This window comes from Micropterus dolomieu, linkage group LG08 (assembly GCF_021292245.1).
Source record: "Micropterus dolomieu isolate WLL.071019.BEF.003 ecotype Adirondacks linkage group LG08, ASM2129224v1, whole genome shotgun sequence".
Taxonomy (NCBI): Eukaryota; Metazoa; Chordata; class Actinopteri; order Centrarchiformes; family Centrarchidae; genus Micropterus; species Micropterus dolomieu.
In genome coordinates this window covers 18,346,198-18,489,510 of record NC_060157.1, presented here as the reverse complement: position 1 = coordinate 18,489,510, position 143,313 = coordinate 18,346,198, and the positions used below count along the sequence as shown (strand labels likewise).

Sequence of the window (143,313 nt, the reverse complement as noted above, 5' to 3'; positions counted from 1 at the left end):
TGTTGGGAAAGGAAACAAGATGTCTCTGATCTGCTACTAACAAGCTAACGTTAGCTCGTCGCCTCAGAATGGGCAAGTGTCTGAAATTCAGAAGGCCAGAGATACAAACAAGTTAGCGGGCGAGGCTGACGGCAGTGGCGCTGAGGTTAGCACAACAAGCGGATCGGTGTGCCAGCCAGTCACACTATGGTGAGCGCTAATAAAGCAGCAGAGCTGGCAGATCCACCTGCAGGTTACTGGTCAGTGAATGTTCAATAGCAACAGAGAGACAGTTGTGTATGAGACAAGGACCGTGTCTGTGGGTCGGCGCTGCGAGGGGAAAAAACAAACCGAAGCCTAACTCCTTATCCCCGCTGCTTTCAAGCCAATACTATATAATGCTATATTTCAAGCAGCTTTAAATGCAAAAACAGAACAGGATGAATCACTGAAGCATGCATAATGAATGCATAATATGGCATTTGCATTGTCATATTACATTATCTAGCCTAGGTGTAACTAATTGTAACTACTCATAATGCACAATTTATTTTGTAATTTTGGTTTCACACCATAGGAGTTGTTAGTGCGACATATTGTATTAATTTTATGTTCATCAGAGAACAAACGCACCCCAAAAAGAGATTGTATATTACATATGAATGTGAGTATTATAATAAAATGTTTATTAAAATTCATACATTTTCATCCTAGGTGGTATTAAAAAGGCCTTAATTTGAAGAATCCTGGGGGGGGGGGTACCTTGTCAAGTATTTAGAATAAGTATTCACTGTTCATTTCACCCAGCTCTAGACACTACTATACTCCATTTGTTGATATGAAATACTGTAATGTCCTGATGAAGGTTGCGCGACTAAAAATATGGCTATGTAATAAAGTGGGAGACATCACGGAGTTTAGCATGCAGACATTTCTCTGTATACCTGATAGTAAAACATGAAAATAATTCAGTCTGTATCATTCCAAGGACTAAAAAGCTGATCCCCAGAGTCCAGAAAGTGTCTTAGAAAACCCAAAGCATGAGAACTCTTGCGCTTCATAGTAGTTTTAGTTGTTGCATTTTTGCTCTTCGTTGGTCTACTTTATTGCTAACCACGGTGACAGAGGGAGCGGGGCACAAGAACCTTCATATTTTGTGACAACGCAAACAAACTATGGATTCAGAAAGAGAAAATCACTTTGAGTGAAATGTGTTTTAATCCCACATAGTGTGATTCCTTCACAATTATAACCAATAAAAATTGTTTTTCCTGATTTAAATCAATACGACAGACCTATAGTTTTAAGCTAAAGTGGCATTAATTGGACTTGGACCTCATCTTAAATCATAGCCACAACCAAGGATGAATTGTGACATCTGTGTCTGCTTTCAGTGGTGAAGGTGCCTATACTGCAGCATCTGGAGAGTCTGCGAGATGAGGAACTGGAAGAGCGTAGAGAGAAGAGAAGGAGGCAGCTGGCTGAGGAGGAGGAGACAAAGCAGAATGAGAGGAGGGCCTCAGGAGCAGAACAGTCCAGGGAACAGAGCCTGCAGGTTGACAAATATGGGAGGAGGAATTTTCAAACATAGAAGTGCATGCATCTTTTGACATGTTTGTTCACCGTTTGCTAATGTTTTGTCCACAGGGTTCTGGATTGGGGACAGTTAATGGTGCAGACAACAATGCAGGTACTGACATTTGTATAGATTTTTTTTGTTTCTGTCTTATTGTTAAAATTCTCGGGAATGGACACATCTCAGTGATGGGCACCCAGTGGCAAGCAGCCAGCAGAGCGTGCTGTGGGATGAGGTAGTAGTTTGTATAGTTTTAGGATCACACCAGATCTGGGAGATAACTATACAGTCTACTGTCTTTCTTATGGCAACGCCATACCAGCTCAACGTCATCATCTGCTGTAACGGAGATCCACCCTTAACTGGCAAATGGCTCAGATAATTATCAAAATAAAATTATCTGATCTATAATGTCTTCATCACCTAATCCACATGTTTGCATTATATCTCTGGAAGGTCATCATTCCTCACATGTATCCTGTACTTGTTGCATTATTTTTCTGCAGTGGGCTGTGCTGTGGTGAGGTAGTAAGTTGTGTTGTTGTTGGGGATAAGGATTGTGCACCCCGTTCAGGAGATAACTATACAACTTACTGCCTTCCTCAGCAGAGGCCCTTGGCATCAGTGTAGAAAATGATCAACAAGTAATCAGCATATTGCTATTTAAGTTCTGTTTGTGTACTTGCTTTGAGCTCTCTTCTTTTGAACAGTAGTCATTAACATATTTTAAGGACTTGGAAACAATTCCACCAGTTTTGTGTTTATGGAAAGTGTTAATTGTAAAACACTGTAAGGGCCTATTTAATAAGCAAGCATTTGTAGCAGTTGTTAAGCATAGAGATAAGGTATCAGAATGTGAGTTGTACTGTTTTTAAACCTTATAATTGATGTTGAGTCACTGGAAGGATTAGTAAAGTTTTTTTTCCAAACAAGAATGTGTAAAATGATGTCCCTGTCTTCACACAAGTTTTATCTCTGAATGTTTCAGAGGGTGAGCAAGCTCAGGGTGGTGCTGTGTCATGTCTGGACCCACCCAGGGTCTCAGAGGGCTTCCTCACTGCTCCCCCATCTGGAGAGGTCACTCCCACCACACCTGCGCCTCATGAACAGGCCCTAGTCTCCCTGGAGACTGCGATCAGCCAGCAGGTCCACCAGCCAATCGCTGACCTTCTACTGGCTGAGTCGCATGCCAGCTCACTGGCCGCTCTGGCGGGGGCAGGCCTTCCACCCTTGTCGGCAGCTGACAGGCCAAACAGTGAAGCGGAGGCATCTCAGATGGAAATGTCCCCGGCACCCACAATCGGTGAGAGAGTCGGAGGAGGAGGTGGTGGAGGAGGAGCGTTGGATGAAGGCAGGGAAGGTAGAGACTAACTTTGAAAACTTTCTTTATACAGACTGGCCAACAGTAAGGACATGTCTGTAATGTACATTATTGTGACGACTGCGCTTGTAGCTAGTATCTGTCTTAACATTTTCTCAACACTGTGAAATACAAATCAATTACCCAAGGAAGGTTGCTGCTCTGTATTGGTTGACATCATTTCCTAACTCTCGACCTCACTTTTCTTTTCTCAGCCTCCCTAAGTCCAGACATTGTGGAGACTGCAGAACCTGCCGTAGTGGGTGTGTCACAACTGGAAGGGTCGCCCATGGATACCAGCAGTCCTGCCTCTGCCACTCAGGAAGAAGCTGCTCCCAACCCTGCCCAGACTGCCCAGCTGTCTCAGGAGCTGTCTGGCAGTGGGGACAGTGGGCTGACCGACAGGCAGAACGATGCAGAGACTGGGTGAGTAGCTTTCAGTATAATTTCTGACCAAATTAACTGGAAAATCAAAAACTGTCATGTCTCTGTATGTCTTGGCCAGATAACAAAAAATTTAAAAAATAAAAGTTGGTGAAATGCCTACCCCCTTTTCAGTGCCAGTGCATGTAACTTTCAGTCCAAAACAAAACAGATTTAAAAATGGAGTTGGAAACCTATATATTTGGCTATATGTTTTTTCACTTGTTTTAAGAAGATTGGTCTTTCTGACTCGATGTTTGCCAAAACAATTCTCATGGTTAAGGGAAATCCCCTCCTAGGATTATAAACACACTCCCCTTCCAGTCCATTTGACCCTATATAAATCAGCTAAATATATCAAACCACACATTGCTGCTGGCTGACGATAGCCATTTCTTTCTTTTATGTTTACAGCTCCACTACTGTCTCATCCCCTGGAGAAACAATGCCAAGGAGTGACAGCGCTGACAGCCAATCTCAGGCCATCCAGGAAGAGCCCCTCCCATCCACCAGCAATGAGGATGAGGACCCTCTTGCAGGTAAAATGCTGTTTCTGCAGTTAATATTTATAATAAAATATTGCATCGCATAATGTTTGTGATGTTTTGCCAGGCATCAGTCTGCCAGAGGGTGTGGATCCCTCCTTCCTGGCAGCTCTCCCTGAGGACATCCGTCGAGAGGTGCTGCAAAATCAGCTTGGCATCAGACCACCCATCCGACCTCCTGCTGCCACCAGCCTGCCTGCCTCTGCTGCACCTGTACTCGGAGGACCAGGTGTTACAGAGGTCAGCCCAGAGTTTCTGGCGGCCTTGCCACCTGCTATCCAGGAGGAGGTGAGAGATGTCTTGCTGAAATTAAACAAGGATTTCTGTAGACAAAATGCTTGCCTATTTAGACCTTCTATCTGGGGTAAAAGGTGAAATATGATTTCCAAGCAAAGCAGTAAAAGAGTCACAGATAATCAGCTTTTTAACTAAGCATGCGATTGGTCATCTTAGGTTCTTGCCCAGCAACGGGCAGAGCAGCAGCGCAGGGAGCTATCTCAACAGCCCCCACAGGGAGACACACCTCTGGATCCAGTCACCTTCATCCAGACGCTGCCCTCAGAGCTCCGGCGTAGTGTCCTGGAGGACATGGAGGACAGCGTGTTGGCTGTCATGCCCCCCGACATTGCTGCCGAGGCAGCTGCGTTGCGTAGAGAGCAAGAGGCACGCCAGAGGCAATTGATGCATGAGAGGTTGTTTGGTCATAGTTCATCTTCAGCCCTTTCAGCCATCTTGCGCTCACCAGCTTTCACCAGTCGGTTAGGGAGCAATCGTGGCGTCCAGTACACCCGACTGGCGGTGCAGAGAGGAGGCACATTTCAGATGGGGGGAGGAACAAACCACAGGTAAGAGGCCAGTTTTAAGAATCCATTTTTTTTATGAAATGACAGGAAAAGTGAATACGATAAATCTTGGAGACTTAAGATATGTTGAATTTTTATGTTATTGAAAATGTCCTTGGTGGTCTTGAACAGATCATACTGCACTTCTAACAGGTGACAAATATGTGTTATCCTTTTGTTTACTCAGACCATCCAGTTCCAGCGTGGACTCCTTGTTGCGTCTGCGCGGTCGATTGCTGCTGGACCACGAGGCCTTGTCCTGCCTGCTGGTTTTGCTCTTTGTGGATGAGCCGAAGCTTAACACCAGCCGCCTGCACCGTGTGCTCAGGAACCTGTGCTACCACTCTCAGACACGTGGGTGGGTCATTCGTAGCCTCTTATCCATCCTCCAACGCAGCAGCGAGAGTGAGGTGTGTGTGGAGACCTCGCGTATAGAAGACTCTCGCGGCAAGAGGAGCATCCAGGGAGGGTGTGGAGGAAAAGGCTCGGCCACCTCTTCCCTCTCCTCTTCGTCCTCCTCTTCTTCATCCTCATCTTCCTCCTTAGAGCTACTGAACAGGGTGGAGTCCCGCAGCTCCAACCAGCTTTCCTGGCTCTCTGTTTCTATGGACGCAGCCTTGGGCTGCCGGACAAACATTTTCCAGATTCAGCGAGCATCAGGTAGGAAACACGCTGACCGGCACTCAGCTGGGAGCTCTACAGGATCTGGAACACTGGGAGGAGGAGTTTCAAGTGCTGCTGTAGGTGTCACATGTGCAGGAGGTGGAGGTTCCACTGTCCACATCCACCCACAAGCTGCTCCAGTGGTCTGCCGACATGTGTTGGACACACTCATCCAGCTAGCTAAAGTGAGGGTCCACTTGTCTTTGTCCGCATCTGATGCATCATCTATTGTATATTCCATGCTCAGTTATGTTGTAATAACTGATTTAAATTTTTGTCTCTGGTCTATCCCTGCAGGTGTTCCCCAGCCACTTCACCCAGCAGCGCTGTAAGGATCTGTCAGCATCTACTTCTGACCTGGACTCTCGTCTTTGTTCACTAGCGTCTGCAGGAGGGGGAGGAGGAGGGGGCTCCAGGTCAGGGTCGCAGGCTCAAAGCAACCCTAACTCCAATGCCTCCAACACCCAGAACTCCTTGGGCTGCTCTGCCATTACTCCCCAGTCTCTGGGAATCTCCACTGATTTTTGGGACCTGCTGGTCAAGCTGGACAACATGAATGTCAGCCGCAAGGGCAAGGCCTCTATGAAGACAGTGCCTCTGGGGGGCAGTGCAGAGACTGAAGGGGCTCAGTTCAGCCTGGAGACATCCCCTCTAGGCCAGTTGATGAACATGCTGTCCCACCCTGTAATCAGACGTAGCTCCTTGCTCACTGAAAAGCTGCTGCGCCTGCTCTCCCTTATATCCATTGCCCTACCTGACAACAAGGCCACTGAGGTGCCTGCGGGGCACCCCACCCCACAGGCTGCCAACCCCAACATGGCAACCAGCTCAGCAGCTACAGCCCCAATCATAACACAGGGCACGGCATCAGCGGGCTCTAGCCAGCCCACTGTCACAGGCCCTGGGGCCTCTATGGGAGCTGTAGCCCAGGGTACATCTTCAGGGACAAGTCTAGCAGTCACCCAGACATCCTCTACAACAATCTGCATACCCACGTCCACTGGAACAACCTCTACAGGTAGCGTTCATTTGTTCCAAAAGAAAATGTCATCAGTTAATTTAGGCTTTACAATGTAACTGCGATTTGAGTCGAAAAATAATGATGTATATTTTTTGGGGCGTTTTGCCAAAACAGGGAAACAGAGGGTCACTACTAGCAGTACAGAGAGTGACAACAAGATGGCCTCCACTGGACTCACAGAGAAACAGCTTCAACTCTCTGTGGAGGTATGGGGGGAAAACAAGTTGAAAAAGTGTTTTTCATGGTGTCATCATGAAATGTGTGTAAATTTCCATAAAGTATAACTTTGATAGAACTTCAAGATATTAGTCTGGATAAATTGGAAAGATGTGGATAGTTAGGTAAGCAAACTAAGGAGAGATGTTTAGATGGCGATAAAGAGCAGAGTTTAAATTTGATTCAAGAGGCATAATTGGTTTGTGGCACTGGGCTTGTACTTGACTTCTATCTTCGACAAAAATCGAGTGATTCTTCAGTATTTATAAATATTTAAAATATGTGAATCTTAAATAGACATGTGGGCGTAAACCAGACAATAAAAATGTCATGTGCAGCCTGAACAATAAATAATAGTTAACGGTTATATTAATTATGGGACTCCTGCTCATCAACAGCATAAGTAGTAAAAAGCAAAAGTACTTCTTAAATGACGCATCGATGAATCGTTGAAATGATGTATCGAGGCGAATACTAAAATCATCGTTAGCTGCAGCCCTAGATCCCACGTTATCCTCTAGTTTCGTTTGTTGTTGTAAAATGTACATGCCCTGTGCCCACTGTGATTGGTAAGTAGAACTGTAACATGAGGCGCATGGCGCTTGTGATTGGTGAGCAGGTCTGTCACACAAGGAAGACAACAAAATTAATTTGTAACTGCACAACTATATAAAACAAAGTCAGATGTGCTGTATAATTAACCTACATTTTAATCGCTGTTTTCACAATTAGCTAATTGCGTTCTTTCAAATCACAATTTCGATTTGAAAACAATTAATCGTTCAGCCCTAACCAAAACTATATATTTTGGACAAATTGTCTGAGCTGTCCTCACATCATCCACATGTCATGCTTCCATGCACCAGGGCTCACAGAATAGTTTAAATATATTAATTATGATGAATAAAATGCTACGGCCTTTATAGTCACCAGATCTCAACCCAGTTGAATTCTTATGGAAGATTTTCTCCAGCGTGTAAGATGACGCTCTCCACCGCCATCTTAATTAGACCAAATGATAGAAGATCTGTTTAGTGACTATCTCAATGTCTTTTTATGTCTGGCTATTTTTATTTTTTTTAATTTCTGTCTGCTGTACTCTCTTGCAAGAGAGATTGATCTCAATGAGATTAACTTATTAAATGATGGAGGTCTGTCTGTCAATGAGGGAAGATGTTGTGTAGACACTTTATGTTGGTTTTTCCTTTTTTAATTTGTCACCCATCTGTATATGTGACTTGATCTACTGTCCGATCCATCATACTATGACATTTGTGCATGGCTTCACATCAAAGATTAAGGTACCTGGATTGTGACAACATCAGTCAGAGACCATTTTCAGTCCGTCAGGCTTAGTAAGCAAACTTTATTTACATAGCACTTATATTAAGTGTACAATCAATCAAAAGATGAAAGCAAAGGACTTTAAAGTGGCACTGATATTACTTATGAGACTTTGTGGGAGGCTGTTCAGTGTTGAGGCAGCAGCAACAGCTTCTTTGTCGTTTCCTTAAAATAGCCGCAAGTCTGATCCAACACACAGTATATTGATCGTCTCCAGAGAATTCTGTTGACTGTGACATAAACAGGCAGTTCATAAAAAGATACTGACAAAATAATGTACTACTATTTATGTGCGCCAATTCTGTATTTCTTACACCTTTCTGCAATTTGAATAATCCTTGGTTGTTGTGTTTTTTTCTACAAGGTGTTGACATCTCACTCATGTTCAGAGGAGGGTCTGGAGGATGCAGCTAACATTCTGCTGCAGTTATCTAGAGGAGACGGTGCCACCAGAGACACGGTGCTCAGACTGCTGCTCAGTGGAGCAAGACACCTCGGATACACTCTTTGCAAACAGATCGGTCAGTGCTGGGCAGCTTCAGAGATGCCACTTCTCATGCTCCCATTGAAAGAAACCGTTCTGTCTTTACACACATTTTGAACATTTTCTCTCTCTCAGGCACATTACTGGCCGAACTTAGAGAATACAACTTGGAGCAGCAGAGACGGGCACATGCTGATTCCCATTCCCCGGATGCCCCTCCTGAGGATTCCTCCCTTTCAGGCAGACTGAAGGGCAAAATGACCAGCAGGTTAGCCAGTGATGACTCTGAGGCATCAGGTTGTCGACACAATTGCAAGAGAGACTGGCAGATTAATTCTGTTTAATCTAAACTATAGTTTAAGTAGGCGGGGTAACATTAGAGTTGGTAGTAATCGTACCTGTTTTTGCATGAAAGTTAATTTCCCATAACTACAATTTCCTTTACCTTTCATGTGCGTTTGTTGGTTGGGGCACAGGTTTGACGGTTCAGAGAGTGTCGTCATTGTGGCTGCACAAAAGCGCACCCTCGGGGGACGTGAACTTCAGCTTCCCTGTATGAGCTCCCTAACCTCCAAGACATCAACGCAAAAGTTTTTCTTGCGAGTGCTGCAGGTCATTATCCAGCTCCGTGAGGACACACGGCGCGCCAACAAGAAAGCCAAACAGACCGGCCGGTTAGGTAAGAAGATTTTACATAAACGCAGTGTTTACACTATCCTGATGATGTATCAAGTGATAAAATCCCTCTCCTTCAACTGTCAATGGCCAGGCTCCACCAGTTTGGGCTCAGCCAGCAGCATCCAGGCTGCGGTGCGTCAGCTAGAGGCTGAGGCTGACGCCATCATCCAGATGGTGAGAGAGGGTCAGCGGGCACGCCGGCTCCAACAGGCCCCCCCACCCACCGCCTCTGCCGCCGCCGTCGCTGCTGCTGCCGGATCCTCGGTGGCTGCCCCCCATGCCCCCACTGGTGCTGCTCCCCCTGCTGGCACGGCTGCTGCTGCCACGGTTAGCATGGGCTGCACTGACAGCAGGCATACTCCTACTCACACACTTACTGTAGGGGACAATTCGAAACCTGGGGGGAAAGGACATCAAATACACAATATGACCATCACAGCATAGTGATTTAAAAATTACTGTGGTGATCATCAAGAGAAATCCTATGAAATGGCTACTAGCTACTGCTTTGTTTATAATTTGGCTTTGGCTGTACTGGCTTTGTGCATTTTGGAAAATCATAACCTAACCCATTACTTATAATATATCTGTCTTACTTTGAAAAAATCACTTTAGTTAACCTTTTTAAATGGTATTATATGTGTAAACAACATAATGCCTAGTGCGGTCACCATACAGCCTTCTACCTGAAGCGTTGCTTGAGTTACAACTGATGCCATGATGAACATTGACAGCCCCAACTGAGAGATGGATGTGCCATTGATCCCCTGCTTTCTGTACCCGTGTCTTTGCATTGACATGTTCTGTGGTTGAAACTGTCTAAATATGAATGTGCTGCCTGCTCCAGTCTGTTCCACTGATGCTGTCTGTTTGCTGGCTGACATGGCTTCATGCTTTTGGTCCTCCCTCCTTCCCTTCTCAGTCCCTATGTCATTATGCATGGTATTATCAGTCAAGATGGGTCACTATGGGGGGGTCGATAGACGGTCATAATAATCATTAATTCTTCCATTTTTTTTTTTTCTTCCTCTCTCTGATCCTTCCTGGTTGGTTTTGTGTAGTCTGAAGTGCAGTCGATGTCAGAAGCCCAGGCAGCCCAAAGAGATGAGTCTCCAATGGATGTGGACCAGCCATCTCCTCTAGAGCAGGACCCTGCACCTCTGGGTATGACTCACTTTAAAACACCTGCTGATTTGCTGCTTGTTTTTCTTACTTTCTCTTCTGACACCCACAGACGGTGAGCCCGATGTCATTTTTTTTGAGTTGCTTTTATTTTATTTATTTAGTGCAGCAGTTGCAGAAGGAACTTTAAACGGACCAATTAAAAATGACATTTGTTGCATAGTACAGAGTTGGCGAGGGACCGGCATCATCAAGAACCTCATAACGCAATGCTGTATTAATTGCTGAAGTTCTGATTTGACATGTTTTAATATTGGAGTGGGCAAACACTATAAAAGAAAACGTGTAAGAGCAAATTATTCATAACAGAACTATCTGAATAAGATCCACCACAAGGTAGTAAAAGGTTTATGGTTTTGATGATTAATTGCATCTAAAACGAAGGGATCCGCAGCCGCATATGGGGTTGTTCATCAACACTTGATCAGTCCTTTTAACAGCCAAAAAATTGTTTCACTCTACTAGCCTGTGTAGTTGAATGCATAACTGATGTAAAGGTTCAGTCTTTTATTGGAATTTTCTTTTTTAGATGAAGAAGGAAACGGCCAGTCAGAGAGCGAGGAGAGACTCCCAGACCTCCCACTGCTCAGCGAGCAGCTGTTGTTGGATGAACTATGGAACATGCTTGGGGAGTGCCTGAAAGAGCTGGAGGAGTCCCATGACCAGCATGCCGTACTCGGTATGTGAAGTCCTTCTTAAGAAATTCATTTCTTTTTGCTATATGTGATTTATGTTTGTTCAAGCAGCATGGTTTTGTGAGTTGTTGCCCCAATGTTTTCCTTGTTTCCCCAGTTCTACAGCCTGCCGTGGAGGCCTTCTTCCTAGTCCATGCTACAGAGCGAGAGAGCAAACCTCCTGTGAGGGACACCCGAGAGAGCCAGCTTTCTCACATCAAAGATGAGCCTCCACCACTGTCGCCAGCACCCCTTACACCTGCCACACCTTCATCCCTAGACCCGTTCTTTTCCAGGGAACCATCTTCCATGCACATCTCTTCAAACCTGCCACCAGACACCCAGAAGTTCCTCCGCTTTGCCGGTGAGCCTGAAAGATTTAATTATGGGGAATGGTAAAGCTTTGTTCTGATACCTAGTGCAATGTCTAACACGACTCATTGTTCATCGTTTTAGAAACTCACCGCACAGTGCTTAACCAGATCCTGCGCCAGTCCACCACTCACTTGGCTGATGGGCCTTTTGCAGTACTGGTTGACTACATACGCATCCTGGACTTTGACGTTAAGAGGAAGTAAGGGGGATTTTCTTGTACTTCTATTTTACACTGTTAAATACACAGTTTGGCGTGGAATTGGCTTTTTCAATCACTGACGTGCTGGTCTTTTTGGCTGTCTCTGCAGGTACTTCCGCCAGGAGTTGGAGCGACTGGATGAAGGCCTGAGGAAGGAGGATATGGCTGTGCATGTGAGGAGAGATCATGTATTTGAGGACTCCTACAGGGAGCTGCATCGCAAGAGCCCAGAGGACATGAAGAATAGACTGTAAGGCTACATTGCACCTCTATTCACTTGTCTCTCCTCAGTTCAGAACCACTCAATGCGAGTCTTACTCTGCTTCCTTTCTATTACAGGTACATTGTGTTTGAAGGGGAGGAGGGCCAGGATGCTGGTGGCTTGCTGAGGGAATGGTACATGATCATCTCCCGGGAGATGTTCAACCCCATGTACGCCCTGTTTCGCACTTCGCCAGGCGACCGCGTCACCTATACAATCAACCCCTCATCCCACTGCAACCCCAACCATCTCAGCTACTTCAAGTTTGTGGGTCGTGTGGTGGCCAAGGCAGTCTATGATAACCGGTTATTGGAGTGCTACTTCACCCGCAGCTTCTACAAGCACATCCTGGGCAAGAGTGTCAGGTATTTGAGTAACTGGCAAAGACACCCCATAACTTGTTATGCCTTGCATTGTTCAAAACATGTTCCAAATACACTACTTGTCCCAACAAACCATGCCTGATCGATTTGCTACACTAAACGTTTGCCAACCAGAGAGCTGGTTAGCTATATTTTGCAGTATTTCACTTGCATACATTAATAATATGGATGTATTTTTGTGCTATTACCAGGTACACAGACATGGAGAGCGAGGACTACCCGTTTTTCCAGGGCTTGGTGTACTTGTTGGAGAACGACGTGTCCACGCTGGGTTACGAGCTGACATTCAGCACAGAGGTTGGTGTCTGTTCTCTAAATGTTTCAATTAGCTTCGAGTGGAAAATGGATTATCATGCTGTATCCTCTCCTTAAGTGTGGAATTTGGTATTGGGCTTCAAGGGTTTGAATCCCGAATGCCTCATGTTCTCATAAAATAAAGGCTGCAAAAAATGTAATTTGTAATTTCTGCCTCGCTGCTGTCATGGTAACATAACGTTACAGTGTGTGTCATCTAACATTCGGACGTTTTATATTTTGTGTTTATTTAATGCTGAATAACATTACAGACGATCTGTGACTGTCTGTACAGTCTGTGAGTCGTTTCAATTATTTTCTTTGCCCCACACAGAAATACATTTGATCATTGTACCGCATTACTCGATATTGAAATAAAAGTAGCCTAATTAATGTCGATAATTGTTATCACAACACATCAGAAAATTGGATTCATTTTAAGATATGCTACTATTGTCATTCTAATGTGCTTCATCAGGATGATTGAATAAAATATTTATTTACTGATTAGACATGTTTTTGATATTTATTTTTGGATAAATTGGTATGTTAATCGAGTAATAGGCAATAGAGTTGGGCGATGAATGAAACATCGGGATGGATGATGTCATCGTGTGCGTAGGCGGGGCAGCAGTCGTCTCGTGCATGTGTTCTCACACAGACTTGTAAAAAAAAATTGGAAGACTATATTAACTTACATTACAAGACGTGGTGGATATTTTACGCATGGACCAGGTAAAGCAACAGTGAACACACAGGGTGCAGATGTTGGTTTCAGTTGTTTGATAGGCTGCGTCATTATTAAGCTGACATGCGGCTCCCCTACTGCCGTGACAAAGGATCGCGGGTGGAAATAAACGGAAAAAAGACGAGTTCTCGGTCTTTTAGGCGACTTTATAAAACATACTGCTGATGGAGAAAATGGAGCAGACGAGGGAAGAGAGGCGGGGCAAGCTGGAGTGTTTACCTGAGGTGTAGGTGAGTGTGGGGAGAAGAGAATTCTGAGGCAGGTGCAAAGCATAATTAAAAACAATAAGAATGTTTGTGTGTTATTAAAACCTGCTTTCACAAGGTGGTTTAATGTGAACATTTGAGATTTTTTTTTGCTGGTGTGGGGGGCGAGGTTTTATAATCACGATGCCTGCTAAACGTCTGATGTCTGTCAGCCATCACCGATGGACGATGGCATCGTCTATCGGCCCAACCCTAATAGGCAACATTTTTTTCCTTTTAGAATACACAAAATTATTCGTCAGATTTAATAGATTTGAAAAATAATCGTTATGTACAGCCCTACGCTGAACATCTTTGTGCTCTGTCTGTGTAGGTCCAGGAGTTTGGGGTGTGTGAAGTGAGAGACCTCAAGCCAAATGGAGCCAATATCCTGGTCACAGAGGAAAACAAAAAAGAATATGTGCACCTGGTATGCCAGATGAAGATGACAGGTGAGATTGTGGTTATTTCACCAAATATTTAATTTCCCAGTAGGGCTGTTAACATAGGCAGTATTAATGGTTTAATCTTTATATTTTAATCAACAGCTGTCAATTTGAATGTTGAGGGCTATATGTATGAAAAAGATTCTCACTGATAAAAAAAAAAAAAGCACTAGATGGCAGCATTCTTAAATTTTGAACTGATCAATATGCAGCAGAGGGCTAAAGGTGTTTCTCTCTGGAAGATGACTGATTTATCCCTCCAGCTGCTGCTCGAATAGATTATTCATTAAAGCTTTGAATTTTCAGCTGCTTAATTGAAAATAAATAGCCACCAAGTTAATAAGAATAATGTTAGCAGCATGAAAAAGGAATATTGTCACTACAGAAATATCCCTGAATAAATACTTTCAATTTTTTTGCTAGGTGCGATCCGCAAGCAGCTGGCAGCCTTCCTTGAGGGATTCTACGAGATCATCCCCAAGAGGCTGATCTCCATCTTCACTGAGCAGGAGCTGGAGCTACTCATCTCTGGCCTGCCCACTATTGACATCGATGACCTAAAGGCCAACACTGAATATCACAAATACCAGTCCAGCTCCATCCAGGTATGCATAAGTAAACAAGTGTACCACATTATTATTTAGTCTACCCTCTTCTACTTAAGGTTCACTTAAATGTAGATACCGTTTGCTGTTTTCAGTTATTGCTTGTGGAGCTATTTCAAGTGAACTACCACATGGCTTCTTGTACAACACAAACCGTACCATATGCAGTACTGCATGTCACTTTGAAGAGGGATAAATGAACTGAAGTGTGTCCAAACCAAAACTGCATACTTGACATATTGTTTGAAATTGCTACTATTACTACTAAACTATTTTGGGATTATTGTCCATATCTTGCAGAATCTGTAAGCAATGGACAAGAATTTGGTATCGGAAGTATTCTGGTTTCCGTTTTGTAGTCTGAGTAGCATTGACGATCATGTTTGTGGGGGTTGAGTTCTAGTTGCATGCAGGTTAACAGTCCATGTGGCGAGCAAAAGAGACAGAATGCATTATCCGATTTGAATGCAGTTATCCATAATCTCTATCGGCTGGCTACACCGGAAGCCTTGAAATATTGGCTGTTGCCCCCAGAGGCTAAATTGCCGAAATTATAACTCAACTGCTTTTGTCATGCTTTTCTTTTTACTTTAGATCCAGTGGTTCTGGAGGGCCTTGCGGTCCTTTGACCAGGCGGACCGGGCCAAGTTCCTGCAGTTTGTCACCGGCACGTCCAAGGTTCCTCTCCAGGGCTTTGCTGCTCTGGAGGGGATGAACGGCATCCAGAAGTTCCAGATCCACCGTGACGATCGCTCCACTGACCGCCTGCCATCTGCTCATACCTGGTAAACACACAACAAGCTTACAAGGCATATGCAGTTATAACAATCCTGGAAGAAATACAATTGTTAAAATATAACTTTTGATTTAATGTTCTTTCTCCTTTTCCATCCTCAGCTTTAACCAGCTCGATCTCCCGGCTTATGAAAGCTATGAGAAGCTGAGACATATGCTGCTGTTGGCCATTCAGGAATGCTCAGAGGGATTCGGACTGGCTTAAACTATGAGACTCTTAACACACACAGACATGCATACAAACACTTGATTTAGATTTGCCTACTCCTGACACATTCACACTGATAACCTTTGCACGCACGCACGCACTCACTATCATAGACATTACTGGATTACTTGTTGAATGGCCTAGACTTACTGGTTTCTATTCCATATAAAACAGATAAAACCAGCAAGTGAAATGGTCTGATTGACATTGCGTACAACACAGAGCGCCTCATGTTGACACAATTCTGTCTCCCTTCCCAATTCAATGGCAAATGCAAGTGTGGATTCAGAGGATAAAACATGGACTAATATAAGAGACGTTTTCTTCATTTAGTTTGATTTCTCTGTACAAAAGGTTTGGGAGTTTATTATGTTTAATCTTTTTTGTTCTCTGGCTGTGTAAAAAGAAAAAAGAGAATGTTGTTTGAACAGGATGGTTATAAAACCTTTGGGGAAAAATGTTGGTGGTTTCTTGTTGCGAATTTGTGCCCTCACAAGCCTTGACTATGGGGAACATTTTTATCGGGGGTATATGAACAACTTGAGAAGTTTTGGAGATATTCACAAAAATGCACTTTTCAAAAGTTTTGTGGCATTTTTAAGGAAGGATGGTACAAAAAATGAAGAGAAAACCTGAAGGAGATAAAAAAAAAAAAAAAAATTAACCATAAATTCTAGAGTATTTTTGGCTATTAAATCGCTGACCCAGCCTTGAGCCTTTGAATCAGAGTGGAATAACTACATGAATAAATGCATAAAATTGCGTCTATTGTCTCTTTTAACAGTGTTTAAGCATTACTTCCAGTGAATTAATTTAATCCAAGTTGAATGTGTAAATTGTGTTGGTGTGTGAGATCACACCAAAATACTAATTATTGGATTGAATTCTCAATAGAAAATATTTTCTATTGGTTAGTATTTTGTTGGTCACTCCCCATCATCCTGTGACAAATGAAATCAATCCCACAGTTCACATGTGCGTTGATCCCAGTGATGAATCAGACAAACTGCCCCTCATGTCAAAGTAATTTAAGCACAGTAACGTGTAATGACTGATGCCATCCTAGAGGACATTTCTCATGCTCTGCCTGAAGCCTTTAGTTTAAAACAATCAGTTCAGAGCATAAGGGGGGCTCATTACAGTTGTGCTGTTCTGTCACATGCTGACATTGACCCCGTCTGCCCTGTGGCCTCAAACTACTGTCTGTACCCTTGATTATGTCAAACAGCCCACAGTGGCTTTTCTTTGCCCCACCGCCTTACTACTGACAAACTGAAGATGAACGAGCACCAACTTGAATTCCTAGTCCTGGTACCAGCCACAAAGAATGCACCGAGAGTGTCTGCTCATGTTCATGCAACACTTCATGGATGGAAATCTGTTTTATACAGTCTAAGATGGAATTAGATTTTTTTACAGCAGACATTTGCATGGCATGTCAGCTGGGAAAGCACAGGAGTAATTAACATTAAAAACGGCTGTGTCCCATTTAAGGTTTGTGCAGACTACACGACTTTGAGCGTCGGCCGATGGCCGTGCCTTTCAAACTACACAACTTGAGTCTTGACGCCGTTGTGGCGTTCGCACTACGTGCCCCATCTTTGACGGGGTCACACACTACACGAGCTGACAGCGGCTCTATCACCCGACGGGAAATGAGCGAACCTACACACAAAACAGCTGTTTGTTATTATAAAGATGGCAATTAATAAGACAAAGAATATGGGTGAAAGAATGGATTAGCACAGGCAGGTAGCAGGGATTGTCTGAGCTATAGAGAGAGCTGGAGGTGAGTGAAACGTGTTTTGCGGTGGAAAAAGTAGCTGCCTGCTCTACCTTGGGTTTGGTTCAACCAAATGAAGATTGAAACTTGGCTTGGCTCTGTTTCCAAACTGACCAAGAAGTCCTGGATTGGGTTTTAACAGCTAACCTATTTATAAACTCATCACAAAGTTTGTGAAGTCTTACATTCTTAATACTAATGTCGGTTAGTCAGTTAACCTAGATTTCTGAAATGAAAACTGGGGACATTTTTGGTTTTATACTCTGTCAAATATAACTCTTCTGAATGAAATCAAGTCATTTTGAGGTAGGAACTAGGCTACCTTTTAGCCTCAATAATTAGAGGCTGCAATCACTTCCTGGCAAGTAGCCTAGAATACTGCATTTTATGTGTTGTTTTGGCCATTTAAATGTCTTTTAAGAGGTAAAAAGTATAGTTGAGTTATAATCTGTCAAATATAACTTCTGAATGAAATCAATTAATTTTGAGGCAGAATCTACCTTTCAGTCAATAACTATATAGGCTTCAATCACTTTATGGCAAGTGAAATGCTGCATTTTATGGGTTGTATTGGCCATTTAAAGGTATTTCAACCGGTAAAAAGGACTGGATTGGTTGGTACACAGCAAGTTTAATAATGTAGAGTCATAAGGATAAGTGCAAAAGAGATTATGTCTTTATTTATATTCTGTATTCCAAACGTAAACATATGCCATCGGCAACAATAGGCTTCTCTATAATCACCTAAATGTCGGGTCTGATTATGCTATAATCTGCAAATACATATTTGGCCACAATTGGGATTATTCCGTTATACAAAGACATACCCTTCCTATTACCACGGACATAAAGTGATGTTTATTTGCACGTTATGTGTGTTTGATCCAGATAAATCAGCTGTAGACGTAAGAAACCGGGAAGCTTTAACATGCTACGCGCGCTCTCGCCGACAGTCTGATTAACACACAGATAACAGGGACATTTCCAGGGACAGCTGCAGACGGGGACATGCCACCAAAACTGGGGACTGTCCCCGGAAAACGGGGACGTCTGTCACCCTAACATAGCTAACCGTTACATCTGGTAGGTAACTTTAGTGGGTTAACTTGCTGTAAATATTTAGCTGGTAACAACTAATGTATGAACTAGTTAGTTTGTGTGGCGCAAATATAGAATGAAATATTTTTACTCCACTCACTTTCAATGGATTTGACAGTTTTAGTAAGTTTACAATTTTTTTTACATAGAGCTGATAAAATATGACATTTTGTTATAAATTTAACTACCTGACAGACAATATACAAGTACAGCTGAAACCATTAGTCGGTTAATGGTCAACTGACTGAAAATAGTTTCAACTATTAACTACAATCAACTATTTTGATAATAATTTTGTCACTTTTCATGCAGAAAACATTTCATGGATCCCAGTTTACAAATCTAAATATTTGTTGAATTTCCTTTTAATTATTTTGAATTATTTTTTAATAATTTTGAGGTTTGTACCATTGGTTGGGCAAAACAAACATTGAAGGTGTGAGAACTTGTGATGGCTTTTCTCACTATTTTCTGAATTTGTTCAAACCATCATCCGATTAATCCACAATGAAAATAATCAGTTGTTGCAGTCCCATACAAAAATAGTTAAATTAGCTCCACCTCAATCAGAATTTATTTATGCGCCAGATGTGCAATGTACACAGGAAATTGACTTGGTGGTACAGTGTGAAAAAAAAAGTTTAACCATAAAATTCAGTAAAAAGAGAAAATCAATAATTATATCTCTATGTACATTATTACCTGAATATATACATAAGTTAATACTATATACTTCACTGCAACATATTGCATGTTCTTGGAAAGTCCATAATAAGGAGTTGCACCATCCCATACACTATGTGTGTGCATGGAGGGGAGGCCACTGGGGACGATGTGTGAAGCGGTCGGAGGATAAAGTGTCTGGTGGTCTTGGTCCTGATGGAGCAGAACCTATGACTAGATGGAAGTTTTCTGATGAGGCATGCTCCTTCACTTTCACTACTACATTGTTGATGATTAATGGTGAATGCATTTTCCGGAAGTTGATGACCAACTCTACCGTCTTGTTCACATTGTGCTCCAGGTTGTTATCAGTACACCATGCTGCTAGCTGTGACACAGTGTTCCTGTAGACCAACTTATCATTGTCCTTGATGAGGCCCAGGACCGTGGTGTCATCAGCAAACTTATCCAGCTTGATGGGTGGCTGGAGGTGCAGTCATTGTACAGACAAACCGACCAACTACAATAGTTAAGTCCTGCTCTTACAATAATGCATGAGTAATAATAATCTAATGATGTGATGTAATATACTTCAACTACATTTTCCTAATTTTACTTACATATATTTTCAATGCATGACTTTTACAATGGCAATGGAGTATTTTTACAGTGGTGCTTTTACTCAAGTGAAAACATTTTAATGATATTTATATGCTTCTTGGAAATAGACTTGAATCCACAGTTTACTGGAAACCACGCCATGCCAGCAGTTGAATTGAAAACTGCCCCCACACTGTGTAACAATCTTTAACGTCACCAGGGATTCAAAGCTAATTACTTTCTGTGCTCTGCATAGCCACAATATACCCAGGTAAAAAATACTTCTGTTTATTCTGCCTTCCCCTTTTGGCCCTTCACTCCTGCACTAAGGCCCTTGCATGTCTGCAGTTTGCACCTGTCGTTCCCTCTTTTTCACTCAGTCCTCCCCTGCGTATCTGTCTTCTTTTACCTACTCTTGCGTGCTGAATTTGTTCCACTTGAGGACCCGCTACAACACTGGAAATCGAATCCCCGCCACCACTCCTGCCTGTGTTCCTTCACCGCTTCTTTGACCCTCCCCCCACTGAAAACCTACACACTGGTTGCAGCATAGGGAGCGTCCATGTCTGATTTGGTGTGTGCTGAGCCATGATAAATGAAATTACAGTGCTGTCATGCAGGGATTTTAGACCCCACAGTAAGCCCTGGTTTTACAGTACATTGGCTGGCCAGGTTTTTGCCCCCCATCCGTATGACGCACAGATGCAATTTTCTATTGGCTACGTCTGATTTACATATTCTGTAAGCAGCTGTTGCTGCGTGGAGGCTTTGATTTGCAATTAAAGCTGAAGAATAATTAATTCATGCAGGGAATTCTCCTCCCAAAACGTTTCACAATACATATCCTCACAAATGGGTTAACTTTTATGCTATTCAGGGGATTTTATACCTCCTGTTGAATAAATTATGTGGCATCTTTGGCCGGGTATCTTTCGTGTAGCTGTCATTCAGAGATGGAGATATCAGTGGTGCTGCCAAATGAGCTCTTGCAATGCACTGTGCCGGCTCCTCCACTGGGGGGGGATCATTAGACTACACAGACTGAACAGGATGTTACCTGTCAGTTGTTTTCATGTTAGTGCAATTTGGTTTCCAGTGAATGATTGATGCTCAAAGAATTTTGGGGTGACTTGCAAGAATTGAAAGTATCTGTGTGTTTGGAGACACTGATAGAGTGTCTCAACAACATTAAAAACACAAACTTGTTGGTAGTAAAACACAAAAACAATAATAGGGAGCCTTCCTCCTCATCAGTGATAGTGGAGCTGAGGAGGAAATGAAGGTCAGTGGAGTTCATTAATAATGACTGCTTTGTGTATGAGCCAGAAAGCTTTCAGACTAATACATTTTACTGCTGCTGTCTTCAGTGTCTCTGGAATAAATCACAACCATTACAGCGCTCACAGAGCAAAATGATAAAAGGCTTCTTTAGCACAGAGCCCAACCGGGCAGGGGGACAAAATCAGTTCATTAGAGTAATTGCTTTAATGTTTCCAATTAGCTAGAGAGATATTTATATAGAAGGAAATTGATGACCGTGTTTAACCTTTTCTTTGCAGAATTTGTCAACTGCTACTTCTCCCTACCAGTTTTTTGATCCTCCAAAGCACTAGAAGGGAAAAGGTGAGGCTTAATGAGTTTTCATAATTCGTTAACGCTGGCTACATTTGCAGCAGACACCAGAAAGCAGTATTGCTATTTACAGGGTGTGAGCGCCATGGCGACAGCTTGTCATTATTTCTCCTCATCTATTCAGTGTGGTTTATTCATTATAGATATTCCAAATATAAAGTATGCCAGTGGAAACTTGCTAATCATGCTGTTGTCATGATTTCATGCTTCGTCACCTTTCTCTCTCTCTCTATTCTTAGAATTCCTTGCACCAAATGTGAACCCTGTGCTCCAAATGCATAGATAAAAGAGAAACTTGACATATCAAGGTGGACAGGAGCAGCCCTCAGTTTTGACAGCAGCGTGACAGGTTAGGGAGGGTGTTATGTGCTGTTGTGAATGTGTCGGGTTTGTCATCACCTCCTGATTAGGCTGCCATCTCAGCACCGCCTGTGAGGACAAAGGCTGGGGAGGAGAGCAGCAGAAATGAGTGTCTGCTTATTCTCAACAGGGGAGCCGATCCCCATCGCAGTGACAAAACTTTTGTCTTCCCATTGTCTTTAGAGTACTGCTATATTTGTGCATCTGTGTGCGTTTTTGTCCTTTAGGGAGGAGTGGAGAGTCAGCTGTTGAAAAACATTGGGTTCAGGTGGGTGCACGTATGGCTGGCCTTTGGTCACAGACACATGTGGCAAGACCACAGAGTGCAGAGCCAAACCAGACGTGACAGTCCATCTACTGTAAAAGGTCATAGTCTTTGTTACCTCTGAGCTTCCAAGTATCTGTGGCCACTATCTATTTGCCACAATGCATCTGCAGCCCCCTCCCCTTTTAAGCTTCTTCCTCGCCTCCCCTCAGCGTCACAGCAGTGAGCACCTTGTGGCATTTTAGAGGAGACAAGCCACTGCATGAAATTCAGCCCTGTCATATCACAGATCATGTAATGCGGTCAACTACTGAAGGTTATGATTTGGAGAAGTAATACTGTTGAGCCACTAAGCAAGATGTAATATAGCAGGAGGTAATAAATGCAGTGGAATTTGATAACATCATCTGAAATAAACAGCATATTTATCTGTAGATATAGCATGGAAATGTTCACATTTATTTATGGATAACTCATCACACTGCATTAAAAAAATGCAAATCATGGGATGATGTAATTCCTACATGGTGCATTGTAATAGAAGATAAAGGATAGTAAAGGGTAACTTCTATTTTGTGGAGGGGAAAAAAGCCATGGAAGTGAAAGGCAGTAAATTAGTGAACGTCACAGTAATTCCTTTGCTTTAACAATATGGCACACTGTTTGCGCACAACAATGTCTATGCAAAACCTCGATTTAAATATCACAGATGAAAATTTGAGTATGCAACTTGTGATTTCCCTTCTGGCTGATTGCCCTTGTTTTGATCGTCTGGTAACGACAACAACTTATTGTTGATGGTGCACTAACCCATGGTGTACCACTGCACATTTGTCTGAGGCTGACTCATAGCTATTTACATGCAGTTAACACACCTAATGAGATGTGTTCTGGTGAGTGAAGTGCTGGTCATATCTGGCAGCCAGGCCGCTATAAGCATGGCAGGAAACTAAATCAGAGTAATTTCCCTTCAATTAGTGAGTGATTAACGCCAGGTCAGAGATGGCTTGCTGACCTTCTGGCCACCTAATGACTTTAACTGGATCAATGGATCTCCAAGCAGCAGCCGCATCAGCAGCTGCGCAGTCAGTGGACAGGCCCTGCAGGAGCAGAGAGTTGTCGAATCTACCTCTGGCTGCCCACTTCTCACTCTTGTTCTATCTTTGGCACTGTCACCTCATCTCTTTCTCTCTGTAAAATAGTCACATCAGCGCTCTGTTTTTTCTTCTCCTCCCCAAAACCCCCCTGGTGTTGCCTCACTGCTATCTTTTTACCTTTTTCTGCCACTCTCTCTGGCTCCAAGCAGCTCCTCAACATGTTCTCCCTTTCCTATACTTTCTTTTAACCCTTGTGTTATCCAGACTGCTGCTTGTTGCAGCAGCCCTAGTCTGACCCATGACCCATCGGGTCATTTTTTATTATATTAATTAAATTATTTTACAATTTCAAAAATAGTGGGAATGTCCATCACAGTTTCAGAGAGCCAATAGGAATCTTTTTGACTCTTCATAGTCAGAAAAGCACAGGTGTTACCAATAACATCAATGATGGTTCTGTGCTATTCAAATGTCCCAGTAAGCCGTGACGCTGAGCCAGCATGCGCAGTACCAAGACCCTGAAACCAAAGCAGCTAAATGCAATTCAGCCATCATTTGTTTAATATTTCACACCTGTGCTTCTCCTGCTCTGACATGGAAAAATGTCTTCTGTGAAGAATGCCTACATGATGTTTTTTTAAACCGCTTGCTCTCTCTAACAAACATATTTAATACATAACAGGCCTTTTTCACAGAGGACATTTTGACATGCCACACTAGGAAAAGCACAGGTGTAAATGATCAAATTAATGATGTCACATAAAACTGAGAAAAACAGGAAATCCCCATATTTGAGCAGCAGGAACCACGCAAATGTCCATCCATCCATCCATCGTCAACCGCTTATCCTGCGTACAGGTTAGCGGGGGGCTGGAGCCAATCCCAGCTGACATCGGGCGAAAGGCGGGGTACACCCTGGACAGGTTCTGCCAGTCCATCGCAGGGCCACACATTGACAAACAACCACTCACGCTCACACCTAAGGACAATTTAGGGTCACCAATCAACCTAGTGCGCATATCTTTGGACAGTGGGAGGAAGCCGGAACACCCGGAGAGAACCCACCAGACACGGAGAGAACATGCAAACTCCACACAGAAAGGCCGGCAACCAGGGTTTGAACCCACGACCTTCTTGTTGTGAGGCGACAGTGCTAACCCCACGGAAATGTTTCCTAAATGACACCTGTCCTATGTCTCTGTTGGACTTTTGATAAACAATTTAGATGGAATATGTAAGACACAGATGGACTGAAAGGTCAGCTTTCTTGATTTGATATGGTTGTGGTGTGAACAGACCATACGTGTTCATAACTAACGGATTTATTATTGTATCAGATGTGCCCTGTAATAAACTGGGTGCTTGGCCACATCTTTCTATTTTTGTTCTGTCCCTCTTTCTCATAAATTTCTTGTATCATATTCTGCAACATAGAGAAAGCTGTCATTCTGTTTCTGGATCACCACTGTTCACACTCGTGCCTCTGGTTCTCTGCTCTGTCACTTAGTAAGAAATGTTTTTCCTCAGAAAAGACCGAAAATAAAGAAAAAGCTGCTCGATGAGATGTCTCTTGGCTTCCTCTTTAAAAGCAGGACATTTCGCAGAATGACAGTCAATCAAGTGAAGCACCAGGGGTTGTGACCATGTGAATTGTCCTAACAATGACGACCCAAACCTCCCTTTTTCCTACATTTCCCCTTAACCCTGTCCAGTTTCCCTGGAACTGTTTATGCCATGAACATTGTGTTTTTAGTTTCGTTATTGGCCAAGACTTTTAATACTGATTCCTGCTTTGGCCGTTATTGCAGCCAGTTGCAGTTCCTCCACTGCTGCAGCTGTTGCATTGTAGAGTTGACCTGACCTGGCTTTACTCTTTTCCCCCTTTTAACCGTATCCTCTCGTGTATCAGCCTGATTTTTCAGAACTTTAGCTTGCTTTCTCTTTCCAGACACCAATGGACCTTTGAGGACATGACAACAATGTCCGTTTTTCTTTTTTTTTTTTTACACCTACCTGTATATATTTATGTATCAACCACACCATCTTCTATGACACAGTATCCTCTTATCACATTCTGCTTTAATCTGATGCACTCTCCATCTCAGTACTTAGTTCCCTCTCTCTCTGAACCTCCACACCCATACTGCAGCCATTTACTATATTCCCCTCGCTTTTTAAGCTGATGGAATTGTCTCTCTCTCTAAGATTTGCTGACTGCATCTGTTTTTCCTGCAACTCCAGACTTTGAGCTGTTCATTCATCCCCCCCCCCCCCCCCCCCCCCCCCCCCCCCCCCCCCCCCCCCCCCCCCGCACCATGCTCCCATCTCCCTCCTCATATATCATTCCATCTCTCCCACCAGTCTGCCAGCTGACTCACTTACAGGCGAGTTGGGAGGAAGGCAAATGAGTGGAGAGCTTTTGCAAGGGCACGTAAAAAGTCTCTCACAGATGAATGGTTTGAGCGAAGGCCCCGGCCAGTAGGCGTACAGCATGAGGTAGTGACAGTCGAGGCAAGTGTCTCCTCACAGATAAGTTTACACTTCGGAGGTCTCCTTAACTCTCCTGCTTGGGTCTCTTTAACATGAAACTCTGGCTAGGAGGAGGTGAAACAATCAGAAAGAGATAGGAGATGGCTTTATTGATTGGTCTGAGTGAGACATCCTACGAGCTGGATGCTGATTTTCCTCCACCTTCCACTTACAACAACCTTCTAAATATTACAGTGTTGGTTTTTATATTAATGGCTTGGTCTGAACAGAGGTTGTGGAGAGTAAATGACTTCAACTGAGAATCGCATTGACTATTGAATCAGTCCTGTTTTCTCATGTTAAAATCACCTTTATGTTGCCATAATTATGTTATTTGTTGCGGCATGAGTATACAAGTGGCCAGGCCACATGGCCTATGAGACAACAAAACAAACAAAAAAACAAAAAAACAGTGCAGTGGTAAAACATTTATCAGACATGAACAGAACTTCTTACATCACATTGTGAATTAAATCATATAATCATCCATCAAGGAAATGGACATTTTACTGAAAAGTGTATTCTTTAAATCATCATGCAATATAACAATACAACATGACATGGGCTTCGTCTCACCTAACATAACAAGGGAGACCAGTAAACCTGCCTGTTTTTGTCTTTTGCTTTAAATCTATTTCTGCTCACAGTGATGAAGTATGTAAGATCTCTATTTCTAGATCAACTAGTTTCCCTACCTTCCTAAAATTAAAAACCATTGTTCTCTTCTTTTCATTCTTGACTTTCCAGGGTCTACCTCAAAAATGTTTTTTCCTCCAATCCCCCATCCAGTTTTTTGTCTCCACTCCTGGCATCCAGCCACAGTTTTGACCCTGAACTCTCAGCCTTTCTTCAGCCATTCAGCCTCTCCTGGGGATAATGGCAGAGGCTCTCACCTAACTTAAACTGGCATCATCAATCATTACTGCGATGCTGTCTGCTCCTATAGCAGCTTTTGTCTGCACGTCTGGCATATCCTTGGGCACCAATGGCAGATGGGCACACTGGCACCCTCGGGTTGGAGATGCACAAAGAAAAACTACAGCAGCACAGTGGGAATGGGGTTTTCTGACTGGACAAGGTGCTGCCCCAATTACCTGAATTGTTCAGAGTACTTTATTTTGTCTTATAAGTGTGGAAAGAATGTGTCCACATGTCCGTGTGTTTCTGAGCCCAACGTTTGTCTCCCTTTCTCTTCTCTTATTTCAGGAACAGATCGAAATTCATTGAACATATGTTTTTTAAGGGGTCAGCGCCGCCCAAAGTACAACAGTAAAGTGAGTATCATGTCATTTAACTCAAGTCAGTGTATCTCTAAAGCACACACTGAAAAACAACAAACATTGTCCAAAGTGCTCTACAAATGAGGTGATGTTTAAATTATAACAAATAATTTGGTCAATTCTAGCAGGAGTCTACAGCCATGCTAGCGGCTCTGTGAGGCTCTTAGTAGAGCTAGAGAAACATTCAGATGATCACCAAAGTCAGTAGGTCGGATTCATCACCAAAGTTAATTAATTCTAAAGCGAAAATGTGCAGTCTGGACTGACCGATCAACAGCCCGACGTTGCTATTCAGAGAGCCACGCTGCCAGTGTGGCTAATAAGAATACCAAAATGTTTAAAGAACAGAAACACAAAACAAAAGCAATTAGCTTTTATTGTATTTTATAGTATCTGGTACTAATTATATAATTTATTTACTTTATCTGAATGTTAGTGTACACAGTCTCTCACAAATTCAATAGAATAAAAAAGTCAAGATATAAATAAAAAAGACTAATCTTAAGACAGTATTTTAATGTGTTCAAACAGTCTGCAGGCAGCAGTGGGAAAAGCTTCGGATTTTAACTGGAAGTATGGAATTGAGAGGGGTAATTGTTTAGAGGAATTTTGGATGGTGGAATAGGGACTTAAGAGGTTTAAAATATAAACTGGCGCCAGTCCATGCAATGCTTTCAAAGCAAGTAAAAGAAGATTCATTTTTGTATTGCTGGATTTTGGATGAGCTGGAGGGGAAATAAGGCCAACTGACTGACACATGAAATCGAGACTCAACAAGATAAAAGCCTGTAAAATAAAACATCTGCAAATCTCTATCATCATGTTTGCTGGATCACAGTCACCCGATGACGTTTATCTAGTCACAACAACAGCAAAAACAGCCAGACAACCCCTGGATTACCCAGCCCTTTATTACCCTGAAATCAGTGCATCTCTCTGTCAGTCCTCGACCTGCCCCCCCAGACTCAGATAAGAGACGGCAGACACATTTTTATTCACCAACAGCGTTACGTAACATTCATCCCTAGTCGTGCCTTTGATTACACTATAATGAAGCGCAGCCGATGTCTTAGTGGCAGAATGAATTAAAAGAGCTCATGTAAGTTGAGCCCAGTGGAACATAAAGACTGCTAACACAAAACCTCAAACAGTCATTATTTCACCATTGTAGTCTATTAGCTCCTGGATTGGTGCAGGAGGAGAAGGGAGTAGAAGTGCTGAGGGGCCATAGGCTATAGGTGCTCTATGCTAATGTACAGAATGCATTATCATGCTTGGCACGGCATAGGTGACTATAAGAGGAGTAATAAGAGCAGCTAGACCTACTAATCCAGACTGTATACGGGGAGCAAGAAGATGACAGAGGGAGGAATAGATGGGGGGGGGGGGGGGGGGGGGGGGGGGGGGGGGGGGGGTGTACAATATGGGAATGGTCAGGATCCACAGAGTGAGTGAGGTGAAGAGAGAACGAGGGAGGGTACAGAAGAGGAGGGAATGAAGCAGGAGGCAGAGAAGAAGGGTGATGTCACCTCTAACAGGCAGCCAATGAGAGTCAGGGAGGGAGAGAGAGAGAGCGGCCGGAGGAGGGTGTGTTTTTCTATCACTGCAGCATCAGCAGAGAGGAGAGGGGCACAATCAATTTCATAGAGAAGAGGAAGAAAAGGCACAAGTAGATACGGAAGCGAGGGGGGAAAGGACGCAAGGAGTTTTCAGAGCAAAAGGCGCATCATTGTGAAGGTAAGAGGGTCTTTTTGTGATGATATGGACAGTGTGTTATTAAACAGAAAGAGAGCGGAGGAGAGCTGATGAGCAGATTAATTAGGCTGTTGGTAGGTGGAGGTAGCTTGTTATAGAATCGCACCTATGCCTCATCCTCCACTGGCAGTAAAAGATGACAGTCTGGTTCATGTAAATCCCTTTTACAGCTCCTCATTTACATGTCTTCTCTCCAGCAGTTTGTCCCATCCCCATCAGGTGCGTTGACGCTTAGGGAAACTCTTCAATTCCAGCTATTTCAACACACTTAGTTTGGAAAAATGATAATTAGACAAAACACATCTTAATTCAGTGGGTTGTGATTAATTATACTACACTTGTAGCACCGCATTACTTCGAAATGTTAAAAAGAAATTTGTAGTATTAAAGCCAGGAGTCATGGATAACCTGTTGGTGCAGATTACTATTAGAAAAACAATGTTCTTCCTTTTGTTTTTGTGTGTTTGTCTTGATGATTGAACATTCAGTGCACTGCATGCAACAGGGTCTCCTGTGACATTAATACTGCATATACAGCAGTGCTGTGTGCCATTGTACTGCCTCACTGAACACTTTATTGGTCGGATTGCAAGATTTACTCTATAAGTTTGTGCAATATGTTATTATCTGATATGCTTAAAATTGGGATTTGTGTTTATGGATACCTAGATGCCATTTGGATTACTTGTCTAAAGATGAATGTGATTTTAGGTTGTGTATTCTTTTCTAACTACAAAGTGTTTGAACTGCACTTTGAATTTGTTGCTTTACTATAAATGTATAGCAAAAATGTACCAACAGCCATCCTTTACAATTTCCTACCAAATGTGAAAAATATAAAAGGCTTTAAATCAGCTCTTTTGCAATTCATATTGCATTCTTCTGTAAACTGAGAGTAATTTCTCAGGCATATTCTGTGCATTGCCTTGCTAATTTAATATGAATATTCGTTTTCTCTTCACATTCCCCTCCCCCAGCTAATAGCCGAGTGGCTTAATGTAAAGTACTGGTCCTGATTGCAATGTACTGCTATAATTTTCATTGATGTGTAGGGATGAAGCTCAGCTGTATGGTGAACAGCACAGCAGAGCAGACTACAACAATTTTCTAGTCTACCAATCTTATCTCCTGTAGCTGCAGTAGGTCTGTTTTGCTAAGGCGATGACAGAGCTGGGTAACCTCAAAATACAGAGCTTAGAGGGATGAAAGTGAAGGCATTAAAAAAGAACTGGAAGAGGGAAAGAAAGAAAGAAAGAAAGAAAGAAAGAGAGATTCAGATCAACAGGAGACAGGGAGTGAGAGAGATATCTATACGGAATGAGACATCAGGGGAAGTACAAATAAGGGTGGGGCAGCGATCGCAGTAGACTGTGGAGGTGTGCCATGAAAACGAGACGCTCACCTGGCTGTATGCCATACAGCTGCTTGCTGTCACCCTTTGCGGCCTGTTACACATCTGCTCTACCCAACGGCAGAAAATAGACAATGTTCCAGCAGTTGTGTTAATGATGTAGAAAACTGCATTGCCAGAAGCAGCTGCTAAAGGCTGTGAGCGTGTTTCGTCTGTAGGGCGCTGGTGCATGTCTGGTGTTTTCTGGCTAAGTATATCTTTGTGCATCTGCTCATTCATAAGATTCATAAAATTATGTCATAATGCATTTGGATATGTACATATCTTTGTGCATCTGCTCCTATCAGGCAAGTGCACGTGTCTGCTTGCGGTGTAGGAAACCTGCTCTCTCTCTCTCTCTCTCACACCCTCCCTCCATGCCTCAGTAGCCTACAGCTTGTCCCAGATGACCCCAGTCAAGGGACTGGAGGGGCTGCGCCTGACAATGACTTGTTACCATCTGTACAACATCCATAAACATACTGCACTGCACACATTCACACAATAGATCAAGATACAGCCACTGCTGAAGAGGGCGTGCTGGAGTGAACGAGTGTTTGTGCATGTGTGTACATCCTCTATGTAGCAGCAATGCTCCAGAGACCCACTGCTGGTCATATTATCATACTATTTAATGCAGCGCGGTTTGTATGGCAGTGGCAGCCGGATCTCTAGACGTGGTTGGGAGCTGCTGGTGTAGCAGGGATGTAGCTGGCTAGACCTGGAGTGTACGATTACCCTCGCTACAGTATGGTGCAGAATGTAATCTCCCCTCTGACGCCGGATGGTTAATTGAGCTGTTCCATCAAAGAGATGGATGGAAACTGGGATTTATATGAGGAGAGAAGGACAGGGATCTGCGATGAATATAGAGAGAAAAGACAGGGGAGAATTGTGTAAGCAACATAAAAAAAGATAAAGGCGAAGGAGAAGAAGGTGGACTTCCCTTTGAAAGGCAAAGCACTTTGCATCCTTTAATGCATGTTCCTTGCTATAGGTATTGAGGAGAGTAGAGAGAGGGAGAAGGAGGTATCAACTGGGATATAGAAAAGGGCAAGGTCACAAGGGAGGATGGGCTGTAGCAGAAGAAAGCAGCATAGAAATAAAAGGCGAAGAGATTAAAAGGAGGATTTCTAAATATTCTCTTTACAGATAATGACATTGATTATAGTTGAAGAAGATAATGACAGAAAACCCTGGTCAGAAATGTATGCTTTAGCTGAATTCATTTTTATGGGATGATAATGTCAGAGCTTGGCCTGTTTCCAATTGCCTTTAGTCCTGCAGTTGAAGTACAGAGCTGGTGTTGTGTAGGAGGAGAGGACCGATCTGCTCTCAATCTGCCAGTTAGGAGCAACTCCAGGGAAGAGCAGTGCTGCACTGGCCCCTTCGCTCCTCAGCAACCTGTTGTAGCCCCAGGGCACCTTTGCCAGTAGACCTGCTCACCAAACACAGATAAATCCACACACAAACATAAACACATCAGTAGAGGCACAACTTCTGCAACACACAAACAAACACTCACACAATATACACTGCAGAGATCCTGTTGCAGTGCGCCAAATGAAAGATTCTCTTATGTTGCCTCCCTGGCCTGATTACTTAAGCGTCTGCTACTGATCAAAGACCACACTCGCCACTTTCTGGGGATTCAGCCATTAAAGCAGCAACAGGGTAAAATAAGGGTTAAGAGAGAGATCTATCTCCTAGACTGAAGTGTCAACAATAACTGTTTCATCTCTGGCTTTCTTTTTATCCTCCTTTGAGAATAATAGTTGTAAAGATACAAACTCACAAACGCTGATTCAAAGGCTTGTGAGTGAACTGCTTTGAGTTATCTTCCAGTGTGTGTGCGTCTTTTCGACGCCCTGCACGTGTGTCTGCGCAGTTGCATGTGCGCCTCAAGGTTGCTGTCAAGATGGAGAGACCCCCACCCCTTTCCCCCCGGTTGCAGCTTAGAGGGTGTTTGATGGGAGTCAGCCCACCGGGTGTCAAGTGGGGGATCGTGTAGACATGCTGTCAGGGTTTGGTGGAGAATACATTGTGGTGATTTAGGGAGCTAAGGGTCAGATGGATTGACAGCCCAACCATGGGTAAATGATTATAGAGAACTGAGGAGGAGGGAAGGAAGCCAGCAAAAGGGGAGAATGAAATTTGCAAAGATGAAATGAGGCAGGCAGGGAAGAAAGCCTAAAGATGGAAAGGATTGAATTTAAAGGCAGCAGGATGGTAAGGAGATGGCAGACAGATAAAGGCTGTTATGGGAGATGAGACAAAGTGGAAGAGGATTGTCATGGCCATTTCTCTGAACCAACCTTGTTGCAGTTATCACTTAATAAGAGTGCTATTCTCTCTTATGAGGTAGCCATAGAAAACCTTTCAACCTAGGGAATCCTTTTTTTCCTTTTCTGTCTCTGTATCTATTGTTTTCCCTACCCTCCCACTATGCAGTTCTTTGGTTTCACTTGTCATATCAACATTCACTCAGTGATGGACAAAGAAGCCCACATTGCGGTCTTAATCAAAATAATGACAGAGGCTCCTATTAGCCCTAGAAAGAGGCTCTCAGAAAATGAAAGACTCATAAATCCAAACCTATTATACAATTGAACCTGTGAGGAGACTAGGGCACAAACAGAGGCGACATGTATGGAAATGAATTTAATTTCATCACATGAATTACCTTATTACAGTTCTAGAGAGGAGAAATTGTAGAATTCCCCTGGGTAACAAATATGATATTGTCAGTTACAATTACAAAACTGGAACCCCAGAGTGAATATTACTTTAAACCAGGAGAGAAATGAATTACTGCCAAACCAATAATGAAATTGGAGGCCCAGAAAAAATATCTTAAAATGAGGGAATACATTTTTAAAATTCACTTTAAGTTATTATTGCGGAGCAAAATAAAATCCATTTCCTGTAAATAAACTATTTTCCATTCACATTATTTAAAATAAAGAACCAGACTGGAAAGCAGCAAAGCAATAAAGCTACACATAAGATTGAATATAAATTAGGGGAGGTACAAACCTCAGTGTTTGACCTTTTTGCTTTCCTCATCTTTTTTATGTCTCTGACAAAATCATGCCTCTGTCTCAGCGAACCATAGAATTCCCCTTAGTATCACTCAATTTGGACCACAGTCAGCTCCACCAAAGAGCTTTATTGTCCACATCAATGACTATAATTGGACTAAATGTACTCTCTGTCCAGTGTGTTTCCCAATTGCATCTATGAAGTGTTCTGTTGAATGTGAAAGATGCTTCTCTGTGCATTTGTGTGTGTGCATGACTCATCATGAACTATGGCCAGTATGAGAAGCTCTCATGAATGAATTAACTATACATGAAATGTGGGATTACTGCCTTTCATTTAATGTCTGAGAAGATGCCACATTGCTGAGATTCAGGAAGTAAGTCTAAGTCCATTGGCTTCTGGGTAAAAATAGCTTAAACATTTAGTTATGTACTGTATCTGCTTAACAGAAAGTTAATTCTTTCCAACATAAAAATATTCATTATTTAAATTCAAATACATAGGCTTTGAGTTAATGCTCAACTTCATCACAATCCTTGTAATTATTTCCAACTTACAAGATTTTTTATCAGAAACGACACTAATTTAATCTTAAAGGTAAATTATATATAATATCAACATCATCATTAGTAGCAGTTCAAACAGCCCCCAGTTATTTTATAGTTAGCTAGGTAAACAGCCTAAAGAATCCTGAATCAAATTTTCTAAATTAAGTTGTCAAAATCGGCCATGTGCTCAGGTAGTTAACAGGTTTTTAAAAGCAGGCTGATTTTTATAATTTATTAAACAAAACACAAAGGTGAGCAAACTACAATGAGTGGCAAAGTCCAAACAAACCAAGGTAATCCAAAGAACAGGCAGGAGTGACAAAGTAGCCTAATCCAAATGCAGGAAAACAAACAAAATGGCAGGATTGCAGGCACACGGCTTGAGCAGGTATAACACACAACATATAACAAGCACAAAACAAGGACTGAACAGAACTGAGCACATTAAATACAGGGGCAAACGAGCAGGAAAGGAGCAAACCGGTGAGACACATCAGGTAATCAGGACAAAGTAGACACTGACACCAGACACGATTTCACAATAAAACAGGAAGTAAAGCATGCAACAACAGACTAGGACGAAAGTAACAGAATACAACAAAATCTAAATAAGAACACAACTAAAACTAGTGCTGAACGATTTTGGAAAATAATCTAATTGTGATTTTTTTTTTAACCAATATTGCGATTGTGATTTAATATGCGATTCATTTTTAAGCTCTTTACCTTCTGTATTATTCATGTATTATTCAAATGGACAAGCAATAAATCAGCGTAGGCTTATTCTATGACCAACACAATATTAGATAGATAGAACTACACTGTTCTTTCTTGTGTTATGATGAATTAGGTAGAATTTTAATTATTATGAGCAATGGTGGAGAAGATATATCAAATTATAATAATATGAGAAAGATAATTTGATTCATGGCATGGCATTAAATAATATGATGTAATATCATCAGGGCGGCCTACCTACAGACCACAAGAAAAACTAACTCACCACAGTGTTAATACAGTAAGCACTCAATACACACACTTCAACCACCAATTAACGCGTCCTTATCTCAGTTCAAATCTCTTAGTCCATCTTTCTGTATCCCAGTAAGCAAACAAAAAATACTGAGTTTGAGGTTCAATTCAAAAAGTTAATGAATGAGTAATAAAACCAAGTGTCGCCTCTCGAGTTTAATAGACAAGCTTAGTAATTCTCCGTCCCCACGATTTCACCCACCACCACCACCACCACCACCACCACCAAGTTACCTGCGGACGGTGGCTGCTACTTTCATTCCCTGTGTGACACTAAAGTGTATGTAGTGTCAGCTTCTGTCAAGCTTAAGGCCATTGTAGAACAAGAAGACAAGGTACAGCGTGACGTGCAGACGAAGCATCAACTAGCAGACTGCTTTCCGTCAACTAGCAGACTGCTTTCCGCTTGGGTGTCATGTGACCAGAGTGTAATCGCAGCCTTTGCGATTAGAAAATCTTGTTTTATTACATCGCGGTTCATCCCTAACTAGAACACAGGGGCAGGAAGTGAATCAACAACTAGCAAACACGGCCAAAAGAAGAATGAAAAACATTAACCCGCCAAAGCAAGACTGAAACAAGACAAAAACAGAACACAAACCAAAACCCTTATATAAGCTGGTAAATCTGACATAATTATACAGATTATCTATTGTGCTTTATGTAACGTTAGTATACATGAAATTATATGTTATTATTTAACATTTAACTCTAAAGTTATGTGTTTTGTGAGATAGCTTAGCCTGAACTAGCTAAAACTAGCTATGAACCAGCAGCTAGCTTAAGGCTAAGTTAACATTCTTTTTGACAAAAATATTCATTTTGTTGGTTGTTTCATAAATGTATTTAATGTCCATGTAGGAAAGCATTGTCTCAGATTTAAAATACTAAGCTTTCCCTTTTTTCCTCATAACATATTTTGCTGTGAGAAACCAACAGATAGGTAGTACTACAGATGTGGATTAAAAGCAGCTAAGTTAACAGTCAACAGCGCCATATAACCTCCCCTAGGCTTTTGTAAATTCCGATATAGCAAATTTTGTGCATATAACATTATAATACGATTTTATATACGCATAGGTTTATACGTTAAGGACAATATCTCAGACAGTCGTGACAATATTGTGAAACATTGGGGGGATTATGTGTCATTGTACCATATTGGCTTTGATTACACTGCACAGCCTGTTTAATAAGGGGACATGACAGCATTGGTTTACTAATTTATTGATTTGTAGCTGAGAGGCCAGCTGCATTTTTAATGAAACCTGGGGGCATGATGTCTCTCAGTACTGCCGGCTACTGTAGCACTGTTTCTTTGCTTTAAATCATATCATGCTGTTGTGCTAAACTTTCGACGGGCTTTTTCAAAACTGAAAGTTATTCTTCGCCTGTGAGTGTTTTCTTGTCAGTTTCCTCTCAGCAGGGCTTCTCAATGTCCTTGGCATGACTTTCATCCTAGCCCAGTTATTTCCTTTGCCAAAACTTAAACTTAGCAAAAACGGTTCATTCTGTCAGTCAATAGACTGTGAATGGAATAGCAGGCTCACATACCATTCATACTACCTGTGCATCTTTTGCTCAGGTAGTATTTTGCCCCTTTTCCACTGCATGGTACCAGCTTGACAGACTGGACAGCAATGCCTGACTGTTTTGTGTGGAAGCTGCAAGTCACTGTTGAGAAAGCAAAGTTGAGCAGGTTCATCTGAAAGACCTCTTCATTCTAGCACTGATGCATTATCACAGTTGACAGTTGTTGACATGTTTGCTCCATGAAAGCCTGAACTTTTGTATCACAGAAGCACAACTAAGAGTTTACTGATCGTGATGATGTTCCTGGGAACTCAGACTCAGACAAATTCAGACTGGCAACTTTGTGCTTCAGCTGTAGATTAATTAAGTCTATAAATTGCACTGAGAAGATGGGAAGCAATGTAAGGTATGTTTCAGCCAAGAGACGCTTAGCTGGGAATGCAAAAAACATAAACTGTGTTTTTTGAGGCATTAGAGTAAGTGTGCTGAATTGAATGTAATGCCTGACATTGAGTGATTGGCACATGTCAGTGTCTCACAGTGAAACACAGTGTGGTTTGATAGTGTTCTGAATCCATCTAAAGGCTTATTTATTTGGAGTGTTTACATTAAGTGTATTGATTTTGTGTCACTTGGCTCTTCCCCACTCCATACCTACACTTCATTTGAATTAACCATAACCAAAATAGATGGGGCATGAAACACGAGCATCTATACACACTTGAACAGACGCAGCTTCCTCGAGTACTGCAGGTGGTGTAAGTGAACAGGCTGTCTGTATTTGTCTCCTCTGCATGTCTCGGTGATGTTGTGACTGTAGTTTCTCGCAGGCGCTTTATCTGCTGTGTCAGCCATGATATATTCATTAGGGTTGGATTACAGAGAGTGGGAGGGGATCAGGTTTTGAGTGGTTTGTAATCCCCATACACTGGCCTAATTTAATCTCACCTACTGTGCCATCCTATTACACACTATATCCACCGCATGCATGCAGGCGCTGGCTGGAGGAGAGCAGATGAGGGGCTTGCAAGGTTAAAACAGGGTAATGTCAGACAAGAGGCATGGAGACAAAGAAAGGAGGCTTGTAAGAAAAGAACTACAGAGAAGGGAAATTGATTACGGCAGCAGGAGAGAATTCAAGTTACATCACAGAGAAAGAAACAGAAAATGTCAAGGAGTAAAGAAATGTCAGAGACAAAAGTGGGATACAGATAGGATTTAGAGAAGGGTGCTCTTTAAGTTTGTTTTCATGAGTAACAACAATTGTGTCTGCTTGCCTCTTTATCTTCTGAGTCTTTCAGAATGCAAATGAGGACATGTCTTTCATGTATGGAATGAATTATACAGAGGCTATATGGAGGCTAAATTAAGGAAAACTGCGTATCTCTAAAATGTTTTTTTTTTCTTTTGACATTTTAGACAGTATTGAGAGTGACAGGAAAGATGGGGAGAGAAAGCAACCGCTCGGCCACCAGGAGAAAATATGACATGTACCAAAAATATAATCGCCTATAGCTTCTCACTAACACCATCATAAGCGTAATTATTGGCATTGCATGCAGTGTATTTAATTTGACCAGTTTTGTCACATTTTATAACACAGTCTGTGCTCTCTGTCACACTTATTCATGGTTACTGGATTGAAATAATATAAATATAACCTATTCTGCTGTTTATTTGACTATTTATGACCTACATCCCTCTCATCATCCTTCCGTATCTGCTCATAGCCAGTATAAATTGGGCCATGCTAGCTACACAGTCTCTACCTGAAAATGTGAATGTCTGTGAATCTGTTCCTGTTAGCCTCTTCTGAATGCAGAGTTAGTGTTTTTTAAATCAGGTTGGTGTTGGAGTTGTTTGAGTTTGCTCTCTGAATTGATCAGGGGTAATTGGGCATGGTGCTACAGAGAGCCTCGCACAGTGCCCGAGCTGCAATAATGAGGCTCTATATTTAGCTATAAAACTGTCTGTTTACATCAGCTATCATGCTCTGTTGCACAGCAGGAAGAATTGAGCAATTGTGTTTTTGGGGCCAAACTTGGCACTTTGCATGGTGATTTTTGTGAAGCATTTGTTGAAATCTGTACTGAAGAGAGGACTCATTGATGCGATCATGATAAGGAGACATGAGGTGAGGCTTCCTGTTAATACGAGGAAAAGATAAAAGGCACAATCCCCAAGAGAAAACTGAGCAACAAGAAGGTTTTTTTTTCAGGGGTACAGATGTCACATCGGGGGAAAGAGGAAGATGAAAAGAGAAAAGACGAAGAGCAGAAAACAAACCACATGGAGATAAAGAGAGAACAAACAGAGGGCCTGGACATTGTTAACGGGCCTAACGAGGTACTTGCGCATACGCATAAGCAAACACCTCATCCTCAAGGCCTTACACAGTTGGGTGGGGCAGGAAGAGCAGGCGTGAAAGTGGAATAGAGAGAAAGCAAGGACTTTTATTATCAGTAACCTTTTAATAATGTTGATTGCGCCATTAAAGTGTGATCCTGCTAGGGGCGACGAGCAGGAAGTGTGCGAGTGTGGAGGTTAAGACGGGAGGACAATGTGGGAAGATAAAGGAAGAAAGATATGGAGAGCAGAGAGAGATGGGAGGGTAAAGGACAGAGATCCTGTAGCGATTAAAATGTCAGTGTGTGCAGAGGCAGATGTACACCTGCCAAGCACGCACACATTGACACACACACTCTCTCACACACACACATACACACACACACACACACACACACACACACACACACACACATGCTTCTCAGGTTGTGTACAGAGTAACTCTGTGACACTAATTAAAAAAGAACACAACCACACAAATAGTAGAACTGCCTATAGACTCAACAGACAGGATTAAATCAGCGTGTGTTCAGCTTAGCTGGGATGACTTCATTCTCAGTGGGTACCATATATCATCCATCTTTATTCGTCCTCATAACTCTTTTCTCTCCTTTGCTCCCCCCATGCCTTCAGTCATTAAATTTCTCCTTCTGTCTCTCCTCCATCCAGTGGTCCAGACAGTCTTGACTGTGTAGTGAACGCTGTTTTGACCAGCCTGTGGTTCAGAGTCGGACAAACAATCCAACAATAAATGTTAGTGACAGGGCTGTTAGTAGCTGTGCGGCCGTCACACACACTGTTCCCTGTGTTTCGGCCCCTCAGCTTGCCAGGCGTGTGTGTGTGTGTGTGTGGGGGGGGGGGGGGGGGGGGGGGGGGGGGGGGATACTTGTGTCTGCCTCCACAAGTATCAGGAAAGCTGGTTTCTCCTTTCAGTTTGAATAAAGGCAAACGTCTCTCAGGTGTTAAAGAAATGTTGCCATGCAAAAGCAGTGTTTGTTTGGCTAGTGCTAGCTGGCAGGAGTTGCTGACCTGCTGTGTGGGTGTCCTATATAGGAACCTGCACGATCAGCATGTTTTAAGCCATGCTATCATGGGATGGAGATGATTTAGATATCTGCCGCTATAGCAGGGGATTTAATGTACTAGAATATTGCCGCTGGTCTATTTTCTCATTGAGAAGGTGTGTATCCGTGTGCGCTATGTTGCTCATATATTTAACTGTGAGAGTATACACAAGAGTATCAACAGCTGGCTGCGAGCATCTTTGTTTTGCGTGTGTCTACAGTATAGATGTGGATTGTCAGACCTTGTTGGCCTAACTCTCTATGAAAAGCTCATCAACTGGTTGTTTAGCTGCAGGGAAAGGTCACCACAGCTTCCTCTGCAACCCTGTAGCCTCTGTCTCTCTTCTCTCCTCTGTTTTTCACTCCCTCTTGCTCTCGCTGGAATTGGGGCCGAACCCTTCCTGTCATCTCTCATAACTGAAGCAAAACGGGAGGGAAAGTGAGATGAGAGACTGCGGTGGAGTTGTGGCCACAGCTGGGGCTTCAGTGTATGGGGCAATTTCCCAGGAGGAAGAGGAGGGGGAAAAGAAAAAATGATGCAGGAGGAGGGGAGAGAGAAAGGAGAGGAAGCTCTGCAAAACAATATAAATAGAGAAGAGATGAAACAGCATCCTCACTTTTTCTGTTCACTCTGTCTGCCTTCTAGAATAGAAAATATAAGTCAGATATACTTGTCACTCCCTTTAGCTGTCTGATGGGACACACACACACACACACACACACACACACACACACACACACAGACAGACTGATTGAACTGGTTGTCTGTTTACTCCCTTTCATTGCTGAAAATTGTTGTGCGTTCCGGAAAATGTCATGCCCTTGATCTCTTTGCACCACTACACACTGGTGCGTAGAGGGGCTGGAGCTGCGTAAAGACGTGGGAAGGGGGATTTGCAGAGATCGGGGTCTGCAGCAGAGACGGGGCTGTGCGCCTCAGATAACACTGCAGCCTTTGTTGGAGCCTTGCTCTCCTCTGTTGGAGAGCTCTGCCTCAAATAGATCTCCGCCGCGGACTCCATTGGTAATGATTGGATTTAGTTACAGAGCAGAAATGGTTTGCTGATGATAATGATAACAGATGCGATGGGAGTTAGTCAGCCACTTAGGGTCGAGGAATTGTATCGATGCTGCGCCAGCCTGCAAATTTCCCCCTAGGCTAGATGGTTCCTCTCAGGCTTGATAAAAGTTGATGGTAGAGGTTGATAGAATGCTACCTGTAATTGCATTGTGTATGATCTTGGCTGTGTAGTTGTAATGAAGATGTAGTGCAGGACAGATGGAAGACAGTGTTCCATAAGCTTCTTTTTGTAGGGAAGGAGGAGAAGTGAGGGAGGGAGGGGTGGGGTAAAGGAGTTCAGGAAGAGGAAAAATGGAAGTTTCATACTGATATAAGGAGTGAGAGGCAATCAGCAGGGAGCAGAGAATAGAGAACAGAAGTGAAAGAGATAAAGGAGCGCAAATAACAGATAGAATTTCCACAAAGATGACAGTCAGGAAGGAGGAGCTCTTTCAAGTATGGGTAGCATGTAGACATAACGGGGGAACTGGAGAAAACCAGAGATGGGGAAAGAGCAAGAGATGGAGTCACAGGAGACAGGAGATGAAGGTAAAGAGTATAAAGTACAGATAGATGGGGAGGGGGACGGGGGGGTGGGGGGACGGGGGTCTGGTGAGGAGAATGAACGTGTAGGAGGGGGGTAGGGGAGAGAAGTATTTGCCGTGTGCTGCTGAGCTGGAGTCAGGAGGTTGTCATGGTGACAGTGGGGTGAGAAAAGGAAAGGGAGGCAGGGGTATTGACACCTAGCCGTACGCACACACAACAAACAAAATGAGTCAGGCATAACAATACTGACCTGTCACATCCTAAACACACACTCACACTTTCTGACACAAACGCGCACACAGGTGGTGCGGACATATAAACCCAGCCCATGTTTGAAGCTCAGTAGCCATATCGCCATGCAAACTCTTGTTTCACAGGTCTTTTATTCTCTCTCAGCCCTATTTGAATGGCAAATCCCTTTAAACTGATTTGTCCTGCCAGACAATTACCTAAACTAACGCTCAGTCTACTACTATGTGTGTGTGTGTGTGGGTGTGACAGAGAGTCTTCACATATGAGAAATTTTCTGTTTTCCTGTGTGTGTTGATGACACAGTGCGATGAAAGAGACGGAAACAAGCTGATGTGGAGACAAGTAGCAGTTTCTGTGGGGGTTGTTTTCAGAGCCAGTGCGCACACTTATATAATAATAATTTGTGAATAGGTTTTTTTTAAACAAAACAGATACAGAATAAAACTGCTGAGGAAATGTAAAACTTATCACGTCCTTGCATCAGAAGATTTCTAGAATGTTTAGAACAGCAGATGTCAAGGTTTATATGAACTGAATATAGATTAATTTCTGTGACCTATTAGTAGAGAGCATGTTTATAAAGAATAACAATATACTACAATGGAAATGAAGATTTTTTCCTTGACTTGAATCACGTGAACTTTACTCAAATACGACTGAAAATATCTTGAATTCATACACATAAATCTGAAAGATTGACTTGTCATTGCAGTGTGGTGAGAGAGAGTGAGGCATAAAAGAAATACAGCGAAGTGCAACCACAGCAGGAAGAAAACAAGATTTCTTTATTGGACAACAAACAAATCAATAGAATTGCTCAGTCAGAATGTTAGCACTTACGCTTAGGTTTTAGTTGCGTCCTAACAGAAGACAGAGCGCTAGAAGGTGGATTTCAGTTTTTGTTTCACAGTTTATGGGACTGTGATAATTTTTTAAATTTCTTCTGTAGCCTTCTCTCATTCTTTCTCATCCATTCACACACCCTCACACATCACCCCCTTCTCTTTCCACTCTTTTTCCACTCCATAGATATTTACTAGCTGTTTAGAGGCATTACATCTCCTACCTCATCCCCAGAAGACCTTGTATTTGATTAGATGAGGAGCACTTAAGGGGAAGTGCTGCTTTTGCAACTTTTAACAAAGTTAATGGGATTGCCAAGATGCCAGAAAACTGGAAGCTGTCGTCTGACCTGGTTAATCATTTTGAAGATGCGAATCACCAGGTCCTGTGTGCTGTTTTGCAAAAGCTGCCTCTCCTCCACCTCTACTGTAGTTAATTAACTTGTGACACCTGATTGGTTGTGCTCATGTTCTTTCAGGAACTGTGTTGGTGTTAAAAATTCCTTTCTTGTGCATTTCTTTAAATACTGAAACGGTAAGTGGTTATAAGTTCTGTGCATGGGTGCAAACATGTCTGATGTATGTTTTTATTCATGGACTTTCTACAATTTATATGTATGGTTACTTCATGTCTCGACAAGCCCAGTATCAGGCTAGAAAAAACACGCACATAAAAGCTAGCCACTTTCCCACAGTTGTTGAGCCACTGGGGCCCTCCCATGCAAATGTGTGAGCAAAGCACTATGCGTGACCTTGCCCTGCCAGCAGCTCATTTCCCTGATGCGGTGGAAAAGACAGGATTACATCCAACCACAGGAGACCTTGACAAATATTTCTGGAAAAGTCTGAGCAATAAGCTAAGTCTGCAGGGAAGCTTAGAGCAAAAAAATTACCTTTTTGAAATATGAAAACAATGTACCTGTTGAAACAGCCTGAGTAACACAGACATTTCTTCAAAACAAAGACGTGTCACAATTTCACATTAGGCAAATTTGACATTTTTGTTATGTTTCTTCTGTAAGAATTTTTTTTTTCTTTCTCTGAGACATCTCAAACGTCAAACCTGTTGTGATGGAGGTCGTAGGTCACATATACACACTCCGCCCCTCTCCTCAGGGTGTGGCGTGCCAATTCTCCTTGTGGAGGCGGCCACGTGTCCGTACGTGTCACAAGAGCTCCTGGCAGCTGTGTCCTCCAGCGCTATATGGGCCACTTATCACCTGACCCGAGGGACCACTCCCTCCTCTTGCTTCTCCTCCTCCTCTCTGTCTGCCGAATGATTGACCGCACAGCCCCTTCTCGCACATCTTTACCTGCAACATCCAACACAGACCTGCCTCACCTGCCCTCTTTCTGACACATTCACATGGCACACATATGCTCCCATTCACACTCATCACGCTTGTCAGATAACCTTAGCATTACAGCCATCTCTTTGAGGCTCATACAGCTGTCTCTTCTGCTGCTTTATACTGTATGTATGCATGGCTGACTTGACTAACAATGTGACCTGTATGAAAAAAACACCATAAAGTGCTGTAAATGCTTATGTGTTATGCGCCCTTATATATATATATATATATATAAATATATATATATATATATATATATTTATATATATATATAAATATATATATATTTATATATATATCTATGCAATGGATGTTCAAGCGTCTGCTTCAGTGGCTGATTTCCCCCTGGTGCTGTTGCATACTGTTTGTGTTGTAGCTAGTTTGTCATCTCCAACAGTGTTAAGCTGCTGCCTCTGGTTTCACGGCTAACACATACTATACTGGTGTCAGCTTCTTTTTACTGGCCTGCCTGGCTCCAGTTAGATTCCCAAACGCTTCACTGGTACACACACATAAAATCTCCTTTTTACCCGTCTGGTGTCCCTCTAATTTTTCTCTCTAAGGGATGAATGGCTGCATACAAACATGTTTACTGAAGGATCTCCACTGAGCTTCACTTCCCAGACAGCATATGTCGTCACAAAGGTAGAGAGAGAGAGAAAAAAAAAGAAAGTGGCAGTGAAGGTCAAAATAAGGAGAAGCACAAGCGAGGCTGTTGGCTCCAGAGGAGCAGGAGAAAAGGGGAGAGGCTGACTCTGAGAGATAGCAGTGTCTGTAGGACGGAGCAGGAGACATAAAAGTAAGCAGGGAGGGGAAAGAGGAAAGGTCACTCCTAACAGCTCTTCCACGTAATTTCATAATGTCATGATTGCCCCTGTGTGCTCTAGCTAAACGCCATTAACCATCTACTGTATGGACACTAAACCTCTCTGCCATAAAAAGGCATCTTCATGAGCTGTATGCATTCCTGCTACACATAGAGTGCATAACAATGTGCCTATGGGGATCTGTAGTGTGCATGGGGGGCGTTTGGGTACGTATTGCATCTTATATCTTCTGCGTGACACTGAGGGTGTGTCCGTAATTACAGCGCTTTGTGCTGCAGGCGCCGAATCTGACTGATGCTGCTGCTAATGAAGCAAATGACGCCCACAAGGCAACAGTACAGCAGTGTAAAGGAAAGTTTATGCTTGAGTGTATGTATACATACAGAATACATGTTTCTCATTTAGTGTACAGATTTGTTTCCTTGTTGTTGTCTCTGTCTGTTGTTTTTTTTTTACAGTGAGACAGAACAGTCTGTTTTCTTTGCATATTGTATCTTACAGGTGAATTAAAAGGACATGGAAAAAGAGATTCAATATTGCAGCACTACTCACATGTTGTGCCAATTTAACTCCCATACAAAAGTCTACAGTCATGTCATTTTATCTTCCCGAACACACAAACCTACCATTCTGCTCCCTTCTGTTTTTCTTTTTGTTTATTGATACTAGATATCTCTCCTTCCTGTGACTTACTGGCTGACAGGCCAACCATAAGCAAATTACCTTATCAGATGTGGATTTAAGTGAGCAGCCGCTAACATGCTAGAAGCAGAGAGAGCTAGAGGCAGCACTCCATCTGCAGGACTGGCTCCATTAGCTGACAACAGAGAGATTAGCTGACCTGCTGACACACAGGCTGATCTTTACAGATAGACACAGCAGCACACACAGACTCACGTGTACACAAACACACACACACACACACACACACATCCAGGGAATTTGATACACTATTACATTAGGGTAACACCCCTGTTTTTGATCGTTACAGAGCTTTTACTGGTCAGTGATCCCATAACCAGATCGCTCTCTTTTCACATCTGTCATTTACACTCCACTTTTTAACCCCCTTATTTTTTTTTGTTCTTTCCAACCCACTTCTTTTCCTATTTGTTTTCACTTTCTATGAATTTTTCAGACTTTTTGTTGTCGACTTTGTTGTCAGCCCCCGCTTTGATCTCCCGCCGGTGTTGCCCTTCTTTCTCTCACTCAGTTTCTGCCCCCCCCCACCCCCCCTTCCATCCATCCACCTCATCTCTCTTTCTCCAACCCTCACGGATGTCTTAATGAGTCCACTCCCTTCTCTGTGAATTATTCACCACTTCTTTTATTCTACCATTCCCATTGTGTCTTAAGGGGAAAAACATAAATAAATAAATCACACCAGAGGTAGCTTCTTTTGCAGTCTTGGCAATAGGGATGACGAGGGAATCTTGTTCTTGTTTTAACCTTCGGTTGGATACATCTGTAAATGTTTTCACCTTATAAATCTTTGAGTAACTTAAAGACTTTCTGACAAGTCGGAGTGTTTTGTGTGTACACAAGTATGTGTAGATAGTATAGATGTGAAGACATCCAGTATTTGTACTTACTCATGACTGAATATGTATGTATGTGTGTGTGTGTGAGGGATGGCCTGTCCTGTGTGCGCCAGCAAATGAACGTGCGTACGTGCGTGCGCATATGTAAGTGATACTGCAAACCTGTTAGTGTCCATGTGTGTGAATAACTGAATTTGTATGTACAAGGGGGGATGCTGTGTGGAGACCCTGTTGTCATGGCAACCAGGATATAGAGCGAGCAAGAGAGAGTGGGCGGTTGCCCTCACGGCTCCTCTGACAACCTTTATTTTCTCCGGCTCTGCGTCACTCCAGTATTAACCCCTAACCCTTGACAGAACGATGGGGGTGGGGGGGTGGGGTTAGGTGGGGTCTTTGAAAAAGAAAACGAGGAAAATATGGCGTGCATTCTATCGCTGGATTTGACACTAGTGGGAGTAGCAACGCCCGAGCTTATGCTAATAGTGGGATTGATCAATGTGCTGTCTGTGTACCCTGATTTCAGATAAGCTGTAGCTTTGCAGCTTTTTTCTGCTGGTAAATTTCCATTTGAAGTTGACCATGGATCATCTGCCTTAAAACACGTGTTACTTGGTCTTTTAAACAAAGAGTACCGGCATGGGGGAGATATTGGTTTCCCTTTGTGCTTTGAAGCCCCTTTTCCATTAAAGTTGCAAATATTGAATTAGTCAGCTGTGTTGCCTATTGTCCAAGCCAAGAGTGCTACCGCAGCAGTTTATGAAACTGATGGAGAGAAAAGATTTTGAGTATAGAAAGAAGACAAAGAGAGGAGAGGAGAAGGGACCAGGAAATGTACTGTGAAAAGTGATCGGAGGGGAATTGAAGAAAGCTTTTAGTGTCAACTACCAAGGGGGCTGAGAGGGGGGAATAAGAAGACTGATAAAAAGGTGACAGGAAAATGGGCCCTTATCGTTCTTGGACGGTTCCTATTATAAGGCTCGGCTTCTAAGTAGAAACACTTTGAGAAAAATGTGAGAATGGCTTGTAAGAAATGCAATCTTCACTGCTGTGAATGATGAAAGACATGTCTATGTTGCAAGGAGAATTGTGGAGTTGAGTGGAAACAGGTAGCCAGTATTATTTCACATGATTTGTGGTATTTTTCTGCTGTAGCGACAAAGTGGGTCTGAGACTTGTCTCACTGCAACAGGCTCATGCATTAAGTATGACCCTGCCAGAGAGAGGAAGAGGGCGGCGGTGGAGGAGAGGCTCAGACAGCCACACCAAAGACACCAGGTATAGATGGACAGCGTCGGTCTGGGACCAAGCCGAATGTATGGCAAGGGTTGCGAATGAATTATGAATTTGGGTGAATTTAGGGCAAATTGTACCGACAGGAAGGGGATTTCTATGAATAATTCACTCTGTAGGAGGCCTGATCATCTACCCCCCACCAGCATCACCTTGTTTCTCAGACCTCTCCCCTCACTTTTACTATCTCTTGACCCTTATAATCGCTCACTGCCTTTCTCCTATAATGCCTATTAGTCCATTTGTCTTGGCGGGTACTCTCTTTGTTTATGTCTAAATCACTCCTGCTTCCCTCTGTTCCTCGATCTGTCGCTTTTCAGCCTGATGTTTCTTCAGACAGACGAACCCTGGGGGAAGAGTAGGGGGCAAAGGGGGGCATGTATTCATTTATTTTTCTCCCCCCTGCTTTCCGCCCTGCATCCACTCCCCCTACACATCTTCACAGCTGGAGATTCTTTAATATTTAAAAGCAAGGCATGACAGGACACCAGACCTGCACACATGTTTGAACAGCTCGCGCGCACACACACACACACGCGCCGCACACACAAATTCGGTAGCGCAGCACATCTGATCAAAGCACAGAGAGGCTTTCAGAATTGAGAATATTTGCATGATTCACTGTGTTGAGAGATAATACACAAGGCTGCATTAATCAATACAGCAGCTTCTCACACGGATACGTGAGGATATGAAGCAAACAGTAGATGTCTCTCATGTATATGTGGGTGGTTGGCATGATGGGTATCAGAATATGATTTGACTCTTGAGGTTTGATCTAAGAGAGCCTATTCGACACTGGAAAGTCCTTAGCAGCACCCAACATGTCTACTTAATCCTAATTACTACATTTTGCAGAGGAAGGAAGCATGCAATTTTCTATCTAATGGATGACAAGGGGGGTTTACGCCACAATGGTTTGCAGCAATTACATTCTACTAATGAAAGCAACACTAACAGCACAACACAAAATGTTTGGGTTATTTGTGTTTTTGTTAAGCAAAACGCCTCAAAGCAGGAATTCATAAATATTTGAAGACATTGCAAAATTGGCTCTATCAATTTGGCTGCTTTGATACGTGGCCTGTTGGTGGCAAATTTTCTGCATTCAGGCTTTCTTGTGGAAAAAAGAAATGGCCACGCCCTCAAATCTCAACACAGCGCTGCTCACTCTACAATCTCCCTGTGATTGAACATCTTCTGATGGTGCCTGTTGACATCCCAGCGGTGATAATAGTTTTTAAAAGCACTCAAACACTGTGATGGGTCATCTCAGCCCAGCTGCAAGCAGCCATCCCAGGCGTGACCTTTGACCCTGTCCAATGAAGCAGGTAACGGGGCTGAGATTGGATCGCTGACAGCTGCACAGCGGACACCCTGAAGAAGTGAAATCAGGCATCTGCTTCCATGTCAGTGTCTCTCACTCCTGCGATAATGGAGCGCCACGAGGACTCCATGCTGTACACACTTCCAGGTTGTCAGGCCACATCAGTCTGTGCTATCAACATGTTTGGGTGGCTTAGCCTCATTACATGGCAATCTCCCATGCCACCTCTCACTCCCTCTCTCTTTCTGTCTGTCTCAGCCTTTCTCTCTCTCACACAGTTCCTTCTTTGTACACCCCTCCCAACCCATTATAGTGTTCCCCTTTACTGCTCCTACTCAACCTGACTGGAATATTCTTCGGCAAGGTCTACCTCCTGACTGGAGCCCACTGGACCGTGCCCTTTTTGTCTGTCTGATTTCTTCTGTCAGACCACTGGAGGTGTGTGTGTCTGTCTGTCTGCCTTCCTTTCTGTTGGTCCATCCATGCATTACAAGTTTCTTTGTATGTGTGTGTTAGCCACGAGTGTGTCTCTGAGTGTGTGCGACTTGTGCACGTGCAGCACAATCCCTTGGTGAATTGTGACAAGCTACGGCGCACCACATTGTTAATCAGTGTCCTGCTTTGCTCCACTCGACTCTCCCTCATCGTTTCTTTTGAGGGGGCACTGATAGGCAAGCTCCCACCTTAGATCACATTAACACCAGTGCTAATACCCTGACCGGCTGCACTTCATTCATCTGCCTCTAATGGCATTTTGGAGAGGCCGGTTTAAGACCGGAACGCTGTAATTGGCCCCCTGTCTCCAGAGAACAACTACTAAAGCCGCTGATGGAAGGACAGGAAAAGAAATGAAGCACAAGAGGAACAAGAAGAAAGTGAACAAATGTTGTGCACTGATTGGAGGAGCTTGCACATGTGTGTATGTATGCAAGTGTATGGATAGGATTAGCGTCACAGCTGTCACCCTTTGTCATCCCTCATCCTCCCCTGCTTCCACATCCCTCCTCTTCTCCCATCACCTCTCACCCTCCCTCCTTCACTCTGCCTTTCTCCTCCCTCACCTCCACTCCTCCCTCTCCTCAGCTCTCCTCCTCAAACCCACTTTTCCTCTTTACCATCTATCTAAAGTCCTCCACCCACTTCACCCCTCCTTCCTCTCGCTCTCTGTGTGCTTGTTGTGCCATTCTTCTGACAAGGCAAGCACGATGGTGTAATGGCTCATTTAATCCTAATGCTGTTAGTTTAAACTGTGTTATTAAGGGCTCAGCCCTTATTTGATCTTTAATTTAATCTAATGTGGCTTTGTTGATGTAGACAAATCTCAAATTCCTGTTTTTAAGATATTGTTCAATAGGTGTTCTCTGAGTGACATGGAAATATCCACAGTAATTAACTGGCCAACCATTACCCACTAGATAAAAGAAAATCACCACTCTCCCTCCTCTTCTCACTCTCCACTCCTCTCCATCATCTTCATCTCCTCTCCTGTCTGACCTTCCCCCACTCACCAAGGTCACCCATCACTCCGCTGTGGCACTGCCAATAAACAGCAGCGTGCGGAGCCAACACTCTTTCCGTCAGGCTGCCATTACTGCAGAGCTGCCAAATAAGCAACCTCTCTCTATTATCGCCATTTTCTTTTGTCTCATATGTATGTCTTAATCATGGTGTGCTATAACAGTTCTTTGTGTGTGATACTGAGTAGTGTAAACAGTCAGCGGGCTGCGCCACGTGGTGCCGTGGGGGAGGACAGCCCGCATGTTGCGGTGAGGACCGGATCCAAGGGTACAGATGGAGAACGGATAGACTCCTAGCAGGGGTGGCTTGCCTCGCTCACCACGACTGATAGCATCTTTATCGCACGCTTATCACAGCACTATCACCCAAGCACACTACATACAGTTCAGTTCATGCAGTGCAGCCCAAACCAGTCGAATTATTAACTATTTGTTTGTCTGTCTTGCGGTTTATCTGATTTGACACTTCATCAATCTGCATTTGTCTGTCCACAGCCCATCTGGGAGCAAGGAGACTCTGTTCAGGTTCTTGTTCTGGTATTCTGTCCATCTGTCCTGCTGACTGGCCCTTCCATATGGGCCACTGGTCATGTAATTAACCAAATGGAGATTTTTTTTTGTTGTTGCAGGAACAGGTTCAGAGATAGGAACAGTTTTTTTTTCTTGTTGGGATGTGTACTGTTAAATCTTGATTGGTGGGTTGGTCTGTGTATAAGTCTGACCACATGGTGCAGGGTAATTTTTCTCCCATTCTGACACATGGCCCCTCTCTGCCCCTCCCTCTTGTCCTCCCCTCACCTCCCCCCTCTCTTTTATCTTTCACAGAGGAGACCAGCAGGAGGGCGTGGACCTGACTTTAAAAAAAAAGAGAGCAAAAACGAGAGAGGAGGGAAAAAAAAGAGAGAAGACAAGACCAAAGACTTAGGAGGCAAAGCCGAGGCCTCCTGGAAAAGGAAGCCTCCACACTTGCTCTGCACAAGTGTGTGTGTGTGTGGTGGAGGTTGCCCTCTGTGTGCATTTTACAGTACGTGTGTGTGAGCAGGTGGAACTTTGATGGGACAGTGAGCAATGCCTCACACGCAGCGACAGCAGGTTGGCAGTAGGGGGCAGTGCTCCTCCCGCCTCCTCCCCCTTCTCCTCCTCCTTCTCTCCCTTGCTGCCCAGCCCTGCCAAGCAGCCATAAACATACCCTCCAACTGTGAGTACAGATACCATATTGCACCATTCATAACAATGGTAGCTGAATGAGGTTCAAAGATCTATTTGTTGTGTTAATTACATTGTTGATTCATCAAAGCACACTAATAATGATCTTTCATCATGATTAATTAGTGCAAATGAGCAGAATGAACATGTGTTTCTCTTTCAGTAACCTCAGTATTCAGGGTTGGATTTGCACCATTTATGCTTGAAATACTACCCTGTCTGGGTTTTTTCTATGTTTCCACTCATCTATGCCTGTGGTGTGTCTAATTACTTTGTAATTGATCCCCTCATACTGCAATGATTAGTCCAACTATTGATCTGGTTTCCTTGGGCAAACCAGAATCTGATTGGGGAGTAATTTAATCAACAATTGAGTTATACAACAAAAAATCCAACAAGATTTTTTCTCACTCGCTCTCATTTCTTCCACCTCCTCAATGCAATATGTGGGCATTAGAAATACAGCTGAGCTTGTGGCCCTGCAGGGAAATTGATCTTCATCTCCTCTGCGGCTGCCAGCCTGTCCACAGAGCTCCAATGGAGAGAGAGAATATTGTTTCCACTGCTGCTTTTGTTGTTCACTCTTTATCTAAGACTACTTGCAATGAGTCACAAGTCCTTCACCACCCACACATTCTTCAAAAGTGTGTATAGAAGCACGTATACGCCCTAAATGTTGATGAAATGCAGTAAATCTCCCAATCTAATTCCCAAAGGGGCGAGCTGACACAGAGGTGAGAAGGCCGAGGATGATGAGAAGGAGGAAGAAGGAGCAGGTTAAAGATTGTAAAAGGTCAAGGTGTCCCCTGCCTTTCAATTAGCGAGCCTCTGGCATGTCAATGAGAGTCAAAGAGGCAGTGATCAGGATCAATAAAGGAGATGTGTTAGAATCTGTGTCAAGGAGGCAAAGGTTAAAAGTTATGCTTCATTACAGGAGGCATTACACTGCTTTATCGTCCGTTTATCATAATTGTTGTTCAATTATTGGTGAAACACTATCTATCTAGCTATCTCTTTTTCAGTCTCTCTTTCTCTTTCTTGTTTACTCTAACGAAAATGTTTCCCCCTCTTTGCCGTTTCTCTGGCTGCCACTGTGGACTAACAGACCACATGAGTGATCGTAAGTGCTATTTACTTTCCTGACGTCTATCTCTCTTAATGCAGGTTCTGGCGAGGCTTATTGTAAACACTTTCATTATGGCAGAGAGGTTAGCTTTCATCCAGCACACAGTAAAACGCGTTGCTCTGTGCTGCACAATAATGAATCTGGCATTAGTGTGCGTTTGCAGTGTTATGCTTGTGTGTGCGTCCGTGTTTATGCATCTGTTTCGGTGTGTGTGTTTTTGCCATGCGTGTTTGTATGTGAGGATGTGTGTGTGTTGTAAGGTGAGCCAGTTTCTGTGTGCCTTTTTTTCTCTTATGTGGGTGTGTGTTTAGCCTAACTGGCTCCCAATTGGTGAGATCCCTGTAGGGCTAGGGAGGAGAAGGTGTGAGGAGCTGCTGTCTGTAAGGAGGCAGCAGGGATGTCAGATCAAAGACACGGGAAAATAAAGAGGAGTTAAAGCACTAAGCACCACCTCCTCTCCTCCTCCTCCTCTGCCAATAATGGAGCAGCGCCCGCAGTCCAAACTTCAATTTGATCAGCTGAGGAAATGGGCTTATTTCCTCTATCAGTGGGAATTCTTTCATTAAATTCCTTCACTCTCCCTATTGGTCTCTCTCTGAATCTCTGTGTTTCCCCACCGTGTTTGTTTTTTCCCTTTATCTCTGTCTCCCTTTGCTCTGTTTTTCTGTTGCTCTGCATGCGCTCTCTCTTTGCTGCACTCCATCTCCTCTGTCCACTCAGCTCTCCATCTCCACCACAGCACCCCCCCCCCCCCCCCACCCCCCATGTCCTCCTTTACCCATTTACCTGCATAATGTAAATTCATCCCAGGCTCTGTCTCTTTCCCTTTAAGTCAAATTAAAGGCAAATTAAAGGCTTGACCGACAAGAATCGCGCCGTGACCTCTATTCCTCTACAAGCAACCTATGTGTGTAGTTACTGAAGCTATGTGGAGAAAAAGATTTAAATTTCTGTCTGTAAGTATTGAAAAGCAGCACATAAAAACACGACATGGGCCATAAACCATGTGGGAGAATCAAATATGCTGGTTCAATACAGTAGTCACACCAAACCCCAGCATGTTGGTTTTTATGAGTCTGTTATCGAGGCTCCGCTTTATGGCTGTTGCTTTATGGCTGTTATGGACAGTGGTGACAGAGAAAGAGAAACCTCTTCTGGCGGTCATTACTTTTTTCCCTCGAAATCCCTGCTTCATTTCCCCACACACCCTTTCCCTCCCTCTCCCTGACTCTCGGCCTCACAGGGAGCACTGTGTGTGCATATATCTCTTTTACATTAACTCTTCCTCTTACATTTTGCTATATCAATATCCTCTCATCTCAACCCATTTTCACTGCCTGCTCTGTTACGCTCACTATTTTCCTCGGCCTACATTTCATCTCTTCCTCTGAGGAGTCTTTTTAAGTGCTATTGACTGAATATACTTATCGGCAGCTGTTAAGCTATGAAAATGAGTGGTATCTCTGGTTATTCTGTGCACTTTGCTAAGCCGTTACCAATAACCATAGAGATGTGTGTGTTGTGATAGGCTGATATATGTGTGTATGTCATAGCTGGAGTTATTACAGCAGCATGCAGAATGAAAGGAGGTCATGTGAAGACGAGTGTGGTTCTGTCTATTTAAGCCATATAGGTGGGTAAAAGCACATGCACGCCTGCTATATAACTGATATTGTGACAGCACTGTCTCTGTTTTTGTTCCTTGCAGTCAAGAGGCCTCCAGTGATCACCACGCAGCCGGAGTCTGTCACCGTCTTTAGTGTTGAAGACCTCGTCATGAGCTGTGAAGCTTCCGGCAACCCTTCGCCCATGTTAGTCAGCAGACGCACACACATCCACAAAAACACATAAAGTCTAAAGATGCTATATTAGTCATGGAGAGGTCTAGCCACTGGTTATCTTTTTAGACAACTGAGAACAGTGACCTTCCCTCTCCTTGTTCAGCTGACATTTACGTATTAGTATTACATGAGAGCACAGCTTCTCCCAGTCAGATTTCTCATTTCAACAAGGGATAAATGTCATTAAGCCCTCAAGCAATCTTTTCAGAGTGTCTTAGCTGCTCTGAAGTGGAAAACTGCTCCAATTGCCAAGGAAAAGATGAATATCGCAATTACACAGCACATGCTCATGAGTCTCATCGGGGGCATCTCATGTAAATTTTTGCAGAACATTCATGTGACATATAAGGACATCTTGTGTGAATAAAAACAAGTGCTTTTTCAAAGGCATTGAAATGATTTTTTGACTTTCATATTTGACTGAACAACGAATTATCTTGTTCTTTGCTAAAGTTTCCGATGGACAAAGAACGGAGAGGAGTTTGACCCGGGCAGTGACCCAGAGCTGAAGGTTACTGAGCGCTTTGGCTCATCCGCGTTCTACACACTCAGTAATACTATGGACACCCTGAAGCAGTACCAAGGCAAATACGTCTGCTACGCATCCAACGAGCTGGGGACAGCCGTCTCTAACGAGGCCATACTCAACACTGATGGTAAGAAAACGCTGATGACAGATAAATCCTGAAGCTACCTGTTATTGAGACAGAGTCAATACATCGTGACAGCTGATCATTTAAATATTCAAATTCCTTCATGCTCAGTGAGTGTTTGCTGATTTAAAATCATTTGGCTTTAGCCTTGAGAGATGAATCTCAGTTATATAATCAAACGTCCTCTGATTTGTTTCCAGACAAACCGCATCACATCAGAGGAGCTACATGTCTTTTGTAGATGTCATTTTCAGTGTTAGTGCTCCTGTAAATGCCTCCAGAATCCAGATTAGAAGTGAGCTGTGTTGTTGTTGTTGGTTTTATCATCAATAACAGAGCAATTTACATAGCTGTGAACGGTGCCAGCGTATAAACCTTTACCTTACCCTGCTTTATAGAGAGCTCATTTGTCAACAGATGAAAGCTCACACCGTGTGCTCCCAGTACCGCCATCCAGAACATAATTACATGCAATAACATGATAATCAGCATATAGTCACTTACACACAAGTGCACACACACACACACACACACACACACACACACACACAGATGGGCCCGCGGGCAAAAGTAAAGAGCACCTCTGTATATCCATCCACCTGTGTGACTGGCTCTCTCCTGGGCTAACTCCTTCCTTTACAGTTTCCCTGACAACGGTTTCCCCAGAAACGCTCTTGAGTTGATGTCATGTGAAGCGCTCCTCAGTAGCTCCTGTGGGGTTATCAACAATGAGCAAAGGGGAGGAGGGAGAGCAAACACATATGACTCACAAATCACATCACTCTACTTCTGCAAGACAAAAGACGACCCGGCGCCTTCTCAGAACACACAAATCCTTAAAGTTCCTCCAGTGGGGAATTACACAGTAAATGTGTGGACAGGTGGTTATGTACATGTGTGCATCTATGCAGACTAACAGGTGTGTGCTTTTCCTCAATTGCCTCCCTTTAGCCCCCCCCTCCCAGCAGAAAGAAAAAAAGGTTAATGTGAAGGCTGAAGAGGGTAACAGTATGGTTCTGAAGTGTAACCCCCCGCAGAGCTCTATGGAGCCTATCATTCACTGGATGGATTGGCGTGAGTACATTACTTTTCCATTTTGCCTCCCATTACATCTTTTCTGTCTCCTCAATAAATCTGCCACGTAGACTATCTATCCACCCTTTTGTTGTCCACTTTTATCTCATCATAGAGAGATAGGTGATTATTTCTTTCTGAAACAATGCAACCTTTTTTCTTTCTCAATGCCCAGAATATTCTTTTGTGCATTTTCTATCCCTGGATGTTTTTTAAAAAAAATGTCTAGGCTATTCTTAATCTTATTCTCCGACATCTCTTTGCATTCATTTTTCTATTTCCTCTCACTATTTTATTCTGCTGTTAAGCTTCTCTGTCTCTCTCCCTTGTTCCTCATTTTTTATACTGCCTTTATCTGTTATCATTTTCCATTCTCTTTCTCATTTCCTCTCTCCCCCTCTCTACAGGTCTACACCATATCCAGCTAAGTGATCGGGTGGTCGTGGGAAAGGATGGTAACCTATACTTTGCCCATTTGACAACTGAGGACAGCAGGAATGACTACACCTGCAATGTCCAGTACCTGACAACACGCACCATTCTGGCAAAGGAACCCATCACTCTGACTGTCAACCCCTGTGAGTTTTATTCTGGATCAACTAATCTAAACTGATCTGACCTGAACTGAATCCCAGAAATCCATCTTTAGGCTAAGACTGCTTTTGACTCTATGATGGTGCAAGATGAGGCTATTACCAAAGTTATTACCAGTCATTCTGAGGGGAATATATATAGCAAATTTCATAGCAATTCATCACATAGCTGTTGAAACATTTCTCTCAAAGCTACAAATGTCAAACTTATGGTGGCGCTAGAAGAAAAGTCAGAGGATCACGATATTCATTAAGATTAATTGTCTGGGAACCAGTGATGTTTGTACCATATTTCATGATAATACATCCAAAAGTTGTTATATACATATACATATTTCAGTCTGAACCAAAGCAGAAGATAGACCAACATTGCCATCCCTGGAGCCATGATGCCAGCATATGAGTTTTGTAATGTGGGTCAAACGAACCTATAAGATCAAGTTTACACTGTCCTTAAGACCTGCATTTTGTTTTGTAAAGTATATTAATTTTGAAAGATAGCCAGAATGGATTTACAGTAACATTGCTTAAAATGAGAGAAAGAGAAAAATACTGTATAGGTCTGGATATCAAATTGGCACATGCACTGTGATAAATAGTCAGCACGACAATGTGTTGATAACCACTGAGACCCCATAGTTAAACTAAAGTCAACTCACCATCATGTCGTGGCATGTTGTGCTGACCAAAGCAGTACCGTATGCAGTAGATTGTCCCAGAGTCAGCAGGGGGGACATCACATCCTCAGCCCAGTGGTAATGAGATGCAGCTCACACTGAGATGTGGCTGCCAGCATCTGTGGCCCAACTAGAGGTCAGAAAGATGAGCACATGTTAACATGAGACCTCTGTGTGTGTGTGTGTAAAATGTGTATGATGATGTGGTGTTAGAAAGTCTTCTCCACACGATTCCACACACTGCCTCTGTGTGTGTGTGTGTGTGTGTGTGTGTGTGTGTGTGTGTGTGTGTCAAAGCCCCTAAAGTGGCTGCTGTATCAGCAGCACTGAATTTGAAAATTACCCATACATATGTATGAATCTTTGTCTTTGTGTTTCCACCCCTCTTTCTCCAGCCAACTCTGTACTGCGGAACAGGAGGCCCCACATGATGAGACCTTCTGGAAGCCACAGCACTTACCATGCCCTCAAGGGCCAGATCTTGGAGCTTGAGTGCATCGTCCAAGGCCTGTGAGTATCTGTGTGCGTGCATGTGTGTTTCTATCCCCATCAATCAGAAAACGTGACCCGCTCCTGTTAATCAATCTTACCTGCATCTCATCCATCTCTCTCCCCTCCTCCTACCTCCCTACGCTCTTTTCATTCCTTTATGTGTCTTTCGCCAACTCTGCTTCTTGCTGCCTTCTCATTTTCATGTGTTTCTTCTCTTTTCACCGTGCATGTCTCTTTCTCTCCCTGCCTGCCTTCTTCATTTTATATCCATGTTCACCTCACTTTTACTTTCTTGCATCCCTCCATCTACATCCTTCTGATTCCCTCTCTCCTCCTCCTCAGTCCAACTCCCAAAGTGTCGTGGCTGAGGAAGGACGGCGAGCTGTCTGAATCTCGGACCTCTAAAGATCTCTTCGACCGCCGCCTGCGCTTCACTGATATCAGTGAGAGCGACGGTGGCGAGTACCAGTGTATAGCTGAGAACTCCCAAGGGAAGATCGCACACACTTACACTGTGACTGTGGAAGGTACGTCACACACACTCATGCACATATATATGCTATGTTGCACGTGCAATTAGAATGATTTGAGCATGGACTGTGATTTTACAATGTAATGGTAACTACAATAATCCAGATTCCCTGTTGATCACATTACTGAATCTTGTATTCATGAAGTTTAGTGCAAGCTACATAACACAATTACCAACTAATGTCACCAGTGAGGGAATTCTTTACCTTTGTTCTTGATGAAGGTTCAAAAAGTACTAAGTAGGATTGCACTTGACAGATTGCATCAGTACTGTCTTGTGTAAAGGTTTGAATGTAATGTTTTGCTTGTACTGTACTGTAGGTAATCAATATATTCTGTCCTTTGTAGCGGCTCCCTACTGGACCAAGAAGCCAGTCAGTCAGTTATATGCCCGAGGTGAGACTGTCAGACTAGACTGCCAGGCAGACGGCATCCCCGCTCCAACTATCAGTTGGACCATCAACGGGACCCCCCTCTCAGGTCAGTGCATAGACTCACCAGCAAATGCATATCACAACACACAATCTCGAATGCTGTGCGTGTGCTGACTGTGTGTGTTTTTAAACAGCAACCGACAAGGACTCCAGACGCACTCTAACTGCAAGCGGATCTGTAATCTTAGAGGATGTCAACTTTGGAGACACTGCCATCTATCAGTGTCGGGCCTCCAACAAGCATGGAACCATCCTCACCAACACCAACGTCTATGTCATTGGTGAATGTCTGCTTTGTACATGTCACTTATTTAACAGAGTATTGTGCGTGTATGTCTGTGTGTTTCTCATTTCTCTTTGTGTGTGTGTGTTGTTGCAGAGCTGTCTCCCCAGATCCTCACTGAGGATGGGAATACATACACATTTACAGAGGGCATGAAAGCTGTGCTGCAATGTGAGACCTTTGGCTCTCCTAAACCTAAAGTCATATGGTGAGGCACTTAACCACCTTATTCTATTCTATTGTGTTCGTTTGCATTGCATTTTATTGTTTATTTTAGTGTGTTGTCTGGCAGATTTTTACATTAACACATTGCACAGAGGTGATATTGTTGCGTAGGTAGCTCTTTAATGCATAAATTAAGAGCAAATGCTGTTACATCTGGGCTGTAGCTATGAATTTTGTCAGCGTGGCAGGTATCCAACAAGGGTTTGTTATAATAGGCAAAGTGGTAATTGAACTGGTGAATTCATCAGCCCCTGCAGTAACTGAAAAGGTTTATTTCTTACTCTGCTTGCCAAGTTTCTAATTTGTGTTTTTGCAAATATGCGTGTGCCTCTTGTCCAGGGAAAGCGGCAGCAGCTCTTCCCTTCTGGCAGATCCCAGAGTCAACCTTCTCACCAACGGGGGGCTTGAGATCTCTAATGTCACCCATGACGACGAGGGCATCTACATCTGCTCTGTGCAGAACACCAACTTGTCTGTCAGTGCCGAGCTGGAAGTGCTCAGTGAGTGAGGCCCACACATGTGCACAAACACATACACACACACTGTGCCCCTTAGCAGCTGATGTTATTTGCTCGTCATGCAGCTTGTCTCAGCATTTTATGTTTCCTTACTTTCTCCTCCAGACAGGACAGTGATCCTGTCACCTCCCCAGGCTCTGAAGGTGCAGCCTGGAAACACAGCAACCTTCACATGTCAGGCTCTTGTGGACCTCAAACTGGCTCTCCACAAATTCAGTGGAGAAAGAACAATCAGAAGCTCTTTGAGTCCCCTAGTGACAAAAAGTAAGACTAAATTCTAAACATTAAAGAATTAACAATAACAAGCATAATGTTAGAAATTACTGACAGGATGACCATACAGTTAAAAGGAGGGGGAAGATGAGGATAATAATGATGACCATATTTCCCCAGATACACAGTTGAAGGACCAGACCTGATAATAGCTAATGTGGGACCACACGATGAGGGAGTGTACACCTGTCAGGTCATAACTGATCTGGACACGGCTGAAGTCAACAGCACCCTCACGTTATGTGGTAAGATCACTGGTCATAAACAGTATGATCATAAACCCGCAAGTGTCACAGGCTGAGAATACAACAGGTCTAGACAATATATACAAAATTGTTCAGTATTTTTTAATATTTTTCGGAACATGGGAGACATACAGTGGTTGTGGTAACAATATTGTTGTCCCCCTCAGATCGTCCAGATCCCCCTGTCCTCCTCCAGATCACCGATCCTAAGCACCGTGCGGTCACCCTCAGCTGGACTCCTGGAGATGACCACAACAGCCCCGTGCTAGGTTTAGTACAGAAAAACACATATATGCACACTTCCAAACATACACATCTGCACACATCTGTCCCGTTTGTCCTGTTTTTCTTGTTTAATGCTAAAACGGCTTTTCTATAGATGAGCTTCTTGAAGTTAGATAGGGATGCCCCTGCTCTGATGGCGTGTGGTAGCTCGTTCCACCATAGTGGTGTCACAGATGAGAATAGTCGGGACTGGGATTGCTTTGTGTGAAGGGATGGCAGAGCCAGGCGGCATTCGTTGGAGGAGCGTAACTCAAATAACTCTGACAAGTTTTGGATTTTGAACTCAACTGTATGAGTTTTAGAAAGTTAAACTTGTATTAATTCATTGTGTTGACTATTTGAGACTTTTGTCATGTTGATTGAACTTACATATGTAAGTTATCAGCTGAAAAAAAAATGCGAGAGTGCGAGGATTGGAGCAAGAGAAAAAAAATGCCTAGGTCTTTTGAGTTTGAGAAAGACATATGCATAATCAACTAATTATTAGGGTTAAGCGAGTACTCGGTTGAAACGAATATCCGATACAGATACTTTTTATGAGTATCATCAGAGTAAAATGTGTCAGTATCTGTTTGGTTATAAATTATAAATATAAGAACTTTAAAAAAACAAATCTATTTTTTTTAAATTACTACTGTGATCAAAAACATTGCTCTGAAGCCAAATTCTGAGGCTGTTCTGTAAATAGTTAATAAATATAGCAAGTTCTGATACCAAATTCAGGCTTAAATAACTTCCATTTAGTCCCACCCACTTCTAGATTAAGCCCCACCCATTCTGAGCACGGATGAAGAAAATTTATTTAACAGATAGAGATAGTGGTGTTCTTGCTCATCCCTATTAATTATACACTGCAGATAAGTCATATATCTATACACATCTCAGGTAAACTAGACTAGTGCCACCGGTGGAAAGGGTTCCTGACAACGGCCTTAAGGCCCTTTCAGAAAGCGTGTGATATCTGCTGCTATTTTGATCTTCAAGGCCCATAACTGGAACACTGTATTTATATCAACTTTATGGAGTTGAAACAAAGGCAATCTTCAAGTTGAGTTAACTTGCATTTCCAAGGCAGCAGGTGAACTTGCATTTTCAAGTTAAACTAACTTGAAATGTCTTATATTTAGTAATCTGAACTTAAAAATGTGGGTTGAAAGGGTGTAGAATTGTATGTTTGTTTGACAAGAGAAAGCAAGTTTCCTTGAATCGACAATGTAATATAGATTGTTGTTTTAACTCACAGTATTAAGTTCAAACAATAAATGATTATTAATTAACCAAATTGTATACTGTAACATCATGAGTTGAAACAAAGCTTTTCCTAAAGTTGAGTATACTCACATTTTTAAGGCAGCAATTGAACTTAAGTTTTTAAGTTGAACCTTGATAATTTTTTCAGCGTAATTTATTCTGCTGTGCTGCTGACTTTCTCACTAGTGCCACTAAGTGAGGTTATGCACTGACACAGCCAAACACAAAGCCAAACACAAAACTTTTCTTCTTGTCTTTAATACTCAGAACAACAACCAATATCATTTATCTCCCTCTGGCAACATGAAAGGCTGCTCTGTTTTCATTACTTGGACAGGATTATTATTTGACCTGCAGCATCAGTAAGCTCAAAGTGTCTCAGTAAGACTTTATCGCCAATGAGTGTTTATTTATGTTGCTATTGCTTCCGTATTGTATACTGCCTGTCTTTTTCCAGCCATCATTGACTCCTTCCTTCTCTCTCTGCAGAGTATGTTGTTGAGTTTGAGGACCAAGGTGCAAAAGAGATGGGTTGGGAAGTGCTGAAGAGAGTAAGAGGAAACAAGGAGCGTGCTAGCCTCCCTCTGTGGCCCTACATGTCCTACCGTTTCCGGGTCACTGCCATCAATGATGTGGGCAAGAGCCATGCCAGCAAGCCATCTGAAATCCACAACACACCTGCTGAAGGTTAGAGCCAGTGTTTTATAACCACAAGTTTTCATTCTCAAAGTGAACCTCCAACGACACTAGACACTAGTTTTTTTTCCAATCACAGCTCCTGACAATAACCCTGAAGATGTTAGGAGTGAGTCCACAGACCCAGACACTCTGGTCATCGCCTGGAAGGTACATCTGTTACCTGAATGTACAATTATCTGAAGGAGCATCACAAAATGTTTAATATGGGTTTGTGCCTTATTTGTCGCTGTTTTCCCGTTACTGCAGGAAATGGACAAACGTAACTTCAATGGACCTGACTTTAAGTACCGGGTGCTGTGGAGGCGAGTGGTGGGCAGCGGGCCCAACTGGCACACCAACTACACAACCACACCACAATTCACGATCAATGACGTCGGCAACTTTTCTGCCTTTGAGATCAAAGTTCAGGCTGTCAATGAGAAAGGGGAGGGACCTGAGCCAGACCCTGTTATTGGCTACTCAGGAGAAGATGGTAAAAAAAAACCTTAAACAGTTGCTAATCAGTTTCTCCATCAGTACCCTTTTCTTTTACTGGGAATATTTCTGCTTGGTATCGTTTCTCATGTATCACTCTCCTGTCTGTCATTGTCTCTCAGTTCCATTAGAGGCTCCAATGAATGTGGGTGTTGTGCTAATAAACAGCACTACCATCAGAGTGATCTGGGCAGCAGTAGACAGAGAGACGGTCAGAGGGCACCTTCTGGGATACAAGGTACTGATCCTGTATCTCCTCTGTTATTTGGCCTAACATAGTCAGCCCCTGTCCTCATGAATAATACATACTTTGCGTTTACAGCAGAGGCGGCCAGATCTTAGCTTGGCAAGGGCCTCAGATTTCTCTTTAGCTTCAAGGTTGTGAAGAATAGACACCATTAAAATGTATCACACTTGAGTCTCACTGGTTCTCTTTCTCTCTTTTGGGTCTTTGTTGCATGTTCCATTCAACACCCAAGCTATACTTTATCCTTTGCAACTGCTTTTAGAAATTCTGTTAATATTTCAAACATCACCCAGAAACTAACCCATGATTTCCTCTTTCATCATTTCTCTGACTGATTTTGTGGCTCCAGATCTACTTGACCAGAACCGGCTCCAGGGGCCACCACCGACGCCGTAGGGCCAGGGAGCCAGAAACCACTGTGGTGGTGGAGACCGGGGCCAACGAGGAGAAGAAGGTGATCAGTGATCTAAGGCCGTACTCCCACTATGACCTGGCCGTCACTGTATTCAACAGCAAGGGAGAGGGACCCCCATCCGAGACGCTACCCTTCAAGACCAATGAGGGAGGTGAGAAATGGGGGGAGGTGATAGATAAAGGTGTGAAGAGGTTTAATTACAGACAGGGAGAGACAAAGATGGAGCAAGATGGGAGGAAGGGAGGGATGGATAGCAGTTTACAACAGAGGGAATGACAATGAAGGGCAGTGAAAAGAAGGAGGGTGAAATTGATGCAGAGATAGATATTATTGAGCAGCCAGGTGTTGGGGGAATATAGGTGACAGAAGATCAAAATAGTATAATAATTCCTTTTAAGCGTGGCACATTTTAATCAGGCCTGTTTATGTTGCTGCTAGTTCCTGGTCCTCCCACATCCCTGACACTCGACAGCCCCTCAGAGACAGAAATGACCCTCCACTGGACAGCTCCTGGACAGCCCAATGGAGTCCTGATTGGATATCTACTGCAGTACCAACAGAGTGAGCGTCGTTTAAACCCTTATCCCACAAATTAACATAACATCGGGTACTTAAATCCATTTGTTTAATAAGGTCTTCTGTGCTGCACCAAATGCATCAGTGTGAATAACACCGCACTATACATTTCCAGATAAATCAATAACGCCAGAAAAATGTCAAAAGCATAGCCTCCTAATGATGCTCATCCCTCAGTCACATGTCAACCAGAACAATGTGTCGCCCATAATGATGTGTGGAAGATCAAGAAGTGATTGAATGTTTTTTATGCTGTGCTGCGGTCAGTTGTGGAGAGTGATGACAGCCCCATGCAGGTAGAGAAAATCGACGACCCCACGGTCACTCACCTCACCCTGAAGGGCCTGGACCGTCACAGCCACTACCGCTTCTACTTAAGGGGGCGCACTGCTGCAGGGGACGGAGAGGCCATCATGAGGGAGGGTGCCACCACGCTGGATGGAGGTACAAAGGCGATTCACCGCGTTCTTCCTCATCACAGATCAGACGCATAGAGGACCAGAAAGTACTAAACTCAGAATTTGATTTCTCTGTCCAAATGTCTTGCAGCACCTCCTGCCAACATCAGCCTGTCTGTGGGGGAAAACTCAGTTAACCTAAGCTGGGTGCCCAAGAAGAGACACAGGAATGTTAGCTTTCAGATCCACTACCTCAAAAAAAATGGTAATAATTTCACCTTTTTAAAACAATTAGTCCATCTTGGGAGTAGACTCACAGTTCTAAATGAGGAAAAATGAACTCAAGGTTCATGTCATGTCTCTGCAGATGGCAGTAAATGGAAGACGGAGAAAGTGAACTCCTCTCAGTCTTTCTACGAGCTCCAGGGCCTGACTCCTGGCTCTCATTATCGTCTACGCTTCACCTACAGCAACACCACCTTCAGGGAGACTGACATCGAGACAGAAGGAACAGGTGCTGTGAGCGTTCTGCCTTCACTCATCCTTTTTCCTTTCATCTTCTCTGCTCTCTCCTCTGGGCTTCCCACATCTAAATATAAAGCCTGATCCTACAGAGAGTGTCTTGCAGTTCCCTCCACTGCCTGTGAAGTGCTTTCAAAGACTTATGTAAAAAGAGAGCTTGGTTAGCCATATGAAATGATCCATTACTCGTGTTTGTTTGGCGTATTGTGCTGTATTCTTTTGTTCCCAAGTGAAATGCCACCCTGTCAGGATGCATAATGCTCTGTCTGCTTTGCTCTAGATTCAGCTCCCTATTTTATCTTGTTTCTCCCACCATTTTCATCACTTCCACTCCTGTTGTACTTTCATCCTGTTTCCCCATTACAAAGAACTTACTCTCTCTTCTATCCACCTCCTTCTTCTTTTCCCTCTGAAGGAGTGACGGAGATGCAACCAAGCTTTGCAACACAGGGCTGGTTCATCGGTCTTGTGAGCGCCATCGTGCTGCTGCTGCTGATATTGCTCATCCTCTGCTTCATCAAGAGGAGTAAAGGGGGGAAGTATTCAGGCAAGTGAAGCTCCACCATGATGAGTGCATTCATCATTAGATGTTGTAGATTACATGTTGAACTGTTTGGTGGAATACAAAATAGTTGAGGCCTTGAGCAACAGTTTTTGAAGACTTTACTATATTCTTTCCATCTTTTAAGTGTTTAAGAACAATACAGTGTTAGACAGCTGCTGTGTCACTCTCTGCACAGGCATTGTTGATCACTGGACAGTCTGGAGCCATAAAGCTGTCTGATAATGAAAATGACACTGCAGTTGAAACATAAGGCCAGCAGATGCAGGAATGCACCACAGTTAACAAGATTATTCTCACTGGAGAGAAGCAGAATAAGACTGCACCATGTCTTCACTTCAAACATGTAGTGAAACATACCTCTAAGCCTGCTATTCCTCACTGTGATAGCAAGGAAGAGGCTCTGCCCTTCACAATCACAAACCACTAGAGTAACTGTAACCTGCAGGCCAATGTGTGACTGGTCAAAGAAAAGCACCAGCTTTTCATCCGTCTCCACACAAGGGAGAAACAAGAGGCTGGCTCCTTTTAAGGCAGACTTAATTGTTTGTGCTAAAAGCAAGGATTAACTGAATAATAAATCCGACCGTTCTAAATAATTAATTATTTCAATTGTTTTGAATCAACACCAATAGTCATAGTGGTAGTTATTAGGCTGAAATTCAGTAAAAAAACACAAATATAAACAGATTCTGTCTAAATCTTTTTGCTCCATCTACACAAACTTCTTTTTTTCACTTGCTGTTATCTTGCTGTGTGACAGAATGTCATTATCGATGTCTGAGACACTGGCTTAGAGAGAAACATGGTTGAGATCTTACTGATAATGAAATCCAATAATCTCCTTTTCAGTGAAAGATAAAGAAGAGGGTCCGATGGACTCTGAAGCACGGCCTATGAAGGATGAGACTTTTGGAGAGTACAGGTTTGTTTTCTGAATGCACATTATCTCTTTGATTGTTACATTATGTTTCTATGGATAATTTAAATTCTAACTCCTAACACAGGCCTGATTCCCTCAGCACTGTTTGTTTTTCCTAACCGTTTGTGTTCCCTTCATTGTCCCTCTTCTCCCTAATGCCTGCTCCTGCTATGCAGATCTCTAGAAAGGTATGCTTTGATGTGATTTGCTATCCCAAACCCACATATTTATTATTCCCTTCCAGCGCCTTTGTTATCTACTGACTTCCCTGTAACATTTGGTATAATCATAGTGTAATGTATTAAATAGGACCACAACAAACGATTACAATTATGACTTAAAAGACAATCGATAAATCAGCTTATCGCTGCAGTACTAGTATGATGTATTTTCTGCTTGCATGTTGGCATATGTCTTGCTTTTGACCTCTTCTGTGCTCGCACATACCATAGTGACCTTGAGGAGAAGCGCACGGCCAGCCAGCCGTCCCTGTGCGAGGAGAGCAAGCTGTGCAGCGAGGACAACCTGGACTTCAACGGCAGCAGTGCCATAACAATGGAGCTCAACATGGACGAGTCTCTGGCCAGCCAGTTCAGCCGGCCCAGCGAGGGTCCAGAGGCGCTCCATGGCCTGCCAGACAACTCCCCGCTCAACCCCACCACTGTCTCCCCAGCCGCCAATGGCATGCCCAACTCAGTCACCATCCTCGATTAACTGCCACACATCCACCGGGGACCATCAGACCAAAACATGTCAACACATATGTGCCCATACGCTCATGTTCCCTACTGACTTGCTGATCTGTAGTTTGACGACTAATACACAATCAATATGTTGACTATTCAGATGCACCTGGCAGTCATCTGATCGACTGGACTATTTTGACCAAAGGAGTGTCCAAAGTAGTGGACAATGTGATACAAGCCTGACTGACCTGAAGATGTCCTTTGACCCTGCCCCTCACCCTACTTTATCTGTGTAGTTTACAACATACCTTAATGACTAACATTCATTTCACACCCCTTTTCTTTTAGTTTCTCTCCGCAGACAACTCTATAGAAAGATAAAGACAGAATGTTGTGCAGGTAGAAATATCAGAGGGATTGTAGGTATGGTCCTATAGAGATGCAGAGTAGTGCATTGAAAGGGAAGGGTGATGGTAGAGCATAGTGTGGGGAAACAGACAGCACATGCTGCTGTGAAAAGTCTTGAATCGTAGACATTTATCATGCCTTATATTATTTCGCACATGATTTTGTACGCCATTTTTTAAATGTATTTGAATTAAAAACATCCTCTTTTGTTATCTGCCATTACTGATTTATATCATCACTTTTTCATATTGTTTTCTACATTATTTATATGAAACCCATGACTTCTCTTTATTGACATAGTTCATAGATGCTTTCATTGAAACTAAGTGAAGCCAAGTTTCGTACTATAAGTAACATTGGATGCATAATGGGAACTTGCTGTGAAAATGCCGAGTAGCATCTGGTGTATATAGCTGCATCTACATCTATCTATTTAGCCATAATACAGTATTATAGATATGTACATGCTCCTTATAAGTTCCTGTGCCTGCTGGGTCTGCATAGAGCACCAGATTGATGTCATTACTCTCTCGCCTTCCCACCAGAAGTGTAATGTCATTATTGGAAATGATATTGTAATTTTTTTGTGTCGAGACCTATGTGTAGCTTTCTGTAACTGTCTTTGTCTCTTTCTACACTGTATTAAAAACATTGTTGTCTCTAATTAACAATCTTTTCATACCTGTCCATCTCATACTACGCATAACAGTTTGAGGAGCAGTATTTATGTATATTTACAGATCAGAGTGGAGTCTTGCGGGCAAACACTCTCAAGTTTAATTTTCAGACCCTCATCAATGCAAGTTGATATTGCAGACAGGCATAATGATTGCCAGTTGATGTATAATAAAGGCAAGCTGTTGGTATTTGCATCAAACTCAGAGAATGTATTCTTTTTAGCGCTGGGAAGACATTTTATTTACATGCTACTGAATAAAAAAATCAAAAGGTACTGGAGAAATAACAGTGGTTATGAGAAGCTTTTTTCCCCACCACAGAGTGTAAATACAACCCATAAAGATTGTTTTGATGAACCCAACCATGTTTGATATAAAAATGTGAAAAATGTGCAGGTTTGAAATCACTTAACTTAATTTTAAAATGTTGCAAGTTGTCATTTTATTTTTCTTTGTTGTACTATTGCTATGAATTCAAACTTTCAGTTTCTGACTAATGATTGCAGTGAGATTTGGCTGTTTTAGCAAAAATAGATCAAAGCTGAGGAAAAACATCAATAAAAAAGAATAGTAAAAAATCCACATTGTTCTGTAGATGTTTGCAAACATTTCAAAAATTTGTGTCATTTAGTGATAGTAGTAGTTAACATTACAATGAAAGCTAAGATTGTGTTTATGCCTATAACCATCCAGCAATGCATTGCAGCGCAGTGAATATCTGTGGAGTTATTGTCTGATGCAGTTATGAGTAGAAAGGGATGCAGCGAGACAGTTTGTGCATACCACGGGGAGTACCTATATGCAACATCGCTGACTCAGTTCTCCCAATTCAAATAAAAGCTTGACACTGGCCAAACGTCACCTGACAGTCCCTGAGGTAAAGTATATGGGATGTCTAAAAAGGCTAGTGGCAGTGAAAGAAGTGTGTGTAAGATCCCTGTTGTTGGTTATTCAGACACACTCAGGACAAATAAAGCTTTTAAAAAAATCTATTTTCATACAGGAGGGCAGAATGCAACAAAATATGCCAATATTCTAACTTGACTATCTGCTGCTAAACATCTGTGTTTGTCAGTGTTCGTGGCAAATGTTAGCTTTGAATGAGGAATGAGTGTACACACACAGATACTCACTCGACTGCCACTCACTCTTTGCTTTTCATGTGTCGAGGGGAAAGCTGAGGACACCGGCCTTTGCTTTTCCACTGTTGTCCCCCCCCCCCCCTTTTTTATAGTTAAAAGATAAAAAGCTATTAAAAAGTGAATTGGTTTGTTTAGAGAAGCTTCTTCAAAACTCAGACAAGCAGACAGATTTTAAACAAAAATGCCTGAGTGGGAGGGAGGGGAAGAGGAGAGGAAGCAGGTGTAGGGAGTGTGTGTCACTGCCAGCGACTAGATGTGCCTCTTTGTGGTGTATGGGGTGCACAATTAGCACAATGGGACTGATGGTATCTATATGTATCATGGCTGAATGTCAGGAGTTGGGTGTACCACATTTGGGGCCAATATAACTGTAACTGCATAATGAATCTACCACTGTAACTGGATATATGATTGAAAAATAAAGTATGTGGAACAATCTGTATAAAAAAAGGGTTCCCTTTTCTGTCATCAGTATCAGCAAATAAAATCTATATGTCACTTAAAAATAAGCAGCAAGTATTGATTTATCAGGATTTAATTCACACAGAGTGGAATCAATGATAGAGTGTATGAGTGTATTAGTCACAGCAGAAAAAGCCTGAGTAAGGTGCATTCGTCAGCGGGAGCTGGTGTTAAATTGATAAAAGTAGTCCTTGGTGGGTTTGTTGGTGTATAGCTTCTTATTCAGGTACTCCTCGCTGGGGCAGACAGAGACACAAACACACAGTGAGTGCTTATTTAAATCTGAATTCTACATTAGAGTACTTCATACACCCAAAATACATTTGCTGACTACTGCCTGAATAGTCGGTGTGTGTATGTGTGTGTGCAGTGCTCACTATGCCTGCTGCTCTCTGGCCAGCTGCATATTGTAACGGTCTGTCTGAAGCCTCTTCTCTCTCCTCAGCTCTGCTGCTCTCCTCTCCTCCTCCTCTGCTTCTCTCGACAACTTCAGGAGCTGGAGTTCCCAAGCTGCATTCTGAATCTTCATAGCATCACGCTGTCGCTAAAGGAATGGGAAGAAATAAGGGTTTGAATGGTAAACCTGAGTGTACTGTGAACTGTATTCTTTAGAAGTGTTCTTATGAAGGAGTGGTTCCGAGCCTGGGGGTTAGCACCTGACCAAAAGGTTGCAAGATAAATCTGAGTGGTTCCAAGATGGGTAGTAGGATATGAAAGCAGAAAAACATATCCTCTGTACAAAATTAGGTTTATGTAGGTTTATGTCCTCCAGTAGAGTTCAGGAGACTTTATACCAAAGTGCAATGAAGCTGTTTCGGATGGGTTGTGGTGGCCCAACATCTTATTAAGACATTTTATGTTAGTTTTTGGTTCAATTTGTCACCCATCTGTTTCACAGATATTAGGACTTTTGCATTAAGGTAGAACTAAAAAGGGGCTTGGAGCAGAGTAAGATGTGACTTCACCATGAATTGCTCATGGTGCCCTGTGTGTACTGGAGGTGCGTTGTTTTTTAGAGTGACTCCAGTACCTGTCTCTCAAGACGCTGTTCTTCTCTCTCCTTGTGGATGGCACTCAGTGCTCAGGGCTCATCCCCTTCCACTTGTCTATCAGAATGTGGGGTGGCCTCCCTCCTCCCACATCTCTCACCGCTGCCTTTGCACGCTCTGTCATCATGTCGGATGTCAGAATGTGCTGCATCTCTGCAAGATTCTCCCTTTCCTCTCTCCTTTGCTGCTCCTTTAGTTTCTCCGCCCGCTCTGAAGCCTGTGGGGAACAGGACGTGGCAGGGCCTTTACCGCTGATTCAGGAACAGTTGATTGATCATTCCCTTGATGTTTAGCTTTACGAAACCCAACCTCTAATATGTGGTTACATCTAGCATTACGTCGAGAGTCGACCATATGGTGAATGTCCTCCTGAGAGATCCACTCAGTCAGTTAGTTGTATTTGCTTGTGCATCGTGCATGTGAGTGGTTATTAGAGAAACCATATAATTAGCATGAAAAATACCATGACCGTAAGGATTTATAATAATGCTTCCCAATGGAGGATTCAGCTGAGTGCATTCAAGGAAATGAGGGGGGAGCTAAATGAGGGCTTTTAAAAACAGAGAGGGCCCACGCATACATAAAAGCCGTTTAACCATCCATGTTGCTTGTTACCAACTAATATGATGGCCGCCTTCCTGCAGCAAGTGTGTGTACGCATCACTTAACATTTTCAATTAGCAATTTTAATTTCAAAATCCCACCCGAGAACAGCATGTCAGAGCTCAAAGCCCCACTGGATTTTGCTTTGAGCATCCACATCAGCGGGTGGCGTGTGTGTACATCTGTGTGTCCATCTGTGTGTGCACATGCATGTACTGTACCAGAGCTTGATTGGAGTTGTCGAGCCCGATGCGGGTAGCTTTCTTACACTCCTCCTCTAGTGCGTGTAGCTGAACCCCCCTAAGGTCCTGATGCACAAGGTCTTTGCTCACGAGCATTTCTGTGACACATACAAGTTGGAAATCACCTACTGTGATGTTTGTCACACCCGCATTAGCCATTACCCATTGTGCAAAGCTCTTCAATGACACACTCACACATAATGGCTTTCTGGGATGAGCATCCATCAATGCCACCTGGCAGTAAGGGCTGTGCGTAGGAGTGTGTGATTGTTTGTGCAGGAAAGCATAAAGCATGTGTGTGATTTACTGAGGCTATAGCGTACAGTACGTTAGCTCATCAGTGATTACAGTGTGTGTGTGTGTGTTTTTCACCTCTGTGCTTGTCTCTCACATGTCTTCTCTCATTGTCTTCCTTCTGTGCTTGCAGATCTCTTTCTGTCTTCTTCATTTGTTCTCTCCTCTTTTGCTCCTCTCCGATACCCTCTCCCTGTAAATGAAACAAGGACACAGTTCTTAAGGGGTAGCATGGACATTTGTTTAACCATTCATTGCATTTTGTTCCACTGGTCTTTGATGCACACCAAGCACCTGCCTACCTGAAAGATTTGCATACTGGCAGGACCCAGCTCACCCTCTGGAATGGTGATCCTGCATGCCCCCTTCAGGCCACACTTGAGATCAGCATCGCGGGAGTCCTCTACACACTGATCAGTAGCCCAATACTGTGTCAGGTCAGTGTGCAAGGCTGCTCGCTTCTGTCTTCCATCTATGTCTTGTTGCAGCAGTGCTTCATCGTGATACTTTCTCAGCTTATCTGCAATAAAATGAAAATAAATGTGATCAATGCTCATTAGTGGTGTAAGGTGATTTCATAATTGGACAATGTTCTTGTAGGGGACTCACTATTATTTATTAGTTATGCCAATGCCTACTTGGGTTCCTATATATCTATATATTAATTATTTGTTTAATTTAGACCCTTCCTTGGCTCTCATCATGCCCATAGCTTACCGAAAGCCTTGTCCCTTTGCATCTCTATGTTTTGTTGATGTTTTTTCTCCTGGACCTGTTGGTTGAGAGCATCAAGGTCGAGGCCCATCACTCGAAGCTGGGTGTTGAAGATCCGGGCCCTGCGTGTGGTCTCTGCAGACCTTCGCCTCTCCACAGCCATTTCTATAGACTGGTCTACAGGCAAATCCACTTTGTACATTTTCTCTGTTTCTACAGAGGGGGGGGCACAACATCTCAACAGTAATTATTATGGCTTGCTGGACAGAAATTATTTGTTGCTGCATTCATCTTAAGACAGATATCATTATCTTACAACATCACAACAAAACCTGGGGTGAATTTGTCGACTATATATGGAGTGGATGCAAACTGTTCAATTCAGTTGGTATTTTCTTGAAAGTGATTACAGATCTAAAGCAGCACTTACCTCTCCCGTTACAGATGTGGCTAAATTATTTCAAATTAATAAGCGGATTTTAGACCCACAGCAGCTCAGTGGATGAAGCCGTTTCACTGCTGGAATCCTGTTGTGTTTGGATGCCCTTGGTAACCATGGTAACAACTCAATTTGCCGCTGCGTCTTTGTGATTTTATTTGACATAAAACAGTGAGTGGCGCACCTATACAAAACACCATGGCTTTCTGACATTAACATTTAATAACAATTTATTGTGTAAGTTACATACTTACTACTACTTTCGTGGTGGCACAAATGTGGTCCTAAAACACCAAGCGACTCCATCTGGCCTCGCGATAAACAGCGAGGTTTCGTGTCTCGCGCGCTCGTTGGGCTTCCTGCTGGATTGTAAAATGGCGCATTGTTGTCACAACCGCATCGCGTCCATCTGATTAAGACTATGAAGCTGTTTAGATAATTAAACTAAATATGCACTTCATAATGTGACTTGCGCACAGGCCTACAATAGCTTGAACAGAGGGGTGCATTAATTTGCGTGCATTCTTCGTCTTTGAGATTGAGTTTGTCCGGTAAACATTGGGTGTTAGCATTAACGTCAGCTAACAATCACTGCCGTTTTTTTTCAGAACAGCCATACATATACAACGAAAATGGGTTATTTAAAACTGATAGAGATTGAAAACTTCAAGTCGTATAAAGGAAGACAGATTATCGGACCTTTTCACAAATTTACTGCAATCATCGGGCCCAATGGATCTGGTATGTTGTGATTGCCAATATTATCTCGCGGCTAATGCAAACTGCTTGCTAGCATTGGCTAACGGTAAACAGTGCTGCAATGCCCGCTGTCTTTAGATACCGTATTAGATAAGTTTACTTACAGAAGTTTGACTAACGTTATCGTACTAACTATCCTTCCGTGTAACGTAACAGTTCTGCACTTTGCCATTTATTTCAATGTTATGTGTTATGATTTATGACTATCAACTTCCGACGTTAGTGTTGTAACATTATGTGTGCATATCGATGATTTTGTCGTATAATTACATGATGAAATTATATGTTTTAATCTGTAAACGTTTAATATTATCATATGTAATATCATCCCATTTTCTCTTGCAAAGTTATAGTTTATCATCCCAGTGAACACAGTTACATAGGGAGTTAAATAGGAGGACAAAATCTTGGCAAGACCCTTCTTATGCCATTCAATACAACATCCCAACAAACTACAGCCTTTAAAATGACCGGAGTGTAAATTGATCAAACGCTGAATTGAACAGAAAACTGCACATCAATAAAGGTCATGAATATTGTTAAATGTGCTTAATAAACAGATGACTCATATTTTTATATTGTGCTTTGACATTAGATTTGTACAGGTTACTAAAAATCTGAACGCCGTTGTTGCAGGAAAGTCCAACCTTATGGATGCCATCAGCTTTGTGTTGGCGGAGAAGACCAGCAACCTTCGTGTGAAGACTTTGAAAGATCTAATCCATGGAGCACCCGTAGGGAAGCCAGCTGCCAACAGAGCCTTTGTCAGTATGGTGTACCAGGAGGATAACGGAGAGGAACGCTCCTTCACAAGGGTCATCATTGGTATGAACCGCCATTGACAGTCATGTTGGAATCTATGATTCAGTTACTTCATTAATGCTTCTGTGTGAAATGGATAACATCTGTCTAATAACTGTCTTCTTTCATTTGTACCAGAAATTAGTAGGCATTAACTTTTTGTGTATTTTGTGTGCTTTACAGTCGACTAAATTTGAAGTAATTGAATTTAAAGTAAAAATTTGTGTAATCAGTGCTTCAATAAGCCCATATGCCTGTATATCCAATTGCAGTATTATAAATTGTAAACATTGCCATACAATCCTACCAGCACTCTTTGCTAAAAGGCCTCATTTTCAAACCATTCAGCCAGAGATGACATCACACTCTGCCACACTGTGCTCACAATTAAGTTTTATTTTTGTCATTACATTAACAAATCTAGTCAGTCAACACATTACAATTATGCCATTATATGTTTATTATATGACTGTTGTCTTTCCTTGGACAAGTTTAATGACAAGATCATGAAGCCATCTTTTATTTGCTTTTCATACACTAATCTTCCTGATGTTTTGTCTCCTTTAACGTGCATTTGGCTCTTGTGTATCAGGTTCCTCCTCTGAGTACCGCATAAACAGCAAGGTGGTGAGCCTGCCTGAATACAGCGAAGAGCTGGAAAAACTTGGTATTCTGATCAAGGCTAGGAACTTCTTGGTGTTCCAGGTGAGACTGCAATCCTAAAAATCTTTTTTAAGAGTAGTGTATTCATTGGCGCTCTTTCGTAATGCTGCTTTGCAGTGATCCCAGTACAGTTAAGAAAATCTTTTAATGTGACTCAATTGTGACCAATTACAGCAGAGGGCAAAAATATAACTCTTCTGGTGTTAAATTAATATTGTATAACATGGAGTTGGCAGTAGCTCCTGTTAACCCCTGTTTTATTCCCTGCTTATTTCCCACCAGGGAGCTGTGGAGTCTATTGCCATGAAGAACCCCAAGGAGCGTACAGCTCTGTTTGAGGAAATCTCACGTTCTGGAGAGCTGGCCCAGGAGTACGACCGCAGGAAGAAGGAGATGGTGAAAGCAGAAGAGGACACGCAGTTCAATTACCATCGTAAGAAAAACATTGCTGCTGAGCGCAAAGAAGCAAAGCAAGAGAAAGAGGAGGTATGTACTTAAATACAGTTACTCTGGAATTACATTTACTTGTATGTATTTGTGTCCTGCTTGGATTGGAAATTAAATGGTTAATGTACTGTTGCGCCTTGATTTTAAAGTTTATTTGTCTTGCAATAAAATATACTCATAATTAGTTTCATAATTTGATTATCTTGATTTACCACATATGCTGTGTTATTTGTAGCGCACTGTTATTGCTGCCTTTTTGGCCATGACACACTTGAAAAATTCACTTTGATTTTCTTTCCTGGTTAAACAAAGGCAGTTGTTATATAAAACACATAGAATTTATTTCCCTCTCCTCCCATCTTTCCTCCAGGCTGAGCGTTACCAGCGCCTGAAAGACGAAGTGGCCAGGGCTAGTGTTCAGTTGCAGCTCTTCAAGCTGTACCACAATGAGACTGAGATTGAGAAGCTGAACAAAGAGCTGGGCCAGCGGAACAAGGAGATTGATAAGGACCGTAAAAAGATGGACCATGTGGAGGAGGAGCTGAAGGACAAGAAAAAGGAGCTGGGCAGGCTGATGAGGGAACAGCAGACTATTGAGAAGGAAATCAAGTAAGTGACAATGACATGATGGCCTTCTCACAGCTCACTTTTCGGGTGACTTACTGTATAGGCTAACTAATGTCATTTAAAACCCTAGGGCTTTGTTAATCACATGAATATGCCCACAGAGAGAAAGACTCTGAGTTGAACCAAAAGAGGCCGCAGTACATCAAGGCCAAAGAGAACACCTCACACAAGATCAAGAAGCTCGAGGCGGCGCGCAAATCATTGCAAAATGCCCAGAAGATGTACAAGAAGCGTAAGGCGGACATGGATGAACTGGATAAAGAGATGAAGGCGGTGGAGTTGGCCAAGCAAGAGTTTGAGGAGCGCATGGAGGAGGAGGCACAGAGCCAGGGCCAGGACCTCACCCTGGAAGAAAACCAGGTCTGATATGTTAGAATGTTCATATATTCATTTTTGAATTACTAACTATTTGCATTATTATTTTTAGTTGATAAAACTAAACAAACTAAATGTAAATTTACCTTTAAACCCTATTTTTGTAGATTGTTGTAAATTATCAGTGAGTCCTTTGTTCTGTATACTGTACCGATTGCAATAAAAATATTGGACTAACATCCTAATCTACTGTATATCCTGACTGACTATGTAGTGGTCAATACAATTTTTTTGCATAGACATTCTTGGCTTCTCAAAATCCATTCAGTGCTTTGACATTAAAGGTGGTATAATTGGACAGGTGGCACATGCAAATCCCATATTTGGGTGTGTATGAATTGCATTTAAAATGTTTTGTTACGTTGCCATCAGATCGATCCTAAAATATATAGATGACTTTACATGACCCACTGTTTCTCTCTCTCTCCCCCCAGGTCAAGCAGTACCATCGTCTGAAGGAGGAGGCCAGTAAACGGGCTGCAACCCTGGCACAGGAGCTGGAGAAGTTCAACCGTGACCAGAAGGCTGACCAGGACCGCCTTGATTTGGAGGAGAGGAAGAAAGTGGAGACGGAGGTAAATAAGATAATAATGGCAGGTTTGTGCGTGCCAGAATAAATATATTTGAACTGATTCGAATGCATACAACCATATATTTTGTTGTTTCTCTCCAGGCCAAAATCAAACAGAAGATCCGTGAAATTGAGGAAAACCAGAAACGTATTGAAAAACTAGAGGATTACATTTCCACCAGCAGGTATGCTGCTCTCATGTTTGCATTGTTTGAAGTGTGCTATGTTCAGCTCATCGCATTTCATTATACTCCTTCATTCACACTCTGTTGTCCTGTTTCACCTCAGGCAGTCACTGGACGAGCAGAAGCGCATGGAGGAGGAGCTGACCGAGGAGGTGGAGATGGCCAAGAGGAGAATTGATGAGATCAACATGGAGCTCAACCAGGTGCTCAATACACACAGGGGAGAAGTAAAGCGAATGACTTCAAATTGTGTCATCTGGGCTGACTGTTAATGGTTTCAGTGTACTGTAGTTAAATAAACCATTCTCTGGTACGCATTACCCCATCACAATGTCCTTAAGCAAGACTTCAAGCTGCATCTGTAGCTAACCTGAGCGGTGGCATTGAGCAGCAGGCAACTACATTTCTCTACATGTTAATCAATAGATGTTTCTCACCACAGACAATTTCACATATCAGGGAAAAGCACACATGTGAACAATGAAATAAAAGTGTCAGTAATCAATCTTCATGCACAATACAGAGGGCCTTGTTCTGGCAGTCCTATTGTTAATGTTATTAGTTACTCCTGACTTTGACGAGTGAAAATGTCAGCTGTGAAAAAGTATATAACAAATCCCATTATTATTGGCTTTTGCTGTAGGTAATGGAGCAGCTGGGAGACGCCAGAATCGACAGGCAGGAGAACAGTCGCCAGCAGCGCAAGGCTGAGATCATGGAGAGCATCAAAAGACTCTACCCTGGCTCTGTGGTAAGGCATCTGTGACAGTATTCAGTACTAGAATATATTTTCTTATTCTTACAAGACAATTGTGTTTTCTTCTTCCATGCTACATTTAGTGAAAGCATTGAATAAACTCTGATTCGTAAAAACATGCCCCGCTCTCTTTCTTCAGTACGGTCGTCTAATCGACCTGTGCCAGCCCACTCAGAAGAAGTATCAGATTGCTGTGACCAAAGTGTTGGGCAAGAACATGGACGCCATCATTGTTGACTCGGAGAAGACTGGCAGAGATTGCATCCAGTACATCAAGGAGCAGAGAGGAGAGCCTGAGACCTTCCTTCCTCTCGACTACCTCGAGGTGAATACTAGAAAGTATAGATAATAACTGTACTCGAGGTCTGGAGCGGTTAGAGTATATAGTAACAAAGTGGGAATCTAGTATGAAAACACCAAATTTCACTAGCTTAACGAAGAAGAGGTTTACTTCAGAAGTGTCAAATCCCAATGGAACTTGTCAAATAAAAAAACAGCAATATTGAATTTGCCTTAAAGCATCTTTTATTACTCTTTTTTTTTTTTTATTTAATGTCCATTAAAATACCATTAATTTAGTTAACAAGCGAAGCTTTTACAGCCAGCCCTCTGAGGTTATTAATTTCTTGCTCAGTATCAGGCACCAGTATTCCTGCTAAAAATAGCACTCACAAAAAAACTAAATGGGAATTTTAAATAGCATTTAATGAGGGGGGGGAAAAAAAAAAAATCCCAATATGCTTTGTAGGGTTGGGCGATGTCTACAAAATTTCCATCGGACGATGTGTACATTGAAACATTGGGATGGACGATGACATTGGGGGCACGCACGTGTCGGGGTGTAGTGGTCATCTTATGTGCATGTGTTCACTTGCACAGACTTCACTTGGTTAAAAACTTGGTAGCCTATGATGTTACAAATCGCGATATTTTACAAGCACGGACCAGGTAAAGCAGCATTGAACTCACAGGGTGCAGATGTTGGTTTCGAGAGAGGTGGGGCAAGCCGGTGGGGGAGAAGAGAGTTCCGAGGAAGGTGCGAAGCATATTTAAATTTTATAATAATAATGTTTGTGGTCATTAAAACCTGCTTTCACATGGAATTATGTGAAAAATTTAATCGCCGATGGACAATGGCATCATCTATCGGCCCGACCCTAATGCTTTTCTCTTGTCTTATCTAAGGTGAAACCAACAGATGAGAAACTGAGAGAACTTCGAGGAGCCAAGCTGGTGATTGATGTGATTCGCTATGAGCCGCCCCACATCAAGAAAGCCCTCCAGTATGCGTGCGGCAACGCACTGGTTTGCGACAATGTAGAGGATGCACGAAGGATCGCTTTTGGAGGGCCATACAGACACAAGGTGATTGACTTCATTTAGGTCACCAATTAAGGTTTAGCGTTTTTGTGTCATGAAGATGGAAGGATTGGAAAAGCTGTGTCTGCCTGATTATTTGGTAGTTGTGAATTTTGTCTATTTTCCGCCTAACCTCTCTATGTGTCCCTGTGTACAGACGGTAGCCCTGGACGGTACTCTGTTCCAGAAGTCTGGAGTCATCTCTGGAGGAGCCAGCGACCTGAAGGCCAAGGCCAGACGCTGGGATGAGAAGGCTGTGGACAAGCTCAAGGAGAAGAAAGAAAAACTCACAGAAGAGCTCAAGGTAATTAACCATCAAGGAGATTTTAGTTTTGGTCTGTTAGTTAGTTATTGGGATACCTCAAGTTTTTTTGCAGTTGACATCCATTCAACCAATTTGTACTTAATGTTTTTCTTTGTAGGAGCAAATGAAGGCCAAGAGGAAGGAGGCAGAGCTTCGTCAGGTGCAGTCTCAGGCCCACGGTCTGCAGATGAGACTCAAGTACTCCCAGAGTGATCTGGAACAGACAAAAACCCGCCACCTCTCCCTCAACATGCAGGTACAGCCTGGATACAGCTCTGTGTTTTCCCCTTCCTGTTTGTTATCGCTATAGCAACCATCGCATTAAAACTTGGCACTTCATTTGTATTATGCAGGAGAAATCTAAGCTGGAGAGTGAGTTGGCAAACTTCGGCCCTCGCATCAACGACATCAAGAGGATCATCCAGTCCCGCGAGAGAGAGATCACAGACCTGCGAGACCGCATGAACTTGGTGAGGCTGACACCAAGTGAGGCCCATTTTGAAGCTCATTTAAGAATGTGTGGCAATGCAGTAATATCAATGTTTTTGTTTTCCAGGTGGAAGATGAGGTGTTTATTGAATTCTGTAAGGAGATTGGAGTGAGGAACATCAGAGAGTTTGAGGAGGAGAAGGTGAAGAGGCAGAATGAGATTGCAAAGAAGCGGTGAGTTTAGTAACAAGTCAGTTGAATAGTAGGTAGGGCTGATTTTACTTAATTTAACTCTGACCATAAAGAATAGTTTAAAAACTCAATTACCCATCTGGTTTCTTTAACTTTCACTCAAGAGCCAAAATTAAAGTTACATTACAGTCTTTAAACTCAAAAGAAATAATGATTTGACATTTATCGTGATAATTATTGAAATCAAGTGATATAAAAAAATGTATTGTGATAAAATGTTTGGCCACATCGCCCAGCTCTAATTGTAGGTCAGTTTTTTCCACAATGTAAGTTAACCTGTCACAGGTTTCCTGTTTGATCTAACCTGACATTTTGCTTCAGTCTTGAGTTTGAGACCCAGAAGACCCGCCTGGGTATCCAGGTAGACTACGAGAAGAATCAGCTGAAGGAGGACCAGGAAAAAGTCATGATGTGGGAGCAGACCGTGAAGAAGGATGAAGCTGAAATAGAACGACTTAAGAAGGTAAAAACAGAAAGTGTGAAATGAAACTTGACTTAACCCAATTTGTCCTCAATTTTGACATCAAGGTAATTCTCACGTCTTTTTTTTTAAAATCTTTCTTGCATTCCTGTAGGAGGAGCACAGACACATGAAGATCATTGATGAAACAATGGCCCAACTGCAGGACCTGAAGAACCAGCACCTCACCAAGAAATCTGAAGTCAATGATAAGAATCATGAGATGGAGGAGATCCGCAAGAAACTGGGTGGCGCTAACAAGTCAGCGGCTGCAAACACACACACACAAACTTTAATATTTCTTATGTCATATAAATATTACCTTTGAGTTGGTTTGTGCTACAAATGTTGTTTCCGTGTCTTTCAGGGAGTTGACTCAGCTCCAGAAGGAGGTGACGGCCATCGAGACCAAACTGGAGCAGAAGCGCAGCGACCGTCACAACCTGCTGCAAGCCTGCAAAATGCAGGACATCAGGTTGCCTCTTCGTTCTGGAACAATGGATGATATCAGCCAGGGAGAGGTACACAGAACCCACTCATACAGGCTCCAACTTTCATACCATCGGGATTGAAGCAGAACATGACATCCTTCTTTTGTTTTGCAAATCCAGGGGAGCTCCCAGACAGATGAATCCAGCAGCCAGAGGACGTCCAGCAGTGTTCTCGCTAAAGAGGCTCTCATAGAAATCGACTACAGCAACCTGTCTGAAGACCTTAAGGTAGCATTTACACATGACACCAACGCCTTACATTTAAATAGTCAAACTTGACCTTCTCCCTCTCATGTTTAAATGTGATGAGGTGTGTGTTACTTGGTTTTCTAGGTGAGTAGGAATAATAATATAGCATTTTTCTCTAAATGGTTAGAAAGTACTTAATATACAAAAGATGTATATATGCTGCACTTACAAAGTACACTTAAATGTATTTAATCCTGGTCGACTTCCTCCAGGATGCACTGTCAGAGGAAGAGATCAAGGCGGAGACAAACACACTGCAGCAGCGTCTGAACGAGCAGCAGAGTATCCTACAGAGGATCAGCGCACCCAACATGAAGGCCATGGAGAAGCTCGAGAGTGTCAGGGACAAGTTCCAAGAGACCAGTGACGGTGAGATGGCAGGATAATGGTAGAGGTTGGGATTAAATGAGAGAGATAAAGGAAGTGATGAAGGTTTGCAGTACCATTCTAGAGCTCCTAATAATGTTATGTTGCGGTCTTTCCCTCAGAGTTTGAGGCGGCTCGTAAGAGAGCCAAGAAGGCCAAGCAAGCCTTTGAGCAGATCAAGAAGGAAAGGTTTGATCGTTTCAATAACTGCTTTGAGTCTGTGGCCACTAACATTGATGAGATCTACAAGGCCCTCTCACGCAACAGTAGTGCGCAGGTATGCCTCCATTTCTTTTCTCTTTTTTTTTTTTTTTTTTTTTTTTTTTAATTTAAAAAAAAGTGTTTTTTACATGACCTACATAAATTAAAAACCAAATCAAAACATTATCAAATGAGTGTGTCCCTCTTCTGTAGGCTTTTCTGGGCCCAGAAAACCCAGAGGAGCCCTATCTGGATGGCATCAACTATAACTGTGTGGCTCCAGGGAAGAGGTTCAGACCTATGGACAACCTTTCTGGAGGAGAGAAGACTGTTGCTGCCCTGGCCCTGCTCTTTGCTATTCACAGGTGAAACAACTGAGGAATACAGAGTCTTAAAACATGCTTAATTAAAAAAAGTATGTGTAAAAAGTATTTGCATTTCTGTAAACTTTATGATGATGTCACGGTTTGAATATTGTTAACATCTTTCCTGCTCGTCTCTAGCTACAAACCCGCCCCCTTCTTTGTCCTGGATGAGATTGACGCTGCTCTGGACAACACTAACATTGGCAAGGTCTGTTCAGAAATAATATTTGATTCAGTAACTGGGGCCTTTTAATAAATGCTACTTGTGAAAGGAAATACAATTATTTATTTATATTTTTATAAACACTGCTGTTTTACAAACTACAGCTCATAAATTCCCTCTGTACTCTCAAGGTGGCCAATTATATCAAAGACCAGTCGGTGCTGAACTTCCAGGCCATCGTCATTTCTCTGAAGGAGGAATTCTACACCAAGGCAGACTCACTCATTGGCGTTTATCCAGAGGTGTGTTTCTCAATGTTATCTAAACAATATACAGTGTAAAATACAGCCATGAAGCTTTCACAGTTGTAGGTTTTGAAAAGACTTTAAGTAGTATTGATTCAGTTCCCTCAGAAAAGGCCTTGAAAGATATTATTTAAAAATGTGATTTTAAATGTCAATATATTCATGTACTTCATAAACAATAGACGTCTATTGGTTTCTGCCATTCTTTGACCGGTCCAAGTCTTATAATATAATTTGGTAAATACTGCAGAAAACTTGTATTATAGAGATTGGATTTAGTCACTTATCTAGTTTCAAACATGACATCATTAAAACATATGCCTGATTCTGTCAGAATAAAAGCAAAGCATCTTGAGCTGTTTGTTAAACAAATGCACATTGGAAACAACCTGCTGTAGATATGATTAAAGTATGAACTGTTCTTCTCTTCCTCTCACAGCAAGGAGATTGTGTCATCAGCAAAGTGCTTACTTTTGACCTCTCTCAGTATCCTGATGCCAACCCAAATCCCAATGAATAAAACCAGCACTCCCAACACTGGCATTTTGGCAAGTCGGACGTTCATTTGCTACTCTCTCTAATGTATTCTGTAGTCACAGATCATGTATCCATTAGTCCCACATCTTATTTCTTAAGGTTTTTTTGTGTTTATGTATTTTTTATTTTTTTTTGTATATGTTAGAGTAGTGAATTAGTGAGGTTTTTCTTTTAGTTGTGGGGGTTGTTCTTTTATAGAAATAGACAACCAAGATGTATGTACATTATACAAGCCAGCCCTTTCTCCATTTGGCCATACAAGAGTGATTAATATCAATAAAAATGAATTATAATCAAGTGAAAGTGAGAGGGATTAAAGCCTTTTTAACAGACTGTAGAATTTGTATGATGTGGTAAAATGTGTTGAATTTACCTGAAACAAGATTTGTTCTCAGAACTTTTATACTGTTTATGGCCCTCCTTTTCATTGGTGTGCTTTAAAGCCTTTGGCTGTCCTCTGTAAAAGATGTATTTGCATTTTCACATGCTACCCTTTTTAAAGCTTAATCAGGAAACTGTTGTTACAGTGCGATGGATACATTCCCGTGTGATAGCTAAGTAAAACCCCTAGTTAGCTGCAACTGGCGGTGCTACAAGGAGATCATGGAGCTTTGTCAAGAAAATTATTTCAAAGGAAATGTGCTGAGGTTATACGGCTGTATGAATAACGAAAGTCTCTTCATATTCCTTGAGTGATGTTCTAAATCAGCTTTAGGCGAATGGGAAACTCAACATGAGACTTTTCTGTCAGGGCTGTTTTATTGATTGCTTTGCTTCAATAAATAAAATTTGAATTATTTAAGCTCCTTTATTTTGATTTCTTTTACTTTTGTAATGCAAGCATGCAACTCCAATGCTCATTTCTGATTTCAGGTGCTGCTTTGACGGCTTTGTGCATAAATTATAGGAATTTTCTTTTATTTGAACCTACAATGCAGCACACATCTTGCTGCATTAGTGTTCCTTTCATAAGGGGGAGTGTGTGTGCGCTTTGCTAGGGAAAGACTATTTATAGAGGCTCTCAGTTTTCACACTGTAACTTCTTTGGGGGCCAGCATCCAAAGCATGCACCTATCTTCTCATCAAGGCTCCGTCTGCAGTAACTGCTTCATTAGTTTTGATCATTATTTAGTGGAGTAACTCACCTCATGGGGTTGGGGTTTTTTTTCCTTCTCGAAATCACTGCCTGTATTGTAAGATGTCCTTCTTTGGTTTGTTTGCAGAAAGGAAACTAACACAGACATGAATGTTTGGATGGTTTATTTCTTTCGCCATGGTGAAAACACCAATGTAACATCAGCCATAATGGCACAGATCCAGAAGTGAAGGAGACTTGAGGTTGACACATAAAGTTCATTCAAAGTATCTCCAAAACCTTGCAACATAACGTATGTATGACACTAAAACACAGGCTGATCAGATAATGTAAAAAATAAAATAAAACGTCCTCTGCAAGGCCTGTCACTATTTGAAAAAACATGAAACAAGTTCAATAAAGTTTGCCCATGCAACTGAATAAAATGTGATACAAGCCTGGGTGCGCTATAAAGCTAAATCCACCATACTCCAGGTATGCTGAAGAAACATTATCTGTATGGGTCAATCTTAGTGTCCCTAACTCAAATGTATGACATGTTTATGTAAATCAAAGCACATAAACCCTGTAGCAGTACAGTGATGCATGCACTGCTTACTGATGGCCACTGTAGGGCTTTAAATTGAACAAGTACTTTAATACGGCTAAATCTTTGGATAATACTTTTGTAGATTAAACATATCTACATCCAAATAAAAAATAAAAAAAAGAAGATGTTTGCTCTTTAAAATCTGCTGACACCAACTTCACACGAGACTGGTGAGCAGGAGAAAACTGCAGTAAAAGACAGCAAGGCCTGAGTGACCAGAGGATGCTGGTGTACCAACAAAGAAAAAAATTCTTTAATTTGCATTGTGATAGCACCAGAGCCCTTTTCTGGCCCTGGATTCACAGAAACTCAGTCATCATTTCCCCAAAGTGGAGTCCTTTCCCACTGTCCTCACTGAACTGCTGCACAATAAAGACAGCGGCCTCATCCCAGTGAGGCGTTTTAGTCACCAGTCACTTTCCAAACCTCCCTCAGTGAGGTTTCAGTAAGACACTAAGCTCACTCACATGTTTGTCCCATAAGTCATATGGAATGAATAACCTCAACATACGCTACAAAGAAAGAAGTTCATCAATCTGTTCGCGAGATAAGTTGTGTTTTTATTTATTTCAATAAATCTGAAGAATAAGATGTTTCGTCATCAGATATATTGTTTCTCCTTGGTTAAGTTTCAGCCACACATGACAAAACCTGACCCAACCTGCCATGAGCCAGGCTAGTAGATAAAAATTGTCACAGAGGGCAACAGACTTGGTAAAGTGGTGTGAGGTGGAGCCACCTGCAAGTGTAAAAATCCAGAGATAACCACATAAAACTCAAGTGACAGCCTCTTAAACTTTGGAGTCGGCCTCAGCTGCCTCCTGTACGGAAGGAGTCATGGGGATCGGACGTCTCTTTCTCCTCACAGCCGGATCTGGCTCACCTGTCCCCTGTGCTGCTGCAGCAACGGTGGGAGGAGGGACAGGGATGGGGCGTCTCTTTTTGACTGAAGCGACGCTGGTGGAGCGTTCGCTGAGGAAGCCCTGAGCCACGCTCTCCATATCATCTACAGTTGTGTGCATGGCATCAGCCATCTCCTTAGTCACAGAGACAAAGCCGGAGTCTTTGGCCAGGGAGGCCAGACCGCCCTTTACAAGAGCCTAGAAAAGAAAACTTATTATGTAATTGTTACTGGTAATGCATTAATCTTAAACCCACAGGTCCTGGTGTAGTAAGTACATTATTATGCATAATAATGTTAATGATAATGTGATATTTTATTAAACCTTGCAGATGAAAGCATACAGGCTCAGCTATATAACATCCATGTAGGGCAGTGAGTATATCTTTGTCAGACACCTACAGGAAAAATCCAGCCTGAAATTCAAATATAATATTTTGATATCACTTTACAGCTCATCTACGATTTATGGATTTTAACAAGTCTTTCTTTACACTGAACAGCAGAGATTTACATTGATTTCGGTTTGTAAATAACAATAATTACTCTGAGATGTCACATCCAGGTGAGTTTTATATCAAACAAAAACTATGCAAAAGTGATCTGCAGATTCCCAGTCCCAGAATGTCCATCTGCTGGGTTTTCCAGGTGATTACACATTGATTGCTCTTGCATTTAGTGCACTGAGTTCCAAAAGAAACTGAAACTAAACCTCAACTTTGTAAGGAGAAATAAATTTGGTTCAATCCAGGAACTCTGCTTAATTTGTGAGCCTGATGCTGAAAAAAGCAGTTATGCTTATTATCGCTTATCTATGACAGATCTGACAGTGGATCAGGACATCTCCGGCTGGTAAGTAATTAGCGTGTGATAAAAAGAGGCTGACAGTCCAGGATCCTTCCTCACTTACCTCCTGGACGAGCTGATCTACCGCAGTACTGGAGCTCCGACTCTGGCTGTCGCCATAGTTAGGCTCATAAGGGAACTGCAAAGAAAAGAAATGCATCCATACGTTGTATGCCAGCTGTTCATCATTTACACTGGATAAGTCGGCCTTTAAGAAAATATTACCTGTGTTTTGTCTGTTCTCACTGTGAAGTTCCAGGACTGCAGGTCTGAACAAAGGTGAATAAAGAAAAATGTATTGCTTACTGTTACATTTATACTTTCTTATTATCATCTTGTTGGAACTCGTCTGAAAAAGACTTTGAACTGCAGTGACCTCTATAAACGGTGCTAAAAACATCGAGTCTGATTAATATTCAAAGACCTCTTGACATACCTGGCTCTGCATCCTCACTGGGATTGTAAAACTCTATGGGACTGCCCTCTCTTTCGAATGAAAATCTGAAAGACAACAAAAATGGTCACCCATCGCACCCTCAGCACATGTCATCTGAGCTCCTTGAGAGGTAGCAGTGTGTTCGGTCCTCACTCTGCGAAGGCGTTGTTGTTAGTGTTGCTTTTTGGCGCAGTAGTTGGGAAAAATTCAGTAGTGGGCGTCAGGGCAGAGGTTGGTGGAGACTCAGACTGGCTCTCAGAGAACTGGAGGGGCCGCTGATTGGCCATCTGGTGGGGCTGAGGGCTGGCGGGTTCAGAGGAGAATGAGTCCACCCGGTTACCAAACAGACCATGAGTACGCTGGAAATACAGACCAAAACAAGCACAAGCAGGTAGAATCCTGTAAGTCTACAAAGTTAATTAAAATATATATATATATATATATATATATAATAAATCAACATTGACCAAAACTACAGCTGAAAGATTTCCAGCTGACATGATAATGCAGATACTATCTTTAGCCTGTATGTCTATTCTGCCAGCTTGCACTCAGTGTTTCACACCTGGTAAATGCCTTCCTCTCCAGCCTCCTCCATAGCTCTGTCCATCTCTTCCTCATTCTGCAGGTCTCCTGAAATGGCCCTGTGCATCTCTGGAGCCACCTCCTCCTCTATACTCCGCAGGCCCGCCTAGAAAGGGACATGGGAAATGTTAAAAAAAATGGAGAGCAATGGCAATGTAAGGAGAGGAAGAAGAGGAAGGATGAAGTTGAGTACTGGTGAAAGAAAAGCAAAAGGTCAGATATACGCAGGGTTACACCTACACAGAGAAATCAGCTAAGTGCATTTGTAACAGTCTAGTGCTTAAAAAGCAAAAGTGCCTTAGCATAGCAATAACACACTATTCTGAAAAATGCTGCGTCTCGTGATTCTCAGCAGTTTTATCCTGTCTGACATTTTTAACATTATAATAACGATCGATAATCATCACGTCAATAACGATTGACCCCATATTTATGTCTCACCTGGATCTCCGGGCCCGAGGCGCTCTTCTTACTGGGCCGGTAGCCATAGTACTCCTCCTGACGCTTCAGGAACTTACGGAAATGGTCCTGAAGCAGGAAAGTGGAGTAGAATTTCCCCACAGTCACCTCATCATCTGTAACCAGACAAGTCACAGTGCTGTCAGTGTGAGAAATACTGGAGTATTCTGTAAAGGTGAAATGGTACTACTTCTATTTATGTTGACAGGCTTACCTCCTATAGGGGGGATGACCTGGTCTAACAGTTTCATACTGGTGCGTTTCCAGATTTGCTTTATAATGGCTCTCAGCTCCTCGTTGGCCTGCTCAAAGTTACCTGTTCAGAAAAACCAAAAGAAATGTACTGAAATTACATAATGTACATCAAGTTGAAAGAAGCACATATACTGTGTATGAATTCTAATCCATGATGGTATTAGCCAAGTTTTGATGCTCCGTACCTTCTGTTTTGATCTTGAGTGCAGTCCTGACCAGAGCAAACAGGGTGGCATTGAAGGTGACCGTGCCATCACTGTTCAGGGGCATGTTCATGCCAACCAAGCGCTGCAGACAGGAAGTTTAAAGAATTTGGGCACCAGAGTATTAGAACAATTTATTACAATACGCTTTTTGGGAGGGCCTTGAAAGGTGGGAGATAATATGTATAATTTTTCAAACGTTCTGCCACAATCAGGTGTATTGATATTTTCAATCAAGATAATGTGGAAAGCACTTTTTTAAATTGCTACTACTCTACCTGCTCCATCTTTTTAAATGATCTATTATCCAATTTAACCATTAATGCTTTACATTGATTAACTTTTCATTCATGATTTTTCATTTACAGATTTTCTCTTCTTTTTCTTATAATTTTTACAATAACAAATGTAAATGATCTAAATCTAAACTCTCTTTTTATTGCACTTTACTTATTGATTTGACCCTGTTCATAGACTGAATGTACCTTGCATGCAGCACGATGAGGACAGAACTTGCCAAAGCCCAGTGGAGGCTGGATGCGCCGCAGAAGTGTCACCACGTCCAGATGTTTAATTCTCCCCCTATTAGATCAGAGTTCTGTGTTCTGTGTTCTGAGCATAAATAAATAAATGGTAAAGTTTCACAACTGGTGTTCAGGCTTACGTGGCTTCTGGGTCATATTCAGCCCAGATCTTCTTAAACTCATCCAGATGGTGTGGGCCCAGAAGAGACCAGTCACGCGTCAGGTAGTCAAAGTTGTCCATGATGACAGCTACAAACAGGTTGAGGATCTGACGTAGGTAGGAAAGAATGACCTTACTTATAGGGTTTTAACATTTCAGCATCACATTATGATGGTTAAAATATAACAACGGATGCTAATGCAGCTAAAAGATAAATGTTGACATAATACTGCTACTCACCAGGAAGGCACAGAGACAGTAGAAGCTGAGGAAGTAGAAGACAGCGAAGTTGGACCCGCAGGTGTACTCCTCTCCTGGCAGGAAGTCAGATTTGGGGTCGCATTTCTTCCCATACATCGAAGCCATCATGACCTCCTGCCAAGCCTCTCCAGTAGCACATCTGGATATGTAAACAATGAGAGTGAGATCTTGGCTCAGTTTTTGACCTTGAAACAAAAGACCTTTTATCTTAGAGGCTTAGGTTTGGAGACTCACCGGAATAACATCAGAACAGCCTGAGGGAATGTCTGGAAGTTGTTGTTGCGGTTGATTTGGGTGCCATCCACTAAAGCTATCTTTCCAAAGATCTGAATCCCAGTCAATATGGGTGCACCGATGACAAATACAGAAACAGACAACATCGGGAATTCAATCAGAAACATATTAACAAGCTAAAGAGGTTTACAATGTTTACATCCAGAAAGGAAATACTGAAGACTGTACCTGCATCCCAATGACAGCGTAGATAAAGAAGAGCATCACGATGAGCAGAGCTACGTGAGGGAGAGCCTGTAGACCCAAAACCAAACAGTCAGCTCATTCAAAGTGTGTTAAAAGTAGAGATAAAAAAATAAAAATGATCATGACCACAGTGTGACTGACCTGAAAGGACTTGATGAAGGTCCACAGCAGGTTACGGATCCCCTCTGAACGGTTCAGCAACTTGACCAGACGCATGACACGGAAGAGTCGGAAGAACGTGATGGAAACAGAGGCATTTTCAGATGCCTATGGACAGAAAGAACCAGAGAAAAAAACAGAGGATTTGATGAAAAGAAAACATAAAGAAAAGAAAAAAAAACATTGCTGGTTTTCAACTTGGGAAAGTTCCGGCTTACCGCAATGGCTTGCATAGGATTTGTCTCCTGTACAAAGTAGATGAAGAGATGACATACTGTAGTTACATGAATTATATTAAGAAGAAATTAATGGAAGTTAGTATTATTATATAATATGTATTAGGGGCACATAGCAGACATGGCATTTATCAACTGTTAAACATTATTACGATTTACAATCACAAAATATGGTTAACATTAGATACATAGCCTCCAGGTCTTAGTTGCTGAAAACCAGACAACTGCAATTTTCTAACTCATGCGAAGTAAAGAATATAAACACACTTTCAAAAAATTAACAGTTTTCAGTCAATCCAGCCACCATTAAAACTTGCTATGCAGATACAGTCAGTGTGGAGTTGTAGCCCTGTGTGTATAAACTATTTGAGCAGTACTGGAACACAATATAGCAACAACCCTACGTCTTATCTTATATTTGCTCTGTAAGATTAGACAGACAGTAGAAACACAGATGTTTCACCAGCAGTTTTGAGCCCCACACACGGTTCAGTACAGTAGGACTACGGTTTAGTAGAGAACATAGTGGCATGCTCACACAGCAAGGCTCATGCAGCAGTGAAGTGCAGATCAGATATTTACAGCACAGCCATGGAGGCAGTACAGTCCTCCACTGGAGGCCAGGGCAGTCTGTGGAGGATAGACAGATGAGGAGTGAGGTGCATGGAGGACAGAGGCATTGAGAGGGATTACGAAGAAGAAAAGAAAGCAAAAGAAGAGGAGATAGTGAGAGGAAGTGAAGTTTTGGATGGAGAAAACTGAATTTGCTAGTGTTTGTGGATGAAAAAAGATGATGAAAGATAACGCAGTGCAACAATGACAGGAAAAACAGTGACTGGCCAGAGAGAGAACATTTGTGTAGCATTACCAAATAAATGACACTAACATCCTTAATTGATATTGTGCTCTTTTTAAAGTGCTGGAACAACACACAGAAAACATAACATTCTTGAAATGCTGTCATGGATAATTGTGGGAATAATGGACATTTTGATGATGGAAATGGCAATTCACAAGGCACACTGAGGAGGGTGCGAGCAGGAGAGCTGAGGTGGGAATGGCCTACAACAGTACTTACCATGTCCTGTGAGCTAGTTCTGCTAACACCAATCAGCTGTTGAACCACAGTTATGTGTCTGGGTCAGAGCATTGAATGAATACATTCAGCCACTTAAATTCAAATCACCCTATTGACCGGGAATGTCTCATTGAGGCCGGGGACTTTCATACACAGCACCTGCAATGATGATCTGATATCTGTGGAATTCATTAGGATTGATTAAAAAAAGGAGTTATCATATGTACTCACATCAACTTCACTCAGGATGACATCAACAACGCTACCAATGACAATAATGAAGTCAAAGACGTTCCAGGGGTCTCCAAAGTAGCCCTGCACAGAGAGGTAAAGCACTGCTGAGATGGTAGGACACTAGACAACCACACTCCATTACAAGTAATGGTTGTACAAGGGAGGAAAACTGTTTGAAAAACAAAACATATGAGTCTTTACTCTCGCTTTGAAGGCCATGAGCTTGAGAATCATCTCCACAGTGAAGAGCACAGTGAAGATCAAGTTAAGAGTGTCCGACAGCTTGGTCACATGGTCCGACTGGTTGCAATGCTGTTCAAAGAGGAAAATGAATATTATGTTACAAGTATTAATTTGATGTAGCATTATCAGAACATGTAGTTTTAGTGAACATATTTACATATAGCTCAAAAAAAGCTAATCTGAGCCACGCCCACTTCAAACCAGTGAAAAGAGCAAAGATTAAAAATAATCAAAAGAAATACAGATATCTTTTCATGTGTTGTAACTTTGACAGAAATATGATGTGGTCATAGAGGATCCCATCACTAATAAAAAGAAGCTGATTGAGAAAATAGGTTTTCAGGGCCTTTAAAGGCTAAGTTAGGTCATTTTCATTCCCATGTTTTTGTGTCTATGTGACTAAAGGGGACAACACTTTTTGATATTGCTCCAGTATTTAGCGAGCGTGCTGCAGTCAGCAACTGTGCACCATCAAAGTACATCCACGAGTGCTTGTGGTGCCGCTGACAGGCTCAGAGTGACAGAAACAGCTGCAATATTGCTCTTGTCAAAGCCACTAGACTCCCTTGACAAAAAACGTAATTTTTACCTCGCAGAAGACAGGAGTTGCTGGTCTACTGCTGCCTCTGTCGGTTAGTTTGTTTGTGTTACTGTGAGACTTTGGTGTTTTTCTTTGTTTGTGTTATTGTGTGAAGACCAGAGAGGTAAAATTATGTTTTTTGTCAAGGGAGTCTGGTGGCTTTGATGTTGCGACTGTTTCTATTTAAACAAAAAGGATCTTACTCTCTAAAAAAGGTCTATCTCTATAGGGAAGTCTTGTTTAGTACAACTACAGCTCTGGCCCATCATCAGAATTTTAAGTCATAATTAACTTGGTCAGCACCATAATCAGTATAATCATTATCAAGTCCTCTCTTACCATAGTACATAAAAAAAACGGACATGCAAAGTAAAGTTGACAAAGAAATATGTAGGGCACCTTGCATTAATGTGCCCCCAAATTAATTAGTCTGGGATTTTGCTGGAAAGTTGTCATGTAACATATTTTAAATACAGTTTCAAAGTTTCCACTTTCTCATTAATTAAATGCAGTAACAAACATGGAACTCTCTAAAGATACTGAATATTGACTGTTATTGACTATTATCTGCCTCAATACAATGTCAGTGCTTTTAGGTTGCAACATGAGCTTAATTTACATACCTGCATTCCCAGACACAAGGTGTTGAGCATAATTAGGAAGAACATGAGGTACTCAAAGTAGCAGGAGGTGACAATGTACCAGACTCTGTACTGGTAGGGGTTTTTGGGGATGTAGCACCTCAGAGGACGAGCCTTCAGAGCATACTGCACACACTGACGCTGAAGGGGAGGCAGAAGGTGGGTTAAAAGAAGAATAATGAGTGATTCTACACTTGAGTAATATGTTTTAGATAGAGAATGACCAGACTACCTCACTGAGCTTCATCTCTGGGGGCCTTAGCATACCTGGTTCTTGTCCAGCTCACAGTCCTTATACTCCTGCTCGCCCTGCTCCTGGAAAGTGACGATCACAAAGCCCACAAAGATGTTCATCATGAAGAAGGCGATGAGGATGATGTAGATGATGAAGAAGATGGACACATCCACGCGGTTGTTGAAGACAGGACCCATGTCTTCTTCATCTGAATCAATGGCTCTATACAACAGTCTAGGAACAAATGAAGTGATATTGAGAGAAGAGGGGTACTTGTCAGAACAAAGATCAAAGATCATAGATACAATAAGGCTAATTTGTTTAGATATTATATACATGGCATGAATATATTGCCTCTATTGCAATCTCTGGCTCCAGGTAATGTAATTACTTCCAACTCAATATCCACGTAACCAGATGTTCTGTCTTCTAACTCAATCAGACAGATAAGATTAAAAAAAAAAAAGTAATTTATCAAATCAAAATTAATGCCATGCTTACTTTGGCCAGCCCTCAAATGTGGAAACAGTGAAGAGGGCCAGCATGCCATTGAGCACATTGTCAAAGTTGAAGTCACTGTTGAGCCATTCTCTCTTAGCCAACACTGTGTCCTGAAGGGAATTATCCATGTGCTTCAAGAAGTATCCCCTGAGAGAAGATGCAGAGAACAGTCACTCTCAAACAGCATTGCAGTTTTGAGAGATGAAATATATGATGTGTGAAAGATTTCTGCCTTACTGGCATTGCTCCTCAGTCATTTTGGACAGGTCTGTGCAGCTGTAGAATTTACCCTATGAGGGAATCAGTGACACTTTTAATACATCTGGAACTGCAAGCTTTACAGCGCACACGCAATATAAAGGTGCCAACATCATCTTTTAAAAACTTACCTTGAAGAGTTGCACTCCAATACAGGCAAACATGAAGTTCAACAGCATGGTGACCAGGACGATGTTGCCAATGGTTTTGATGGCCACAAACACGCATTGGACCACATGCTGTCAATATAGACAAACAATGACCACTTAATACTGGTAAAACAAGTACCTACAGTAATTACAGTTTTTTTTTTTTGTCAGTTATTTTTTATTCTGAACATCTTTCAAATCTCACTTTACAGCATTTAACTCAGTTTTGAGACAGTATCTTATACAAGGGATCTCAACATTCACACCTTCTTACACATACAGTAAAATCTACAGGCGAGTATGTCCAGAAATACAAAGACTAGAAAAAATAAATAAAAATAAGTAACAACCATGAAGATGGAATGTGCAAACAAAACAAACAAAACAAACCAAACAAACATCAACTTAGGAAAAAACATGGGTCGTGTAGTAATTACAGTTTTGAGGTACTTTTTATTCACTTTATGCTACTTTATACTCCTACTCCACTACACTTTAGAAATATTTCACTACATTTATTCATTTATTTAACAGTTATAATTAGTTTTCAGATTAAAAATTAAAAAGTACTGCTAAAGATCCCAGTGGTTTCCAACCTTAATTGCTTGTCACCATTTACATAAAAGCAGTGTCTTGTACGGAGAAAAGTAAAAAGAAAAAAAGAATCTAAATGTGGTAATTTTTTCTTCTTTTCTCTCACTGATCATCTCACAAATGCTCAGATTTATATCGTGACCCTTTGAAGGGGCCCGACTACTCCTACGCTGGGAACCACTGGACTAAACTTCCGAAGTTGGTAAACTTGCTACACCCCAGTGAGCAACAACAGTACAATACTATTTATACATTAATGCATCAGTATAATAAGAATGTCATATGAGTCACAGAAAAGAAAATTACTTTTAAAACCTATGTATTTGTATACTTATAATGGAATATTTGTACATTGTTGTCTTGATAGTTTTACTTAAGTAAAGGATCAGATGAATTCTTTCACCATTGGAAATGTAGACATTTCCCCAAAGGCAATTACTGTATTTATAGTATGTCTATGTGTACCTTTAACCCCTTGGCTCTATTGATGGCCCTGAGAGGCCTCAACACCCTCAGCACCCTGAGAATCTTCACCACAGAGATAGCACTGGATCTGCATTCAAACACATGACAAAAAGCAGTCTTGATATGCACATCTGGGAATACTAACATTTGTAATTGAGTAAAAAAAGAACAAGCATGTTCTGTGTCTAATACAGCATCTCCATATTCCATACTCCAATGTTTACTCACTCCATTCCCATAGAAAGCAGGGAGACTGTAACCACAATCAGATCCAGGATGTTGAAGGAGTTACGGCAGAACGAGCCCTCGTGCATGAATGCTCCATATACTGTCATCTGTAAGTCATACCCAGAATGTTAAACCAAACACGATTGTATTTAAGCTTTTTTGAGTCAGAGGAACAGATGTGTTGCGTTGAATTTCAAATAAAACTAATGAAATAAGTCTAATAATCAATTTGTTATTCTACAAAAAAATTATAAATCATATAGGTTTTTAAAGCAAAAATGCTCTGATCCACTGATTCAAGCTTCTCCAAGGAGAGCATTTGCTGCTTTTCTTTGCCTTAATGTTACACAAAAGAAAATTTCATGAATTTATTTCCACCAGTACTGACACACAGATGACTGAGTTAAGTATTTGATTCAGCAGGGAAATAACTACTATCATTGCAAATTAAGTAGATTCACAGTGATTCTTGCAGGATCCGATTGTGATATCTCAGGGGAAAGAAACCGGCCTCATCCTACTTCGACATGCTTCTCACCCACATAAAACAATTTCATTACTACGAGGGAAGATTCTAGTGACCTGTGATATTCATTGTGCTGCTTCAGAGCATTTTTCTCTGCAAAGAAAAATGGCAAATGTTGTTTTGTTTCCCAATATCATTAAATTGAAACACATAGAATACTTCAAAGAGCTAAATCATTCAAACCCAAATAAGGCAGGACATGAAATATGCAGCGCATTACCTTCAGTACAATCTCAATGGTGAACACAGATGTGAAGACAATGTCAGCATAGGCCAAGATCTGGAGGGAAAGCACAAAGACTTGTTATCAAATTTGGCCTTCTTTCAACAGTCCAGTGTGTAGTGGCAGACCTGTTAATCACCTTGTTTCTGAAAGACTGGGGATCAATGGGGTCCTCAGCTGCCAGGGAGATGGAGGAGAGCAAGATGAACAGAAGGATTAAGTTGGTGAAGGACGAGGCGTTGATGATCTTGTAGCATAGTTTACGGAACCTGGATCCCAATGAATGTGAAAAGAGATCCAGTGATCATTGAGTTTAATCAATTGACTGTTGTGTTATTGTGAATCAGTATGAAGCACTGAAATATATCCAAACACAAACCTGAAAATAACAGATCTCAGTCTGTTATTCTCAGGTTGATATGTTTGGTTCCTACTTGTTCTGAGGGCCAAAAATGAAAAAGGAGCTGGCTTCAGGCAATGGCACGGCTTCCTCCTTCAGCTGCAGGTCGGCCATTGGTCGGGGGCGAGGGCTAATGGGGATTTCAGGCTCTACCTCCTCGTCATCACCTACCATGTGGAAGAAACCAGAATCAAACTAAAGTCAATGACAGAAATACTTATTGGCAGTAGTCATGTTACAGCACCACAGAAGAGAAACAAAAATCCAGCAAATAAATAAAACAAAAGTATTTTTGGAAAAAAAAGGAATTAATTCACGTTGTAGACTTTATATGGTAGTCACCCAGAGTAGTGTGAAAATAGTCTAACTTTAGACTCTGCTATAAACTTGGCTCAGGGAATTGGCTGAGTCTATAATGAGGGTATACTATACTTATACTGCAGCATAGCCAAGGCTGCATCACTGGTATACAGCCAGTGAAATGAATATGAATTCCTGCAATAAGTGACCTCCTTCTGCTACAACTACATCGCTGAGAAATTAGCGTTAGAAATGCAAGAAATTTTTTGGAAATTTGTTGTGTTACCTGGGAAGTCGTCAGGTGGGAATGGATCTTTCACTTCATTGACATTGGACTCAAACTCATCAACTTTAAGCTGAAAACAAAAACATTATACATGTATTATAGCTACTTGCTCCTGAATAATACATCATCGCCAGGAGTAAGCGAGTAATATGTGATATGATACCAAATACAACGCTAACCTTGGCAGTGGTGGGCATGACCTCTATCTTAGATCTCTGCTCTGCCAGTTTCTTAGCTAACCTCTCCCTCTCCTCATCAGTCTTGTCTGGCATTTTGGACCTGGAGGATAAAAGAGAAAGGGAATGGAGGTGAGTTTCGCTGTGAGACAACAAAGAAGATCATCCCTCTTAGGTTAAAATTTTGCTATTCTATTATTCACCTTAGTAGCTTTCTCCTCATCTTCTCCTCCGCCTTTTCTTTTTGAGCTGAAGTCAGACTCTCAGCCTCTGCCAGGTTGTCGACAGCGATGGCCAAGAAGACATTTAGGAGGATATCTGATATCTGAGCTCAGGAAAGCAAAAACCTTGATTTTTTAAAACATTAATGCTTTGTATACAATTTTTAGCTATGCTAGCAGCATGGCTCTATAGATGACAATATTAATCTGTTAGTCAGTAGGTCGGATGGCCCACCATTGCCATGAAATTTTGTAAAGCCATTAATGGTCCCCACAGAATGGATCCTAATGACCGTGCTGATCCCCTGACCTTTCCTTGTTTGTTTCTGCCCTCTGTGTGTATCCTACTGCCCTCTACTGTGTTTGTGCGGCCTGTCTTCTTTCCAGGTCTCTATGGTGGAGAGGAGGTGGTGTGGCTCAGATCCCACTTACTGGGTGACACCTGAAGCTGCTCAGTTGTCCTTCTGGATCCATCCTCTTGACTTATGTTTTACAATTTACATTTTGTGTTGCGAATCTATTCTGTACACATGACATCTATTGCATGTCTGTCCGTCCTGAGAGAGGGAACCCTCCTCTGTTGCTCTTTATGAAGGTTCTTCCATTTTTACCCTGTTAAAAGGGTATTGGGGGAGTTTTCTTCATCTGAATGAAGGGTATAAGGACAGAGGGTGCTGTACACTGCAAAAGGTGAGCTCTCAAAAACAAGGGAAAAAAGCATTAAAATGGGGGAAATATTACTTCAAATAAGCAAGATTATCTGCCAACAGAACAAGAATATTTCACTTGCGGCTTAAGGAAAAAAAAAGCTGAAACAAGTGAAATTCTCTAACATAAAAGCCGCCTGGTAAGAAGAAATATCTTGTCAGACAAAAAATAAATATATTTTGCCTTCAATTAAGATAATTAATCTTACTTAGATTTTAGTTTTTGCAGTGTATGCTGTACAGATTGTAAAGCCCCTTGAGGCAAATTGTGATTTGTGATATTGGGCTATATAAATAAAATTGACTTAACTTCACATATCAAATGGAACTGGATGGATTGGCACATTTACTACAGAGATTCATGGGTCCAAGATGATGTATCCAAATGAGGTGATTCTCTGACTGTTCCTCTAGCGCCACCATGAGGTTGACTTGATTTTCAGTGAAATATCTCAACAAGTATTTCATGGATTACCGTGAAATTTGGTACAGACATTCACATCCCTTGTGGATGAACTGTAATAAACTTAGTAAACCCCTGACTTTTCATCTAGCACAATCATCTGTTTAAAACTTCTGTTTGTCCAACACTTTTGTTTATGACCAAATACCTGCAAACCTGGTGACATTCTAAATATCAGACTGCTAAACATTAAATGTGAGCTTTATCATTGCAAGCATGTTATCATGATGATGTTAGTATAATCTGAAAGCAAGGCTGCACAGCTTCACAGAGCTGCTAGCATGGCTGTAGACTCTTAGCCTTGTTAAATCCTAAAAGATGTTGTGAGTGTATGTGAAGGATACAGTTTCCACAGACAAAGAGGACAATAAAGAAGATGGCGACCAGGATGCCAGGAAAAACAGGCCCTCCATAGGCCATAATGCCATTGTACATGATGGAGGTCCAGTCCTCTCCTGTTAGGATCTGAGAGATAGGTGTGTTATGTTAAAAAAGAAGACATTTATTGATGAATGTCAGGTATGAAAGGATGGGGTAGTAATTTCTACTGTAAATGATCATCATTTACACCATGGACCATCAAAATCAGGCAAGAAAGGTTTAACAAAATCAAAGCAGACTCTGCTAAGAGTTCAAAGTAGAGTATCTATTAGTCAGTATCTAGCCTCACCTGAAACACACTGATGAGGGCCTGAGGGAAGTTGTCAAAGTTACTGCGTCTGGGTCTGTGGTCGCTAAAGTTGAATTTCCCCCCAAACACCTGCATGCCCAGGAGTGAGAAAATAACGATAAAGAGGAAAAGAAGAAGGAGCAGGGAGGCGATGGAGCGTATCGAGTTGAGGAGAGAGGCCACAAGATTACTCAAAGATTTCCAGTACCTGCAAAGCAGTTGGAAGAAGAGTGGTGTTAAATGACGTTAAATTACACTACAACCAATTGAATGCAACATGATCCTTGGAGGGGACATGACTTACTTTGTGACTTTAAGGATCCTCAGCAGTCGGATACACCGGAGTACAGAGAAACCCAGGGGAGCCACGGCTCCCGCAGATAACATGATCATCTCCAGGATACCGCATACCACCACAAAGAAGTCGAAACGGTTAAACAGAGACATGAAATATCCTCTAGGACCCAGCGCATACATCTTTACAAACATCTCTATGACAAAAAGCACCAGCAGTACACGACTGGCCACATCTGTTGAGATAAGAGAGGAGAGAGACAGATGAGATGAAGCTGGGTGCAATAGAATTTGTGTAAAAAATATTGCCAATATTATATGTTAATCACCAACCTTGCAGGGAGGTGAGCGAGTCAGGCTGGTGGTGGTGCTCTGTTGCTATGGTCAGGGTGTTGAGTAAGACGAGGAACATCACTAACCAGTAAAAGCCCTTGGTTTTCACATACACCAGGCACTTCATCCTGAAGAAACGGTTCCAGCGACGGGCCAAGCGGCTGAACACAAAAATAACCCTAGCTTACTGTGCCAAGTCGCCTTCAATATTATATACAATATAAGAATATATACAAACTGCAGACTCACTAGTAGTAGACAATTCGACTCTTGCCTTCCAGGCCATACAGGCTGTCTGTGTCAGAATCTCCACTGGTTAAAGGCAGGAGTCCTGACAAGAGAATAACAGTTGTTCAGTTCAACAGTATCTCTACAAGGGATGGGTGCTGAGGTGGTTTATAGTGCTGACCTTGGCCCTCTCGGTCAGCATCCAGGACTTCAGCGTGAGTGATCCACTCTATGTAGCCATGCAGGTCTTCATCCAGCTGCTGACGCTCTCGCAACTTCTGGAACTCTCCACGTGACCTAGCCTTCTCTCGCTCTTTGGTAAACTCCCTGAGTGGAAGAAAAGTAAAACAGGAACATGCGATTATTTATTTTGTATGTTCATGTGAAGAGGCAAAATGCAGACAGTAGAAAGGATAGAAGATAATAGTTGTCTTACCCACTGAGCACACCCAGAACCAGATTGAGCACAAAGAAGGAGCCCACGAGAATGAGGGGAACAAAGTAGACCCAGGGCCATTCATTTCCTATGGCATCATTAACCTGAAAGACAACTCTGGGTCAGCCACAAACAATGTTTTATGTTAGGTATATTGTATACTTTACAAAATAAATACCTACAATGTAGACAAATGTAAAGGTTTTGGTGGCACAAGGACATATTCGCTGCACTGAAACTGAAAAACAACTGAGACGACGTTCAAGCAGTCACTGACCCAGTAGAGAACTTTGGTCCATCCCTCCATGGTGATACACTGGTAGACTGTAAGCATGGCAAAGCCAATGTTATCAAAGTGGGTGATGCCATTGTTGGGACCTTCCCAGCCTGGCCGACACTCAGAGCCGTTGATGCTGCAGCGGCGTCCATTACCAGCTTGAGCGCACGGTGCAGGCAGCTCACCTTCTGCTGTGGCGTAGATATCTGTGGCCCAAAGAGAAGAGATGAATATAACTTTGGAATGTAGCTTCAAGGAGTTACAACTGATTACACATCAGGGGTGACTATTAATGAAAACACATTTAAAAGTAATTGTGCCCTTTTTATAAATACTTGTGCCAGTGTAATAGCAGGTCTTGTGCATTTTGCACTTGAACAGCTCCAGTCCCATGATGGCATAGATGGTGACCAGCAGAAAGACCAGCAGGGCGATGTGCAGCAGAGGCAGCATGGCTTTGAGGATGGAATTCATCACCACCTGCAGGCCTGAATGAACAGCACAAAATCTGTTGTGTCTTCAGAAAGCGTTCCTTCTCTTTTACAGCATTTCCAAATGAATCAAACAGTGTGACATAGACACAGGGCTTTTCTGCCATATTTAGAGAATATGCTCTTACTGGGGACTCCAGAGACGAGACGTAAGGGTCGGAGCACTCTGAAGGCTCTTAGTGCCTTCATGTCAAACCCTCCACCCTTCTCCATTGGCACACCTGCTATCTTATTGATGGTATCCAATGCAAAAGTGAAGAGACTGTAGGAAAAGTTTTTACAACCATTAAGTGCCTACCCCTACAAAATGAGCATGCAGTACAATATTCCAGTTTTCATCATCAACCTTTGGAAGTGTCTTAGATGTGGTCAGAGGGAAGCTGTGTGTGCCTTTTCTGGTAGAGATATCCACCACAGAGCTCATCTTACCCCATGAAGACGATGACAAAGTCCAATATGTTCCAACAGTTCCGTAAATAGGCGCCTTCATGGAACACGAGCCCGTATGCCACTATCTTCAGAAAGCACTCTAACGTGAATATGATCAAGAAGATATACTCCAAACTCTCCTGCAGCACAGCAAGACAAGCACAAACCAGGAAATTACATTTACATATACAAATGACAGCTATGGCATTTATCTGCTAGGATAAATAGCAATAGATGTTGCCGGTATCAGATTAACTTAATAGCTTTGTTAGCCTCTTAGCTACTTTAGAAGGGTTTAATAGATGAATGGCCTATGAGTCACATTGTGATTAATGAAACAAGTTCAGCCATGTCAGACAGTCTAACACAAACAGATAAATGTCAGGGTGGTTGAATCAATTTTCAAATCAGGCCTGTACCTGTGTTCTTATAATCAGTGTTGATATTTTCAGAGACAAAGGAGGTTGAAATACAGAGATGAACTGGATGCAGAACTGAGTATGGTTTTCTGCAGTTGTGACTGTCACTGACAACAAACAGAGCACACAAGTAACTAACATCGTCAGCATTGCACTATTTTCGACCATAACAACACAAACTATCAACATTAAATAGACTAATTCCTGTTTTGCTCTTCATTGCTTGCGTAAATACAAATGTATGAACAGTATGATAGAGCTCCCAGTGAATAAAAATCAGATATGAGATATGTAATATGTAATAATTTATATGTAATATAAATGATATATAATATGCTGTATATTTCCCTTTCATCCTTTTAAACAAATCATATCAATAATGTTTGGCCGAGCGGTCCAGCAGCTAATCCACCTAATCAATTAGAACCTCCAAGGCTAACCTTTGCGTACATGAACAATAACACATACATTTATGGACTAAAACTCAAGTAATGTTCAGTGAAGTAGGCCAACAAGTAGAGCTGTGCTTCTATGTTGTAGTGTATCAGTGTTTCAAACCATAATATTTTTTATGAGTATATGAGTATGAATGTGGTTACAGGAGGCCGCAAATGTATCCACCTGCGTCAGTGGGGTGACTGCCTGGGCCGACCTACTTCTAACAGCAACAGGGGGTGAAGTTAACCAGCTCTTCTTACATTGCTCACCTCTGAGGAATGGCACCGTAAGAAGTAAGAAGGATTTAGTGGGGTGCTGGTGAGTGGGCCAAAGCAAAGATATTAAAGAAATGGGGTCACTTTCAAGTCCAGATACCTGATGATTGATGAATTACTGGTACAGGTCAGTCAGTTTGGTACCCACAAAATTGATTTGAAGAAGATTGATTGGAGAGCAGGTGATGGCTTGCTATGGGCGCTATATATTGACATTTGAGCTGGATGTCAGGCCTCTGAGAGATAGCGATCCTCATATCCAGTCTCTCACAGCAGGCCTCCTCAATACCATAATACAAGTGTCAATACAACATCAGATATCTACATAACGGGAAGATGTACACACTGCGTGAGAGCAAACATATATCTTTTGCTCACTTTGGTCATCCCTGGCTTGTAACGTTCAGTCTCCGACCTATAATACACAATCCACATCTTCATGGCAGTGCAAACACACACCTGTGAGGTTGAAATATAGTAACACCTGGAAACACACCAGCAGCATCCAAGGGTCAAACAGCTCACTCATTACTTTGATGTAATAACCTCAGTTTAAAAGACTTGTGTATTTTAACCAGTTTGGAGGGCATTTCATCTAATTGTAAAAACAAATAAAAACTCCTCAGAAAATGCATATCCCATGTGTTGGTAGTTAATTCTCATGTTTTTGTACTATAGTCTTTTTCAGTAGCCTGTTTCTAAACAGGGAAGGATAAGCTAATCACAGACACACATGGGATCCCAAATAAAAAACTGAGTTGTGTCGGGAAGAATCTGAACGGGGCTTGGCACTCAGTGACCAGCTGAAACATTTAGCTGGCTCAAAGCAGTCATATTCATTTGTTGAAGACAAATGCTTTTTCTTCTATTCCAATGTTGTACTGGCAAACAAAATATCATTACAACATTCACCCATCGGGCCAAAGCTACTTGTAGGGTCCTGAGTCACACATTAAAAAAAAAAGGTCTGTGTTCATATTCATACTCACCAAGTTGGTGTTGGTGTTATTACTGTCTTCTTCAGGCATGGGCAGGAACACAGCCAACGCAATACAGTTTGCAAAGATGGTCAATAAGATGATGATCTCAAAGGTTCTGGATGGGGAAACTCAGGATCATAACAACAATATATGTGGAGTGGTAAATCCCAGGTACCCCCAAAAAGGAATGTTAACAAAGGGATACAATTTATCTTGAATAATATATGATGATAACATTTGAGTTAATCGTGTACATGTCCAGTAAATACTAACAATAGAAGGTAAAACTCTTTGAGAAAATAATTTGTCCATTTCTTTATCTGTGTGAGTTGTTCTGTCTTTCTTGTGATGTAATGTGGCAAATATACACCAATTAAACAGTGCTACAGCTCTGCTAACACCAATCAGTGCTGCTAAATGATGCCTGAAACAACATCCCTTTAACAGCCCATCAGGCAGCCAGCAAAGCGCTCACATTAAATGTAACCCTTTCTGCTGTGCTGCTTCATTCTCGTCCATAGGGGGCTCTCTTACAGAATTCCCCTGCCAGGTCAGCATCATGTCTCCCTGTGATGCCCCGGGACAGCTGCACAGCCCAAGAATATGACCAAACCATTTAAACACAGACGAGTCATCAGGGGAAAAAAGCTGTTTGGTTATTCTGTGAAATATTTTTTTATTCTAAAATCTGTGAGCATGGATTTAATGCTATATACTTATTTTATACAAAAAGAAGGATTTAAGGGGTTCAGTCCATTTCTGTAATTTTGCTCTAAATACAGCAACCATGTTGGAGAATCACATACCAATGTGATTGAACTGCTGCAGTAAAAAACACAGGGCCTGGCTGAGCATATGGAAACAAAGTTCAGTGAAACTGTTAGAGAGAAAAAATTTAATTATTTACAGTATAATAAAGTAATAAAGTTAACATTCACTGTTTAACTCTGTAACCCCTATTGTGAATAAGAAGTCTGTTGCCACTGGCTAGATATGACTGATGCATTCTATTTTGGATGTAATATATGTATCATCCAGGAATGGAGATCAGGCTGAAAGCAGGAAACCCCCTATAGGGGCCATAACATCACTCAGCAGCCTGCCTTGTGTTTGTGCTTCAAGCCTCACAGAGTGGCAGCATTTCAGAGCGGCTATTTCCACATTATAAAGCAGAATGTAGCTAACAGGACTGGAGGCAGCGTTATTAATTGCTTCTGTCTGCCAGATGTAAATAGATCAGCTTAAGAAGCTCTCCAGGTGAAAACACGAGGGCTACAAACTTGACTTTGACGCAGGTCTGCCAGACACATAACAGAAGTCTTTACACTTCAGGGATCGCCTTAACACAGATTTGAGAGAGACTTTGCTTGGGCGTGCTTACTGGCCTACAGACACCTAATTTCTGTATACCCTAGCTGTCAAGTGTTCTTAATACCTTCAGTATCATATATACTGTATATTCAAGACAAAAATAGTTCTGTTGAAAAGGCACATTTTTAAGCCAGTGTCTACTTAATACTTACTATTACAAACACAAAATCTTTTGAGTTGCGGGACACGTAGCTCAGTGTGAGAGTGTGTCTAAGATATAAAGGATACTTCCACTCCACAATGTTGATGCAGGCCTTGCGGAAGGGATTTTTGAGGGAGAAGAGGAAGAGGGTTCTCTTCTTCAGCTTCTCCCTCTGCTTCCTCTTCAGCTCCTCTTCATTCATGATGACTGGCTTGGCCGCCTCTGCATTGGCTGCCATCTTGACTCCTCCACCTGAGACAAGATACCGGCCCTCTAGAAATGTGTCCTCTCACTGTATAATCCCAAATGGAGGAACTGTACAAACTCCCGTTGCGAAGGCCCCCTGTGTTCCAGACCTGCCAATCCTGTGCACGCTCCACCGCTGCCCTCTCTTCCCTCTTCTCCTCTACCTCTGACTAAAATCTCCCTCACACAGAGCCACAGGCCTCTCCTCCTGGCTGAGGGCCTCTGACAGAAAAAGCCCCCACGGCAGGGAAAATAACATTAGCCCAGAGTGGCTGGAGGAGCAGTTGGCCCTGCTGTAGTTTAAATTTAGACTGTGAACCACTGACAGGCCATGCTTGGGGATGGTTAAGATGGTTGGGGGGGGGGGGGGGGATTTGGGGCAGGGCAGCAGTGGTAGACGAGAGCACGAAGAAGGGGAGAGACGCAATTGTGGGGGGTCTTGCAGCAGCAGAATTTCACCACTAGCCCCTGAACCTGCCTTCCCTTTTAAAACTGATCCAGGCTCCTCGCAAAAGATAAAGGTTTGCTCTTGTTGAACCCTAAACTGTGACAAAATAGTGAGCAGGGAGGGGATATAGTGAGCAGGTGGAAATATTTCTCAAAGGAGCAAAAAATGAGATTACGAGGTCACCTGATCCCAAAGTGTTTACATGTTACCATGTCTTCATAGGAGAAGTTACAACATTGCAATAGAATACCTTATGTCTGGTTATTATTGTGTTACAAACCATTTATTAAATGTAAATTTTTGATTAAAATGTGCAGAGAATCATTCATTTGGGACACAAAATATTGTCATATTATCACAACGCAATGATAATTAAAATCAGTACATGATAATAAACTTTATCACCCACCTCTAAAGAAAGATTTTGGTAATGAAATAAGAGTTTCACTTTTCAAACAAACATCACCTTCGAAATGGCAGAGGTGAAAGTGTTGAACGTTTTCCCAAATGCTAAACACTACACCAAATGTGAGGATTAATTTAATGTTAAAGCAGTATTTCTGTACAGTAAATGAGTAGTACACGAGCTCGCATATGTGTCCTCTGTTGCCCCCTAGTGCCAATAATCAGCAGCAGTGACTCCTACAGCAACTAAAAGACAGTTCCCAAACAAAATGTTACAATTAAGTAAGTATTTTTTTTATTTTATTTCACATCAAGCAAAATGTACAGACATGAGGAGTGCCATCTTCCAGTTAGGCTGGAGATAACTATATAAATACACTGATACCAGTGATATGAAATTATATGTAAATCAATCAAAAACACTTCAGTGATAAAACAAACCATTTGAGACAAATTAACATCAGTAGTTCACATTGTGCATGAGGTAATGTGAGTCAGTGTGCCTTTCCTTGTTGTATTAAAAATTCCCCAACAGGGAGTTTCAGTAGCACAACGGGGAATTCACTGACACATAATGATGCCGGAGGACCATTCAAAGCCATGAGGCACCGTGATTCTGCCACACTTAACTGCATTATCTGCAGATTTACTGATTTAGGACAATCTCCAGTGGCAGAGATTTGATTCGACTGAGGATGGCTTTGAAGCTCTGTTAAATGCCCTGTTCTCCATTTCTCTCTCTCTCTCTCAAGGGAAATTATATTCCATCAAACTCGACTGCAAAACACAGGACAAAAATGTGGCCGTGCGTCTCCCTTGTTGAACAAACTGTTTACCAATCAGGTTCCACTGGTAAATTCAAGATAAAATATTTAGTTTATACAGCTGCTACTGTGGAGGATGATATACCAACCAAAATGTATTGGCACACCTTCCCATCTTTTAAGTTTTCTTAAAGATGTGAATAACTAACATTTTAGAGCCAAGTTTTGCACTGGGGTTTGCTGTAACACATTCACGCACACAGAGAGAAAAAGAAAAAGGCACATATTGGGGCCATCTTAGAGGGTAGCAATTTCAACGATTTAAAATTCAACGGCCAAATCTGTTGATACTAAATATGCCCAGGTCACTATGCACAGCAAAGGGGGACAAATAAATTATAGTAATAATAATAATTATAAATAAATTATTATTAGACCTAAACTGGGAAAAGTGCAATGCTTGTCAGTAGCACAGGTAAGGTGTTCTTTCTACCCAAATAGCTAAATTGACCATTCACATTACATAAAGTTTACCTGTTCTGAGGTAAATTATGCTATAAGAAAAACAGCTTAATATCATACCAAATTAGCAAGTATACAACATGAAAAGTTATCACGAGGAAGCTTAAAAGCTATTCACAGTCTGGCTAAACAGACGAAAAATATTCTTACTTTATCAAGAAATTCAAAATCTGTTGCATTGCAACTTGTTGAAGTGATCGAGATCATTTCTAGCTGTTAAGAGTGCGAAAACATGCAGTTTTTTTCACAACTGCAACTGAGCCTTAAGTGTTACATATAATAGAAAATATCTGCTTGTGTGTTTAAATGTTTCTGAGTGAGGAAATACTTATTCAGAGGGTGCAGTGCACAGCAATGACAAAGAAGTTAGTAATGATCGAGCTGGTGATTGTATAATAGGGCTGATCCCAGTGAAGTTTCCTACTCTAAACCTGGTTTGAGGTCAGCTGTAGGGTTTAACTAAGCATCTTGTGGCGGTCAAAAACAGTCTTGCGCTGTTCCTGGACCTGCTTTTTCCAGCGCTGCTGCGCTCCCTCAACCCGCTCCAGCACTGTGTTTCCTCTGGCCTGGGCGTTGTCCACCTGCGGACGCATCTCCTGAACATACACACAAACAAAAAAAGAACAAATTAAATCAAGGACTTCACACTCAACTGAAATGAAATGAATGCACATACTGTATGTGTTTCAGCACACATTTGTTGTTTGTTTGAATGGTTACCTCAGAGTCCTCCTCATTGTGTAGTGGCTGGGTATAGGGGTCATGTTTGCGAATAAGAGGATCTACCAGTAGCAGGAACAGCATGTAGAGCAGCAGTGCACCCACAACAGACAGGTAAATGATGATGGTTACCTGGGACAAATAGAATGGAGAGATATTACATAATTTTAAGTTACCATGCTGGCATCAGCACCTAACAATGCTGCTTCCTTCTTATCTTGAACCGAACTTTGCAATGAGATTTTATTATATGTATTAAATACTGAGACAGCCAGGATGTTTGTTGGGTGTAAAACTGTTTTAGCTATTAAAAATCCTTAAAATGTTGATTAAAAAAAAAAAATCAGGTTTCCCATTTTTTCACATGTGATGTGAGCCAGTAAAACCAGATCTTAAGTCAGCTCTCTGTAAACACTGTCATTACTGCACGATTTGAAGAAAAATTCATTATTGTGGACAATATTGCGTTTCGATTATAATGGAACAAATAGTACTACGAGTCTACTTCCTTAATTAGCAAGCAAAACATGAAATACTGACATTTTGAAATGTGTATTTCTCAACTTGAACAAAGTTAAACAATAAACAATATTTATAACAATAACAAGTAAAACAGATGTAAAACAGAACAAGCGGAGCGTGTTGCTCTACAGAGGAGGCTAGAAGGAGCAAATATTGGCGCACAGCTCAATGTAATCTTCACTGCAGAGTTCTATCACAACCTGGAGGAGGAACTGTACATCAGTGTATTAAATAAATAGTATAATGTTTAGTTAATAGTTTAACAGCTGTTTCATTTCTGGGGGTTGTTTTTATTCATTAAATCCTTGTGCAAGCAAAAAGCTCTACTTAGGTCTCTAATTTGTTTATGCTAAGTACTAACTTGTCAATAATCATATTGTTCAACATTTAATGATTTGCTGTAGCACGTCAAACTTTTTTTAATGTCCTGCCCCGTCCAGGCTGTGATTGGTCGATTGACGAAAGGTGGCTCTGTGAAATGTTGAACATGTTGAACAACAAAAGGCATCGAGACAGCCAAAGTCCTTATACAATGTCTCTGATACAGCTAACGTTTAATGGCCGGTGAGCCAAACCCAAACTAACCTTATCTTCTCCCAGTTTCCTTCTGTCTTAGCCTACTGCTTCAGCTGCCGCCGACGTTGCTCTGTCTCTGTCACAGTGGAGCACAGGCATTTCTCTAGGTGCTCCGGTGACGAATCTGACTATGTTTTGAACGATTTGCGTCGGGGCGGGGGGTTACGGTAGGTTGTTGTCTTAAAAGTTACTTGCAGACTGCTCATAAAACATTTTTCTCATTGCACGTAGGCTTATCTGTTTTTATAGGAACATGCGATAGCCCGGTGTGGGCAGAGATAATGAGCAGACTGCAGCGCACACACAGAAGAAAGCGTCACACACACTTTCTCTGTTCTATTAAATCACAAACTTTTTGCGGTTATGTAATCGCACATGACGACATCGCCATTGCAATTAGATTAATCGTGCAGCCCTATACTCTAATTTTGTTTCTTTTGATTAAGCAGACTTCATAATGTTTTAAATGACTCATATTGTGTGGCATACAATCACCAACCCTGTTAATCTTGGTTAGTGTGATTCAAGATAAGAGTGAACAAAGTATTTTGCCAAAAATCAGAATTAAACCCAAAGAAAGACAGTCCTACCTTGATGGTGTTGCTACTCCGTTCCTCATACTTGCACTCACACAAGAGACAGTAAGCTTCCACATCATGGCCAGGCACCGGCATGGGCTCCACTACATGGAGGCAGTTACTGTAAAACACCTCAAAATGTTATTTCCACACCATACTGTTCTGTCCAAGGTTTACCCTGAGTCCCAACTCTCGCCCCAATCAGCAGGGATTCACTCCAGCCCATGCGACCCTCAAAGATAAGCAGGTTACAATGGACACGGTTTCCCTAATGTCAGACTTTTTATGTGAAGTTAGTACAGTTATATAAATAACTGTATTATATATTGTTTTATTTCATTTATCTTATACGTTACCACATTTTAAAATAGATTTAATTATTTGTTAAGTTCTGCGTGTGTGCGCAGGAAGGGACTACAAACTTTCTTTTCGTTTTACAACCATGTGTTGTGTAATGATAAAAAAAAAACTACCTTGTACTTCTAATGGATCGACAATTATACTCAGGGAAGAGTGTGTAATGACAAATAAAGGCTTTCTCTTACCAATCCTTCTGAGAGACATTTCTGTTATATATATGGCCGGTGATGTTTCTGTATGGCGGGCAGATGCACTTGCAGCGAACATCTTCGAAGTTCTGTAATTGTCAAGAAAACAGACACGATGTTTTTGATCCACTCTTCCAATACTTAACTTACATTGCAGATACATTAAAAATGTACATTTTAGTCTCCTGAACAAAGGGATTTAGTTTTAGGAAAACATACTCAAGTAAAGTGATCAAATATAACATTATGGGAAGGCAACATACTAATGACCGACCAGTAAATTAATTTTTGAAGGTCAGGTGTGCAGCCTAATATTTTACCTTCGCCTGTGCAAAACCAACAGCATCCAGCATAAACAAGGTCGCTACTGCGGCTACAGCAAACGTCCAGGATCCTTTCCAGTTGGACGGCATTTTTCAACTGGCAAGACGATATGCACGACGGCAGCGGAATCACCAGCAGTACTCTGGGGAGTTAAACAGATAACGTTTATGGCAGTTAGCTTTCTAGCTAGCTAGCAAGGAAAGCAGCAAAACAAAGACCTTCACTTCAGTAACACTGGAGATAAATATAACTTTATCATGACACAACACCAGCAATACAGTTAACATACGTCGTAATAGTAACTGAAGTATTTGTTTTTGCTATGCATTCAGGATGTAGCTACACACGAGCTAGTTTATTTAGAAGAAAGATCGGCCACATACATTTTGCGCTTCCTTTTTCCGGGTTGTCGTCGCACATGAAGCCGGGTGAACCGTGCAGCGACACTGCCACCTACTGGACACTGGACAGACATCCGGAAATAGTGTAGAATACCAATTTAGATAAACTGAAATAAAAATTGTGGTTACAGTGGTGGAATATAAGTTCATTCACTTTAGTATTCAGGTTATTGTACTCTACATGAGGACTTGCATTTTAATGTTTACTTATTGTATCCACTGCGTTTCAGAGTTAAATACTACTTTTAGTACTCTATCTATCTATCTTGTGCATCAAACACCTGTATAGTGCATAGTATAATTATTTTGATGACGTAACAATTAATGTTCTGTGGGTTTTTTTAAACACACGACCAAGGAATTTGTGACTCTTCAGGATATTTTCCCATATCTTTCAGTCAACACTGTTGTTATATCAAATTCTGTCTCCGTGGTGAAATTTAAAATGTAAGCCCCAGCTTCTTGACCCAATCAATACCTCTATTTCCTGGTAATCCTGCTTTCACATCTCTGTATGGTAAGATACTCATACCTTTAATAAGCCATAGAAATCAATGACTCACAAATTCAGTCTGAACCACTTGAGCTTATGGGCACAGAGATCAATTGAGACCATGTTATTTCTCTAATGAGCTATGATATCAGTGTGAGCAGCACAACCCTATCCTCTGTGTAACCTCAATCATTCATGTGACCCTTGATTCAACCATTTTAAACAACTGCAATGCTGCCAACAACTTGTTTACTGTGGATATACTGTGGAGGTATTGAGATTTTAAGTTATACAAAGGTTTTGAACTGATTCAAGTCTATAAGATGTTTGATGTTGGAAACAAACTGTCACAGAAACACTTAAGCGAATTGGTCTATTTGTGCGAGTAAACAGCAGCATAAAATACTGAGAATGAAGGAGACGATATAAGTAGCTACTCATATGAAACATGAACAATTCAACTTTCAGGAATCTTGAAAAATTCAATATTGGCATGATTAGTGATAAGAAAAATGGGCTATCCATGCCAAGCTCAGGTAAAGGATTTGCTGTTACATCTGGAGACCATGGAAACAATATGTGATGTACAGGACAGGCTCTTAGAAAAGAAAATCAAAATTAGATGCATTTATCTGTATCATGTTGTAATTTTAAAAAGACCTTAAAAAGCACCCTGTTGTTTATGCACAAGACTGAAAAATAAATGACATACCCAAAATAAAATGGTACCTTCTTGAAATGTACTATCAAGCCATCAAGTCAGAATTAAATATAAGTAATACTTTACACAGGCACAAATAGTAATAAAATGTGCATGTTCGTTATGTTTTGTGTTACTCTTCTTCTCTTACAAACTATGCAGCTGTTGTTGCAGTAACATTGCGATCTGAAAATGGTTTGTACATTTAGAATTGAGAGACATTGTGAAAAGTGCCAGTAGATACTTAAATAAAGACTTTATTTTTCTAGTCATTCACCACTACATTTCAGAGTTAAATATTGTACCTCTTACACCAGTTATATTTGCATTTAGATTATTTAGTAAAAGGAGGGACATTCAGAAAAATATGTTGTTGACAGAAGGTGTAAAACAATTTGTTGTCTGTGTGGTATACTGTAATGCTTTGTTGTTTATTTTTTTTTCTTTCTTTTTAGTGTGAGTGCTGAAAGTATGTTGTGTCCCTTGTGCAACAGCACTTTGTATGACATAAAAACACAAATTCATTCAGTCAATCATCTGTATAATAATCATGATGTCTATAATACATGTTGGATCATAAACCACTCAAAAACTCTCTTCAGTTTGTGACTTATGTGAGTTCTCTACTTGTATTTAATTCTCTCAGTACTGTCATTGTAAGCCACTTAGTTCTCTGTCTTCTCTGATGCATGGCTGCCCTTTACACCCTTAGGCCAATTACAGCATAAATGACACTGACCAGAGCTCAGTGCCAGGTCTCATTATCAGTTCAGAGCTCTCATGAAGAAGAAAAAGGTGATTCAGTTCCTTTTTAGGTAGATGTAACAAAAATAATTAGTTTGAGAAAGAGATGAAAGAAAGTTCCCTTATGTAAAATGGTTTATTAGTTCTAAACAAAACTGTAATTAAAGCAGACAGATTCAAATGTTTTGACAAAGTCGGTGGGAAGTGGACTGCGCACACACTCTGACTATTAAACTGCAAAGAAAATGATCCATAATGGAAACACTGCAGAGAAATCTACTTTATAAACAAGCTCAGAAGATGTCAAGTTCTCTTATTTGTGAAGGTACCTGAAGGTATTGACTAAATCACATTATTCAAAGCATTAATTTTTATGGGATTGAAAACAGCGGGCAGTTTGCCCACTAGGAGATGCTATAAGGCCCAAGGCAAAGAAAACTGAATCCAGACCAGCAGACTTTAGTCAAAGCAAACTAGTCAGCAGGGATACAGATAAGATGCAAGGTGACATGTAATGTAAAAATACATTGAATAGGTTCTGAAATCCACAGATGTAGCTGCATAAAAAGCACATAAAACATTAATGTTGTTTAAATTATTACATGTAGGTATGCAGGTATGTAGCATTTCAGAATACAATGAGGGTGAAGAGCATTTAATGGAGGATTGGGGATATATACTGTGGCTAAAATTGTATGTGGTTTATAGCATCCAAATGAAGGCATACATGTCTGTAGGAAGAACAACCTGTGTCTGTCCTTGTTTTCCCCCTTTCAATACACTCCTCAACCTTTCAGTATTGTTCTTTTTGACCTTTATCACATCATCTGCAGTGTGTTTTTGCTCACCACTCTTCCTGTGTATCATGCTTTTGTAGGGAACACTGTTTGAATAACAAGACTACCTCTGGTAAGTGTAACTCCTCTTGGCTGAGGTGATACATTGTGGGCAGCAGGACTATTCTAATAGACACACATGGTAATTACAGTAGTGGGAGGCAGCAGACAGTGGTGGTCCAGGGACAACACAAAACTATAAATCACAACTCCTGGTTCCGCCCTCCTGAGCGTAGCCGATCACGCTCAACCAAAAAGCAATTCTGCCAACATGTGTTTGCACATTTGTCTTCATCAGCCACTGGCTTGTTTTGGGCCCCTGTGACTGAATTTTCCTTTCCGTGGTAATCAAACACGGACTATTTCTCAAGTGTTTGAGTCAAAGTCCGCTATATTAGGCTCAACAATTAGCCACACTTGAGATGCAGTGATCATAATTATTCTACGTTAGCAAAAATGCAGCAACATGAAAGGGTGAAGAGGGTGTTCTGTGTTTACTTTGAACATTATGAGCTGGTGAAGTAAAAAACAACTAAATGCATAAAAACATAACCTGCTTAACCTTCAATCCAACCTGAGTAAAAACAAAGAAAAACATAACCTGATGTCACTTTAGGTACAGTTTTATTTTTGAGGAAGCATGAGATGCTTCCAGAAGTGTCTAAACCAAAGAGGTGGCAATAGCAAAGGTGTTAGAAAAGGAGGCAGTGATGGTGACATGCCTACTACAGTGTGTGTCCTCCCCTTCTTTATCCACACAGACAGCTGCCTGTCAGCCAGCTGAGCCCATGCAGGGAAGAGGTGTCTGCTGAGGAGCTGGTGTCAGCAAGGTGAGAGCAGAGCCCAGCTACGCTGAGCCGAGCTGAAATGGATGCAGAGGAGAGAGTGTCTCCTGCCTCTGAGGGACACAGATTTGCAGCGAGGAAACAGAGACTGCTGGAGCAGGAGACTCAGCCAGACAGAACATGAAAGCCAAGAGCGGCCATGACACATGATGGACACAAACGCAGGAAGAGAAGCTGCTTCCTCCGCCTCCCCTTTTCCCCTCTGCTCGCTATTCATCTCCTTCAGCAGCGCTGCGCAGAAACAAGACCCTTGAAGAAGAGGGGAAAAGGGAAAAGGAGAGACGATGCTCCCAGTTGAACTCTGGCCTGCGGTCTTTGATGTTGCCCAAGATGTTTAGAGAGATGCAGGGAAGCTTCAAAGAGAGCTTCATTGGCCAATCATAGATTTGTGGCATGTTAGTTGAAAAAAAAAAACATCCTCAGCAAGCTGCCAGAAATCCACATGCATCCTTCAAGAGAGACCAGGGGTCGGGCAAGAAGACAGCTGAAAACAATAGCGAGAAATGAAAGGTGACATGAATTGAAAGGTAGATAAATAGCTCCAGGGGAGAAAGGAAGTTTGTTGTTGGTATAAAAGGATGCGATGTAGGCTTTGGTCTCGGAAAAGCTGCCAGTTGGTTTAACAAGGCTTGGCAGGCCAGTCAATAGACTGTCAGCCATTAATGACAGTGACACCAGCACGCAATGTAAGACTGATTTATACATCCAGTGACTCATAGAATCCTTAAAAAATACCACACACCTGACTGATCAAGACAGTGAGCAAAAGGGAACATGCATCTTTGTCGCCTATGTCTCACCAACAAAAGACCCATATGGAAATCATATGCAACACTTCTTTTTGTGTCAGCTGCCCCAAAGAATAAGGGGGGGGGGGGGGGGGGGGGACAAGCTTAGCGGTCAAAGGTCACACAGAATCAGGGGTTTGTCTGACAAAACAATGAGAGATACGAAAAGTCTAATCCTTCGGAGAGGGACCTCACCCATATTTTCTAGTGTCTGTGGAGGTATCGTTATGTGGTGAAGGGTACTTTTCCTTGATGGGATGGTGTTGAGTCGCAGACCATGGCACCCCCTTACTCTATGTCCAGTGTTTCCCTTGTTGTTGCAGTTAGTGATCCACCTGCCCCAGCTGCAGGCAGCATCTGCAGGCATGATGAATTTTGTCTGCAGGGGCCTCCTCCTCCAAATGCCACTGTGACTCACCTTCCTCTGTTTTGGCATTTGCTACAATCTGAGTTGGCAGCTCAGTGGTGTTCCACAATGGACTGGTCCCTAGCAGTTTCACAAACCCAAACCTAAACAATAGTATATCTAAGACATAGATGATATAGCATTAGGCATAGTGTAAATGCCCATACATGCTGCATGACAGAACACCAGGTAATCATCTTCTTCAGACAAAGGAAATATCGATGCGTTTTCTTTCTATTACTCCCTATTGTCTTCCTTTCTCTCAGACCACAAGCGGCTTGCAGCGAGTCAGATGTAAACAGGGGGATCTGAGACCAAACTTGTCATCTCACAGCTTCAGAAATCAATACAACCCCACGTTCTGCCTCTAATCGTGCCACATGTGTGGAGTGAGCTTGGGTTGACTGGGCCTGAAAGGGAGGCAGAGAAGCAGAAAGAGGAGTAAAGGAGGCAGGGATAGAGTATGGAGGAAGGGGTTGTCTGCCAGGGGGGAAATGAGGGTTGATCAGTTCATATTGGAAAATGAGAGGCTGAAGTTAAAGGGGAAGTCTGCGATTCTGGAGAGAGATTGTTGATATCTGAACTCAGCATCCAAAGAAATGCACCCCCATCCATTCAGTACTCGCTCATACGCTCCACTCCTCAAATTCATCAACACACATTGCCAAGGCGTCGACACTAACAACTACCAAAAAGTCTTTAATATTCTGTATAAGCTGTATATTTTGTATATATGTCTATTTCTACAGACCTAGTCACCAAAGCACAATCCTTGTAAGTGGAAAAACTACTTGGCAGTAAAGCTGTTTCTGATTTTTAGCTGTTGATGGGTGTTGAATCCAAATACTTATCTAAGCCGAAGTCTAAGCAGAGGGATAGCTTAGCCTGTGTTTTGTTATCGCCAGTAACTTATCAGTTTCTCATGCTCTACCGTCAGTGATACAGGTAGAAACATTTAATTCTAAAAAAAACAAGGACGAAAAGAACATTGCAGGTTAATATCTCTGACGTTATTTAGGTTTTTCTTCTTACTATAGTGTAATTCCACAGTAGAGCACACAGGCGGGCCGAGTAACATTACACAGGCATAGATGTATAATTCCTAAGGAAAGAATGTGAGGTATGCCATTGCAAGCAAAATATTTTTATGACAAATTAGCAAGGTAGTATCTCTGATGTTATTGACGTTTCATTACTATCATGGTATAGCTCTGTGCCTTGTGCGCAAGTGGAAGAGGGAGAGTAGCCGAACACGAATACCCACGCTTGCTGAATGGCTGGCATAGTGTTGTGTGGCTCTGTCTGAGCAACTTTGTTTGTTCGCCATTTACAAAGCCAGGCTGTGCATAAACAGCTGATTTTTTTTAAGCACACACACAGAATGGGTGGCTAGCAGACCATGAGGAGGTATTTGCTGAATTTGACAAAAGGTGTTTTGGATTATCATCACTGACTGCACCTTTAAGGTGTTGTTTTACCCAAATTACTGTATAAAAAAACACATTTTCTCACTTTCCTCTATGTGTCCAGGATTGTAGATATCCATCTCTGAGATTTCTGCCTCCCACGTAATACTGTGAAGTACATTTTGTTTGTGGCACAAAAGTGTTTTTTATACCAAGCATTCTTCTTCCTTGTTAAAAACACAGTGCCTACATTACCCACAATGCAACACAACTGTCAACAGTTCTGTTGAGGTTTGAGTGTGTAATGTTAGTGGTAGCTTCAAGCCGCTAGACCCAAGCAGAGATGACAGGGGTCTGGTAAGCTCACTTCTTTCTAACTCCACACCTCCAGTTTTCTTTCATTTTTAAACTTGTAGTTTTCAACCCCAGCCATTTATCAGATTTCACGCAGCTCCCTCTGGAGACACAAAAGACTTTATAAAACTTTTTTCACATATGCAGTTATACTGCCCAAGATCTGTAAACAGACTTTGATGTGTAAAATCAGTAGAGTTCTCCTTTAAGTGAGAGTTCATGTGAAGCCTGTGCACTACGAGACTACACAACTGCAGCGCATTGCAGTGCATAGGCCAGTCACTCTCATTGTCTCTTGTTCGCCAACTTGCAGTAATACAATGCATTTATGACCAAATAATTTCTTTGCAGCAAATTAATTCTCATCATCTTTCCCACTGCTTTGCACATAGGTAGAGCAAAGCTACACCACCCTGTTCAACGCCATCATATCTTGCTCTGTCTCTGGCCTTTATTCACTTTATCAATAGGCTCCCCCTTAAAGGAGGAGTGAAGAGCCTGTTTTAACAGACCTGAGGAAAGCAAGAAACAGGGATTGTGAAAAGACAAGGGAAACAGAACAAGAGAGAGGTGGAGAGAGAGAGGGAGAGAGAAAATGAGAAAGAAAGGGGAAAAGACAGATAAGCAGGAGGTGGGGTTAGAGGGAGACGCTCCACTGCCTGGCTGACAAACAGAGGGTCCCTCCAGAGCCAGGCAGATGAGAAGGAGAGGAGGAGAAAGGGAGAGGGGTGAGAGAAAAAGAGGGGAATTTGATGTGGGCAGTCAACCCCACCACCCTCCAACAGCCTTGCCTCTCTTCCTCCACCCCCAGCAGAAAATCTATGCCTGCTCTCTTAGTATTCCTTCCATCTCTCATGAAGGCTCTGCGGAGGGGAGAGCAGACAAGTGGACTGCTAGTGAGGCCCTGGCCAGCCGTGTGTGATGCTAGCTGGGAGTTTTTTTCCCTTCTTCCTTTTTAGGATGGGGTGTTTGCTCAGGGCTGACAGGACAGACAGAGCGCCCTGCCACTTGAAAACCTCCACCAGGGACCTGAACTGGACACATCTTCCCAGTACACCTTCTTTTTCCTCTCCCCTCCCTCAGTTTTTAAAAACCTGTAGATCAATTGGCCTACAGTGTGGACTGCCGATTTCCAGATTGGACCTTAGAGTACAGATGACCAGGGAGGGCGCTGTGTAGTTACTTGATAGTCTCATATTTTGACCTAAATATAACCTAGTGTGAGATGTCCCTTACTAAGTGGATCAACTGAACACAAGAACCTGTGTGTGGTTTTTTTTATTTTTAATTTCCTACCTTGCAGATTGCAACTGGAGTTTATTCATTTCAGTACAGTATGAAAAATCTACTTGCAAAAAGTTACTAACCCTAATGAAGGCAACATTAGTTGAATAAAGCTTGGCATGCTGGAGAAGAGTTGGCAGACTCTAATTTAATTTGATAAAATTTGAATGGACACGCTGACCTGTTGTGCATTCTCAAAGTTTGAAAATTAACTTAACTTTACATGCAGCTGGAACCAATTCCATAGCTCTCCTCATAAGTGCATTCATCACACATTTGAGATTTGAATGTTGGTGTCAGAAAATCTAATTCAAGGGGAAAAATAAGAAGCAACATGGATAGTGTGTAAAGGAAAATGTTAGTTCCTGTTCTCCATCAAGGGTTTGCTTCTCAGCTGGCAACTCCCAAGAAACAAATGTTGGTTGGTGTTTTAATCCTGTATGGATATGACAGTCTGATTGGTTAGTGGTTGGTCCATCACTTATATAGCCATTGTATAGCCATTCATGCTCTTCAAATGATGAATCCTAATGACTCTAATAATCCCCCACCTTTTTCTGTAGTGCCACCATAAGGTTTGGTCCAGAGGGAACTGTTAGTTAAATTGACAAGAAATGTATTATAATGAGACAAAATAGTAAGATCAAATTTTAGACTTTTCATGTTGCACCATCATCAGGATAGGATCTCCTATCTCATGTATATCTTAAGCTACACCACATTGATGTTTTCAAATAAAATTTATATTGTTGTAAAACAATGGCTGCCTGGAAAGAAGAAAATCAATAAATAAATCTTTGGAAAATGGTCAGCAATATTGTAAACTAGGCCACATGCTACTTGCAGGTTGTGGGCTTAAACATGCGAAACCACTCGCGCAGTCCTTGGAAGATGCAAGGTTTCTGGTTTGAATCCTGAGACCACATTGGAAAATTTAGTTGGTGAAAATGAATGACATAACCTCTTTTGCTCTAAATCTACTGTCAACGTACCCTTTAGCAGGGCCCGCAATACCCAAGCAGCTCAGTGGCAAACAGAATTCTATAACTGGTAATGTGAATCATTGTGTGTGCACATTTGACTTTCCCTGGATAAATAAAGGTTAAAAATGTAAATAATGTTACTGCTCTTCCACACTGTTGTCCTGTCTGAGTCAACATTTACACACAGTTAACCAATGTTCTCTGACAACAATTACAGTTACTGATCACCATCTCCATTACCACTGCTGCACCACGCTGCTAAACCGCAGACACACAGCGCTTTGTTGTCTTTAACATCCTCTTCCAAAGTAGCCCGTTTCTCTGTCACCTTGAGCCTGGTTCGTCATGCTTGTGTGATCACTCTAAAGGTCACAGCTTGTAGCTACTGTCATTAGCTGTCACTCTCCCACACTTCCTCCCGCTCCTGCCTCTCTCCTCCTTCAAGTCGCTCTCTGTCACGTATTTCTTTCTTCGGCTCTGGAACACAGATCTAAGATCCATCCTTAGTTGGACTTTGAAGGTTAAGAGAAGTGAGAAGCGATCTCAGTGCAGAATGAGCCTGCTATGTGTCTGTGTGCGTGTGTGTTATCTAATGTTTAAATGTGCAGCAAGTGGAGACAAGAAGCTCAAGGTGGCTCTGCTGGGAGCACAGAATCTTCAAGTGTTACAGTGTATCAGACAGTATGCCTGTTACAATTACAGTTGTGTTTGAGACCGAGTCTATGGCTATCTCAGAATCTACTGCCTGAGGGGAGAAGAGGAGAGGAAGTGTTTTTCAGCACTTCACCAGCAGCTAATCAAGATATAATATTTGGAATAGCAGTTAGAGCATAGATTAATTGTATTTTTCATCAGGGACATGGAGAGCAGCAGCAATACTGTTTTCTGAATACAAACACAGCATTTAATGAACAGAATTCTGCTTGAGCATGTCTATGAATGCACATGAAAGAGTCGAAACAATATGAAACAGCAACAATACGGAAGTGTCTCACATTCCACCACAATCAGTCACTGCATGTGGTGAACTGAAAGATGTTTGAGAGAGAGGAAGGAGAGAAAGGGGACAATAAGTAAAGAGACAGCAAACACAGGTGTGGTGTTTTATCTGTTGGGGAGGTAAGGGGTAATCACGGCAAATTTTAATCAGTCTAGATCAATTATTCATGGTCAGGGGCCTAGCAAGCTGATTTCTAAAATGCCCCTTCTCTCTCTCTCTGACAGACCTGTATGAATTATTCAGCCTGCATTTACACAAAGAACTCCATCTCTGATACCTGATCAGTCAGTTAGAAACATTATGCAACAGGGAATGTCAATTAGAAATGGGGAAATGGGTCTCCTGGTATGTGCACAATAAAAAGATAAACAATGCCATTCAAGAAGAAGCAAGTCTTAAACAACCCCAAACTTCATGGTCTTGAGAGATTAGTATGCATTGAGAGAGGACTTCTAAGCTTTAATGGGCCCAACCAAAGTCAAGATTGTCCCTGCACCGTGTGTCCACTCATCATCCATCAGTTTATCTATTCGCTATAGTGAACTCCACCTACAATTTGAAACGCATCAGACTGAGGATGCAATCCAGCTACATGTTCAAGCGTTAATTATTTCCCTTGCAACTCCCTCCTCCTACTGCCTCCAAAACACTTCTTAGATTAAAAACCTGATGCTGGTCTGAGAGCCTGCACTCTCATACCTCTGTGTGCACCAGCCACTTCCAGACATTTAGCTCTTCTTTCCCTGGTCACCACTCTTCTCCCTGCTGGGTCCCCAAAGGTAGAATGACCTTCCCTCTCTGTTCTGAAAATAAGAGTCACACCCCGTCATCCATCATTTACTGAAAACTCATGTTTTCAAGCATCTCCATGTTCCCACTGAATCATTTTGTTTCTGAAAAAATGAATAAATAAATGTATAGTGTCTTGGCACATTGGTCCTGATTCTGTCAGCCAAATGCTTAAGTTGTCACTGGAAAGACACTAAGAGTCTATAGCCACCAAGGCAACACAGTCTCACTCCCTACTCGTCAAATGTCTGACGCATGATCAAGGCCCTTTGTCGTCGCTTTTTAAAGACTTGGGTAGCCCTTTTGCATCAATTATTGACGTTTAGGGATCCACAGTCAAGTTAGCAACGCTTAGCAACAATAAATATGCAATATCCGGTTACACTTTCAAGGTAAAACGTAACGTTTCGATACATTGCCATGTTGAAACGCGCATAATTAAAGTCGTGAAACGTTGCAGTTTCGTTAGGTTTAGGCACAGAAAGTACTTGGTTGGGTTTAGGCAACAAAACTACTTGGTTAAGGTTAGGAAAAGATCATGGTTTGGGTTAAAATAGCTATGTATGTCAATTAAGACTTAAGTTAACTAACGTTAATGTCAATTTACCTCACTCGCCTAAATAAAAACATTTAATGTTTTGTTTCGCACGGGACACAAACCCTGTTCTCCTGCTTAAAGGTCCGGGTTCTGGCTCTCTATCCACCCCAATCACCTCCTTACTTCGTCTTTTCTCTTAAATATCATACTTGCCTTTACCATCAAAAACTGACACAACAGGGCTTCCCTCAATACGTCGAACTATGACGTCAAAGGGATCCCTAGTGCGTCAGAAACTGACGATTATGGCTCTTGACCAAGCGTCCATATGTGACGACTTGGGAGTGAGACCGGGTTGACCAAGGGCGGACTGGCACAATAATTCAGGCCAGGAATTTGACTCCACCTTGGCTACCCTGTTCAAGCAAACCTCCAGACCGCTAATTTTTCTGGACTAACCCTATTTGTTGATGTATAGGTATCAAACCAGGTATAGTCTTTGCCACTATGTTCATCTTCAGACATTTGGGACTGATTATTAAAGTACCCTATGTGTGCACTGAGTTTCTTCTTAAGAAGTTGTTCTAAAGTGTCCTGCCTGGTTAAATAAATGTTTAATAAAAAAATAAAAATTCAAGGTATGATAAGGCTATGGGTGCACCCTCAAAACTCCAGAGAAATAGTCTAGGCTAAATACACTAATCATAGCACATACAAATTGTTGATTGTGGCCTATGGAATGTTGGTCCACTCCTCTTCAATGGCTGTGCGAAGTCAGATCGAGACTACGATGAGGACGACGAGCATGTAGATGAGCTTCCCTGAGACGGTTCCTGACAGTTTGTGCAGAAATTCTTTGGTTGTGCAACCCGATTGTTGCAGCAGCTGTCCTGTGGCCTGTGAAGATGCTGGATGTGGAGATCCTGGGCTGGTGTGGTTACACGTGGTCTGCGGTTGTGGGGCCGGTTGGATGTACTGCCAAAATCTCTCAAATGCCTTTGGAGACAGCTTATGGTAGAGAAATGAACATTTAATTCACGGGCAACTGCTCTGGTGGACATTCCTGCAGTCAGCATGCCAATTGCATGCTTCCTCAAAACTTACGACAGCTGTGGCATTGTGCTGTGTGATGGAACTAAACATTTCTGAGTGGCCTTTCATTGTGGCCAGCCTAAGGCACACCTGTGCAATACGCATGCTGTCTGATCAGCATCTTGATATGCCACACCTGTGAGGTGGATGGATTATCTCGGCAAAGGAGAAGTGCTCACTAACACAGATTTTGACAGATTTGTGGTCATTATTTGAGAGAAATAGGCCTTTTGTGTACATAGAGAAAGTGTTAGATCTTTGAGTTCAGCTCATGATGAATGGGGGCAAAAACAAAAGTGTTGCGTTTATGATTTTGTTCAGTATGTACATATATCCTGAACAAAATTATAAACACACACACACACACATTTATATATATATATACATGTAAATATTAGCAGCTAGAAAGATTCATTCAAAAACTAGCATTGCTAGCAGGAGCAGGAGGGGCTGCTGCATCTGTACTTGCCACCATCTTGGGTTTGTACATTAGCTTTCCAAATATTAAGTCATGAACCAAAGATGATTAGAAATTATTAGAAATTAAAATTTATGCTTGACGATGGCACTAGAGGATTCTCATCAATCATCACAAATCATCTAGAGAAGGACTAAAATGTTGGAACCAAATTTCATGGCAATCCATTCAGTAATTATTGAGACATTCCACTCAAAACCACCTGTCAACTTTATGGTGGCAGTACAGAAAAAGTGAAAGGATCATGATAGTCAGTAGAAGGCATTCTCTGAAAACCATGAAGGTCCGTTCCAAACATTTGTGCCAGTCCATCCAGTAGATGTTGAGCTATACCACAGGATAACTGAACACTTTGACCTGCTGGTGCAACAAGAGGAGTGGGTCACCAAAGTCAATCAGATTTATTCCCAGAGCAACCTGAATATCTGTCCTAAATTTCATGGCAATCCATCTCATACTTTTCAAAGGATTTTACAAAAAAACTAAAATAGATGTAGGGTGGTGCTAAAAAGTCAGGGGATCACCGAAGTCAATAGGATGTATCCTTTGGGGACCATGGATATGCATTCAAAATTTCAGTGGAATCTGTCCAATAGTTCTTTAGATATTTCAGTGGGACTCAAAGTGGTGGACTGATCGACCGAACAACTAACCAACCAACCGACAGATTAACATTCATGCGTGGCTAAAAAACCTTTACCATACCCTTCAGTCATCATATATTCTGCTTCGTTACAGGACTTTTGAGGACACACACTGGCCCATACTAGCACAAGGACAGAGGAGATAGAGGGATGAGTGCACGGCACAGAAGGGGTGGTCAGGCAGAGAAAGCCAGATAAATAGACAGCTGAGAAATGAGAAAGTGTAATTCTTCCTTGGCACAATTTATCATGCCGTACCTGACAGCCACCAACCATAAGTCACCAAATAATCACTCTCAATAATTCAGAGGGATCTCTTGTGTCCTCCCTTCCCCTCTGCCTGCCCTTGTTACGCATACCCATGACACAAGGTCAAACCACGTTCCCATTGACAATCTTCATGAATGCAATTTGAGGAAACCAGGTTTGACTCGCTTGACTGTATTGCTGCGGTGCATAACAACAGGTTAGAAGGACAGAAAGGACGAGTTGTTCATTCCTCCCAGAGTTTCTTAGCGATCTTGCATCCAACCGTCTGGACTAATGAATGGACATCTCCATGGGAACGTCCCACTGCATCGCTGATACACAATACGCTGCTATTTCCTTACATTCCAGTAATATCCTCCTGTACTGTGGAGACGCTTACAGTCAGCCAGTGCTGTTTTTTCTGTTTCTGTTTTCTTGGATTTCCACCTGTGCCATTATATAAACACCACAGATCAATGCCAGTTTTCTCAGTGGAGATGAATTCTGCAGGACATAAAGATGTCACAACATGGGGATAATTGTTATATATATATACAGACATATATACGCAAAATTAGAAATACAAGTTCTTGATTACAAGAATAAGTAAACATGGGAACTCAAGGACTTGATTATGACTGAAAGAAATTATGAGGCAGATAAATGTATCATTTCTCCAACAGCATGTGTATTGGTTGGGATAGCTGGCCAGTCCATTCATCCTCGACATGTTGCTGTCAGAGCCTCTCTGCAGACGAGTGATGACCATCCTTGTCAGACCAAGTGCTGTCTGTCTCCCTCTGAATGATAGAAATGTAGAGTGTGTCTGTACGCAAGGACGGATCAATTTCTATCACTTTGTCCTCTACGTAGCCGTGCTATCCCTTGTCATACCTTGAAAATCACTGTAATCTCTTCTCCTCTGAAATAGAAGATTTGGATGTTTTTTCCCCCATCACTATCTGAATCTTAATCCACACCTCTCATATATTGGTAGGGTTTTCGCTCTGACATCTGTCCCTGCTGTGTGTCACTTCTCGACCTTTTCTCTGTGTGTGTGTCCATCATCTCTTTTGTCTGTCACTGCTGGTGTGGGTGATCATGTGTGCGGGGTGTGTTTATTTCACAGCGTGAGACGGGAGGGGATCGCCACCGACTTGGGAATGCTGTGAAAATGTCATTGTTTGGTTGTGCTCTGCTTTATGACACAGTTTATACAGCAGCGATGATTTTTCTTCCCCAGCGTGGCCTTCTGCTTTGTCTGCCTGGAATCAGGAACGGTAAATAAGTGGTAATGGGAGTGAATGGGAGGGGAAGTCAGCCAACGTCTTTCTGTCATCACTTTAGAAGGTTGCGACCCTAAAGCATGGTGGCACAGAGCTGCTAAATTATTCAGGCTGTGTCTCAAGCCCCGATCTCTGGAGAAGACAGGCCTGTGATTGCTGGGAGCGGACTGACTGACATTTGCACATGAAAATCGCCTCTGTTTCCCCCAAACACCCGTTCTGCTCAAAGAAAACAGTAGAGGGACCCTGGTTCTGTGTGATGGGGGCTGTGGTTTGTGGTGGGTAACGGTGGGTTGAGGGAGAGTTGGTGGCAGAGGAAGCATTGCTTTTTAGATGTGCTGCAGAGCAGTGAACTATCAGGCTCACTGAACATGTTCGTAACTCCTGGAGAAAACAAACTAGGAGAAAAGTTCGGTAAATTAATATCCTAAAAGTGTCAATATAACAAGTATAACGTAGCTTGGATTTTAGAGTGGCAGAGCAGGACCTAGGGGACTAGCTGCCTCATAAATCATCTTTCTGATTGGGGTCAAGGGCCATTTGACTGAGACATGAGCAGAAATGTGATTTTTGTTATGGGAATATTTTCTCACCAATAATGCAATAATACAGTGTGCATATCCCAGCATACATATTGACTAAATGCCAGCATAGAAATTCCAGATAGTTGGGATTAATGCAAAACAAAGAATCAATGTGTTCTAAAAAGGCCACTGCAAGCTCAGTGAATGGTTGCATATCTCTATAATGATCCATTACACTGTACAAGGTGTAGGTGTGTTTCAAAGCCAGTAAAGAGAATAACTATTCTGTAATTGCAAATTGAGTTTGTTTTGTTATAATTTATTATAATAAATCTTCAGTAAAGTGTTACCAAAACAGTCCACACAATCCAAGTTGTTAACTGTTATTTGGCCAATTAAAGCTGGGGAGCTTTTGATTAATCAGACTCCCTGTAGAGTGCAGTTAAAGTGAGCGAGTAGGAGAGTGTGTGTAAGGGAGGAGAGTGAGAACATCCCTCTGTATGCCGGACCATGTCTCTGAGCTGAAGGCGAAAGGAGTGGGGGTGAGGGGTGGGAGGGGGAGGAGGTGGGGAGGTGCAGAGGATAACTGGCCCTGCTGGGAGAAAGGGAGGGAGGAGGAGGAGGAGGAGGAGAAGAACACAACTAAAGAAATGGAGGGCGAGAGAGAGGGAGAAGGAGAGGGTGGAGCATCGGACAGATGACAAATTGTGATTAATAAATGTGGTTCAGGACAGCGGTGTGGAGGGGTTGTTATTAATAGAGAGAATTAGAGTGGCTGTGCAACTCAATCTGCACACTGTCACTCTGCATCAGGCCCCATAATCAGAGCCTAATGAAACAGCACGGCACCAGGATGTAGACACATTCACACCCGTGCACTCTGCTTACAAATCTATACTCACTGTACAGTAAACACACAAATGCTCAGGTAAGTCAGGGAGAAAATAATGCATTACATGTCAGAGTGCATGAAAAAAGTGACGCACGGACTAGTGGGCCTGAAAAAACAAACTTCATATTCATCTTTGAATTATCTTGCTAAAAATGTGACGTTTTTTTCTGTGAGGCAAAAACTCCATTTCTTTTCCTTTTTACTGCATGATTTATCCTTATCCCACAGCGGCCTTATTTTCAAGGACCAATCCCAGTGCAAGCATCATATGTATCAGTGATCTTCACATGTTACTCTACAGACATGACTGTAAATACAGCAGTGTGGATGTCTTTCTACAGCATCTGTTTCCTCAACTGTACAGTTCTCATAGATTCCCTGGTTTTAGACTTGCCCCTAAATCCCCTCTTTATACCCCAAGTGACCTCTAAATTGATTTACAAGAAAGTAATCTACATGGCAAAAAATGGGAGCATGATAGCTGGATTCCTGTCAGCGTTAACTGTGGAAGATGTGAGCAATGGTCCCCTGGGAATGACGGCCCTCCGGCAGCTACGTGCCTCGTGAGGACGATATGTCGTTCTGTATGCGTTGGTCACACTCACTGTGCTGGTGTGGATTGTGTGGCGGTGGCACTATCCTAAAACAAAACACAATTTGTCACATATACAGTACCTGTATGTGATATATGATATATATATATATACACTGGTATATCAAGCCATTGATACTCTGCTTGGAAGAAACATTTGGTTTGTTTTGTGCCATGCATTTCATAAATAAATAAAATATTAAAAGTATAGAGTTATTTAAATGATGCTGTGAATGGCTGAATTTAAGAATTAGTATGACTAAGCAGATAAACTAGCCATAGCAGAAGAGAAATACGCCATGATTAATGTAGCCATAAATAAGTTCCTGCTCCACACTTACTTGTTTACACAGAACAGAAGAGAGAACAGCTAGAGCTCGAATTATACAGGCGTGTGCACAAAAGGCAGACATTTATTCTTGGTGTATCATAATATATGAAATTTATTATTAAACAAACTTATAACTCAAACAGATAAGATTCTCTTATAGCACTTTTTCTATTGGTGACAGTGGAGGCTGAGTGAGTCACAGGGAAGAGCAAACGACATGACAAAGCAGTTGCATCGAATAAATATATATATAAAAAAGACACATTTCATCAACATAATGCATAACGGTGAAATCCTAGGTGAGTGTGAGAACTAAGGGGACCAAATCAAGAAGAGAATAGGGAGAGAGGGAGACAGACAGCTGAAAGACATGCACATATTTCAATATTAATCATCTCAGTAATATTTCAACAGGCTTTAAAAATCCAATCCCGAGCATATTGCCTCTGACTGTTGGCAATGATTAACTACCCCATGCTGCTTAGGACCTCTGAGCACTGTTTTAGCAGGCCACACTGAGTGACCCGCTAACTGGGACTGACACAGCATTTAACTCGTCTCTGCACTGCTCAGCTTTACCAACATTTCCCAATGGAAATAGTCCATCTCTTCATGCCCTCCACCTCAATTTCCCACAAAGTCCTACCCATCCTTAGGAAACCGCCTTTAAACTCTGTGATTAAGCCGGCTCTCCATGTCTGGTGGGATCAGGTCAGATGATCCCTACATTGCCAGACAGTGGTCATCATATCAGAGGAGAGAGAGGTCGAGGAGGTGGTGGTTGATGAAAAGGGAGTCATCAATACTGTATGCAGACCCATTCCCTTTGCTCCGACCACTTCGGCCATTAAACTTTAAACACGCTGATCTGCGATTGTGCCTGTCAGACAGGTGACACAAGGAAATGATGACATGAGGATGTTTCTGCAGTGGAAGGGTATCAACACGTGAATGTGACTGGTAACTAAAATTGTAGGAAGCCTATTTTAGCCCAAATGGCATCACATTATTCCCCTACTGCCATTACAACAGTGAGAAAATGTTCAGTACAAAACACGGTCTTCCATTACTAAAACTAAAAAACTCCTTCTCTATGTATACCTACATATGTCTACGTCTGTGCATGTGTGTGTGTGTGTTTGTGTGCATGTGTACACCAGAGGGCAGGCATTGTATGTGTTTGTGTGTAAGGTTTTAGGTAAAGGAAGAAGAGCAGCACAATGTGTGGGGCAGGGTGTCTCACTAATGAGGCTTTATGGCTGTGGGATGCGAGTCACACACACAGACGATGGTCTGGGGAACATTTAGTGTCTCCTCTCCATTCCTCACACATCATGCTGAGGCAGCTTTTACTTATAGTCACCCACCTCTGTCCTCCCTTTTTCCTGGCACACAGAAGATGAAAACATCTGCCTTCGTTTTGCAACACTTTATCAAACATTTTGCTTGCAACCAGTGTGCCTCGGACAACAGGTGAATGTCAGGCTAACAAGACACAGATGGGAGGCATCATCCAGCCCCCATTTTTATCGGTTTACAGTGAAATACATTTAGGATACCATTTGAATTTGGCTCACAAATTATAATATATGATTAATATTTTTATTGTATTTTTATGTATTTTACCACACTGTTTATTGTAAAATACAATAAAAAATCTTCAATGGATGTTAGCCCTCAGTTTAGGTTGCCAATCCATTTCAATATAGCTGCTATGTGGTCTACAGTTTTTTTTTATTAGAGACTGAGAAGCAAAATAAAATTGCTGGTATGATCAAGTAAGAGAGCGAGAGAGCGAGCAGCGAGAGAGAGAGACACACACAGAGAGAGAGAGAGATCTAACAGGTGTCGACTAGGACTACCCATGGACCAAACACTGCGATAAGCGATACAGTGGACAGTCACTCTGAATAGGAGCGTCAGATTGCCTTGCTTCCCTCATTTGGACTTGTGTCAAAAAGTGTTCTAGCAGGTATTTTTTGGGCTTCATTTCCTCCGAAGTTAGCCATCTGCTCTCTATTTTCTACCTGGAAAGAAAAGAGGGGATTAAGCGCTGATTAAGAAACTCTCGTCACTTTCCTGTCATCTCCTGCGCACCCGTCGGCTCTCTCCGTTTGGCACTCCAGCGGTCCAAAGTCCTTCAGTCATTTTGGTGGGACGGCGGGCTGAACTGATCAACAAAGAATTTTATCCTAGAGAAACATTTTTTGGATTATAAAGAGCAGATGGTGAGTTTTTAGGTTCAGTTTTAAATTTAAGGACAAACATGACGCATTGTAGAGAATGACCATAATTGTAATTTACAAGTATCACCTTTAAAAAACATTTATATTCATCATTATTTGGCTTATTAATAGAGCACATCGTTACCATCTTTATTTTAGAAACTATTATTTTGTCCTGATCTTTATCATTGTCTTTGAATTAATGCAGTTATATTATAGTTAATTTATGACAATAGTAGTAAATAAGGAGTAAATAAGGACAAATCAGTTATTGAGTATTTTTGCTCTTTTTGCTTTCCAGATGCAGATATAGTCACAGGAGAAATCTATCAACAGCCCATGCAGGCTGACAAAAGTGTTATTTGTTCCCCGAAAACGGCACCTTTTTAATGTGGACAGTGGAAACAAGACAAAAGTGGGGATTTAAGATCTGTGATGAACTTTTGTCACTTGGCATTAAGTGAGACGTCCACATGAAGTGAAATCCTGTGCTTTGTAGGGGGGACTTGAAAGAAGATTCTTAATCTGTAAGAAAACTGTAAAGCATACTTCATCCAAGACAACAAACAATACCTCCACTCCCTCCTAAATTAGCTGAATTTGACACCGGCCCTCGTTTCAGCATACTTTTAATAAGCTCCGCTTTCACAACAGCCCTTTCAGTGCCAGTCATGGTTTCTGTTTGATGCTGAAAATTAAATTGAACTAGAAGACAACAGAGTCAACAAAGGTGAACCAGACAAATAACTTGTGTTTTTTGTAGTATGCCACCACAATTCTGAGACATCCAGATTTTTGTGTGTGTTTCCTTAAACACTGTGGTGTGTAAAGGGTTCACCTTTTTAACCACAGGCTTTTAAATATCTTGTTCTTGGTCCCTTGGACATCTTTATCACTTCTCTGGGACCCCATCATCCGTTTTCTTCCCCCCTGGTTGTCTGCCATTTTGCGTTTTCTCTCATACTTAGCCCAGTGATACCTTCTTCACCTTTCATACCATACTGGTTCTCTGAGAGGGTTCATCCTGGCCGGCACTATTCCAGCCAAAGGGGAAGAAGACTTCCTGACGCTGGCCGCTTCGCGGCTCAGCCGCAGGAAACGAGTCATTGGAGCTGCTGTAGGTGTGGCCATGGTTCTAATACTGTTGGTAGCCATTCCCTTGCTGGTCCACACAACCAAAGGGAGGAACACCGGAAACGCAGGGAGCCATTATGAAATGCTTGGAAGCTGCAGGATGGTATGTGACCCATACACGACGTCTCAGCCTGGCCAGGAGCTGACAGCTGTGTCTCCACCACCCCAGGATTATTCTGGGAAGAAGATAAAGTCTGGGCTTCGTGGGCCTCCAGGGATCCCAGGTCCTCCGGGAGCACGTGGACCCCCTGGAGAGCCAGGCAAACCAGGGCCACAGGGGCCGCCAGGTCCCGGTCCTGGTGGCTATTCTCCCTCACTGTACACTCCCAAAATCGCCTTTTATGCAGGGCTACGCAAGCAGCATGAGGGAAGTGAAATATTGAAATTTGATGATGTTGTGACCAATGTGGGCAATTACTATGAGCCCAGCACCGGAAAGTTCACATGTCCTCTGCCTGGCATCTACTTCTTCACCTACCATGTTCTGATGAGAGGTGGTGATGGCACCAGCATGTGGGCAGACCTGAAGAAGAACGGACTGGTTAGTAATTGTGTGTGTGTGTGTGTGAGTGTGTGTGTGTCTGGGTGTGTGTAGTGTGAGTATGTGCATGCATGAATGTGCCTGTATAACAGATGCTCTGTATGTATGTGTTTGTATGTATGCACACACACGACCATGCAACAGTTTCTTTTTCACTGTTGACCATCCTGTGTTACCATTGACTCACATTCACCTCTGTAACATTGAGCTCTTCAGATTCAGAGCACATTCCACTTAGCAGGTGGCAACATGACAGCCAAAGAATGAAATAGCAATCTTTCTTCTCATTAAGGGGAATGCTTCATGCTATACAGTTTAAAATCCCAGCTAAAGATATTTGCATTCCCACATGTACTGTGGCTAAATGACAAGTGGCAGAATGCAGCCGCCACCGGCAAAAGGAACAGTCTAATTAGTAAGTATCATACACAGAGCCTGATTATCGCCTAAACAGAAGTGCAAAAGAGCACAGGAGAAATGTCTGTCAGTACGTGGACCAGTCAGTTTACACCTCAGCTAAATAAATAATGAATGTAAAATTGACAGTCCACTCATCCACTCCCTCATTCCCCAGACACTAATTAAAGACAGAGGGGCTGATGGGGGGGAAGGGGAGAGGTGGGATAAATCACAGGGATTTCATCAGAGGACTCCAAATTCAGGAAACATTCTTCAAGTTGCTTTTCACATTCGTTCATTCATTCATCAAAGACTTTAAATGCAAAATGCTTTCTTCTCAGACCTACCTTACTACACATGCAGTGTACCAAGGAACGTTTAAACAAGTGCACACAGGGTACATACTGTACTTTTCATCACCACAGTTTTAAATGAGGTTGATTTAGTATAGTTAATTTAGACTTTCGTAAAAGTAAATGTTGAAAATTATTCATCATTAAGCATTGCTTGATTGTACTGTATATGACAAGACCACAAAGGTGAATTTGTGTTTAAGGCTGCCTGCCTAATGTCCTATATTGTCATTCAAGTCATTTTAGCCTGCTAAATAATTTACACATCTTAGATTGGATCCCTGAACACCCTCTATACTTTTTCGCCTAACCCCTCCCCAGCTTGTTCATTGATTCTCCATTAATTATCTTTTCACTCAACTCAATCATTTAACCTCACCCAGGTCAATCTGACATCCGTTATGTGGCCTCCTTAAACAGTTCTGTTAAATAGAGCACTCACCTAACAGGCATCTACCCAAATAGAGCTGCTGGTGGATTAAACTGGAGTGTAAATGAAGTGCTGCAGTATTCTTGATCATATTTTGGAGTTATTGAAGCCCCGAGGCAGGCGGGTAGTCAGTGGCCAGGGTTTACTAAATGGGCACGATGTCTGACAGGTTGCATTCCTGACTGTAGAATCAAACAGCCTGTTTAACTATTGCCGTAGGTACTGAGGCTTTATTTGATATTTGTCATCCCGTTGAGTTTTTATAAACCAAAAAAACCCCAAAACATAAAAACGATTGCCATAGCCACAAATTTGACACCTTCCCTCTCCGCATGTGTTGTAACTTTTACACCTTAACAGATAAGGTCATTTGTAAGCTTAGGTTTATGAGGCAGCCACTCTAACAGATTTGGTACTGAGACAGATTCAGCGATGAATGAGTAAAACACAAGAGACTCGACATGACAGGAGCATGCTGAGACGTCCACTTGGAGACAGTGAAAGTGGGAGCAAAACAAGACAAGTGGGTTGATGGGAAGATCAGGGGTGGAGCAGAGGAAGATAGATGACTTAATGGAGGTGTAGAGACAGTGGGCTTGTAGACGAGGCATCAGGGAGGCTGGTGGACCGATGGACACCCACTCAACACGTCTCAGCTTGACAAGTGATCAAGGCCGGCCAGAGAAAGAGAGAAACCTGAGACAATTTGAAAGCAGTAAATTCATTAATCCTGGATGTCAATATATTTCCTCTGGGAATTTTTGATGCGTGACTCAAATCGTCTTTGCTAATGATGCTAAATTAGGCAAACTGCATTTACTGCATGGACTCGTGCCAGGCGACATGGTTGTGGTATAATGCAATGCCAGGATCTCAGGAGGATGTGCTGACTGTGGCAGGGCTTCCATGGGATTGCTATAGATCCGATACCTATTACCTTCGCTAAGTCCCCACTCTGTAAAGCCTACCTGCTCACACCTCAATCTAACTTTCACAAATCATTGCAGCATGACAGGGCTTTGGAGCCAGGGGATTTGCGATTGAAGGGGGCTTCCATGTTCGTAATGTGACTGTAATTCACTTACAGTGCAATTCCAATGCATGATGTGGATGTTTGCTCACTGTTACACCCTATTTTCTTTTTTTTTTTGCACAGTTGGGAAACATTGCCAAATTTGATAACCCAGTTTGGGAAGCTGATGGCTCCATATTATATCCACATGATACATAATCATTGAATATTGATTTACCCTAGAAAAAAGTTATGAATGCACTTCTCATTAGTGCCACCGCTGTTATAAATACATTTAATCACCCTATTTCTTAAATCACTGTCAAGGATACATGAGTTGTATGCTACTTGATATTCCAGCTTGGTAGCAAATGTTATTAAGACAGTTTATGCTAATGTTGGCATGCTTTCTGCTGTGAAGGGTGGTAATACGTCATGCGTACCTTCTCAACAGAGCTTCTTCCCTTTCCCCCCAAACTGGTATGTGAGCTGCCTACCTCATTTACATTCTCACAGTGCACCACTGTATATGTATATTAAATATTCTCAATACAATGTGTAATGTAGACAAATAGATACTGGCTCGGCTCCCATTTAATCTCTCCGTTGTTTTTCACCTGTCGTAGACTCTTTTAATAGCTCAGTTAAAGGTCAAGTTATTTCACACAGTAGTGTTAAAATGTCATCACTCGCTGTAATGACCGGTACCTGTATTAACTTCCCCCAGTACAGGGACATAGATATGCTACAGGTGAAATATAATTAGCCTCAGATCTGAGGGCAAGAAAGAGTTAGATACAGTACACAGCAGAATATGTTCGATGAAGAGAAGTCAAATGTTGTCTTTTTAATCCATAAAAGATCTAAATAAAATGTATGAAAAGGTTCCTCTTAAGAAACACAGTAAATAAAATAAGTCAATGCCTTTCACAATGTGCATGGCTTTGACCATTACAGTGCAGCAGACAACATTTTAATGCTGTATGGCAGGTAATAGCAATCTGAGGTACCGTAGTCGCTTGTCGCCATGTAATCCCTGGGCTCCCAGAGGAGAGGGAAAACCTATTCAATAAATATTCTATTTCCACAACATCGCTCCCCCCCATACTTGTCCCCAACCCTCCTGCCTTGTGCTGGAGTCCCTTAGGTAAGTTTAACAGCTACTTTTCTATTGTCTCCGCTCTAAGAGGTCAGTATATCACAGTGAATGAATCCTGTCAGTTTTATTACCAGTGGAGCACAGCACCACAGATAAAAACAAGACTTCATATACCCCCACATCTCCCTGGTCTCACAAAATAGCCTCGCTTGATCAGTTTGTTACTCTAGCCCCCCTCCTTCCCCCTTCCTCAACCCTCTGGCCTCTTGTTTTTGTTTTTTCCCCCTCCCTCTCCCATCTTTTCGTCTATCCTTGTCTGTCTTCTGCGCTGCGGCTGCACTTGTATAGAAAATGACACTGCAGCTGCTCTCCGACACCACCGCCCCTCCTTCCTCCTTGCCTGTGGCCCCCTCTCCTCCCAGGCATGTTTACTGGAGGCCCTATAATGAAAGGGCTAGGCAGAGACAGAGACAGCCACAGGCAAGCCCTGGGGGCCCCTGCCTCATGGCTCACAACCCTTCCAGCTCCAGGATCAGCACAGTGTGCTGCCTGGTTCACACGGATCAGTCTGTGTCCTCCAGCCGTATCCATCTCCTTTGTTGGCTTCCTGTCCTAATCCCACCATGGCTCCCTCATGCCTCTCTGTCTGGTATCTGCGTTAATGGATGGCTTGCATTATTCCTTCACGCACATGGACATCAGCTGAAGCACATATTGGCAAAATGATTTGAGTGATGAATATTATTTCGTTGTACAGAATTCAACCGCACTTCCACGCACTAAGTCCTGAGAATCCGAGAAGACCTGAGGGAGGAAAGATCTCCCTACATCTCCCTCCGTTACACTGTTTAGCCAAAATAATGAGCAGGATGACATATGCCTGGTGTCGATAGGAAGTCACAACAACTGTCAGCTGCAGTCAAACATGCAAATGGGATGTATTGGCTGTCACTACACATGTCAAGCAGAACAACAATATAACCTTTCCAGATGACAATGGATTGGTGTCATTATTTGAGAGATGGTCTTCTGAGGGCCTAAAAAAGCGTTTAATTATACTAATTGAGCAGCCTGGGTGACACAAGGGCATGCAAAACGGAAAAAAAGAGTTGGGTCTGATCATATAGTAAATCAATTTGATATATATAAAAATATACATTTTGCACATTCTATAAATGTTCGTATTAATAAGTTGTCACATTCTATTTAAGTGCCTGCCACCTACAAATTGTTGTTAGAGAAATTACTAAGTTTCTTATGAACTTTGATTTTGCTCTGAAAAAAGATGTCAGATTGCATTAGAATATTTTTATCTCTCCATCTGCACTATACTTTCATGAAGGAATCAAATAATTTCACCAGTTAGCTAGATTTATCCACATCTTAACTACAGGATGAATGATAAATCGTAATATAAGGGGTTTCTGGTTGTCTGTAGAGGCATGTCTTTCACTTCTCCACATCCCAGACAGCCCTATTTAGACAGACTGAGGAACAGGTATTAATGTATCTGACTTACATGTCCTCACCATTTCCCCCATTGAGCCAGTGTTTCTTTTAATTCTATTTCTGTTTAACTTTTACTACTTAACATACAATTAACAGATAGAAATAAAAAGGAGGCCATATTACACCAGAATAAATTATCTTTCCATCTACACTATATTTTCATGAAGGGATCTAATAATTTCACCAGTTAGCTACATTTGTCAACATCTTAACTGCAGAATGAAGCAATATATTGTATGGTGTCCTTAGACTGGACTGTTTTTGACCATTTTGGTGCTCTAGGCCAGATTACCACTGGCGCCCCTTAGTGCTCTGGCATTTCCAAAGCCAAACTAATCATTTTCACTTTCAATCAACAATATTTGGCTTCACTCATTTCAAAACATAGTTGATGTAGCAAATACACACAATTTCAAGGAGACAGGGTTGCAATGAGCATATCTACATGTGTCGATTCTTTTTGGTCTGGCTGTGTCCCCCAATCAATAATCAAAAACACATAAAAAAGGAATCAATAAACTGTCATCTTAATATAATGATTTTTATTGTGCATGTAAAAATGATAACTGAGTATATGAATGTTCCAACAACGATTACAAAATATGAATAGTAAAATGGAAAAATCAAAATAAAGATGAATAGAGTTAAACAGTAATCAAATTTTAGGAGTTGTTACCCCCTCCGGGTGATTACCCTGGTGAAGGATTCTAAACTACACAAAATTAGTTAGTCACACAATTTAGATCACAATATTTCAGAATTTAGGTAATCAATTAATTCAATAGAAGTCTAAATAATTGTCTTAGATTGTTTTAAATCTTTAAAGAGATGAACCAAGGTGATGCCGAAGAAATTGTCCCTGCTCTGCAGATATTGAAAAATGTCCGCTCCAACAATCTCTCCCTCTCCCATATTTAATACTCCCCTCTGCTCAATGCCACGTTGACTTCCGGTGAACTTCTAAACTGCGTCATTGCACTTCAGAATTCTAGGTTCTTTCCATGTTATCAAAGTTCAGCAAAACAACTCATTAATCTGATATCCCCCCTGAGTGAGAAACTTTTATTTCTCTAAAGCACACAAACTTTTTAAACCCTTGATGACAATCATGGTGTTCACAACAATTTAAAGGTGAAACAGAGTTTAGGCAAAACAACAGCATTTGTTGGTTCTCCTTACATGGATATATAAGTACACATACATTCAATATAACAATCTTATAATAATGTGATTACATTAAACATATCAAGGTTCCATATCCAGAATGATTTCTTTTTTCCCAAGAAGCGCCACTGAGGCCTTCCCTGTGTACATAAGTTTCACAGGCCACCTTCTGCCTTCTTGTTACAATTTGCATACATTTCATTAGATATTATACATTTATTTAGATTACTTATGCTTCCCCACTTTTCTAGTCTGTCTCTCTCCCATGTGCAGAGTTTTCCCGAAGGTTCTTTTACAATGGAGAAGGAATGTTGTATTTGGAGTTCTTTTCTGTGGTGTTATAGTTTGAATGATCAAATCGACCTCCATGTCCTGTCATGTGTTCACAAAACTGCTCCAATAAGTACTTTTCACAGCGGCTTCCCCTTACAGCTCGTGATTTTGTTGGTAACAACAACCAAATGAAAATATCTGTTTTTGACAGTGGGGTGACAGGGGTTTCTGGTTGTCTGTGGAGGCATGTCTTTCACAAGGTATCACAGACAGTGATACCTTGACAGACTGAGGAACAGGTATTAATGTATCTGACTTACACTTCCTCACCATCTCCCCCAGTGTTTCTTTTAGTTATGTTTTATTAAAAGTCACTTCCTACAAAACACTGTTTACAGTGCACATTTATTCCACATTAACATGAGAAAAGCGGAATAGCCCTGCAGTGAGAAATATGGCCATTTAAAACACCCATGAGGACTGCAGAATCTAAAATCTAATGAAACAAGACTGTTGTAGTAGAGTAACAATAGCTGTGGTCAGTTTTAATGTGTGGTTGTTGAGCTGTGAAGCCTCAGGAGATCTACTTCTCTGTGCCCTTAATCAATTTGGTTTAGGGTGGACAGGGACATGCTTTTCACTGGACACCAACATGCTGTATGTTGGATGCAGCATCCATGACCTGCATCTCATTTAAGGAGACCTACAGATAGTGCCCAGGAAATTGAACGCAACTTTGGGGTTGATAGATTTTGTAAAATGTGCTCAGATGATGGCACAACAGATTGGTGTAGGTGGGAAGAGAGCATATTGTTTAAGCTACAGTAATTCAGGCTCTGTTGCTCAGCTATTGACTGTCTTCAATTTGATACATGCTCGTTGGGGAGATAGGGGCCCAAGTGATGGGAATGACATGATGGTAGTTGAGTTGCAGATCATATTCCGTGGCTGTCATGGAGATGTGCGTGTCTTGTCTGGCTGCTGACACAGATTGAGTGCTTCCATCCTAGATGGACACTGAGCCAGACACAAGGCCACTGATGGCTGACATATGTCTGATGATTGGAGCTGCTTCACCAGAATTATTGATACATGCTGCTTGAGAGTTTTTATGGAATGCAACCTCGTGTATGATTTTAATTTTTGGCAATTTTGCTTTGTAAAAGTACTTTGTCTGTCTGTCTGTCTGTCTGTCTGTATACACAAAGGGCATCTTGAATCTATGGCAAGACCTACATACATACAATTTACTTAAAGTCTCTTACATGTACATCCCCGTTAAAAACAATAAAAAGGCCCGTTTCCTGCACAACTGTAACTCAATCTAGGCATGTGTATTTAAATGTCTACAGTGAGTAAACCCAATTAAATGTTAACAAACAAGTAAAGATCCACTGCTGCTTGGTCAATAACACCGAACTCACACAAAGCATGCAAATGTGAAACTGTCTGGCTCCGGCATATCCACTCAATATCATGCATATTGAGCTGGCCCAGGATCATAAGCAACAGGTCAATAGCTGGTGTGATGCTCTTTCTCTGCTGAGCTAGTTCCCCCATAGACAACCTGTTGTCCCCAGTGAGTCCGCTTATCTCCACAATCCAATCAAATCTCCACCCTCGCTCCCCGAGCCCCAGCCACAGCTGATCAATAAGAGGCAGAGTGGCTGTGTTCTCAGTCCACCTCTGGGGTCACAGGTCACAGTTCCATCCATCTGTTCATCCAGCATGAGGGTGGGGGTGATGTCATACTCATGAGTGTCTCATTTGAAGAATGTTAATAACTGATCATACCCAACTTGGGGGGAAAATGTGATAAAGGAATAGAACAAGATTTGGTAGATTTAGTTTTAAAGAGCTGTAGAGTTCCTGGAGCTGTTTAGTAAGTGGCGGTGACATTTGCAAGTGTTTATTCAGTTTTGTCCATGTTCTAATTGTCAATGCGTATGTCGTCTGTGGGTGACAGGTAAGAGCCAGCGCCATCGCTCAGGACGCTGATCAGAATTACGACTATGCCTCCAACAGTGTGATCCTGCATTTGGACGTGGGCGATGAGGTGTGTGTGCAGCTGGATGGAGGGAAGGTCCATGGAGGGAACACAAACAAGTACAGCACCTTCTCCGGCTTCCTTATCTACCCAGACTGAATTGAATCCTGGCTCATGGAGAAAGGACACTCTCATACTGTACACATAGACATGTTCACACTTATACAGGCATGTACGAACGCAGATTAATGCACATAAACAGACGTGTACATGCACAATGAATGCATGTGCACACAAATACATCACACATATATGCAACAGACACACGCACACACACACACACACGCTGAGATCACAAGAGACTGCAGAAGTCTGGATAGAGCGGAAATAAGAGATAATTGGAATTAAGTTGTATGATTTTGAGCCAATCATTATGATCAGCTGAATTTTCTGGTGCCCATTGTGTGCAAATTTCAGAATATGTAAAATATAGGTGCGCATAATAATTGCACGTCGTGGCTCTGAAATATCAAAAATACTAATTATAAATTACTAATAATAATGTGTTTCGTATTAAGTGACATTGTGAGAACTGCAATATAACAAACACCATCAGTCTAATTGTTTTTTTAATGCAACAATGGTGTTGAGGGTGCCATTAATCAAGATGACTAAACTGAGGCAAATGCACACCTACTGTATTCCAGTCTTTACCTCTACAATATTTACCTTACACATTTCTGCTCTCCATTCCAGTGACCTTTGATCGATTGGCCTGAGTATATTTTCATCACTGTAAACATTTTTCTTCCCTAAAGTGAATTACGCCACATGAAATTAATTAAATGCCTGTTGTGATTCACCCTGCATCGGGGCAGTACTGATGAAAATAAGGCCATCTGAATAAACACAGATGTGTGACCTTTTCATTCCTGTTACCATCATGACACAGGATATCACACAGCAAGATAAAACTAAACATTAACATAACAAGGCAACGCATTTTATGAATGGCACTCGTGTGTGGTGATGTTTTAATTGCCGAGTGCATTATTGAAAATATTGTGTGTGTGGGGGTATGTCAGTATGTACGAGTGGATATACAGATACTGTAAGGCAGTGAAAAGCAACAGCTGCGGTGTTTTACTTCACATTTATTATTGTAAAATACATTACAGACACATTACTGTAATTACACTGCCATACCTACTTAGTACTTTATTTTTGAGAGACCCTGTCAAAGTCATACCATATGTACAGTATAAACAGTAATCATGGGATGGGCTATCTGGTATGTTGAATAGGTTGAGTAGACAATTGCTATTAAAATATCTATACCTACCATGTCTGTGTTCTTGCATGTTGTTTTGGCGTGT

The 143,313-nt window shown here is 42.0% G+C and overlaps 7 protein-coding genes and 1 long non-coding RNA gene across 24 annotated transcripts in view; 4 read left to right on the top strand and 4 right to left on the bottom strand.

Moving 5' to 3' along the window:
* huwe1 (HECT, UBA and WWE domain containing E3 ubiquitin protein ligase 1) overlaps positions 1-16,309 on the top strand; it is a 46,921-nt gene extending 30,612 nt beyond the window's left edge. For 12 of the 16 annotated variants that reach the window (XM_046055144.1, XM_046055143.1, XM_046055146.1 and 9 more), the window contains 25 exons: positions 1,374-1,534; positions 1,627-1,669; positions 2,544-2,915; positions 3,131-3,341; positions 3,753-3,877; positions 3,951-4,171; positions 4,337-4,728; positions 4,913-5,573; positions 5,686-6,406; positions 6,524-6,615; positions 8,334-8,490; positions 8,589-8,721; positions 8,918-9,132; positions 9,223-9,458; positions 10,193-10,295; positions 10,843-10,992; positions 11,106-11,351; positions 11,444-11,561; positions 11,671-11,811; positions 11,901-12,188; positions 12,398-12,503; positions 13,828-13,945; positions 14,363-14,544; positions 15,139-15,329; positions 15,442-16,309. In XM_046055144.1, the coding sequence (XP_045911100.1) occupies positions 1,374-1,534; positions 1,627-1,669; positions 2,544-2,915; positions 3,131-3,341; positions 3,753-3,877; positions 3,951-4,171; positions 4,337-4,728; positions 4,913-5,573; positions 5,686-6,406; positions 6,524-6,615; positions 8,334-8,490; positions 8,589-8,721; positions 8,918-9,132; positions 9,223-9,458; positions 10,193-10,295; positions 10,843-10,992; positions 11,106-11,351; positions 11,444-11,561; positions 11,671-11,811; positions 11,901-12,188; positions 12,398-12,503; positions 13,828-13,945; positions 14,363-14,544; positions 15,139-15,329; positions 15,442-15,544 (5,486 nt within the window). In that variant the 3' untranslated portion in view covers positions 15,545-16,309. The remainder of the gene's footprint in view (positions 1-1,373; positions 1,535-1,626; positions 1,670-2,543; positions 2,916-3,130; positions 3,342-3,752; positions 3,878-3,950; positions 4,172-4,336; positions 4,729-4,912; positions 5,574-5,685; positions 6,407-6,523; positions 6,616-8,333; positions 8,491-8,588; positions 8,722-8,917; positions 9,133-9,222; positions 9,459-10,192; positions 10,296-10,842; positions 10,993-11,105; positions 11,352-11,443; positions 11,562-11,670; positions 11,812-11,900; positions 12,189-12,397; positions 12,504-13,827; positions 13,946-14,362; positions 14,545-15,138; positions 15,330-15,441) is intronic. The other 4 variants (XM_046055157.1, XM_046055156.1, XM_046055150.1 and 1 more) reach the window with 2 other exon arrangements.
* A 34,874-nt stretch (positions 16,310-51,183) lies between these two features.
* l1cama (L1 cell adhesion molecule, paralog a) lies at positions 51,184-69,704 on the top strand. The gene is given in 29 exon segments (XM_046057071.1): positions 51,184-51,316; positions 52,430-52,444; positions 54,159-54,261; positions 54,745-54,947; positions 55,896-56,018; positions 56,426-56,596; positions 57,684-57,798; positions 58,123-58,307; positions 58,660-58,791; positions 58,880-59,026; positions 59,125-59,236; positions 59,593-59,753; positions 59,877-59,960; positions 59,963-60,035; positions 60,165-60,289; positions 60,457-60,558; positions 62,315-62,512; positions 62,601-62,671; positions 62,771-62,996; positions 63,121-63,236; positions 63,595-63,811; positions 64,099-64,221; positions 64,504-64,680; positions 64,786-64,899; positions 65,002-65,148; positions 65,572-65,703; positions 66,571-66,643; positions 66,817-66,828; positions 67,093-69,704. Coding segments are annotated over 29 exon segments (3,849 nt in total). The 5' UTR covers positions 51,184-51,186; the 3' UTR covers positions 67,355-69,704.
* Positions 60,369-64,933, bottom strand: LOC123975530. Its single transcript, XR_006826078.1, has 2 exons — positions 64,566-64,933; positions 60,369-60,528 (listed from the first exon to the last, which is right to left on the bottom strand). It is a non-coding gene; the product is annotated as an uncharacterized LOC123975530 (long non-coding RNA).
* A 368-nt stretch (positions 69,705-70,072) lies between the features above and the next one.
* Positions 70,073-73,694, bottom strand: ribc1 (RIB43A domain with coiled-coils 1). The gene is given in 9 exon segments (XM_046057073.1): positions 70,073-70,251; positions 70,393-70,559; positions 71,046-71,095; positions 71,098-71,281; positions 71,889-72,007; positions 72,282-72,396; positions 72,506-72,723; positions 72,921-73,130; positions 73,611-73,694. Coding segments are annotated over 9 exon segments (1,197 nt in total). The 5' UTR covers positions 73,663-73,694; the 3' UTR covers positions 70,073-70,169.
* Positions 73,695-73,701: 7 nt separating this feature from the next.
* smc1a (structural maintenance of chromosomes 1A) lies at positions 73,702-84,819 on the top strand. The gene is made up of 26 exons (XM_046057072.1): positions 73,702-74,097; positions 74,752-74,940; positions 75,509-75,621; positions 75,862-76,065; positions 76,397-76,635; positions 76,755-77,013; positions 77,463-77,603; positions 77,702-77,784; positions 77,888-77,987; positions 78,428-78,535; positions 78,681-78,866; positions 79,727-79,906; positions 80,058-80,204; positions 80,323-80,460; positions 80,558-80,674; positions 80,761-80,867; positions 81,207-81,348; positions 81,461-81,606; positions 81,713-81,866; positions 81,957-82,064; positions 82,298-82,454; positions 82,574-82,728; positions 82,866-83,017; positions 83,156-83,225; positions 83,372-83,482; positions 83,925-84,819. The coding sequence occupies exons 1-26, from the start codon at positions 73,989-73,991 to the stop codon at positions 84,003-84,005; spliced, it is 3,696 nt and encodes a 1,231-aa protein (XP_045913028.1). The 5' UTR covers positions 73,702-73,988; the 3' UTR covers positions 84,006-84,819.
* Positions 84,820-86,027: 1,208 nt separating this feature from the next.
* Positions 86,028-106,741, bottom strand: cacna1sb (calcium channel, voltage-dependent, L type, alpha 1S subunit, b). Its single transcript, XM_046057070.1, has 45 exons — positions 106,590-106,741; positions 105,000-105,105; positions 102,879-103,018; positions 102,578-102,711; positions 102,294-102,446; positions 101,959-102,164; positions 101,682-101,785; positions 101,427-101,572; positions 101,267-101,348; positions 101,018-101,178; positions 100,695-100,920; positions 100,391-100,598; positions 100,065-100,185; positions 98,533-98,647; positions 98,333-98,432; positions 98,154-98,223; positions 97,602-97,734; positions 97,307-97,436; positions 97,165-97,224; positions 96,419-96,525; positions 96,191-96,278; positions 95,114-95,221; positions 94,962-95,014; positions 94,725-94,871; positions 94,256-94,457; positions 93,971-94,129; positions 92,726-92,836; positions 92,522-92,605; positions 91,795-91,842; positions 91,195-91,221; positions 90,959-91,084; positions 90,800-90,865; positions 90,572-90,663; positions 90,317-90,476; positions 90,057-90,184; positions 89,878-89,974; positions 89,375-89,477; positions 89,149-89,250; positions 88,917-89,050; positions 88,456-88,581; positions 88,044-88,249; positions 87,891-87,955; positions 87,680-87,723; positions 87,519-87,593; positions 86,028-86,807 (listed from the first exon to the last, which is right to left on the bottom strand). The coding sequence occupies exons 1-45, from the start codon at positions 106,739-106,741 to the stop codon at positions 86,499-86,501; spliced, it is 5,514 nt and encodes a 1,837-aa protein (XP_045913026.1). The 3' UTR covers positions 86,028-86,498.
* A 1,133-nt stretch (positions 106,742-107,874) lies between these two features.
* On the bottom strand, positions 107,875-112,609 carry tmem9 (transmembrane protein 9). Of its 2 annotated transcripts, none has more exons than XM_046057208.1 (6): positions 112,540-112,609; positions 112,153-112,298; positions 111,830-111,921; positions 111,297-111,405; positions 109,609-109,740; positions 107,875-109,484 (listed from the first exon to the last, which is right to left on the bottom strand). In XM_046057208.1, exons 2-6 carry the CDS (start codon positions 112,243-112,245, stop codon positions 109,344-109,346), a joined length of 567 nt encoding a protein of 188 aa, XP_045913164.1. In that variant the 5' UTR covers positions 112,246-112,298; positions 112,540-112,609; the 3' UTR covers positions 107,875-109,343. The 2 variants fall into 2 exon arrangements, with proteins under 2 accessions (XP_045913164.1, XP_045913165.1); XM_046057209.1 differs by having other exon boundaries at positions 112,446-112,546.
* Positions 112,610-131,833: 19,224 nt separating this feature from the next.
* c1ql4a (complement component 1, q subcomponent-like 4) lies at positions 131,834-143,233 on the top strand. The gene is made up of 3 exons (XM_046057582.1): positions 131,834-132,039; positions 132,338-133,711; positions 141,917-143,233. The coding sequence occupies exons 2-3, from the start codon at positions 133,166-133,168 to the stop codon at positions 142,094-142,096; spliced, it is 726 nt and encodes a 241-aa protein (XP_045913538.1). The 5' UTR covers positions 131,834-132,039; positions 132,338-133,165; the 3' UTR covers positions 142,097-143,233.
* The last annotated feature ends 80 nt before the right edge of the window (positions 143,234-143,313 follow it).

What these genes read in the sequence shown, in the direction of transcription:
- c1ql4a (XM_046057582.1), top strand. Translation starts at nt 133,166, where the DNA reads ATGGTTCTAATACTGTTGGTAGCCATTCCCTTGCTGGTCCACACAACC. An exon ending in ACCTGAAGAAGAACGGACTG is followed by an intron (nt 133,712 to 141,916) that starts GTTAGTAATTGT and finishes TGTGGGTGACAG; the next exon opens with GTAAGAGCCAGCGCCATCGC.
- smc1a (XM_046057072.1), top strand. Translation starts at nt 73,989, where the DNA reads ATGGGTTATTTAAAACTGATAGAGATTGAAAACTTCAAGTCGTATAAA. An exon ending in AAATAGAACGACTTAAGAAG is followed by an intron (nt 81,349 to 81,460) that starts GTAAAAACAGAA and finishes GCATTCCTGTAG; the next exon opens with GAGGAGCACAGACACATGAA. An exon ending in TCATTGGCGTTTATCCAGAG is followed by an intron (nt 83,483 to 83,924) that starts GTGTGTTTCTCA and finishes TTCCTCTCACAG; the next exon opens with CAAGGAGATTGTGTCATCAG.
- cacna1sb (XM_046057070.1), bottom strand. Translation starts at nt 106,741, where the DNA reads ATGGCAGCCAATGCAGAGGCGGCCAAGCCAGTCATCATGAATGAAGAG. An exon ending in CCTTCATCAAGTCCTTTCAG is followed by an intron (nt 90,866 to 90,958) that starts GTCAGTCACACT and finishes TTGGGTCTACAG; the next exon opens with GCTCTCCCTCACGTAGCTCT. An exon ending in CTCATCGTGCTGCATGCAAG is followed by an intron (nt 89,478 to 89,877) that starts GTACATTCAGTC and finishes TCCTGTCTGCAG; the next exon opens with CGCTTGGTTGGCATGAACAT.
- tmem9 (XM_046057208.1), bottom strand. Translation starts at nt 112,245, where the DNA reads ATGCCGTCCAACTGGAAAGGATCCTGGACGTTTGCTGTAGCCGCAGTA. An exon ending in AATGTCTCTCAGAAGGATTG is followed by an intron (nt 111,406 to 111,829) that starts GTAAGAGAAAGC and finishes GGTGTTTTACAG; the next exon opens with TAACTGCCTCCATGTAGTGG. An exon ending in ACAATGAGGAGGACTCTGAG is followed by an intron (nt 109,485 to 109,608) that starts GTAACCATTCAA and finishes GTGTATGTTCAG; the next exon opens with GAGATGCGTCCGCAGGTGGA.